Raw genomic sequence first — 144179 nt, 5'->3', positions numbered from 1 at the left:
AACTCAATTTCATTTCATTTTTTTTAAAGCAATTCTTTATTTACTTATTTATTTGGCTTAGCTGCTCTGCAGCATGTGGGATCTTCCCAGACCAGGGCTCAAACCCATGTCCCCTGCATTGGCAGATGGATTCTTAACCACTGCTCCACCAGGGAAGTCCCTTGTTTCTTTTTCTGGCTGAGTAATATTCCATTGTATATATGTGCCACTTAGTTTCTCATCTCATAGAAGAAATAAAATATGGCTACCAGTTAAATCTATATCTATCTATCTGTGCATAGCTTTTAAATTAGAGGAAGAGGATCATTTCTAAGTCATAAAAGAAAACATGACAAGGAAAACTATTAAATCTAATAAAAGTCCAGAAAAGAAAAATTATTTAAAAAAAAAAAAGATGAAAGGAATAAGCCCATATATATCAAAAATCACAATAAATGTGACTAAAGTATCCTTTTAAAAGGTGACTCAAGTTATGTAAAACCCAAAATATTGTCACGTGTTAACTCTGGGAAAGAAAGTAGGATTGTGGGAGGGAACTTTTACAATTTACTGTAAATACATCTTTATCATTTAGTCTTTCACGATAAAAATGCATTCCTGTATTACTTGTATAATCAGACAACATTTTTTTAAAGGTCAGAAACATTAGAGTCAAACCCAGATTTTCTGGCTCCAGAAATAATTCTACTATACACATTGCATTTCCCCTTAAGGAAACTAAACCCCTTCTTTGGGCCTTAACATCTGTACTATAAAATGAAAATTGTGGGCTACATCTGTGACTTTCAAATTTTGTCTCAAAAAAGTATTTTAGAAGCCACTTTGGGGGTTCCGAGAAAGGCTATGTGAGTAGACCACCTATTCATTATAACAGACCACCTATTTATTTCAAGCAGTGAATTTCCTCTTTTATTTGCTTTATATATCAATGTTCCATTTAAGACTATTTATAGAAAATAGTATTATCATTCTAAAAAAGAGCACACGAAAGTTTGAAAGCTGCTATCCTGGAAGACTTCTAAAGTACCTTCTAACTTTAACATTCTAGAGTACTTGCCATTTCCCCATTTCTACAACAAACACACTTCTGCATGAAAACATAGACTAGGAAAATCGCATATTAGGTTTTTGCTGTGTTCCTATTCATGAAATTAGCACAACCTTCTTTACAGTTATTTCCATCACTCAACCAACTGCTTTGTGGTTATGTAATGAACAGGCTAATATGGCTGATTGGAAGGGCTGGATTTCATATCCCCCTCGGTTGGGTATTACCTACACCTAACCTCAACAGCTAGGTCAAAACTAGTGGAAACTGCCTTCCCCTAAGAGACAGATAACCTGGATTTTCATCTGGGACCTACCAAGACTCATTGTTTGGCCTTTAGCAAGTTATGTACCTCAGTTTCCTCAGCCATAACATGAAGAATTGGTCTAGTAAATCTCTGAACTTCTTGCCAGCTATCAAATTTTATAATTTATATGAGTCCTTGATGCTTGATCAAAATATATGCACATTTCAGGCAAAGAGAAATGAGACCTCCAAAAACAAGGTGGGTTCAGAGAGACGTGTCAAGACTTGTAAACAGGATGCACAGCCGTGTTAAATTCTTAAGCAGAAAAAGATAACAAAGTAACTCAAACCTTTGGAAAGAAAGGTTTTCTTCATAGGATAGCGGGCCATGAAGTGACAGGACCCTAATGATTAACTGACCTTTTTTTCCCAAGCTCCTTTGAAGAGATTATCTAACTATCATTTCAGACAACCATGACTCCTATTTTTAGCTCTGAGTTTTCTTCACGAGCACAGTGACCTGCGTCTCAGAGTTACAAAGGGCTCCCAGATATGGTTCATGATTCATATGCAGGTACCTTGCATTGACTTCCAGGAAGGTTAGGGCGGTAGGAGCCAGGAAAAATGATTTTAGGTGTAAAACCTTTCTTTGCTCTTGTTCCTTTTCCCACCACTTGATCAGAAACGCACACTCCACGAATTGATCCCTTGGCGCCATAGGCGATTGGCAATTAAAACAGAACCCAAGAGATACTGTTCTCCAAGGGCCTCGCAGCTGGTGTGGGCGGGACGACACTCAGGGCTTTGGTCACCGGCTATTTCCAGCCTCTGATAGCAGTTGTGTTACTCATGTCTCATTCACCCTCTCCCCTCGGCCTCCCTCCCCTCCCCTCCGCAGGCCAAGGCTGGTGACAGCCCCCATATATTTAAAGAGGACGTGAGCCCCCTTAGGCAGTTGAGCCGACAGAGACCGCACAGGCAGGTGAGTGGAGCGAAGGGCATCAGGGCTGGGGGTGGGCTGGCCTGGTGGCCAGCTGGGACTCGGAAGGGTCCCGTAGAGCAAGGGTGTGTTTCACGTCCCAAGTACCAGCATCCACTCTGGTTCTGTGTGAGGAGGCTCAAGTTATGCTTGATTCTGGGTGGACCTAGTTGTCTAGAACATTCCTAAAAGGGTGATTAGCATTTGGGGGCTCAAGGAAAATCCACAGAGAATGAGTAAGGGATTATTTTCGGTCTAAAACTATTTCCATTATTCATGGAATAATGTTTCTTATCGTCTTAGTCAAAAGACCTGCATTCTAGTCCTAGGACCACGTAAATGAAAGGATTCGTGACTTTGAGAAAGTTCCTGCCCTCAGGGTCTTGGTCTCCTCTGCAATGATGGATGTGGACGTGGTGACAGTTTTCTAAACTGTAAAGCACTGCACAGTTACAAAGTGGTTGCAATAGATACGATACAGCAGAAGCCAGCTTTCCAATGCGCAAAATACAAGGATTTGTTCTTTTCAAAGGTGTGGGTGAATGACTCACGTCTATATTTCACCTTACCCTGTCTCTCACATAGGTAATACTCAATGGAGTTGTTGATTTAAAATTGATTTTATATCCCAAGGATGTTCAGCAACTGGCTTGCTTTTAATAATTTGAAACTAATCAAAGCAAGACCCAAAACAGACATTGCTGTATTGAAAACCCATTAAAAACTCTGTTTACCGGGAAGATAATTCCAAGCTGGGGCTGAGGGGTGATTCCCAGTGTTTCCTCTAGGTTTCAGTAAAGGACTTTTTTTTTTTTTTTTTTTTTTACATCCCAGTGAATGACAGGCATGAGTGTGACTGATAATAAGAAGTGGTTTTAAACAATAGTCTGAGTGGAGCTGCTGCCTTCAGATCAAAGCCACTGCCTCTAATTTCTGTTCCCTTCACTGAGCTGGGGAAGTGACTCCCCAAGAAGGAGGGGTTGGGGAACAGGTCTGAGGAACCTTGTCTCTCTGCAGTACAACTCAATGCAATTCAATGAGCTTGTACTGCCCATCTCATGTGTTGGAACTGGTGTGAAGTAGAGGCATCACTAATGCAGGGAAGGTTGGGCATCAACATGGACAGGACAAGAAAATAGGGAAGAACCTGTGTCCTCAGTTGACTTTTGGGACTGAATCTCAATGCTGGGTACATCCAATTCATTACAATTTATGTAAAACTGCTTTCTGATCCAGAAAATGTCCGGGATTCTTCTGGCTTGGCTTTGGTTCCATTCTGAACAACTCAGTCATTAAAATGAGCCCAGGGGACTTCCCTGTGAGTCCAGTGGTTCAGATGCTGCACTTCCACTGCAGGGAGCGTGGGTTCAATCCCTGGTCGGGGAACTAAGATCCCTCACGCCAAACGGCACGGTCAAAAAACATAAAAAAATAAAATGAGCCCTGGCTGTTGGCAGAGCGTACAGCCGACCCTCATGCTCAGCACCCTCTCAGCGGGCAGACAGGTGCTCTGCAGCCCCTGCACAAGCCGTCCATTGGAGATGGAGGGGGCAGGCCAGGGGGCGGGGGGAGAGAGAAGGAAAGAGCAAACAGGGTCCTTCAACAGGCAAATTGCCATGGACTTCTTGGAAGAAGTGGAGACAGACTCTCAGTAGAATACAAATTCAGAAATCCTGGGAACTTGAAGAAGGAAATAGGAGAAAGCAAAGAGCATCAGTCATAGAGGCAGTTCAAATTCTAGCTCTGAGCATCACTGCTCTGAGTTTCCATTTCTGAGCAGTAAAATTAAAGTAAGGTCACCTATCCCAAAGGGATTTGTTAGAATCAAATGGGATAAAGTATAAGAAAGTACTTTGTAAGTCTAATAAAACTGTACAAATATTCAAGGCCTTGGAGAAAAGGCACAGGGCCAAACCTGATGGGCTGCAGGAGGATTTCCTGCTAAGCACAAATGTGATGATAAAAGTCCAGAGGTCAGAGCAAATAACAAGCTGACCAGGAGTTAGAAGATGATTAATTTGTTTTACAAGAGGAAGGACACAGACAAGGAATATAATACACAGGGAATATAACTCCTGAGGCAGGCAAACTTCCAATCATAACTGTGCCACTCAGATGTCTGGGAATACTATATCCAGAGTTGGCCTTCATGGCCAAAGAGAAATGTGATGCCTTCAAATGCGAAAAACTTCAGTTATTCATCACAATGAAGGAATTCAGGAGAAGAGACAATAATTGTCTTATTACTGGGACCAAGGAAGATGGAAGCTTCGGAGCCTCATCACGGACCTCATCATGGGAAAGCGTAGATCGTGATTTGTTGGTCGTTTACTGCCCTGTGCAAGCTCAGAACAAAATTAGCCTATTTAACTGTCACCAAAAGTCCTGCAAGAAGTCATTCTTCAGAGGAAGTAACGAAAGTTCAAAGAAGCAAAGTAATTACTCAGGATCACACGGCTAGGAAGTGGCAGAGCCAGGATGTAAACCAGGGTGCAACGTGGTCTTAAAAACAAATTATAAAGGCCAGGATGGAACAAAGTGAGTTTCTGAGAGTAAAAGTCAGCCACACCTCAGAGATAATTTCAGGAAAGATATAATATGACCTGTGCATTACAGCCTTAGTTTAAGGGGCAGGTGTGTCTACTCTGAATTTTAAAGGGATGAGAGCTGGGTTTATTTCTGTGCTGGGATTAAGCAACCTATCTCCCCAGGCTTTGTGAAAGGGCCTCTGGAAGGGGGACTTCATATATCTGTTCAGAAGCTTAGGAGGAAGCCGCTGACCTTGAATGTCCTACACCGGGGAGCTGAAGGCCATGGTCTCCCTGGGCCACAGTGACTCTGTTTGGGTTCACTGCTTCCCTTCAAAGTCCAGAGCACCAGAGAGGTCAGCTGGTGGTAGGCACCAGAGCTGCCAAAGTGAGGAAGCGGGTGTCCCGGGGCACAGGCTCAGGACCCTGCCTGATGTGCCGTCCCTGGTGCCAGGCACCCCGATCCCCCCAAGCAGGCTGACTCTTTCCCTGGCCTGGCTGCATCTGTTCTTGGGTACAGCACACTCTCAAGGCTGAGACACAGAGTTCGTTCACAGTCTGAAGAGAAGGGCCATGGAGAAGGAGTTGGAAAGATTTACTTGTTTTAAGAAAATGGATTTTAAAACCATTTTGGAGATAAAATAATAACAGTAATAATGAAAGCAACTAAAATTATTAAACACCTGCTACGTATAAGCATTGATGTGTAATATGTTAGCTATTATTATTATCTCATTTAACTGAAAACAACCTTCTAAGGCAAGTCTTCTCATTCTCTCTTTATGTGCATGATGACATGGGCTCAAAGATTTTAAGTAATTTGCCCGTGGTTGAACAGATACTGTTTTTTGTTTTTGTTTTTGTTTTGCGGTACGCGGGCCTCTCACTGCTGTGGCCTCTCCCGTTGCGGAGCACAGCCTCCAGATGTGCAGGTTCAGCGGCCATGGCTCACGGGCCCACCCGCTCCGTGGCATGTGGGATCCTCCCGGACCGGGGCACGAACCCGTGTCCCCTGCATCGGTAGGCAGACTCTCAACCACTGCGCCACCAGGGAAGCCCCAGATAGTGTTTTTTGAAACCTGGCTTGGTTCTTTCCAAAGCCCTTCTTTCCCCACATCATCTGTTCTACCTGGATTAAGAGACTAGAGAAGAGGCAGTGTTTGAGAGGAGACACTACTGGGCAGCTTTTCTGCAAGGTGAGGCGCTAGTCAGTGATCAGATCCCTAAACCTGTCTCAGGGCTCGAAGGACCCTTGAAGGGGGCTTCACTACATTACAGCCACTTGGACACCCATCCCCTGCCAGGCTAAATCAATAGTGAGAAAGAACTCTCCAGCCCCAAAGGAGCCCCTTCCATGTGTGAAGAGCACTGACTCTGAGAAAGTCTTTTATTTTACTGAACTGAATTCCGCCTCCCTCTTTTACTCCCACCCATGAGTATTCTCTCTGTCCCATGGAGAGACAATGGGTCAATCAGATCCCAATTCCCATCAGCTGGGAAGGTTGGTTAATGGAGGTGCTGACCCTTGTCCCCTCTCGAGCGTGTTGTAAGCAGGAACACAGGACACAGAACCAGCTTAAACTGGGGTTTGAATTGTGGTTCTGCCGCTTACTGGTGGTAGGACCTCAGACAAGTCACTTAAGCCCTCTGATCCTCATTTTTCTCATCTGCAAAATGGGGATAACAAAATTTGCTACGCAGGGCTGTTGTATTTAAGGATAGTATATCTATAGCAACTGATACACAGTAAACAATAAACAGAAGCTAATGTTAACATAAGAACACAGCTTTGGAGTCAGAGCGACCTAAATTCCAACCTAGCCATGTGACACACACTAGTCACGTGACCTTGGGCAACGTAATTTCCCTGAGATTCCACGTCTCCATCTCTAAAGTGAATGTTAAAGCACCTACCTTGAAGGGTTGTTGTGAAGCTTAAATGAGATTTACCACAGGGCCTGGCCCAAAGGCTGGGCATCAGACGCCATGGCTTTAATAACAATATTATTATATTAGTAATAATTGTGATTATCACTTAGATTCCAGATATGTGTTTCTATGATCCAAAATCTTTGCCTCAGTCAGTGTAGACAATTTAACTCACTATGTGGAAGCAGGCACCTAATAGGACAACCAAATAAACCAACACTGAGATGAAAACAGCGTTGTCGCTGGAGGTCTCTGCTCAAAGCCATAGCCTAAGGTTCCCTCCCTGGTTCTTTAATGGACCCCTAACAAAGAAAGAACAGAATCACTGAGCACCCATTTTATCTATACCACCCACTTTTGCCCTAAGGTATCACCTTTCAGCTCCGCAGTTGGTAGTTTAAAAAAAGAAAAACAGAGTGTTGGATTAGGAAGAATGTGCCCAAGTTACACAGTACAGTTATACTTTTAAAAATTCAGACTGATACGTGACAACTTAGAGTTGTGGCAGAACTCATTAGCTCTTACATTTTATAACATTCCGCGGTTTACAAAGTGATTTTACTCACACGAACAGCTACCGTCCTCCCAGCAATAGTGAAATAGATGGGACTAGTATGCCTGTTTTATAGAGAGGATATTGAAGTTCAGAGAGCCTGCATGGTTTTCTCAGATCACACAGCTTTGAAGAGGCAAGACAGAACTAGAACTCTGGCCTCCTGCATCTGGTTTACAGCCTTCTCCAGCCCCTACCCTAGCACATTCCCAGTATAATCTCTTCCACAGCACTACTCGTTATGAAATCCACCCAGGTAAGTCTCTCACTGGGATCTGGTATCTAAAAGTCTGGAGTCCACCCTCTCCCTAGTTGACATCACAGGGTCCTGCATTCCGTTTCATCCTCCTAAATTCGACTGTCCCCCCTTTCAGTCCTGACACACGACTTTGTGGCAACACAGCCATCTCTGGGACTGGCCCAGGGAGTAGTGCCAGGTGATGTGATGGAGACTGTGATCCAGGTGACAAATGGGGCTGAGTGACGGGCAAGCCTATATTTGGTGTCCCACCTTCAATGACCCTTGCCTGTGTCAGGCAACGCTGATAAACAAATGGCCCACCCCTTGGTATCTTGCCTGCGTAAACTCGCATTCCAGGCCTGGCTAGGGGAGTGTTGAGACACAGGAATTCCAAAGCAATGCAGGAGGCTGAGAAGGTTAGATATGTAAGCCAGGACCTACGTGTGCTTTCAAATCATAGTGACTTAATTAGCAGATCGGTGCTATTTGAGTAAACTGAAATAAAGTGAAGAGCACTGTCTTACCTTTGAACAGCTTCTCAGTGCTGCTTTGAATTCCATCATCTTTCCATGACCTTCACAGTGATCCTGTGAGGAAAGTGCAGGACATAATCATCATTTTTGACCCATGTTAAGGCTGCAGGGTCAAGATTAGAACCTGTGTCTTCCAATTCAGGATGCTTTACAACACACGCTGCCTTTTGGCCTTTGAGCATCTGAAGAAGAAATCAGAGACGTCGTTTGTGTTAGGCCCCCATAGCTACATTTCCATCTTTAGAAGTGCAACTGAGCACCTGTTTAATTGAATGCTTATGGATTTCTATTTTGAGTTTCAAGTCCTGATAAATGTACGTCAGATATTTATGGTCACTTAATAACAACCTGTGCCAGGCTCCATTACCTTGTGAAAAAGCTATTATCTGTAATCTTATATGCACTTTGGAAAGTATCATGTGTGGACAATTGCTGAATACACACACACACACACAAACACACACACACAGACATACACACACACACACACACACACGCCCCTAAGAAGCATATCTCTTTCCCATTAACTTGCAGGACATGCCAATGAAATCTCCATTGAAGATTTGAAATGAGAAATTTGACCTGGGGTTGTTTTCATTGAAAATTTTCACATCATTAATTTCACAAGTGTCACTGTCACATTCCTGGATATATACTGCATTTCTCCTCTATTTTATATTATGTTGAAACTCAGGATCAAAATGAACACAAAGAAAATTATGATTCTACCCTTTTCCAAAAAAACATACCATCTTTAGTCAGAGAAGGGTGGATCTTGGAAAAAGAAGTTGGGTAAAAAATTACCCCCAAATGTCACTTTTTATGCCTCATCTTGTTTGTACATGAGATGGCAATCTTGAAAATCTATTCTGCCCCTGAAAGTAAAAAATAAACAATTTGGGCTCTTTTAGGACGTATTAAGTTCTCCATGCCTTTCTGTGTGCTCTTTTCTCTGCCTGACATATCCTTTTCCCTTTTCTCTATCTGGTGAACTCTTATTCACCCTTCAAAACCCCATTTAGATGTGATGTTTTCTGTGATCCTCCAACAACTCACTGCTTTCCTCCCCAATCTAAATGTCGGTAGCCATGCCCTCCTTTGAGTTTGCATAGCACTTCTCATAAGCCTCTTTTCTGGTACAGAGTATTCTGGTTCCTGCCTATCTTTCTCACTAGAATGTAGGCTTCTCAAGGCTAGGGGACAGGACACAAATTACCCATTTTTATAAGCTTTCCTCTCCTTCATTCCTCACCGAGTAATTAGTGCAGTGTCTGACACATGATAGGTAGGTAGTAAATGCATGGTGATTAAATGAATAAATGAGTAAATGAATGCAGACTTGATCCCAAGCCTTTCAATTCAAAATCCATTACGCTTCCCATTAAACTAAGCAATCTGAACTATAGAAATAGTAGCACTAAATGTTTCCTTTTAAAAAACTTATTTCCTAAGATTTTACTGAATAAAAAGAAGAACCTGCTTCTCTGAGAAGGGTAGGATGTTCCTGGCTAACCTAACCTGCTTTTGGAAGCAGGAAAATCTCCTTGCAGGACATTTAGGTGGAGCGTTTCCCTTTGGTCCTAGTATCGGTTTCCATGGTCTGTTTGCTATTTACCTTCTGTTTCTCAGCAAAACCTGTCTTTCTTACGAGGCTGGGAGACACAATCCAGACCAGGTGACCCAGGAGGCTTAGTGTTAATTGCCAACTATTATAAGAAGGTGACTAGCTTCCCAGAAGGGAAAGAGAAGGTCAGAGGCAGCCACTTGGAATTGTCTGATAGTGCTTGGTGTCAATGACAAGATGAACACCAGGCTTCTTAGAAACCAAAGGATCTCAGAGAAAATTCAGCCCCCCTGGGACTGGCAGGATTTCAGATTTCACTGAGTACTGATGACTTATTTTAGTTCCGCTCTGGGGAAACTGAAAACTGGCTTCATACTTACAGACAGACACAGAGGAAAGAGAAAAAAGTTTCTTGATGTCCCTCCTTGCCTAGTATCTCTCAAACATAATTCTCTAGTCGGGAGACAAGGATGGCCTGGGGCTGGCTATCAGCAGCTTCTGGTAGCAGAGGGTGCTTAAAGGGTGTGCAAGGACCTGCAGGAGCATCACCTGTCCCTGTGAGCTCTGACGAGTACCTTCCTGCACATCCTCTGAACTCCACTGTGAAGCAACAGGAAAAGAATGACCCTCTTCATATCATAGGTGGGAAAACAGAGGTAAACAGAAGCTCTGAAGTTCATCTCGATGCACATGGCAAGTTGCTGGTAGCCCCGAAAGCAGGAGGAGGCTTCCAAACCACTGATCTAGTGCAGTGCCAACATAGCTCATTGCCTGGGCAATGATATTTCTTAAAAAGGAATGAATGGATAGATGAAATAAATCTGAATAGAGTTTTTATATATTATGTATTTTTATCAGCAAGATGAGCCAAGGCTTTGCTAACCGAAGGGTGGTGCCCTCCTAGCAGCAACAGCCCTGCCTGGAGTCTTAGAAGTGCAGAATTTCCTGCCTCTCCCCCGATCTACCAAACCAGAATCTGCATCTTAACAAGACCCAAGGTGACTCAAGAAGCGCTGAGCTAGATAAGAATACCATCTTCATAGGTTACTCCCACTTCTGATGGAATAATTTTTAAAACCCTAAGTGGAAGAAAATAACAATACTGAATATTTGCATACAATTTCAGATACACAAAACTAGCTTATCCATTCCTTCTAAGGACCCTGTGAGGTACACGGGAGCAGGGGCTATTGAAATTTAACAAAAGAGGAAACTGAGTCCCCAAGTGGTAAAGTGACTTGCTCAGAGCTTGCTCTGAGTGTCTGAGCTTATCCAGTGACTTACACACAATAACCATTTGCTGAAGGAATGAATGAACCACCAACAAACGGGCTGGATCCTGGCCTTCAGACCACAGCACTACTAGGGATTGGGTCACTCTTTTTTTTTTAAATTTTTATTGGAGTATAGTTGATTTACAGTTTTGTGTTACTTTCTGCTGTACAGCAAAGTGAATCAGTTATACATATACATATATCCACTCTTTTTTAGATTCTTTTCCCATATAGGCCATTACAGCGTACTGAGTACAGTTCCCTGTGCTATACAGTAGGTCCTTATTAGTTACCTATTTTATATATATTAGTGTGTATATGTCGATTGGGATTGGCTCACTCTGGAGGTTGCCTAAATTTAGGGTATTTGCTTTATGTCCTGTTAGACTTGACCTTGACCAGAGAGTCTTCAAGATGCCAAACTGGGGCGGAGGAGCGAAATGCGGAGCCTGCGGAAAGACCGTCTACCATGCGGAAGAAATCCAGTGCAACGGAAGGAGTTTCCACAAGACCTGTTTCCACTGCAGTGAGTTGGGTGAACGCCATGACGGCCCCTCAGCACTTCGAAGTTCACACTTAGTCACAGATACTGTGTATCAGTAGTTCTCAGAGTATGGTCTGGGGACCAGCAACATCAGCATCCCCTGGGAACTTGTTAGGAATATCACTTTGGGGCCCCACCTACAGAAGGGATGGTGCTCTCCTGAGCACCCCCTCTCCAACCACTTGTCCAGCTCAGAGGCCGTTTCCCTGAAGCTCAAAGTCAGAACAAGCTCCCAGTGGTGAAAACTTGACCCAGTGGCGACATTTACAAAGTGTGACTTGACAGAGTAAGAAAGCCATCACTTATCTGCAGCCAGGATGGACTTGGCTTGATGTGCTGTCCCCACAGGCCAGCGGTCACCGAAGCCAGCTGCAACTGGTCTTTCCTAAGAAAGAACCTGTGTCAGGCTGGGGGGCAACAGATGACAATTCTGGAAGCGTCGGAAAGGGAAGCGTTTGGGGCACCATCAACTTGACAAGGGGAATCTTTACCGTCCCCTGCTGGACACAGTTTCACAAATGTCAAAACTAGGGGGGCATTTAAAACCCCGTGGTCCACCTGGGAGTCAGGCTCTACCCAACTCATGTGACTTTGGACAAGTCATTTCTCGTCTCTAAGCCTGGGTCACTGGCATCTGCAGCAGAGCCAGGAGCAGAGTCTGTACCTTCAGATTCCCAGTCCAGTCTCTTCAACACGACTGCATTCTAGAGTTTCCTAGCAGCTTAATCCTATTTTAGGAGAGCAGTTCTGTCTTGGCCACTTGCCTTCTTTGCTCCCCTCCAGTAGGTCTGGCTTAAGGGTTAGCTTTACTGGACATTTCGCAGACGCGCGCTCCCCAACCCTTCGTGACCCATCCGCCCCCATGTCTCAGCCCAGCAGCCGCAAGGCATCACGTTGCCTCAAGCTGTTTCAAACAGAACTTCAAGGGTTGGGCTCCATCTGTTAGGGCATGGAGACACTTCATCCTCCAGAAATAGTAGCACTTTCTCTGCTGCAGGAGTTTCCATTATCCCTTACCTCCCACAACAAACATAACTGTCACCAAGCAATAGGGGGAAACTGCTGTGAGTGATTGGGTGTGTGGATTTACTAATGCTTTAGGTTTTAATGATGCGTAATTCTTTTTAAGCCATCATACACATTCATCAGGTTCACCACTATCATCACAATGATCCAGAGTCATTGCTCAAGAGAGTTCATTCCATAACCCTCTGGCTCTTGTCCAAATATAGCTAGTGTTCTTTAAAAAGAGTGGGGGAAAGGAATATTGGAAAGAACACTGGAGTTGGAGTGAAAATGACTAGGGTTTGAGCATGGGCTCTACCATGCACTTTAACTGTGTGACCTTGGGTAAGTCACCATTGTGAGCCTCAATTTCCCCATTTATAAAATAGAGATGGTTATACCTGCCACACAAGTTGTTGTAAGAAGAAAGCTGGGTTTCTTCATCTGAGATCCAGTTTTCTAGGCCTTTATTCTCCTTTCATCAACTTGGATGTCTGAGTGGGTACAGGCAACGGTGGGGATGCTTTCCATGGCGAGGGGTGTCTTGTTTTCCCAGGCAGCAGGAGGATGCCCTGTTTAACGGAGCCATGGAAGAACGATGTGAGCATTTGCTGCTGCATCCCTTTCAACCCCTGGATATTCTCCTTAGAACCTGTGGGTGGGATGGGGGTCTGAGCAGCACAGGTTTCTGCAGTGGTGGACAGAAGGATCCTGGAGAGGAGCGTGATTTTCTGTAGTATCGTCACAACAGTGGTCTGTCCACAGGTCAACCTGTAGTTGCTGGAAATAGAGTTCAGAGAGGCAGAGTCTACCTTAGTTTGTCTCCTGGCCAGTGTTCTCCAAACTTCTATATAAATCTTAACCCCCCTACCAGTGCTCTCCAAAAGATATATAATGCAAACCACATATGGAAACTTAAATTTTCTAGTAAACTTATTTTTTAAAATGTGAAAAGGAACAGGTGAAATTAATTTTAAAACATTTAACCCAATATATCAAAAAATTGTAATTTCAACATGTCACCAATATACACATTATAACATCATGTGACGGGTGGGTGGCTATGGTATTACACAGCACAGCTCTGCTATGCCTGTGTGTGTGAAAGCTAGTCAGAAGCCAGGGAGTGGCTATAGAATTGGCCAGGACAAGACAAGGTATAGGCAGTCCTGGAATGATGGGAATGAGCACTGGAGTAGGAGTCAAAGGACCTGAGGCCAGTCATGGCTCTGCAATTTACCACTGTATAATCGTGGACAAGTCACTGATCTTCATTCACACATGCATGCATGCATTCATTCATTCATTCATTCACTCAACAAATGTTTACGGAGGACTAACTCTGGGCTAGGCTCTGTGTTACATTCTGGGGATATTAAAACTGTTTTGCCCTCAAAGAACTCAGAGTATAGAACATAAATGAATAGTCAACAAGTTGTTCTGAAAAAAAAAACAAAGAAAACCAAGTTGTTCTGGAGATTAGTAACTGACAGCTACAGGAAGGGCAGAGACAGGTATATACCTTACATGCTCAAATATAAGGCAAATTCCCCCCAAAATTATTCCTCATAAAAAGGGTTTGCCTTGGCTTCAGAGTCTTATAAAGTCTCTCATGCTACAGGACAGTCTCTCAATTACTCCATTTATTTAAACTGTTTTTTAATAGAAATTCTTACAAACAATATTGACCTAATTATTTAATGAACTCCCATATGCCTGTTTCCCCAGCCACATAACCATCAACCTCTGGCCAATCCTACCTCATCTACAACCTTATCTTCTTCTCCCACTCTTGTATTCAATAACACTTAAAAAAAAAAAATAACCACTTGAGAAAGGCATATTAGCCTGAAACAACCTCATTCAAAGCTGGATGGCTTATAGAGGTCACTTGATGGGACTGTTTTTTTAAAAAGGAGGCAACTAAATTGAATGTCCATATATTATTATTCCTGTGGATATATGACCTCACTGTTACAAGCACTAAGTAGCACCCAAAGCAATCTTTAAGGATCATCATTACAAAGCGATATAGCAAGGTATTAGGCTGTGGAGATCCTACATACTTTTTAATGCTGCCCTAATATTATTGCTAATAGGTACTTCTTGCTGAGATACAATTTCCAGGTGACAGCCTCCTTCTGAGGTAAACAGGGCTGCCTCTAAAAGACACAGACAGAAGTAGGGATGAGCTGCTCTGGAGAGCTGAGTCAGCTGCCTCAGAAAGACACTGTGGAGAAGGGAGATGCTGATGTTGAAGATGCAGAGGAATAATTTGGATACAATTGTTTCCTGAATTTGTGTCAGATTAGAAAAAAGTAACATCTCCAAATCCATATATTGTTGATCTATATTATTAAATTAAATGTTACAAGCAGATATTTGACACTTTCATTTATATCCTTAAACGTTTATTTATTCAAGTTGGCAAAAATTTTTCTATTAATAGAAAAGTCTAATTAATAGAAGATTTTCTATTAATCTTCTCTTTGGAAAAATAGGGGATTGTCTTACATACTATGTATAATGTATATACACAACATGTGTATAATAACTATACGAGGGTAAAGTATGGGGGATACTTTACATTAGGTGATATACAGTAACCAAGGGGCTTGAGCCAATATAAGCCTAACAGCAGGTCTTCATTGCCTCCCCTGCTTCCAGAAGTGGAAGTCTCAGCCGTAATTACCTCCTTGAATATCAAAGTGCTTTTCAAAATCCATTTTAAGTAGAGAAACTGCTCAATGCTGATTCTGATATGATTAAGAAAAAAATAAGTTCCTCCCCTGCCTCAGCCCCTCACCCCCTACTCACCCACACACAAATACACTCACACTTCCCGATGTCATTTGTGGTGAGACACTCAGGAGTGCATGTTGTCCCCATTCAGGGACAATATTCTTAGCTGGTCCAAGACCACACACCAGGTTCCAGTCCTGGCCTCCACCTCTTTCTAGCTGGGTACCACTGAAAACATTACTTCCCTTCTCTGTGCTCCAATTTCCTCATCTGCGAAACAGGACTGCCTTGGAATCTACGACTCAGGACAGATGCTCTGGTCAGGAATCGAAGTTGTGTTCTTGGCTGGTGGGGGCGGCCCTTGTGCTGAGTCCCTTGGCCCCAGTCAGGGTATTGGGGGTGCAGGGAAGGCGGGGAGGAATCTCAGTGCTAACCCCCTGACCATCCTTTCCTCAACAGTGGCCTGCAGGAAGGCTCTGGACAGCACCACAGTGGCAGCTCACGAGTCTGAGATCTACTGTAAGGTCTGCTACGGGCGCAAGTACGGCCCCAAGGGGATCGGGTATGGACAAGGTGCCGGCTGCCTCAGCACGGACACGGGTGAACACCTGGGCCTCCAGTTCCAACAGTGAGTTACTGTCCCGCTTCTCCCAGCCCGTAGAGCCCCAGCTATCAGGACAGTTCATTCTGTTCCCATGGCAACGTTTTCTGGAAGTGGGAGAATGGACTCTATTGCTGACTTGCCAACAATAGGAATACTCAGTCTGACCAAGTTCTAACAATGTGTCATCTCTCCGAAGACTCTCTTTAAATTATCTGCCTTTCAAAAGGGCAATTACTTTTACACCATGGCTCTTGGTTTGCATGTCAAGAGAAAACCCAGAATGTACAGATGTTCTATTGTTTGACCTTCGCAAAACTGCATGGAGTCTCTTTTCTTCCTCGTTGAGCATTTTTTGTGTAAATCACATAAATATGGCAGGGACGCAATGGCCATCCTCTGTGTGCTTGTCACTGAAAGATTTCTTCCCTTGGGTTGTAAGATAACTAACGTCTGCATCGCAGTGGGGAGTGGCTCTGTGGGGATGGGCTGTGCCTCAGAAGTAGACAATTATAACTTTCTGTAGGTCTCCCGTGCTGCCTGTTGCCAGTACAATGTTGAGGTTTCCCCAGCATTATCCTAGGGAAGCCAGGGTTTCACACTGTGCCACCTCCATCTACCAGTCTGCTCTACTTGATGATCATGCTGACCTCCAGCCCGAAACTGAATATATACACTGACAGTCACTGGCCTGCAGCTGCTGTCTGGCCAGCTGGTACCCGGGCTCAGCTCTGTGGCGAGACTGGCAGAAAGGCCCAGCCCAACTGAGGCAGTGTCTCCCAGAGAATAGTGAGAGCATCTGAAGAGTCATCTGGTCCCTTCCAAAGAGAGTAGCCCATGGTAGAGCCTGGAAAACTGCAGGGATGTGTGATTAGTCATATAAATTTTTCTCACTACTCAAGCCCAACCAGAGATGCTATTTTAAAAAGAAAGATGATACCAGCTGCATTCTCTGTCTCACATTACCCAAAGCTCACTCTTCTACGTTAGGGCTTTCCTGTGGTGCTGCACAGCCAGGAAGAGTCTGGAGACCTGGGTTTCATCCCAGCTCCACCAGTTATGAGCTGCTAACCTTGGGCACTTACCCCTCTGGCCCATGCTCTCCTCCAGCTAGCCCTGCCTCCTTTAGAGGGTTATGGTGAGGCTCAAACGATAAACGTACAAGGAAACGCCAAAAGATATGGAATCACAGGGTTATTATTGTGCCTCTTTCTTAGACTTTGCTCTCAAGAGGACAGGGGACCTTTGGATGCAGGGTGACAATTTGAACTGTGATAAGCATCAGCTCATTGGACTATGGTTTGTTTAGTATCAACTGTCAAGATCCCATCTTGCCCTGTAATATTTTTACTCATTTTGGAAAGCAGACCCGTGGGTTTCAAGATGGTATAGAAAACCCTAAACGAACAATCACAGCAATATAACAACAAGACAAGGGTAATTATACAAGCTAACATATGTGGAACACTTGTGAAGTGCTTTACAACAGAAAGGAAAGAGGTAAGTGAATTCTGGCTAACATTCCTCAGCCCTTACAACAGGCCAGGGAGGCACTGTTCTAAGTGCTTTACTCATGTGGCCTCATTTAACCTTCTCAACAACCTGTGAGGAAGGTACTTTGACTATCCCCACTTTCCAGATGAGGCATCTAAGGCACAGAGAAGTTAAGTAACTTGCTGAAAGTCACACAGCTAGTACTGTTTGCCAAGGGAAGTCTATAGGTTTCATTCATTTGTCAATTTCCACCAGGTCCCCAAAGCCGGCACGCTCTGCCACCACCAGCAACCCTTCCAAGTTCACTTCGAAGTTCGGAGAGTCGGAGAAGTGCCCTCGATGCAGAAAGTCAGTCTATGCTGCTGAGAAGGTGATGGGAGGTGGCAAGGTAAGGACTTCTATATGAGTCAGATGGGATGCTGGGAGGAATGAGAGAAGAAAGTAGGAACTGAGGGCGGGTGGAGGCCAGACCCTCCTTAGCTCCCAGGAACCACTTAGGAGCCACCCATCCTTACCCACTTTCCTGGGCTGTGACTGTCACCCTGCAGTGCCCTAGGAAACTGGAACTGGTGGATGGAATTTGATGCAATAAGCGTTAACCCACTAGGGGGAGGCACCCAGCTAGGAGCTCTGGAGAAACAAAGGCACACAGGCTCCCCTATCCTGTGTCCACAGTCCTTCCAGAAAAGTGTCAGCCCTGGGAGCTGTCACCACTGCATAACTCAGCCTGATATTGGCATCACACTGATGCACACAGCAAACACCCCACAGCAGTGAGAAGCATCCTCGCTCACAAATGTCCTGCAATAGGGAAAGTCATCTGATGTCTGAGACAGTAACACACACTTGTCTACAAGCTCCAGTTTCAGGCCTGAAGCCAGGGTGTTCACCAAAGGATCTGAGCCTGAAGAAAGACAAAAATCCTGTTTATACTAAGTAGGGGGAGGAAGCCCACAGGGAGTGTCTGACTCCAAATATAGGCGCAGTCTCCACCCCAGGACAGGCCATTTAAATACAGGTGAGGACCCCGGGCTGTGCCTAGAAGACACGCAGATAAGAAAGCAGACAGTCTTCTGGATGATCCAAGTCACACAACTCTCTTCCATCAGAAATACAGGAAGAGTATCAAAAAGGCTACAAATAATAAACGCTGGAGAGGGTGTGGAGAAAATGGATCCCTCCTACACTGCTGGTAGGAACGTAAACTGGTGCAGCCACTATGGAGAACAGTATGGAGGTTCCTTAAAAAACTAAAAATAGAGTTACCATATGATCCAGCAATCCCATTCCTGAGTATGTGTCTGGAAAAGATGAAAATTCTAAGTCAAAAAGATACATGCACCCCAATGTTCATAGCAGCACTATTTACAATAGCCAAGACATGGAAGCAACCTAAATGTCCATCAACAGAGGAATGGATAAAGAATGTGGTGTATAGGGACTTCCCTGGTAGTCCGGTGGTTAAGACTCCATGCTTTCACTGCAGGGGGTGCAGGTTTAAGCCCTGGTCAAGGAACTAAGATCCCACATGCCACACAGTGTGGCCAAAAAAAATTTAAAAAAAGAATGTGGTGTATATAAATGTGTGTGTGCTATATATATGTGTGTGATATATATACCACACACACACACACACACTCACACACACAGTGGAATATTACTCAGCCATAAAAAAGAATGAAATAATGCCATTTACAGCAACATGGACGGACCTAGAGATGATCGTACTAAGTAAGTCAGACAAAGACAAATATCATATGATATCACTTATAGTAGAATCTAAAAAAATGATACAAATGAAATTATTTACAAAACAGAAATAGAGTCACAGATATAGAAAACAAACTTATGGTTACCAAAAGGGAAGTGGAGGGGTGGATAAATTAGGAGTTGGGGGTTAACGTATACACACGTTAAACATCAAGGACCTACCTACTGTATATCACAGGGAACTATATTCAGTATCTTATAATAACCTATAATGAAAAAGAATCTGGAAAAGTATATATATATATATATATATATCACTTTGCTGTACACCCAAAACTACTACAACATTGTATATCAACTATACTTCAATTAAAAACAAATACACAAAGAGTTAAAATGAAGTTGAATTCCCTGGATGATTGCCCATTTCTTCACCTTTTTTCTTTTTTCATTTTATATTCAATATGTTACCCACTGCCTCAAGTCCAAGTTCCCCTCTCTTCAGTATTTTGGATCTTCTAGAAATGGGAAGCCCTATTCTATTTAGTCTGTTCTGAAGGAATACATATGGAAATCATATGATCTATTCGTTTTTAGGGGTCCTAAGAGTCGCTGGCCAAGCCCGTAGCCAGAATAATTATTCCGGGGGCCAATTAGGTGGGTGAACTGTTAAGACAAGGGCATGCCTTTACATGCTGCTGGTCAGGGGACTTAACACGGAAATAAATGCCCTGCCTGCCCTATTAAATATCCACCTGCCTGTTCTCCTGTGCCCTGCAGCCTTGGCACAAGACCTGTTTTCGCTGTGCTATCTGTGGGAAGAGTCTAGAGTCCACGAACGTTACTGACAAAGATGGGGAACTTTATTGCAAAGGTGAGTGGTTCCAGAGAAGACTCTCTTGAGATGTTTTCCCAGGGAGGGTTCTTGGCAGGGGAAGTTGTGTTCCTGCCGAGAGGCTTGTGTCTGCCCGGAGGCATGGCTTCTCAGCCTGAGCCAGGTTTGAGCTCACAGGATGGGGAGCAAAGCCACCTAAGGGAAAGTAACCTCCTGCCTGACCCAGCTCTGGTCCCCTCCATAGGGACATCTGGGGGGACCTGATACTTACAGATGCCCAGTGGTTCCTGAGGACCTGGGGGGAGAGAGGACAAGGAGGAAGCAGGGTCCTGACTGGCCTTGGAAGAGGCCTTAGGTCTGGACAAAAACATCACATTTCCTTTCAAAAACCTGAACACTCTGTCCATTTGACTGGCAGATAAGGGTGACAGCGTGGCGGGGTGCGCGGATGAACTGTGTTCTGCCTCTCCTGAATTTATCAAGACACATCTATCTCCTTCCTCCCTCCCTCCCTTCCTTCTTTCCCAGCCCCCGTCCTTCCCTCCCTTGCTCTCTCCCTCCTTCCTTTCTGACATTTCTGTTTCTGACGTTGCACATCACTTCGTGATCACAGAAAGCGAACTGACAAGCTGGTTTCCCTTCTGGTCCTAACAGCTCTGCCCCTAACTGCCTCCATCATCCCTTTGTCTTGCAGAGAGGCAATAGAGGCTTAGCTCCTTCCTGATGCTACGAAGAAGAAGGGATGCTTTAGGGCCAGGGCAATGTGTCCTCACCCTCAGAGCCTCTCCTAGGCCTTTTCTGTTTCTCAGCAGGGTCCTCCCACCCTTTCACTCAATGACGGTGCCTCAGGATCCCCAAATGTGTGTGTTAAGAGTTGAGGAGAGGCAAGGGGGAGGACGCTACTAATCAAGACTGTAGGTGGCCCAGCTTCTCCCAGGATGAGACAGGATGGAAACTGATGCACTATCTGACAGGGGCTGCCTTCTTCTGGCAGTAGAGGGTACAGAGGGTTCTCAGCATTCACAGGCTATAAAATTCTAAAATGTTGCCACAGCCAGTAGGGAGATCAACCTATAGAGAAGTAATTGCATTCTCAAGTGGTACAAGCTCTAGTAGAGGATGCTACACAATGCAGGGTGCAAAAAGGGGCAAGTGATTGGCTGGGGGTGTCGGGAAAGCTTTTTAGAAGAGAAGCTTCCTCTGGGCCTTGAAGGGTGAACGTGGGTTTGGGAGGGGGCATTCCAGGAACAAGGAGCAGTGAGTGCAAAGGCACCAAGGCCAGGCCATCATGGCTCGTTCCAGGAACTGCAAGCAGTTGTGTGTATCTGAAGGGCAGGCAGGGAGGCAGAGGCGGAGGCAGAAGCAGGAGGGGATGAGGCTGGGCAGGCAGCCGGCAGCCAGATTATGTTGACTCAAATGAGAAAATGTCTCTGAACACACCTAGAGAAGTGCAAAGAAGTATAAACCGTTTTATTAGCAGATCTAAAATAAATACAGTTCAATGTGTTTGAAAGTTAACTTACAAACACATTTGTCAAAAGGATGCCTCTCCCAGGTAAAAGGACTGTGCTCAGACAGAGGGAACTGAAATGATGGTGCTGACCAACCCCTTCTCTCCCCTGTCCTCTTCTCTCTCGTTCACAGTTTGCTATGCCAAAAATTTTGGCCCTACAGGTATTGGGTTTGGGGGCCTTACACATCAAGTGGAAAAGAAAGAGTGAAAAGTGCACCGTTTCTCAGGTCTCTCATCGGCCTAAAGCACTTGCCAAGTATCCTACCCAGATGGAAACCCCTCCCCAAACATCCTTTTGTTGGTAGTTGGACAGTGTTTCTCTTCAGAAGTGATCACAGTCTTTACCTGAAGTTAGAAGAGATCTTTGGAAGAAAATTATTAAAAGTCTAATCCGTAACAAATGCTTTATTATTTACGATACTTGGGGTGGGAGAGGCCATAAATAAAAGTTTAAGTGGTAACTTCTACGTCTCTGGATCTTTTCTTTCAAATAGGGGGAAATTTTCAAAAAAACAGAGATAGTTTAAAAAAAAATTGTGCAGAGGATGTAATGAATTTTGGTGTCAGCTGTGGGAAGAGTGAGGAGGAGGAGGAAGCCACGGGCAAAGGGAAGGCGTCTCCTAGGATCTGTTGGCTAAGCTTCTTTCTAGTTAGCGCTAATGGAGAAGAAAACAGGGGGTCCCGGAGGAAACAGACAACATGGTAGCAAATTCTCAAAGGAAAATCAAACTAATAAAACTGTTGACGAGCTGATCCTTCTGTCCGTATCATGGGCTTTGCAATATTACACATTTTGTGAAAACTCAGAAATGGCAACAAAACGTGGAGTTTGCTTCTGTGTTATAAACAACATGAGGATGATCTCCTTTTATTCTGGGACAATTCCCTAAGGTTTAGCAATTGTCTTAAAACTTCTCCTCCATCAGATTGCCAGACTCACGAATGAAACGCAGCCAATTAAAAATGTCTTCTTCTGCCTCCTCGGCGAGATCTCAACGGCTCAAGCATGTGTATTTTCTCGCCTCTGCTTTTAACCACCACGGCATTTCTCCCACCACCATGCACTTCTCCATTATTTGCACAAAATGAGAGCAAATGAAAATCTATTGACAAAAATTGTGAAACACTTGACTAAACCGTGGCTTTTTCTATGCTCCAAGTCCCAAAAAGGTGTTCTTTAAAATGAGCGTTTATTCAGGGTTGCTTACTTGCTGTCATGGACAAGGCCTTGCACTGACTTCATTATTTATCTATCTATTTTTTGATGCTCAAAATGCAATTACATTTAATCATTTTCTCTCTCTGATTGGCATTAATAGAATGGTTCAGAAAAAAAACAACAACAAAAAAACAGCTGGCAGAGGTTGTGTCCCATCCCACTTTCAAAGAGATAATATACAAATATGCTTTACTTGCCTAGAGACTCTCGCTGGGGTAATTCAGCCACTGAGTTCCACTCAAACGGCCTGAGGATGGAAATATTGTACAGTCCACATTCTCTGGGGAAGGAAGCCTAGGACAACGTATTTTTAATTTGCAAACCTTTTCCCAGAGCTATATAAGAGATCCCATCATTGTCGATCGAACAATTAATAACACCAGGGATGAAATGAATTAACTAAACCAAACCCCCTTTAACCTGCACTGACTTTAAAAGCAATATGCTACCTTGGCCCTTCACTAGGAAGTCCCCCACACTAGGGACTTCCAGGCTTGCTGAGGGGTAAGATACATGTGAAATGACTACCAGGCAGTGCAACCTATTCCTCCACTGCAGTTCAGTTACCAGCCCCACTTACCACACACCCAGGAGACAAGCAAAAAACTTCAGTCATCCTTAGCTCTGCCCTCTCCCACATCCCCCCTTGCCTCACTCCCCAAGCCTCCCTGATTCTGACTCCTCCACGCCCACTCTTCGGTATGTGTATCAATCGGCTATGGCTGCCATAACAGAGTACCATGGAATAGGTGGCTTGAACAACACAAATTGTTTTTTCACAGTTCCGGAGCCTAGAAATCTGAGATTAAGGTGTCAGCAGGGTTGCCGTCTTCTGAAGGCTCTCCTTGGCTGGTAGATGGCTGCCTTCTCCCTGTGTCTTCACATGGTCTTCCCTTTCTGTATGTGTGTGTGTTGTAATTACCTCTTCTTAGAAGGACACAAGTCATCCTGGATTAGGGACCACCTGAATCACCTCATTTTAACTTAATTATCTCTGTAATACCCTATCTCCAATTATAGTCACATTCTGAGATACCGGGGGTTAGGACTTGGACATAGGAGTTTGGGGGTATAGGGGGGCACAGTTCTGCCCATAACAATATGTCATATAAGGACTTTCACGAATTGGTCTTGGACTTAACCCATTCAACTTAGCTTTAGACAATCTCTTCCATACAAGCCCCAGCTACATTCAAAGACCTGAAGCTTTCCAAATACTACGAGTACCCTCACCCCATCATGCTTTTGTGAATGCTATTTTTTTGCCTGGAATGTCAGGAAGATGGAACCTCCTCCCAACTCCTTAGCCTGGTGAACCTCTAGTAATCAAGTCACAGGTCAAATGCCATCTCCTCTGCAAAATCTATTCCTGAACTACCTGAGCAGAATTAATCCACCTCTGTATTCTCATAGCCAGTACATAATTAACACAGCACTTATCTCATTGCATTAAATTTTTAAACCCCCATCTGCCTCCTTGTTAGAATGTGACACACTTGTATTCACAGTGCTCGAAAAATAGTAGGCACTTAATAAACATTTGTGGAGTGAGTGAAGTGGGAGAGACTGTGGGCTGGACTAAAAGCAAATTCTACTAGACTATAAAAGAAGAGATTATTATATACTGGAGTGGAGGGGTTTGGAAATGAAAAAACAAAACAAAGAACCTTATTGTGGTTCAGCAGTGTCTGTTTCTCCTCTGCTTCCTGGGCACACTCTTCTACTGCATTTCCCAGGCTCCCTACCAGTGACCAGGACACATGCTGAGTTGGCCAATGGAGGCCCGGCCCCCAAGACCCCCAGAAAAGTCTCCACTCTCTCTTTGCACATCTGTGGATACAGAAGGCCCAGTGGACACTGAGGCCCTAGGAAATGGTGGAGCCATTAATTGGGAAGGAGCGTGGGTCCCTGCATGGAAGAACACCTGCTAATTCTAAATGGACTGTGACAAGAAGGAGAAATAAGTCTGATGTTGTGTTAGGTCACCGAGATTTGGGGGATGTTTACTATCGTGTTAACTTCCTTGACTAACGTGCACCTGAAATAGTGGATGTGCTGCATCCAAGCGAGCTGCTATCAGTGTCCATCCCGTTCATTTAAGTCGCAGGGAGCATCACCAGGATTTTGCCTACTATTTGTGAGATCAATTCAAATGTGTGCTCTCCAACGTGACGACACAGGCATTTGGGAAAAGGAATGAAGTTACGGCATGGTGATACGAGTCACACGACTGGGCTTGCTTTGACTTTAAAACAAAACAGAAACAAAGCCCTGCTATTACCTCCAAGCTACTGCCTTCTCCCCTCTCCTTTCAGAGCCAAACTGTAAGACTAGGTCCCATTTATTCCTTAGCGTCTCGGCATCTGGCTTCCGATCCCCCCATGCCGCCACACCGCCGCACCTCCTGAGCACAAACTCTCCGGTCTCTCCTCAGTTGCTCTTCTCAGCCCTGCCTTTACTCCTGACCACTGCTTTCTCTCTGAAATTAGTTCCTCTCCTTGAATTCTACGACTCCGTCTCCCGACTGCCCGCATACCCAACCTCCTCCCAGCCCCCTCCCCTTCCTCTCCAGCTCCCTAGATCCATGTTCCATAAGGTCACATTCCTGCCCTTCTCCTCTCTCACTTTTTTTTTGTTTGCATTGGTTTTCATCTTTGGTCTATTTTTAGAATTGATCTTCCCATTTGGGGAGGGCAACTCCCTTTTCATTTTCATCTCATTTTTCTAGGTGTCTCCTGTGACAATCTCATCCCTGTGCAGGTGACTCCCATCCATGCCCTGGCCTCCTTCCAGCTGTCTTAACTGTTCCACTGGATAGCTTTAAGTATCTCAAACAGGCCCCAACTACCAAACTCACCACCCAGTCTCTCCACACTGTCTCCTTTACTTCTCAAAACAGCACCACCGCCCCCTCATTCACTGGGTTCAACACTGCAAAGCCATCCTTGAGTCCTCCTCTGTCTCAGTCAGCAACGGGGCCTGCCCTTCCCTCCTGTGCCTTCACTACTGGTTGCCTAGACCACAACTAAAAGTTTACCTCTAACATTTTTTATCTGTCAGGGTCCAGTCAGAAAAACAGAAATCACACTAGTTTTGTTTTTTAAGAGAGAAAATAATAGAGGAAATTGGCTAAACAAGTGCTAAAATTTTTGAAAAAGTAACAAGGGACACACTGACTTAACACAGAGATACAAACTGCAGCAAGTAGCTACACCACCCCTGGGGCTGGGGAAACAAAGAGAAGAGATGGGGGTATCCTCATTTACATGCCTCAAGGAGAGCTCTCCGGGGGGCTAGGAGTCAGACCTCTGAGGAGAGCACCCTGCCTAACTGCTGGTGCTTCTAAGGGGCACCATGGAGCTGATCCAGGGAAATAGCTGGACACTGATTCCAACTGTCATTGTCGGGGTGAAGGGCCATTGTTTGAAGAGCACTGAGGGGAACAGCTGGCAAGTAGGATGAAGTCCCTTCTCCCCTCCTGCTTCCAGTCTACTGGCAGAATTTAACGGAAAGTCGGCTGACAAGGAGACTGTAATTTTCGGAGTCCTAGCCCAGACACACAACGCAGAGTAGAAGGGGAAGATGTGGCACATTTCCCTACCACTAGCTTCTCTCTCTCTGGTCAATTTTCCAAAGATTTCTGAATAGCCAGCAGTTATTGAGCCCTTACTATGTGCCAATTACAATTCTAAGCACTTTCAATGTATGAACTCATCTAATCCTCTTAACAGCACCTGGAGGTGTATACACCCCACAATATTACCCACAATACAAATAAGGAAACCGAGGCACTAGAAAGCTAACTCATGTGCCCAGAGAGATGAAAGTAGCTTATAACTGACATATCCAGGATGCATACCCAGGGTGCCTTTCACACCTACATATACCCGAGGGAAAAGCCAAAACAGAATAATGGGAGTGCAATTCCCAAAGTAAGTGATTCTCAAACTGTAGCACATACATGTAAGAGCATCTGGGGAACCTGACAGAAATTCAGACTCCAGGACTCTCTTCTGAGAGACTGATTCAAAAGGTCTGAGATGAGAAATTTGAATTTCAAACACATTATCCCTGGACACCACCCTCCACACCCACCCCCCAGCCCCTGATTCTGATGTGAATGGTCTGTGGACCACAATTTGAGAACACTAACTTGGCAGGGGTTGGTGAGAAAATAAGAGAGGATATAACTTGAAAAGTCCACTTGCCCCCAGACTGAGAATCAGCCTTCAACACAACTCTGATCACATCGTGTTCTGCTTAAAATCCCTCAATTCCACTCAACAGACTTATTCAGCAGCTTCATGCAAATATTTATTGAACACATACTACGCGTTAGACAGTATTTTAGGTGCTTGGGATACATCAGTGAACAGAACAAAGATCCCTCATGGACCTTATAATCTGACAGGATGGAGAGGGAGACAGTATGCAGTAGACAATAAATAAATCACACAGTATGTCAGAAGGTGGTAAGTGCTATGGGGGAAAAGGTAGCGTAGGGTAAAGAAGAGGAAAAGGGCAAGAAAAGGATGTTACGGGCTTCCCTGGTGGCACAGTGGTTGAGAGTCCGCCTGCCGATGCAGGGAACATGGGTTCGTGCCCTGGTCCAGGAGGATCCCACATGCCGCAGAGCAGCTGGGCCCATGAGTCATGGCCGCTGAGCCTGCGCGTCCGGAGCCTGTGCTCCGCAACGGGAGAGGCCACAACAGTGAGAGGCCCGCATACCGCAAAAAAAAAAAAAGAAAAGGATGTTACAACTTCCAAAACGTGGATGAGGGTAGGCCTCATTGAGAAACCGACATTTCAAAGAAAGCTGTGAGGAAAGGCACTATGGATTTCTGGGGTTACAGCAGTCTAGGCAGAGAGAACAGGCAGGGAAAGGTCTGAGGCAGAAGCATGCCTGGGAGGTATGTGGGATCAGCAAGGCGAAAAGCAAGAGAAGCGGTCAGATCCTATAGGGTCCTGCAGGCTACTGTCAGGGCTTCGGCTCTTCCTCTGGTGAAATGAAGAGCCACTGGAGGGTTCCTGAGCCCAGGAGTGACGTCATTCAATCTGCTTTGTACGAGGATCACCCCACTGCTTGTAACAGGGTTACAAGGAGTGTAACCCTGTTACAAGGAGACCAAATAAGAAAGCTGTAGTAATCCAGGCAAGAAGCGCTGGTAACTCAGGACTACAGCAGCAATGGTGGCCAAAAGGATTCAATTCTGGATATATTTTGAAGACAGAGCCAGTAGGATTTCTCAAAGAAATGAATCTGTGGTATTACGAGAAAAAGTAAGTTATCAAGAAAAGATTCTAAGGTTTTGGCCTGAGTAATGGAAAGGATGGAGTTTCTGATCAACTGATATGGGGAACACTGAGGGTAGGGAACAGGGTTGTGTATTTTTTATTCATTTACTTTAAAATGTATTGTATGTTTTATTTTTAATCGATTTTTAAAATCTATGTTTTATTTGTGCACATGGGGCTAGGGTAGAAATCAGAAGTTCAGTTTCAATTTGGACAAGTTAAATTTAATATGTCTATAGATGTTTAAGTGGGTATGTCAAGTACACAGTCTGGAGTTTGAGAAGGAAGTCCGAACTGGAGTTAACAACCTGGTGCGTTTGGGCACATAGATGGTATACGTCACTACACAATCCGATGAGATTATAAAGGAAGAGGAAGTGAGTTTAGATAAAGGGCAAGAAGATCAAGGAGTCGCCTCTGGGACATTCCACAATTAAATGGTAGGGGCGGCGGAAAAACAGCAAAGGAGAGGTTAGGCTCTCAAGAGCAACCAGCGAGAGGAGGAGGAAACTCAGGGGTGCTCTCCTGGAGGCCAGGTGAGGAAAGTATATTAAGCAAGCACCTGTCCGATGCTGCTGGTGGGTTCTGTACGATGGACTTGGAGCTGACACGCAATTTAGCAACACAGAAGACACCGGTGTGCTTGACAAGAGCAGTTTCCATGAGGTGCTGGAGGTGAAAGCCTGACTGCAGATGGGTTAGGAGGAGGATGGGAGAGAGGACTTGGAGATATTGACAAGGTTTTCAAGAACTTTTACCTACAAGGGTAAAGAAATAGTTCCTTATTGCTCACTTTAATCTTACAGTTCCTTCCCTTAACATCGTTCAATGCCCCTGGTGATCTAGCCCCCGTCCACCTTTCCAACTTATTAACCAAGCTCCCCACTTCCAACATCCTATAGACCCAGGCTGTCATTGTTCTGACTATACTTTAGACTTTCCCGTTGTCTTTACTCATAGAGTTCTCTCCATCTGAATGCCTTTCACTTCCAACTCCCCATTTCCAAACTCAGTATCACTGAAAACCCTTTCTAATGCCCTATCATCCATAAACACTTCCTTGATTACACCCACTGAGGCTCTCCCCAACCTCTAAACTCTAACCGTATTTAATTTGCACCCCTCTTATAGCTTTTAGTATTTTCTACATTATACTATAGTTTCATGTATCTTAGCTTCCCCTCTAGACTGTAAATGCCATGATTAGTATGCCCAATTAAATGTTTTATGGCCTGCAACACCTAGCATGATGCTCCATAAATATTTGTGGAATAATTTAAAAATGAATGAAATGTGCTTTCCATGTTACATATCAATTAGGTGTGCTGCAATACAGTGGCTCTGGGAATTTGAATTTTAAACAAGTGAGCCCCAGGCCCCTGCCCTGTCCCTGTGACTCTGATCTAACTGGTCTATGGACCACAATTTGAGAATATTTACTTGGCGGGTGTTGGTGGGAAAGGAAGGGAGAGAGAAAAAGTCCTTCTGTCCCTTAAATGAGAATCAGTCTTCAAGCCACAATTCTGATCACATCATGTACTGCTTTAAAACCCTGCATTCATACAACAAATTCATTCAAATATTTATTGAACACATACGTGTCAGGTGGTATTCTAGGAGGCTGGGACCTCAGAGTGGGTAGCCCACTTGGTATCCATTTGACCTTGAAGAAAATACAAACTTCTTTAGGCTTTAGTTTCCTTATCTCAAAGCCTCTGTAGAAAAAAGGAGAACAGGTCTTTGAGAAACTGAAAGGTCTATGCAATTAGAGTACAAACTGTGGTCCAAAACAAGATGGTAAACAAAATAAGGCGCTATCATTCAGGGCCAGCTGGACATGATAACAATTTTAGCTTTTACCCCAAGAGCAATGGGAACCTAAGGAGGGGTTTTCAGCGGGAAGGTGGCATGCATGTCCAGGGGCATATTCACACACACACACACACACACACACACACACAGACACACACACACACAGACACACACACACACACACACACACACACGAGTTCAAGCTGAATTACCATTTCTTCCAGAACAAAGAAAATGAGCAATTACAATCACACCAGTCGAATATTTTAAGGGTGCTAAGTAAAAACTGTAATTAATCTTTAAGATTTCCTGTTCAATTTTCTAAGCAAAACGGAAAACAAAATTAAATCTTGTTATTGCTACTAACAGTGATCTCAGCTCATTCCTGGGATTTGGGAATTTTTCTTCACATCCTATATATACCTTTTCTCGATTTAAGATTCAAGAAGTGTCAAGTGTCAGAAACCAAGTCTCAACTACAAAAAAAAAATTTTATTAAGTGTGAAAGCAAAACAGGTACATCTATTTAAATATTTTTTTACATATTTATAGATAAAACAAAGACAAATAATTTATCAAAAATTACAAGTTTAAAGAATAATACTATTTTGAAACAGCCAATAAAAGTATCTGAAAATACCGCATTTTCTCCGTAATTGGTGAATATTATCTCCAAAAAAAAAAAAAGGAACTTGCATTTTCTTGTGAAAAATATAAAAGTTTTTTTTTTTAGATGTCTGCCAAGATTGTTCAGAAACAGTCCATCTTACTAAGTCTGAAAACGTGTAAGCCTTTCTCGAGAACTTCTGTTTTTACCAAATGCTTTAAAAACCACCTGTGTTTTCCTTTGGGCTTAGGTGAACTCTAAATCTTCACTTCACTTGCAGACCACAGGGCATCAACATAAATACAAACAAATCAGAGTGAGAGCTGTGGGTTGCTTTTCTTCACACTGAGCGAAGAACTTTCTCCTTAGCTGGGTGAAAGACCATGGTGTACTGTGACGTCCAGTCTACTGCACAGGGCTTGACCAAGCCAAAGCAGCCACACTGAAAGAAATCCGCGAGGTTCTGTGTGAACCCAAGGCTGCCAAGAAAGAAAGAGAACACGTCTTACTACATTTCCTGTTAGCATTTGACAAACATTCATTCAAACCATAAACAGTCACTGAGAATTTACAGTATACATCCTTCCAAGATCCTGCAGGAATCTAGAGGTGAATCAGACAGTTCTTGAATTTATGGCCCTTGAAACTGAAGCCCAGTTCCATTTCTGGACCTGAATCCCTATTTTGAGATTCCCTGGCTTGTGCCCAGCAACTCAAGTTCATTTTGGGTCCCCACTCACTAGAACAGTCACTGCCACCATTAAGTTTCTTTCTTTCCATTCCCACTGCTCTAATTCAGACTTGGACTATCTCAAAGGACAGACAGGCCAGAAAAACTATGATCAACAAGATGGGATTCTTCGAATTCTAAGAAACTCTAAATGGTGTCTCTGTCTCAATTCCTTCTAATTCATCCTACATACTGGAGACTGGTCCTCCAAACACCTGATATATTCATAGCCCCTAACCTCCCAGTCAAAACCCTTTAACAATATTCCTCTGCCCAGAGGCTCAAAGCCAAATCCCTCATCTTTGTACTCACAGCCCTATACAATAAAGCCCAGGACTCCTCGGGTATTGAAGTTCCAAACTCATCTTTTGTTATAGCTACTCTGGCTTTATTTTTCCCATGATCACAACTGCATGGGCCATTCTTCTACCCTGGAACCCACACTTCCCTACTCTTCCATCAGGTAACACCCTTATCCTTTTAAGTCCTACCAGTTCTCAAGGCCTAGGTCAAGGCCCACTTCCCCTTTGGAGCCTTCCTGACTACATATCTTCAGCATCATTTTTCCCTCCATTAAATTCCTGAATGCTACTGTCTGTTCCAGTTATCATGAATATTCATTTTTAGGCATATGCCCCATCTTTCAAGTGCCTAACCCAACGTCTTAAACACATCAGAACACATCTGTGTGTGAGGATGCATGTGCCACTGCTGGTTACTGAGAGTGGTCAAGAAATTTGCAAGGCTTCTAAGAAGGTAGCTTCCCAGGCAGGGGGCTGCCCACACGGAACTGATGGGGCGGAAGCAGGGAGGCATGCTGGGGACCGACAGGGCCCAGTTCAAGAGCTGGCTAGTGAGTAAAAGTAACTTAGGGGAAGACAATAAGACAAATCTTGGGAAGCTAGTTTCAAAGTGGCTCCAAGGCTTTACCTTTAGTTCCTCCAGTAATGCTGCCATGTCTTAGCAATTCCCCAAAACGCCCCAACTCTCTCGCCTCTGGTCCTTTATTCAGACACTTCTCCAGGGCTCGGGATGCCCTTCCTTCCTGCTCCCCACCCCACACCTTTCAAGGCTCAGCTTAAAATTCCACCTCTATCACAAAGAGGTCCATACTTCGGTGGAGTAAATATTCCTCTGGTTAAGTCACTGAGAAAGGGATTTTATTATCACTGCCAGTCTGAAACAATCATCACAAGCTTAACACGACTCTCTACACTCCATCACTTTGGCCGTCTCTTCCCAATTAAGTCAATTTCTCTCCTCTAAACACACATCATAGTCATATCCCAGGCTCTGATTTCCTTGTCTAACAGCCTAACAGTTTCATCTTGTACCGTGAGTGTGCTTTAAAATAGACTGCTCATGAGATATGCAGCGAGCAGTCAAATCCCTAGAGGGCACTGGGTCACCTCTGCAGCGCTCTCAGCCTCCAAGATCCCGACATATCTGACAGGAAGATAAGCTGCAAACCCTGATCTCTCATCTCATAAGATGACGGCAATCCTACAAACACTCTCATTTTCAGCTGGGGACAGGTTTTACACAACCAGTGCTCTGGGGAAAACATATCCCAAACCTGAAAAAGTAACTCTTCCCTGACACAGGTGGGCACTTTAAACATCAGGCTAAAAGAATTACTGGTGATAGAAAGTCAGGTTGAAAATCCTGGCAAAGCTCACAATCTAACGCTTTCTACAGAGAGCCCCGTGGCTGGCTTTCTCAGCCACGTGCTTAGTTATCTCACGCTGACTTCATGCCAGCAATATGCAACCTTGTGACCATGTGGCTTGACTGAAGAGATCTCCCATCTTGGCAAAACTTCAAAGTCACTTACTGTTTGTGCTGAGTCCAGCAGACTAAATCTTACCACCTTGGGGCTCATGACCTTACCACTCATCTCCTGTCACTGAGGCTTCCAAGAAAGAAGAGGTTCAACTCCGTCAGCCAGTTAGAGGATGGCAGCAGGGCTGTGGGTGGTGACCCTAGGTCGGGAAACCAATGGCGAGGCCAGCACCTTCCACCGGCTCAGTGGGCAGAATAGGTCCCACTTACTTGTATGGGGTCCTCCTGAGGGACAATGTCTGTTTCATGTGCCTGCTCTGCTTCAGCAGGCTGGTTCTCTCATGAGAGGTCAGGCCCAGAAAAGCAATCTGAAAATGAAGGTGGGAAGGTACATGAAAAACACCACCACATCGAGGCTCATCACTCTTGGCATCCCATCACAGGACACTGGCAAACATTCAGTTCTCCCCTAAAGGCAACATCACCTGGACTGCTAAACAATGATCACGGTGAGGGCAAGGACAGAGCAGCTCAAAACAAGACTCCTATGTAAATCTAGTAGCTGGGCAATTTTTTTTTTTTTTATTGTCTGACTTTTATTAACCTTCAAGAAAGCAGAGTGCATTGACTCAGTCGTGAAATGATTGCTTTAGTAATTCAAGCTGTGGCTTACGGCCATGTTTAGCCTCTCAACACATTCAGCATTCAACTTCCAGGTGAATCAAACAACATAAGGTCAGTGTTAATGCAATTATCTCAACCTCTATACGCTTCTTAGTATCTCTTTGAAAAGGGCCAAATAAAAAAGTTAATCTGAAGTGAAGAACATTTAAATCCATAAACTTGGGGAAGTGTAAGAATTAAGGTAACTTTAAAAACTCTCAAATCATTAAAACCAGTATTATTCACTAAGCTATCTCACCTAATCCTCAAAATAATTCAAACATCAAGTTCCTTATCTGTAAGACAGAGATTATCACAGCATCCTCATCGGATTCTCTAAGGATCTGCGATAAGATATTTAAAATGATCCAGTGCACAGGCTGACAGAGATGAAGTAACTGGTCCAAGGCCACACAGCTTAGAAAGTGGCAGAACTGGGGCGGACACCTCAGTCAGTGTGAGAATAAAGCCCACGGTCCTTGCCAGCCATCTATATGCTCAGTTTGACTCCCTACGGTCAAAACCATGACTCACCTGAGCCCTCAGGAAACGAAAGGCTTTAAATAACTGGACTGTCTTGTTTATTAAGAAAACAACTTTACTCTGAATTCCTGTTTTTGAAAATTATCCAAAATTTTGAATCCACTCTCCTGCCTCAGAGATTATAAACAAACTTTCTTTTAAAAAGTAAAGATATTATAGCCTCAAATGTACTTATTCTAAGAGTCCAGGAAAGAAGAAAGAGAATTAGAACTGATGTCCCAAATCTTAGGTTCTGCTTCTAACTCCACCTCTGACTGAGCCCTATGGCCATAAGCAAGGCGCTCAACATCTCTTAGGTTTAGTTTTCTCATCCATAAAATGGAAACACGACTTTGGCACAGACTCCATCTCAAATGTCTGTGAGGCCATTGACGGGAAAGTGCTTTGGAATATGTAAAGCATATATAAATATTAGGTATTACAAATGATTATAATATTAATAATCATTGATGCTAATATCCATTCTTACTGCCTGAGTCTGTAGATGTCAGATAGGAGACTAGGACGGGTATTATTCAGAAACCTCAGTTCAGCCAGTATTATTAGCTTAATTCCTTTCCTTAGCCTTTTCCCCCTTTTTTCTTACTTTATTTTTTATTGTTATTGCAGAATTGGTTACTCCTCCATAAAAATGGAATACATCTTGCTTTTGCTGAGTAATGCTCTAATGATCTGAGCTCTGGCAATAACCGGCTCAGATGATCACGGCTGTCCATTCCACGGGGGCAGGCCGTAGCAACAATGAGAATGAGGTTATGCTCATAAGCGAAGGCAGGCAGCAGGGAGGGGACAGGAGCTTCACAGAAAGCTGAAGGTGGTGGCTACTGCCCCGGAGCATGAGCTTTCTAACGGTCACGACCTACTCTGCAAGTGTAATTACCATGTCTGTTGGTTAGTGATACATCTTTCATTTCTTCCCCACTTCTATCCACTTAAGTACTGCATAATAAGAAGGATAACAAACAGGGCTGGGAAAAGTGAGGGAACATAATCATCTCATATTTGCACAATGCTTTACAGTTCATACCATGCTTTCATACGCCATATAATTTAATTATATGATGGAAAAAACCCTTGAAATGAACTGTCAGAAGACCTAAGTTTCCAGTTCTGATTTTGCCACTCACTGGGTGACCTTGAGCAATTCAATTCACCTCTCTGTACCTCTATCTGTAAAAGAGGTCAGATTAGATAAATACTAGGGCTACACTAACACCTTATTACTCTATCCTTTAAACCACCCTGCGAGAGTAGACAGGCATTATTATCCCCATTTTACAGACAAGGAAACTGAAATTCGGGAGTCAAATGACATGCCCAGACCCACAGAGTAAGTGACAGAAGTGGAACTCAAATCTAAGTCTTCTGATTTGAAATTCTAGTCTTTCTATCTCACTATGGGGTATTGGAAATTTTACTCAAAGGCATTATAAGAAGATAAATACCTGAAAGAGCTGAATTAGTAATAAAAATGTTGACCATGAGAAATGGAAAGTTGCTAACGTGAAGATATATACGACCCAAGGGGAACAGGCCACGATCTGATTGAGGTAGGTCCACAGTCCATCTGCTTTGAATGTTGTGACACAATGATTTGACCAATCTGTGAATTCACAAAAAAGGAACCCATTATTTAAAAAGGCAACAAACTAGTGATCATTCCTCAAGAAGATAAAAATCACTGCAGTTCTGTTTAGGGAGAAGAGAAAGTAAGACATGATAGCACAGATCAGAACTCAACTTTAAGATTTTATCTTCCAAATAAATGTCAGCTCAACAGAGATTAAAAAAAAAAAAAGATACCTCACTGTTAAGGCTATGATAATACTGCATTGGTAGTTGGCAATGAGGGAATAAAAGCAAAAAAGGTCTATAAAATCATCACTAAAATTAGCATATTCAGTATAAAATACACTGGCCAGAAGTGAATTGTTCAAGGACTTGATAACTGGGAATGATTATATATTTAATAAATATTTGTCCTAGAAAATTCTCTATCGTATCCATGTTACAGCAAGATAAGGGTCTATTACAGAACAGAATATAAACTCTTACTAAGGGTTCAGATCAACGGGCCATTCCTGTGGGCACAAGAAATCCTATACCACTGGACCACAGCCTACAGCATGCAGTTACTGGGTGTACTTCTGCACTGGGACCATAATTAATCCTGCAGGGGTAGAAAAGCCAGGTGAGAGAACTCATGAGTCAGACACCCCTAGGAAAAGAACAGAGAACAAGATTCATATGGTCGCAGCTCAGTTTTTCCCCAGGAACATCTATTTACATGCCAATCAAAAGTGAGGTCTTCACTATGGTCTTCATGATATTGACCCCCTAACCACAGCCAAGAGCAGCAGTAAGAACACAGGTAGGAAGCAGCAGAAATAAGGGAACAGATCTTCAAGGTTATGTAAAACCAATGACTTTAAACAGGCATCATGAGCATTCATAAAGGACAAGGAAATAAGAATTGTGTAGATTTGCACCTTGAGGTTTCATAAATGCCTCTGACAACTTGATAAGTAGTTTCAGACATTTTCCCAAAGCAGCACTTAAGAGCCCCTGGGACAGGAAGAAAATGAGTCCATGACTTAACTATCAACTGTCTGTCCATTTTTTCTTTTTGAGTCTCATTTGATTTCCAACCACCTTTCATGAATATATGCCAGAAGAATTCTAAGGGCAATCATCATACAGTAACAATCAAGGTAAAAAACGTAAGGTAAATTACACTTTCTTTAGAGCTTCTCATTAGGACTGCAAAGAAAGATGCATTCCATGTACCTGACATAACAAAAAAAAGAATATCATTTCCAACAGCAGGCAGAGGAAACAGCTGCTGAGTGGGAAAGAGTATCTACTTTCTTTCAGCTTATGGATTTCTACTGCTCCCTTCTGGGAATTTTTTTGATAACACAGCATGACTTTGAATGGAAATTTTCATAGGACTGATTTCAGATTTATCAAAGATATGGCTGCAAATGGCCACATACATTATGTTATGCAATATAACACTTTAATATGTACTAACAATACATTCTTATCAGGTGGTCACTGGCTAATGACAGGGAACGCATATTGCTCCAGGTCAATCATTTTGATCTTCAAACAACTCTGACAGTTACGATGTTCTTTCTAACAATGATCTAAAATCTTTCTCCCTGTAACTTGCGGGATGCTGACACTTTGAGTGACTTACTGTCCACCCTGAAAACAGACCTCACAAAAGGGGAAATGCATGGAGGCTGCACAGAGTCAGAGTAGCTGGAACCGGATCCCACGAGGAGGATGAGGGTGCACAGCAGCATTCTGGCACCAGGAGCGTTAATGAGAAACAAAGAAGATGGGATGACAATGAGGCCTCATTAGAAAAATGGAGCACAAGTTCGTTTTTGCCGTCTGTGAAATAACGATAAATGACAGGATGCGTGCATTCGGTGTAAAGAAATACTGTCGGTATATAAATGGGATAAAAGTAACAAAACATGTTCAGCTAGTCTATACAGCTGTTAGTAAATGTAAGGTGGGACTGTTCCTAAGAAACAAAAAAACGTGATACAAAAATTGGTTCAGAGCCAGAGAATAAAGACAAAGAGGAGGGAAGAACCAAACGCATGTAATAAGCAAGCAACTTGGAAAGAATGAATGTGATGGAAAATTACTTCTGTCCTTATCAATACAGTTGTATGCTGGACATAGCCACCACACAAAGATGACTATTTTTAGTGAAGAGAGAGAATGGGGAGAGACAAGAGTGGTGTAAAATCTGGCTCCTCTCCCCGAGGATCAAGTCCAAGGGACAAGTTGGTCCATGGGCCAGCTTAAAAAGGTTTTCCAGGAATATGCTTTATTCTCAGGCCTTAAAAAGGCAGCTCTTTCGACAGAAAGTAGCGCTGTCAAAAAAATCTTTTATTTCTTACACCACAGGACATAATCTAAGAGGTTTTAAAATTTCAATGCTTAGGACTTCTGATGGCCTTTTGACAAGAACTGAGATCAGGGATCACAACCTTCTGACTTAGGTCCATTTGAGATGGTGGCAGTTACAGTGAGCTATGAAAGCATTCCCTAGTGATCAGAGACACCAAAGGTGTCTGTTACGGAGAAGGGCTGACAAGGTAACTGAGACCCCCTCCATGCCTACGGCAGGGCTAAAAATAGATCATTTCATAGATTTTAATTAACAATCTCTAAACATGAAACCCTAAACAAAACAAAACTTGTAATACTGGATGTTTCTGGAGAAGAGATCTGGGAGGCTGGGGACAGCACAGGAGGAACTGTCTTTCAAAAACTAAACAAAGTTTAAATTAGAGAAAGCCAGTGGGTGAGTGGGGTGGGGAGTGTAAGGTGCGGTGGGACTTGGGATGCTAAGGGGAAAAGAAAAATTGTAGGAAAAAACTTTCCACGTCTTCCTGCATCATTTCAGATTTTAGCTCAAGCAACAAACTAGTATTATTCTACCGGCAAAATCTAAGACTTAAGCATGAATACAACAGGAGGGTGGATGGAAACAGATCAGTAGCGAAGCCTCTGCCTCTAGATCCAAATTCTCCTAAAACCTTCAGAATAAATGAATAATAAACAGTTAAACAAATAAAGTCAAAATAAACTACAAGCACAGTGTTTCTGGTTAGGTAACCTATTCCAAGGTCTGAAAAGCATAGTCATGCAATTCTTAAGAGCTAACCAAAATCCTCCCTGCTTCAATTTAAACCCTGTTCTTAGTCGCTCACCTTGGAACAGCTCAACGTCACTCCCTACATGAGACCCCCTCAATGCCCTTCTGCGCTGCTGATGAAAAGTTATTTGCTTTTCTCAGGGATGCAGAATAAGTGAGCTAATGTTTTCTTCCAAGTTATTATTTCCGACCTTTCGATCATTGTTACTGTTTTCCCGTCAGTTCTAAGTTGTGACTTGACATCTGTCAAATGGCATGAGCTTTCAGTTTTGTTCCTTAATTACTGTGACCACCTCCACCTCCCTCCCACAACCTCTCTAGCACCAACCTTTTTTTTTCCCTAGTTTATTTACTTATCACTTCCCTTGCTTTGTACTTGAACACCTACCTGATTTTTACTCATTTCACTGGGGGATAAATCTGCACTTACCTTAAATGAATCTCTATTTCTGACCACTTCTCAAATTTATCAAGGTCACTTTAGAGTAGAATCTCTTCCAAACTACCGACAACTAACCTCTTCTAGCACTTCCTGCAGCTTCCCAATGCTGAGAGAGTCTTAGAGACATTTGTTTCATTTTTATTAGGGTATGGTTTATAGTCATCCAGCCGGAATGTGAGATACAAGAGTTTACAAGAAAAAGTATATGTGAGTGCGGGTGCATAAGTTTGCTATAAGAAAAATTTATACTTACAGATGAAAGATTCATATATAATCCAGTCACACACGATGGAAAGGAAAAATAAGAAGAATATGTAATAATGATGGTTGCCAAAACCTACATCAAAAAGAAAAACATGTTTAATACTTTCTTCCAATGATTTTCCAGATCAAGACCTTATTAAACCACTTCCCTGTCAAAAGCCTTCATCAAAGTAAAAAAGAAATAAGCAGTTGTTTTGCTTTTAAATACAATTAAACCCAAACCAAACAGCTCTGATATGTCATGTTCAATTGTCCATGTTCACTAAACTAATATTTATTCATTACCTACCTAAAAGAAGACACTTCTTTTTTGGATAGAACAAATACAGCTCTAGGATGGCCTATACAGCATTGGAGGGAGGGGAGGAGGCAGGATTTGGGGCAAGTCATACCCTGTCTCTTCCTTCCTTCTGTGTAATAAGTTTATATAAGTACAACTTCTGGACATCAAGTACTGACTTAATCAGGGGAACAGAGAAAACAAATCTGAGGGGCAACAGATATATTGCAGGAGACTGACACAGCAAAAGAGGGGCAACCTGCGGCCTGAGAAAGGCCTACAGAAGCAAAGAAGGGGTGAGGGGGCCGGGCAACCAAGCCCCACTGTTGCACATGCTGCCCCCTTGATGCTGGAGATGGCAGCATTTTGATGCTGATGACACAAAAGCTCCTTAGCCACCATCACGTTCCCACCTCCTCCTGAGGTAGCAAAGCCCAGCAGAAGGAGCAACACCCACTGGAACCAGGAGACCCAGATTTATGAATGACAAGCTGTGTGACTACAGGTACATCATTTAATGTCTCTGATTCAGTGTTCTCACTTTTAATATGGGGAAAACATCTCTTCTGTCTACTTCACAGGCCTGTGGCAACCAAACAGGATGATATATACGAAAACACTACGTAATCGCAATGTGATAAAAATATGTGGGCTCATCCTATTGTTTTCCCACTGCCATTCAAAGGTGCCTGCTATAATGCCAATCATCTCATCTCTGCGGTGGGATGGGGTACACGAAGCCCGGAAGCCCAGGAATTCTCTCTTCACCTGTTCTCTAGGAACAGTGGAGAACATCAAAATGCACCGAGGAAAGCTGCCTGAGCTGAGGCAGCCTTTTGTTCATCAAGATTATACATGCATAGCCTCCCCTGAAGACCCATGACCATAGTTCCTCTGAAGTTCCTCATAATAAAGCCCTGGCTTTTACTGTGACGGCTCGGAGGAAACCCAGGGCTTCAGATCAGAACACTGCCTGGGTGGAAGGCAATCCCCAGACCCCTGCCATCTCTGGTTCTAGCACCTACCTGAGCCTTAGAGGCAAGTAGAGAAGGTGAATAAAAGGGACAAGACACAAAATATGGAAAAGACATGGTATCTAGAGTGGAAGACTGGCACTACTAAAGAGATCTCAAGCAAATAATTTGACCTTTAATATTTTTTCAACTCTAAAATGGAGGTAATAATACCAACCTCTGATGTGCAAAAAGGATACTATATATGAAGGTACTTTATACATGTTAAAATATTATACAAATGACATTAATTATTATTATTAACATCAAGAGTCAGTGTTCCAAAGGTGTTAGACCACAAAGCTGATTCTCTGACAAGCAAGAGTGGACCCCTTACATGCTTTCCACTTTTTCTGAGTCACACACATAACTAAAGAGAGCTGAACTTCAAAATGGTAAATGGAAACTTGAGCCTCTCACCGATGCACCGTCCAGTCCACAGGCAATGTTGATCATACCGAGCCACACAGGAGTCGCACACGTGGCAGTGGAGTGACCTTAATGGCTTCCTTATCTAAGTGGACAATTAAGAGAGATCTAAGCAAAAATCAGAATCTCAAAGTGGTAACAAATCAAAAGCAAAATCTTATTCCTAAATTATAGCGACACTGGCACAAATAATCCTACATCGATCATCAATTCACTTAGAGGCTCTGGGATGCCTTATTACTATTTACTTCCACATGTCTAATTAGGCCATCACTAAAAGGGATTTGAATTCCAGAGCTTACTGACACTGACGAAGGGGAAAAGAGGCAGCACCACACAGCAGAATGAGCCCTGGACTAAGAAAAAGGGAACCGAGTTACACTTCTGGTTCTGCCAATAATTTAGGGAAAGTTACTTCCTCCCTTTAGGCTATGAATCTTCAGTTGCTAAATCAAAGGTTTCACTAAGTGGTTTCTAGGGTCATCATGAGCCTCTGACTCCAAGTTAGTTCTAACATATGCTTCATGGCAGGAAAAAGCAAAGAAAACACACAAAGAGATTTAACCACAGGCAACTTCAAGAGATTACAAACATCATTCTCCCACATGTTCAAGGCAGAAGACTGTTCTGACAGTAATGCAAAATTTTAAAAAACAAATTTTACACCTGGTAAAAAGAAAGGTGTATAAATATACCATGAAGATTTGAGAAATGCTTACATGAGCAATGTAACCAAGAATTTGCTTTTACGATGGGAAAAAATTATAAAGAAAAGACTCACTCACAAGACATGATGTACAAAATGTTCTGAAATCCAGACAGCCGGTCTCTGCAAGGGTGATGATATTCTGAAAGACATCAAGTTTGACCTTACGTTTGCGTTTTGTTGGGGAATGGATGATGCATGGTTACATACCGTTCTCACAGCTCTCTCTTCAAACTGAGGTAGCTAGAAAGCAACTTAGAAGACTTGCCACCATATCATTCTGTGCTTGAAATATGTGACTTTTCAAGGCAGCATTTTCAACCATAGCCAATAAATTAGAATGCACAAAAATTACACCCCCCTTTTCTCCATGAATGGCAATGATTTTTCAGTTATAATATGCTATAGAAAAATAAATACATACATTATACACTCATAAAAAAGGAACAAAAACCACCTACACATCAGAACTGATGGTTATAAGCACCAAAGGCAGTCTTTCAGGAACACTGGCTTTAGGTAACACAGAAGACAACAGTCTCCCCAACTTCTAAACATTCACGAGCAATGGAAGACACATAATGTCATCTGACAATTTCATGTCTGAGGAAGAGAAGGGGCCTCTTCTCAGCCAGTAAGGAGAAGGACTCTCCTTGATTCCTGCCTAGATACCCTCCATGTACTTAATCGGGGAATTTAAACTGTATGATCATTATCTAAGTATTACTATAAAGAAGTAGGCGCTCACATCTACTGACAGAAATTATACCTGAAAAAGTCCCAGTGGGATATTACTGTAATAAAAAATAAAAATATTTTTTAAACTTTCATATAAATAAATGACAGTGGAGAAATCTGTTTGTTGATTTTAATCATCCCACATTTACAGTGCATCTATTAGGTCCCAGGCACTAGAGACATAGGCACGACAAAAACCAACATGGTCGTGACCCTCTACAGTTTCCATACCCTCCTATAAAAAAATCAGTAACATTACAGAGAAAGCTCACCATCTTCCTTTCTTCTTCAGAAGCCTTAGTGAAGCCTGGATCAGTTGCCCAAGTCTTGTAGAAAAAGTAGAGGAAGGCTACTAGGCTGAGAATGAAAACGAAATAGAAAATGGTGCCTGCTAAATGTTAAAGCAAAGTTAAGGAACATATCAGACTTCCAGTAAGAACAGCCTAATTATGATGAAAGAAAATTTCATCACTGGTGCCTAAGAGTCTCTTCTCTCTGCATTCTAGCCTCACCTTCCCTTACGTACACATATCCCTACCCTCAAACCTGGCCCCATTCTATGCTCTAATCCTGTAGGAATTTGCTCACAGTTGGCTAATAATTAATCTCTTCTCATTAGTTGAAACTCATAAAATATTGATAGGAATAGTTATAATATAGGAAGAACCTCCTAAAAATTGAAAAACCTTCCAGATCCAAATAAATTAATATCTAAACGGTGTAACTGTGGCTCTCCTGTGCACATCTAGAACAGTATTTTCTGATCATTTTAACAAAATTAGTCAAAGAAACAAACCACTGAATTCAGAGAGGCCAACTAAAACTATTTCCCTATATATTAAATTAATGCCAGCAAAGATTTCCTACTGGAAAGTTTTCATAACTTAATCCTTGTAACTGTATTAGGCTGAGTTAATTCAGAAACAAATTGCTCTCCTTGCAAAGACATTACAAATCAGATACTATTTGGAAAGGCAGATATTACGGATAAGTTAAGATAAAGTGTTTCAAGGATAAACATTACCCACTTTGAAGTGTTTTTGAAATGGTACAAATTCTTTGTATAAAAAAGTAAAACTCTGCCCCAGGGAAAGACAAATGAATATGCAATAATAAACCGATACTGCCAGTAGTAAACCAGTTCTCCTTGCCCAATTAAAATCACTATATTGACATAGTAACTGTATCTGCCTTCCAAGGTGTTGCCAAGATGTTCTTGTGCTAAACTTCAGAGTGGAAAAGGTGGCCATAAAATAAAATTCTGAACGCTTGCTATTCAAAGTGTGGTCCATGGGTCCCACAGTAATGGCTTTACCTGGAAGCTTGCTACAAGGGCAGAATTCCAGACCTCACCCCAGACCTGCAGAAGCAGACTCTGGATTTTAACAAGATCCCTAGAGGATGCGCACGCACATTATAGTTTGAGAAGCACTGCTCTAGCCCACAAAAAACAATACAACCACATCTGGTTCAGGTAGGCAGGAACGAATCCTGTTGGTTTAGTTTATCTGTTTATCTGCAGATGGGCCTGGCTTTAAGAAAGATAGGATCCAAAAAAGTTGTGTGAAACTGAAATTTAATTCCCATAAAATCCTGATCAACACACATGACACAGTCTCCAAAACACATTCAGTTTAATCACATGATAATCTCATGTGTATTGACTGGACCAAATTTTGGGCTCTTATTCTGAATAACTTTCAAAACCAATCCCAGGAGAATCAATGGATTTTCTCCTTCCAAGTAACCTGAATTGCACTACATTCCCTCACATAAAAGCCAAACATTCCTTGCTTCCATGTCCTTGCTTTGTGTGGTTCATTGCCCTCAAGTGCTCCCTACTTCACCCCATCTACTTCTAAAACCACATTTTTGGGACGTCCGAGTCCTAACTGCCTTCAAGACCTAACTTAAAATCCTCCTTCCCCCTTTAGGTCTTTCCAGATTCCCTATGGGAAAGGATTCTCTCCCTTCCCTGAACCTAAGAATGCTTATTCTACAGCACTTAGCCCTTAGGTCATAGTTGTTTGTAGACATCGCAGCCTCACCAGTTAGCTTGTGACCCTTTTGCAGTTAAAAAGTTTCTCAAAGTGGTTCTAAAATCTGCCTTTTTATAACTTGGACTAACTGGTTTTCATTCTTTAGCTCCTTTATTTCTACACTGTAGATCTACACTATAGGTGTCCTATAGATAGACCCTATAGAAGCTGCTTCCCCATTTGTTCAATAATTATTGAGTGCTCATTCTATACAGTGCACTGGCTTCCAAATGACAGACTTCCAAACACCTGAAATTGGAAGGCAGCGCTCACACCTCCAGGATAAGCAGCAACAGCATTCCTCCTACAACACGCTCTCCTGGGTATGTTCCTGCTTTGTTCCTGCTCTCTTTCAAAAGAACACATCTCAGCTGTGTCCTGACCAGGGCAGAAGACAGTGAGATTGCTGATGTCTTTTCCTTGGACACTCACATCGTCCTTATATACTGGCTTCCTTGAAAGCTGCATCACTACCCATGCTGGGTTTTTAGTCAAAGTTCCTGGTTCTTTTTCACTTGACCGGAACCTACGTCATTCCCGAAACAATGCGCACTTGTACACGTTGATCCTCTGAAACTCAGCATTAGGGGCTTCACATATTTATCCTTCTGAGTTAAGTAACTCAGCTAGAGACAGAATCACAAATGTAACGTTCAGTGGTTCGCCATCTCTTTCCTGAATCCTCATCTTACTTCCAAACTCATCAGTTAGGTCCTCTCTCCTCTCAAACCTGCCTCATAAAAGATAAACACATTATTTGCTGAACATATAAAAGGCACCAGAAGAAACTGCTCATCTGAGGAGCTAACCTAGAGCTGCTCTTAAAATTAATCCCAACATGTAGCCTTCCACACAGATTTTATTCATAAGAGCAATTAATAATAATAATAAAATAACAGGTATTCTTTACAGAATGGGGACTATGGTCAGCACCTTACAGACATCCTAGCGCAGTAGTCCTTGCAGCTGCCCCATGAACTTGGTACTGTTATCTCCAATTTATAGAAAAACTGAGACTCAGTGAAATTATTTGCCCAATGGTACATAACTAGTAAGAAAAAAAAGCCTCAACTCCAATTCATTCTGTCTGATTCCAAAGACCATACTCTTTCCATAGTTTCCCAGACTCTCTTCCCACGATGGGCAAGGCGGCTGTGGGAGTGGAAGCCCCATGCAATCCACACTTGGCAACACGGCTAGTCTACACTCTCAGGCTGGGTCTTTCCAGGGCAGCGCCTCAGTGTACACCCGAGGCGGTTCAAACAGCATTTACCATTCAGCCTGAAAACCACTGATCTGATGGCGCCACCTACTGACCGACCTGCCCTCACCAGCAGTGGCCTCACACGGGTGCTTAGAACAAACGGCTTCATGCTGTACGTGTGAGTAACATACCTTCCTGTCAACTCCAACATCTTAAGATTCTGTCCAGCTATGGAAATCAAAACAGTTCTTCTGATATAATGACATCTTCACAAATATTGAACAGCAGTAAACTCAACTGAATACGAAGCTGAATACTAATTAAATACCTCTGTAATTGAGGTTTTCAAACTACAGTGCAGTAACATGTTTGTTAATACTAATGCTGCAAATTTGAAATAATTCAATGTAAAAACTACCACATTTTAGGTACAAAATTTGGAATAGTGTGAGTTTCTCACATTTTAAAAATTCATCAAGAAACACAATTTTTAAACTGTGCTTACTCCACTGCATGTGAGTTGGTATATAAAAGTATCAGCCAGCCCTTTCAGTACCATGTCAACTACAATAAGATGTACCAGCCTTGGGACTCCTACAAGTGATAAAGTATTTTTGTATCACATTATGATATCATCCAAGCCTTTATTAAGTGGTGGTAATAAGGCTAGTGCTTAAAAAGCTGCTCTCAAATCAATAATTATGAGACAAAGGTTAGATGTAATAAAATCTTTTGAAAAAAGTCAAATGCCCTCCGTAGTATGCTGTGCCATTCATTTAGATTAAAGGAATCTGAAAAATATGAGAGCTAATGCTCAGAAATAAAAAGCATCCTTAAAGTAAAAACATGCTATATAGTGAGGGGAGATGCACTCTGAGAACTCATATGCCTCTCTCACTTTACATTTATTCCTATGAAAAAGTATTCTTGAACTGAGCGTATGCATCTCTCTCATAAACAGTATTCTTTCTTTTCAAGTGTGTCACTACTAGAAAGAGAAATAACGTAGAGCTAAAGGAATACGCTTAAAGGTACATGTCTATCTACCATACCCCTTCTTCCCTTACCCTGTAAGGAAAACAAGACTTTAATGTCTTCCTAGGGTCCTTCGAAGGGGAAAAAGGAGCCTGGAAAGAGGTGGGAACATCAAAAATTGGAGAAAATGCCTCTTTCCCAATGGGAGCTATAAGTAACTATAAAGTAAGAAGTAACCCCTATCCCCACTTCTAGGTGACTAGACTTGGCCTGGGCCCTGCTCCTCAAGTGATAAACCTATCCCTTAGATGAGATTTTTTAAGCTACGGGCTGCCATCCATTAGTCGGTCATGAAAGAAATAAATGGGCTATGACCAGCACTTGTTAAAAAGGAAATAGAATAGGATAAAACAACAAAATATCAGAGTAAAGCACATATTCAGATTATTGCTTTCTGAAACATTTTTCACATATGTTTTGGGTGGCAATGCAAATTTATTTATACTGTGTACTGAAAATCACTGCCTTAGATAATAACACTGCACTGACCATTGCTGAGGAGGACATATTTCCTCCAGTATTCTTCCCATGCAGGAGACCTTGGTACCCAGAAGATTTATTCATCACCTATAACTGCTGACCAAGTTAAAAGAACCATCGGACCTTGAAGAGAATCTCAAGGCAATACAACAAATTTTTATGGATCTAAATAAAACAGTAATTCATTATATTGTTTCCTTCCTATGAGTAATCAATACTAGACACCTGCTGTTTCCATAGTGTACTCTGAGATCATTTCCAGAATTCAGTAGATTTCCAACATTAAACATCTTCAACCAGGACCATTAAATGAATATAAATTTGACTTACTTTCCCTGGATCTCTTCTAGTAGCTAAATTTCTAACAATGGCATTAGTAATTTTTAAAAGCAAAATGAGATATGCATTTAAATGTAACCTGGAAGGATATCAGGAACAAATAAGATGAACCAAGTCACAAATATCCAAAAAATGGAACTCAGCAGAAAGACTGTTGGTAAGTACATAAGGCTCTTATACCCGACCAAGAACCTACAGGAAAAAAAAGGATAAAGTATTAGTGAAAATAAGCTCGAATCATATTAATTTTAGCTCTAAATCCCCTTAAGTAATAATAGTAATAATAATGATGCCCTCACATAACAACAACAGCTTTCACTGAGTGCTGTGCGCCACTTTCCATGTGGTAACAGAGTTACACACCATCATCACCCCATTTTACATGTGAGAAAACTGAAGCACCGGGACCTCATAAAGTGAATGTTCTAGTTCCCACAATTAACTTATAGATTATTCCATTCCCAATAACTTTACACTTTCAAATCTTTTTTACTTCTATTGCAACATATATTTGTATTTCTTTCTTTTCTGGCATATCATATTTTCAAATACTCCAAAATGCAAAAATATAAGTCCTTGGAGATTCACCTTCGCATTTAACAAGCTTTCTTCTAGAGGCTAACAGTGTATTTCTGAAACATACAGATGCACACAACCTTGAGCACTTTCATCCCACAAACAGCTTGCAAAGCAGACCCTCGATGTGAGAAGACACATAAAGGCTAACGGTGACACTAGTCATCAAACACCAACCGTCTCGCTTGGGTCAAAAGCAACCTGGAAGTCCACATATAACTTGCTCAAACGTTTAATATTGTTGTTTCAAATGAAAAAATCTGTCTTTTACAATAAATACTCGATATAGTAAATCGGTACATGAATAGAGTTTACCTGGATCTACTTTAAAATTTATACCAGAAAAAAAAAAAGGGTGATGGTAGATATTAAAGGGTTTTTAAAAAGCTATCAAGATCATAAACACAATTATGATAAAATAATATCTGACAACAACTAAAGATCCCAAACCTCAGGTCCCCAGTATGCTGCCAGAATAGGCCAAATAGCGCCCATGTAATCTCCATGGCATGGCTTGTCTGAGATTTTGCAGCAAAATATGTTTGACCTAATTAAGTGGTGCAGTGAACCACCTAGTTTGTAACAGCCTGCTACTACGACCTGTCTACTTCTAACAGGTATCTCATAGCAGCCTGGATCAATAAGCAACCTCCCGTGGAGCCTAATAACAGTGGAAGTTTACAGCTGCTTACCTCCGTGAAATTGGGACTCTATAGAGTGGGAGAAATAAAAGCAGTTACCATATGAATTTCTCTCCTGTTTGAATAGTGTACATATGCTAAGCCTAGCATACGAAGCCCTCAGCTCGCAAACAAAAGTTTCCATATACATTTTTTGTAATGTGAGTTTCTATTAAAACAAACAAAATCTCAAATGCCCCTATCCTAGGTGAGTAGATATAGCCAGCCTTTGCTTTCTCTCTGGAAAAAAGAAAAAGTGATGATTGTAATTTGGCTTAAAATTTATCTGAAGACCAAGTCAACCCAATTAGTGGAAAATAAATGAATATCTCTAACTTATAAGTTTTCTGAATAGCAGACAATTTTAGGCATTTTGCTATTTTTCAGAAATTTGAACTTTTATTTAACATTTAAATTCATTTCCAGCCTACTGTCCTGCTCTTGAGTGATTAAGAGGTAAAATTCCTCTAATGCTTTGTTTTTTGTTATAACAAAAGCAACTCATGCTTATTCTACAAAATGCTGGTAATCAAAAGAAGGACACAGAAATACTCATAATCGCACCCTGAAGAGAGCAACACAGCACTTCCTTCCAGATTCTCTTTTATGGATCATCATCGTTACATTTTCCTTTCAGTGACTGAAAATGTTCAACAGGAGAGACAAGTGTCCTGCTTGTATGAGCCTTACATTCCAGGAAACAGTGATTAAGTGCCATGAAGAAAATACAATGGGGTGATGCAGTACAGTCAGTCAGGCATGGCCTCGCTGAGGAGGGGACGCTGGAACTGAGGCCTGACTGACGTCTCCCGCTATGCAACAATATGGTATCAGAACCCTTCAGACAGAGACACAAGCAAGAGCCAAGGCCAAAGGTGGGAATGAGCTTGACGTGTTTTAGAAACAGAAAGAAGGATGGAGGGCAGTGAAGGGAAGAGATGATGTCAGAGGGGAGGGAATGAATTACATAATACCTCACAGGCAAGGAGTTTGGATGTCATTCTGAGAACAAGGAAAAGCCACTTGAGGGCTTTACACAAGGAGAAAAGACAGAAACTGGTTTGCCTTTTTAAAAGACCACCCTGATTGCCAAGTGAGGAGGAACTACAGCGGGTAAGAGATGGAATCAGGAGACCAGTTGGGAGGCTTGGTCTAGGGTGCCAGCTGAGGAGAGGCAGAGAGCAGACCAGAGAGCAGGAAGGACTTGGTAATGTGCTGAGTGGGGGAAGCGAGGAGAAAGGAAGAACAGAGGAGGACAGTAATCCAAGGATGGTACCCCTTATTCATGTGAGGAACTGGGTGCCATTCTACAGGGAAAGGGAGGTGAGAAGAAGAGACTGGGGTGTGACGTGATTATTGAGTACTGTGTGTTGGCCACTGTTTAACCATTGTATTTGTATTAACGATGAGGCAGGCATTGTCACAATTTTCATCCTCATTTTATAGACGAAGAAATCGAGGCACAGAGAGGTAAACCAACTGGCTCAAGGTCAGACTGTTATGTGGTAAAGCTTGACTTGAACCCAGGCAATCTTTATATATATCATGTATGAATATTTTCCTAAAAATAGAACCATACCATAGTTACTATTTTATAACTTCCTGTGATTTAATTAGGTTGTTTCAACTAAAAAACATTAAGAGCAAAAGTAACTAGTTTACTAGTTTAGATTTAGAATCTAGATTTAGAATAGGAAAAAACAAAATTTCTGAAAAATGGGCAAAAATGCTTCAAGATGCAAAACAGTTACAAAAATCTCCCCATTATTCACTGAGATTAACAATTCAAAAAGTGAGCTAGGATATTTATTTTCCACCAATTGTCAGTGCAGTTAAATTACTGGATTGACCAATTTGCTTTCAGTCAAATCATATGCCAGCAAAGCTCTTCCCTCCCACCCTGAGGATGTTTCTACGTGATAAGTAACATGCACAGTTCAATAAAAATCTGCAACTCCAGCTAATCAGCAATAGAAATAAGCACTCAAATTGGAAATGCTATAACCAGCCTTGCAGAGATTGATATACACACCTTGGAAACAAAGATGTCAGAAAAAACAATACTATTAGAAGAAATCCTTTTAAAAGCCAAGAATCTGAACTGAAGTCCAATATGTATCCAACAGCCCACATGGTAATCACACAAAGCATCATCAGCAGGAAGAGCTATTAAGAGATTCAGAATTTTAGAACTTTATGGATTTTACCACCTAAGTAGCTAATAATAATTAGTTCAATAGAAAAACTACTTCCTAAATATACAGTAACAATTAATACAACAGCAGAACACAGAATTTTTCTTCAAAATTGCAGATTGATAAATCTGAAGTTTGAGAAATTACAAATCTTGGAAACAATCTTTTAAAAGCCTTACATTAATAAAACGTTGCTTAAACATGTTTTGTTTTGCTTTCTTCCACTCCAAGAAATGGTGATCTTTTAAGAAAAGTGTTGATGATAGCTGACATTTAAAAAAATAATTTCTTTCAAACAGTATTATATGTCAGAAAGCATAAAGCAAGACAAAAAGACCACACAAAAATCAACACACCCAAGATTCAACGAAGAGAGTATAAGAGTTCCAACCTGGGCACCGCATGGTGCCATCCCCTGATAAAGAAGGTTAGAAGGAACAAGTCTGAATTGCGTTTAGGGCACATGGAACTGTAGATGCCTATGGACGTCTAGGAGATAGCCAGGAGTCAGTCAGAAAAGCAGGCCTACCACACAGGAGAAAACCTGGTGTTCATCAGTATACAGGTGGGAAAACCAGGAATGAAGAGCATCCTGAGGACTGTGTGCAGGTAGAAAGGGGCAGAATCTTGGCCGTCGGAAACACTCAAGGGTCAAAAAGGTACGTCCCAAAAGGTAAGTAAGTAGAGTGATCAGTATGACCAGAAAGGCAGGACGAGAACCAGAAGAAAGGTTCCAGTAAAGCCAGGGGAGAGAGCTTCAAGAAGGGAGTAGTTCTCAGTGTCAATGTCACATGGAGGCCAAAGACTTAAACATATCCTCAGGATGCTAATAATTCGGGTTTATTCTGAAAAGTTAAAAGAATGAAGCGTCTACAAACCAACAGTGTGGCTATCTGCATTGAAGCCAGGCACCACATCTGTACAATGCAATCCCTTAAGTGCAACATACATGACCTTGGAAGTAAGCAGGGCTCATGCGACAGCAAAGGGAGAAAATATATTCTGCCCTATCTTCTTCAATCTTTACTTCCCTGAGCCACGTTCTGAGGACGGATAATTTCAAATGATATGAAATCTTTAATATGCTTCCAATTCTAATCTGCATGATAACACAAAATGTGCAAGTCTAGATTTCTTTTTAAAAAAGGTAAACTTGGAATCTACAAGCAACATGATCTCAGTACAGAAATAACAATTAAATGTGGATCTCAAAATTTTAATCCCAGATACAGTACTCACAGATGAGCCACACTATTTCCTCATTCAACAAATATTCCAGTGTGTACCATATGCTAGGCACTGTTCCAGGCACTTAGGGGCACATCGATGAATTTAAGGTCTTTCTCTCAACGGGGCCTAAATTCTAGACAGAAAAATGTACTAACTGAATTTTATAGTATATAAAAAGCTGGATGGAAACCAATGTAAGGACTTCGGATTTTTTTTTTTTTTTTTTTTGTGGTATGCGGGCCTCTCACTGTTGTGGCCTCTCCCATTGCGGAGCACGGGCTTCGGACGCGCAGGCTCAGCAGCCATGGCTCACGGGCCCAGCTGCTCTGTGGCATGTGGGATCTTCCCAGATCGGGGCATGAACCCGTGTCCCCTGCACTGGCAGGCGGACTCACAACCACTGCGCCACCAGGGAAGCCCGACTTTGGCTTTTATTCTGGGAGAAAGCGGGAGACATCATATTATTCTGAGCAGATGAATAATAGTATCTGACTTACATTTTAAGATTCACCTGGCTGCTCTGTTGAGAAGAGACTAGAGGTGAGTAGAGGCAGGGAGATGTCAGACAGCTGCAGAAATCCACATGAAAGATAACGGTGGCTGGACCAAAATGCCATGGTAAAATGGTAAGAAGGGTCAGATTCTGGATATATACTGAGAGCAGAACTAGCCAATACGTTTTCCTGACGGACTGGATACGTGATTTGACAGAGAAAAGGCAAAGATAACTGGAGAGTGGGAGTTGCCACCTACTGAGATGGGGAAAGCTGTAGATGGAACAGTTAGGGACAGTGGGGAGGAGAGATCAGGAGCTCAGTTTTGGATGTTATGTTGATGATGCCTATTGGACGGTGAACTGGACAAATCAAGGTAGCTGGATATACAAGTATGGAAAGGTCTGAACTAGAGATAACTTTGGGAGTTGTCAACATAGAGAGGGCATTTAAAGCCATGGAAGTTCATGAAATCACCAAGAGAATGACTAGAAAGAACAGGGCACTCTACCAATAAAGGGGGGGAGAGAGCAGAGGAGATGGCAAAGGAGACTGAGGAGTAACCGTTAACTTCTTTTTCTCTCCCTCCACATACCTAAATGCAAAATTGGTGTAGTATTCATGATGACCCTCTGCATAGAAATCCCATGCCTATTAATCTAGAGTCACCCTGAAGGTATAATTACTAATTATTATTCGATAAGACGATGCTATCATATATGAAAACGTTAAATAGTGAAATCAATTCAATACCCCATTTTAATAATTTTAATTATATTCTCTATTACAACTTAGATTTTCCTGGCCATTCGTGGAGCTTTGGAGCCATCTAGATAAGGACCAACAATAAATTGCCAATAAAAGTGCCAAATTTCCAACTGTGGGTTATGGGATGTGTGGGAAAGATATAATCAGCAGATATAATGCAGCACTAGGCCAACTCCCTGGTTTCCCCTGATGCCTTAAAAAACAAAAACAAATGAACAAAACAGTTCTTATAGCCCCCAGAATAGGCCCCGAATAAAAGTACCTCGCACTTCTGCAGCCACCTCCAAAGTCTGAAATTTTTGTTGGCTCGCATTTTGGCCTCTGATTTTAGCATATGAATAATGAGCCGATTTTTGTTTTGCGCAGCCATATCAAGAGGGGTTTCTCCCTAAAAAAAAAAGTTCAATTATATTTTTGATATATCAATACCATAGATGCTAAACATTTTTAAAAACTCACCAGAATCACAGATTCACTGTATTTATTCCAAGGGTAGCCAACTATTATTGTTTATACTTATCTCATGGTAACCGAAAACATATGTATAGCTTATCTTTATGTTAATTTATCAGTCTTCTAACTCAAGATATAATAAATTAAGGGAGATAAACACCTGGTCATACCTTAACATTTCGGATATCCAGGCTAGCACCAGCTTCCAAGAGTTTATCAACGGCATTAACATTTCCTGCGGCAACTGCCCAGTGAAGTGGAGTGTTTTGGTGTATTTTGTCAACTACATTGAGAGAGGGATTAAACTTTAAGAGAAATCCAGTTGGTTCTGACCTGTCTCAAAACAATAAAACACCAAGAGATATTAGACAGCTGAATGATTTGAAGGGTAAATGTAAACAATGAAACTGTTTGCTAACGTATCAATGAACCAATCAGTAAGTATTCTGAAAACTGAGGAACTTCTCTGTGCAGAGTTCCATTCTAGGTGCTAATACTGGAGAGTTCCCGCCCCAAGAGACATCTATTAAGTGATAGTCTGCTATATAATGTAATTTTAACATCAATACTGTGGGATAACAGCTTTTGTTTTTCAAATTTTTACTTTCATGTTGCTGTTCTATTGGTTAACATTTTTTTTACACTTAACTTCGGCCAACATCAAATGCTATGTTATTTATCCAATTAAAAAATTAAATGTACAACATTATATTTGAGGAGATAAACCAAAGCTAACCACATTCTCCCTCCAACCAATTACTGCATAAAGTGGTATAAATAATGTCCTAAAATATTTGTTTATCATAGAAAGTTATGGACTTGAAAGCAGAATTCAATGAAATATTTTTACTTTATCGTCAACACCTTCCCTTCTTTTATGACTACTCAAGAGATTCCTTTAATAAAACAATATTCTACCTTACTTATTCTATCAAGATTTTTAAACATTATACCTGACTTTACAGTTACCAGCAATGACAAAATGCTTTCTGACAAAATTCTACCCCAGCCCCACCTCTACATGAGCTAAAAGGAAATGGCATCAGAACTAACTCAGTTCCTAGGGGAGACATCCTAAGTAAAATCAGAATCAGAAATTAAGTACAACGTTGGAAACAAAACTGATACAGGGCAAACTGTAGCATGTATTTGAATAGAAGAATAACAGAAGTTGGACAATATGGTGATCAATAATCACAAGTGATGATCAATAATCACAATATGGTGATCAATAATCACAAAAACTTAAATATGTAAATAACTGATATGAACATATAAACATACTATTTTCATAGATCAGTTATAATTAATATTTTCAGAGCAGTCAACAATGTCAGAGAACCTCAAAATTTATTGTTTTCTGGAAAGTCTATTTCTCATCTACATTTCAAATTATGAGAGCATTTAAACCTGTAGCCATTCTTGAAAAATGTAAACTAAGAAATGTATGTCATGTTAATAAGTATATGCTATGGAATCTCTACCTGTTCTGTAAGGAAATATTTTTTCTTATTAGCAGCTTTCAAACTTTTCCCCAAAGCTACCAGAAAACAGAAAATTTACTTCAATGGTGCTTTTCTAACTACAACTACATTAAAAGTCCATATCACAGTCACAAGATGGAAAATCTTACTTTCTTCCTCAGAATGTTGTGTCATCTCACAAAGACTAAGATACTTAAATTGCTGGATCAAGAGTCAGAATAAGGCAATTCAATTAAACTCACTTACCCAAGTACTTTGTGAGCTGATAACATGAGAGGTGTCTGCCCATTTACATCTGTCATATTCACACTCTGTTCAAAAAGAAGAGTCAATCAGCCTAATTGTAAACAAAGTCAAGATTCTGTCTCCTCTCTTAGTAGAAGTATCTCTTTAATACATTCAACACCACTAGTGTGTCTATAAGAAGGATTCAAATATCATTTGAATAAAAGAATGTTCTGCTTCACATCCACAGGGTTAAAATCCATTGATCTCTACAAAACTTTTTAAAGGGAAAATCTGAATATATGATTTTAAATCTCGTACGCTGTGAGTGGAAGACAGCTAAGGGAAAGAGAAAAATGTTGATAAACACCATCAAATATGAGACAGTAGAGACCTTAGAAGTCACTTAGTTTAGACTTTAACCGAAACATTAATTCATACTACCCCCTCTTACACAAAGTCATCCAGTCTCTACTTAAAAACTTCCAGTAATAGTGAACTCTTGATCTTCTGAGGAAACTTGCAATTTTGAACTTATGTTTCAAAAAGTAAAATATGAAAAGTTCTTTTTTATTTTCTAGAATATAGAAAAAAAGGGAAATCATACCTCCAAGAGGATATGCTTCTTTTAATAAAATGGACCCAGATTTGAGGTATATGATACCTCAACCAAGCCAAAAAAAAAAAGTCGATTACTGAATATTCTTATGGGCCTTGGAGAAATAAGCCCAAAGAGAAGCAGAAAAGATGACTCGTCATATAGCTTTCCAAAATGAGACCCAGGAAGTTATAATTATTCTACTTGAGTTGAAGAGAAAGTGCTTATTTGAGTCTAAGAGAAAGTGCTTATTTGAAGAGAACACAATCATCCCAACAGCATTTGTGCAAACATGTTTCCACGCCTCTTACAGACGAGACTACTGATATATAAACTACTTGCTACCAGAAAGCATATCCCAGGCAAGCAGAGCTGACAGTGAAACTCCCACCGCCAGCAACCTATAATTTAACCAGTGCCATAAATGGATGCCACTTAAGGCAAGCCATTTTTCATGGATTTACTTTAGGGAACAATAAGAAACATACATTCAAATTGGTCTCCACTTGGACTTAAATAATGCAAGCAAATGATGGGTTAATTTAGTGATCTGACTACCATTTCCACATTCAATCAGAAGAAAAATACAGGCTTTGAAGTCATGTTTTTGAAAAACTCTGCAAATTACTTGGGATCATAAGGAAAACTATTATAGGCTTACAAGTTTCAGAAACATCTATTATATGTTACTGAGCTAAATGACCTATCCTTTTTGCTCCAGTGAAGCTGGAAAAGCAGTATTCAATAGCTAGACTTACTGAGGCTAGTATTTGAATATTTGGATATCTGTAACTTCTACTTTAAAAATGAGGGCAGAAAAAAAAAAATGAGGACAGACTACTAGTAATCATCCTCTGAATCCCTTCAGATTTACAATAGCTGGAGTACAAGAAACATTTCAAAACATACCTGTCCTTTTGAGATGAGATATGCTATAATGGGCATGTGTTGAAATAACACTGCCAGGTGGATGCTGCTGAATCCCTCTCCATCGATAAGAGTGGGGTCTGCACCATACTGCAGTAATAATATGACCATAGGTAAATGCCCTTGTCTGGAAAGAAAGGACAAAAATTATACTGTATTCTGTCGCGCAAAAAAGAGAAAAATTCAGGGAGAAACCTATGTTCCTAAGACACGAAGGATTTTGGTTGGATTTAAAGAGTACTGCCTAACAATACACAGATTTTTAAAACACTGGAGATTCTCTAAATGTATTTCACATAGATGCTCCAAACTTAGAGCTATCTGGACGGTCCTTCTTGAGTGCAGGTAATAAACTTAATAACCTCCCAATCTACCTTAAATCTTATGTGTAAGATTACTACCATGTGTAAATAATTTTACATAACTAATGATAAAAATGGAAATTAAAAACCACTTAGACTTCACTGCTGCTATTTTAAAAGCAAAATATAATCATGAAGCAGATATGCCACAGAGTAACATTCACAGACTGCAGGTATACTGTGATAATCGTTTTCTTAGGAACTACATATTTCTCTTTGAATATGGCTCATTTCTCTGTAAAGCACTGTACCTCAGTAGCTTAACAGGGGGATGAGCTAACCCCAGATTCCTCAAAATCCTTGGCTATGGAGAAAAGATTCAATTCCTTGCCTTAAATGAACAATTATTCACTTCACTTTCAGGTTCATATCAATCCCACCAACCACAGAGAGAATGGAGTTAAAATGAAAGATGAAGAAGTTGTTAAGTATCCGCACAGACACTTACTAACTTCAGCTTCAGATGCCAACACATACGAGAGAAAAGAATTGAGTTTACACTCACTGAACTACCACTTTTATCCATGTGATCAAATATTAAACATATTTATTTTGATTATAAAATATAATACAAATATTTGAGGTTGAGCATCATAGTGGAGCCCCAAATTAAACACAAAAACATCATCTCTGGAAACTCTTTAAAACTGTAATTTATTTATTTATTTATTTTTGAATGAAGGGGTAAAAAGGAAAGAAAGCCTTGCAAATGGTCTGTAACTGCAATTTTCAATATGGACTACTAGTCATATACAGCTATTTAAATTCAAATTAGTTAAAATTAATTAAAATTAAAAATTCCATTCCTTAATTGCATTAGCCACATTTTGCATTTCATGTATGGCTAGTGGCTACCTTACTGGACAGCACAGAATAGAACATTTCCATCATCACAGAAAATTCTACTGGAAAGTGCTGGTCTGTAATATTCAGAAAATGAGGAAGTCACTTTTGATTCTGAACAGCAATTTCAGTATTTAAAGAAACCTTTACCTGATGGCCCAGTGAAGAGGAGTTGAATTTAAATCTCCGCCCAACTGATCTACCACAGCACCTTTCGAAATATAAAACCTGTTAAAAGCAGACATAAATGAAAATAAGATTTAAAACTTAAAATTCATACTAAGAAAGAAAACATCAATTTTTCTTAGTAATAAATGTATTAGAAAACAAAAATTATAATAATACCCCTCCCTAAAAACACTCAGATCTACAGAGGTCTGAAAGATTCACACAACAGCATCAAACAGATCCCTGGTGAAATATTCTCATCATGTTAAGTAGTTACTCCTGCTGTCATGAGCATTCCATGACAACTATACACCAAACACATAATAACTACTCTCTGCATATTCTAACCACCACAACACTCTTGGAATGGTTTATATTCAAAAAAGGTTTCTATTACAGATATTCTACTTAACTGGCAAGAAGAAAGGTAAAACTATGTCACTGCTAACAGTTTAAAATTAGAATTACTATGTGGGAATGAATTCTAAAAGTAGGTAGCAAAAATTAATTCAAAATCCTTTTGGAGGAGTTAGACATTTTGAGCATTTCACTCTCTATTTTGGGGGCACAGATGGGATACACTGTATAAAGTGAAACTATAAAGTAAAGAGACTTATTTTCTTCAGCAGTTTACAGGCATTAGTCTCGTTATTTCAAAGTTGTGCTTCATATATATTATCTAAACAATACACCAGTTTATTTCCACAGAAAAGAAGTTTGCTTGTGAGTATATCTGTATATCTGTTTATTCTAAACTTTAGTATATTTCTACTTTTTTAAACCTCAAGGATTTTAAGTACGTATAATACAAAACATATACACATTCACACACATACACATTTTACATGCTAAGGTATAAAACAAAGAAAAAACAAAAACAATGGGTAGGCAGTAGTGCTTTATGAAAGGGAACTATTTTATACAATCCCACACATGCCTACTTTAAAATGTATTCCATATTTAATTTTGTTTTTAAAGTTAAATTATTCCCCTACCTAACCATTCCTCCTGGCGTTATTACAACATAAAATATTTCAGTGATTCTTTTAACCTAATGAAACTATCTGTTCTATCCTGGAAAATGTGTTATGCTTTCCCTTTTCAAAAAGTGTTCAATTTCATTGCCTGAACTCTATCTTTATGATGGGTCTCTGTGGCTCTCTCTCTCTCTCTCTCTCTCTCTCTGGCTGCATTGGGTCTTCGTTGCTGCGCGCGGGCTTTCTCTAGTTGTGGCGAGTGGGGCCTACTCTTCGTTGCAGTGCGTGGGCTTCTCATTGCAGTGGCTTCTCCTGTTGTAGAGCACGGGCTCTAGGCACGCGGGATTCAGTAGTTGTGGCTCACGGGCTCTAGAGCACAGGCTCAGCAGTTGTGACGCACGGGCTTAGTTGCTCCGCAGCATGTGGGACCTTCCCGGACCAGGGCTCGAACCCCTGTCCCCTGCATTGGCAGGTGGATTCTTAACCACTGTGCCACCAGGGATGTCCCCTGTGGCTTTATTTTTAATTTTCCTTTTTGGGCCAGTGAGAGTCCTGCTCCAGACGATCTCTGAGGTCCTTTTCAATACTATGATAACCAATGTGCATGGCACAAAGTTTCAAATATTCATTTACAGTAAAGGATTAGAGATGGTTCAACTAACATATCCCATCTTACTTTACAAGATCCAGCCTGTTGTTAATAGCAGCCCAATGAAGAAGCGACACATTTTCTTTGTCTGGTTGCCTGACATCATATCCTGCTTCCACCAACTCTTTACATCGTTCAAAAATCCCATATCTGAAATAAGAAAATGCATAATTGATACCATTAAAATAATTTCAAATATCAAAATTTCTTCCTTTTACCATGTCTTTATCCCATCTGTCTTTCAGCCAACATAGAAATACAATAATTAACAAAGATATGCACAAAGAGGACAGATTATAAAGCCAAACAACGAAAGTAAACCTGGCTATTGAATGATCAGATTAATCCATTTGGAGCTGAACTTGATTTTCTTAAATAAACTTTAACATTCACATTTGCCCTCTTTCAATAAATTTCATTTGATTTTCCACCAGGAATGCACCAGGAATACATGGTGTTGATTCTGTATGACAATCTTATCCCTGAATCAAACAAAGTCCAAGCAATGACCTCACAATAAGGGAGAGAGACTAAAAGCAAACTTGGAATGGGATAAATTCAACAATAAAATATGCACACAGTATAGGTATAGAAAAGGAAGGAATGATTAGCCCTTCCTGAAGGAGATGGAACCTGATATACAAGCTATGTTTTATAGGGTGAAGGGAAGACATTTCAGGCAGAAGGAATAGCATGTACGAAAACCAGAGATATAAAACTGCGTGGATGTTTGGTGAAATATAAGCAATTTAGCACCACAGAAGCATCAGCATAAGAAAGGCAATGGCAAGAGATGAGGCTAGGAGAGGTAAGCAAAGACTGCATGAACCTTCTCTGCCATGCTTTGAAATTTAGACTTTATAGTGCAAGGGGAAGCCACTGAAGGTTTTAAAGAGGAAAGCACTCAGATTTTGGGCTGTAAGAAAGATCACATTAGTGGCAGTGTGGAAGCTAATTCAAGGCCAAGACTGAGAGACCAGTTTAGAGGATCTTACAATAGAGACAGGAGAGCAGCAATGGGAGCCTGAAGAAAAAGAGGCAACAGGAATGTAAAAGGAGGGACAGACTGAAGGGATATTTAAGAGAGTTATTTAACTGACTCACTATCAGAATGAAAAACAGCAGAGAAATACCTCCTTTTTAATGCTAAAATAATTTAAAAAATCGTTCATTAGCACTATTTCTTTTCCACAGAAACTATTAAGACCCACCAGACCATTTAGCACTTTCTCTGAAACTTACTTCTATTTAGAGGGAACTGAAAGTTTCGATATGTCTTCAAGGGTCAAAATCAAACAAAATGGCAGAATTGTCTCTACTTCCTACACTGTTAAATAACCTCTGCCTCACCAAAACGTGTGTGTGCACCTGTCTGTCTGTCTTTATGGCATTTTTTAAAAGATGGAGGTACCCATTTGACAATGCTAAGTGAACATGTTAATAAGAGAATGAATTGTTGATAATGATACATATGTATTGGGGTGGCCAAAAAGTTTGTACGATGTTACAGAAAAACCCGAATGAACTTTCTGACCCAATATTTATATTCTCCATCTTTTAAATATCAACTTTAACATTTTACTGGAAAAGAAATACTCCCTTTACATAAGAAATATAAAGGGTACACAATAATTAGGATTTTGGTGGTTTAGAAAATACAAAAACACCTATCCTAGCTAGCTCTCTTTCACCCTTCCCAAATACTACCTAAATATATTCTCACAACCACTTAAAGTCCAAGACCTGAAGAAAATTTGGGGAAATATACATAATGTGAGTTTTTATTGATATTCCCTGTGAACATAACCTAATTTCTCACACTTATCATTACAGAGCTTTATTGGTTGCAGAGAAACATTTAAATGTTTCCATTCTAATTAAAGCAAATATCTATTTACCTTAAGACCACTCTCATATTCATATAAATATAATAATACAAACAATATCAAACAATATTCACCTAATGTAGTGGTTCCCAGAGCCTCCAGAGTTCATATAAATTAGTAATTAGAATATTCAAATAATTGTCAATAACTTTTTAACTAACATAAGCAATACATGAGTCTACATTAAAGCCAAACAGGTTAACTAATCACCAAACATCTTTGCTTTTGACAGAAATTATATCAAGTTAGTATAGTAACATTAGTTTCTTTCATGCAGATTAGAAGCTCTGATGGGCAGGCTTATATTTGAGTACTAAGAAAATGGATTACTAATTAACATAATCTGACAGATAAAATATTTCAAAATATATTCAATGGCAAGAGGTGGGGTAGATGTTAACAGTCAATGAGATCCACAAGGGTGAAAATGTTGGAAATGGTTTAATGCAAAAACCCACAAATGGAGATCTTAAGGGGAAACTTTCAAAACATATTTCATTTTCAGTGCAAGCAAAATAACCGACTATAGTTTCAAGTGGTCAGAAAACCTACTTCAATTATACTGACTTTTTTCTAGGGCACCCAGAAAAATAGGTACATAGAAAGTACTCAATAAATAAATGTTTAAACCACACACCAATGTGTGAGTTGATATTTTTCTATCCCATCTTCATATTTAGGTTGTAGTACATTTTAAAAGATTCAGATTTGTGTTTCAAACTCAGAGTCTAGTTTTAGTGTCATTTAAAACCATTCATTCAATCAACAAACATTTATTGGGCATTCAATAGAAGACAGCAACTGTGTAAAAGTACTGGGGTTACAAAGATGAAAAAGACATGCTTTTGCTCAGAAGTTGCTCACAATCTAATGGGAGAGACTAATAATAAACAGCTAAGGTGTACTGTATTAAATGCTCTGATGTTGGTATGACAAACATACTATCACTGGAGAATGAAGGGAGGAAGGTGTACACTGGAGTGCCATGAACCACACATGCGTCATTATAACAATTCAACAGAACCTAAGGATAAAACAAAACATTGGGAAGACTTACTGAGTAGCTTTTACAATGTCACAGTTACTAGAATCCTCTATAAGAGGAAGAGCTTCTCTCGCCTTGGCAAGTTCTTTGTTTTCATGTGCACAGACTTTGTGTCGACCAAATCCTGGAGGGTGGGGGCTGTGGCTGTGATTCCTGCACTGAAGAGTAAGAGTAATTTGACAAGGCTCAGTAAGAGAATTAATGTCACATTCAATTACATCATGAAGCCCTTGGTACTATCAACAATATCTATTAATTAAAAGATTATTTTTCAGTATTAGAGGTATATCTTACAGAAGATTTTCATTTTAATTCTACCCACTAGGATTAGATGCTTAATATTAGAAAATTCCAAATTATATATTTTGTCATAAAACAAAGGTCATCTGCAAAGGCACCAATGGCTTTTGCTACTTGTAGTAGGTGGAGGGTCATGGGTATTGACAGTAGGCCTCTGCTTCAGGGAGTCGTGGTAGACACACCCTAAGGATATCTCCCAATGAATCAAGTTCTTGAATATGTATAACTGGAGTCCCAGAAGAGGAAGAGGAAATAGTTTTAAATATTTGACTAAAGAATAGACAAAAATCTTCCAAATTTGGTGAAAATTATAAACACACAGCTCCTACAAGCTCAACAAACCCAAGCAGAACCAACCTCATAATATTACACCAAGGCATATAATAATCACTTGAAACCAATGATAAAAAGAGCAGCCGAAGGAAAAAGACATATTATGTTCAAGAAAACAAAGATAAGAATGAATTCAGACTTCTTATCAGTAAGTACCAGCCAGAAGACAAAAGCAAAAAAAGCTGAAAGAAAAAACTAAACCTGGAAACACCGACAAAAATATTCTCGAAAAATAGGGGTGAAATATACACTTTTTTCAAACAAACAAAAGCTAAGAAAACTGCCAACAGACCTAATGCTACAAGAAATGATACAGGACGTTCTTCAGGCTAAAGGAAAATAATACCAGATGGAAATCTGAACCAATACAAAGGAATAAAGAGTGATAGAACTACATGGGTAAATATGTATAATTATGTGGGTAAATGTAACACACTTTTTTACATTTTTTAATTCCTTGATGATAACAGAGAAACAGAAATATACTGTTATAAGAGATGTTATAATAGTATTTGCAGAAAGACAGTGATAAGTTAATGTGTATAATGTTAACCCAAGAGCAATCTCTAAACAAATAAAACAAAGTCATATAATAAGCCAACAGCAGAGATAAAATAAAACACTTAAAAGACACTCAATTAATATTCTTTTAAATGCAGGAAAAGTAGGGAAAAAATGAACAAAAACAGACAAGGAAAAAACATACAAGATAATATATTTATACTTAACTATATTGATAATCACATTAAATACAAATGGTCTAAAGAAAACCAAATGAAAGACAGAGTTTGTTAGATTGGATTTAAAAAAAAAAATTTTTTTTTTCAAAAAAACTACATATTGTCTACAAGAAACCTACTTTAAATATAAAAACATACATAAGTTAAAAGTAAAAGGACAGAAAAATATATACCATGCATAAAGGAATACTAAGCATAAGGAATGTAGTGCTTATATTAGTATAAGACAACGTAGACATCCGCACAAGAAATATTACCAGAGATGAGGAGGGACACTGCAAAATATTAAAGAAGCCAATTTATTAAGAAGCATAACAGGGACTTCCTGGTGGTCCAGTGGTAAAGAATCTGCCTTCCAATTAAGGGGACATGGGTTCGATCCCTGGTCAGGAAACTAAAATCCCACATTCTGCAGGGCAACTAAGCCCACGCGCCACAACTACTGAGCTCGCGCATCTCAAAGAGAGAGCCCACATGCCACAAACTACAGAGCCCATGTGCTCTGGAGCCACAACTAAAGAGAAAACCTGCACGCCACAACTAGAGAGAAGCCCACGTGCCGCGACGAAGATCCTGCATGCCACAACTAAGACCCGATGCAGCCAGAAAAATAAAGACAATAAATAAATACACAAATTTTTAAGTGACTTAAGGAAAAAAAGACATAACAATCTTAAATACATATGCACCCAAAAGGAACTTTAAAATTCATGAAGCAAAAAAGAAAAATAGAAAGATTCACAATTAAAGTTGAATATTTTAATACTTCTTTCAGCAACTGATGGAATGAGTAAACAGAAAACCATACTGCATAGAGAAGAGGAGAGAAATCAGAAAAGGACAGAGAACACTTAACACTATCCACCAACTGGATCCAGCTGACATTTTCATAAAATTACATCCAACAAGAGAAAAGATATTGTTTCAAGTACACATTTAACACTCAGCAAGACAGATAATACATTGGGCCATAAAACAAGCCTCAACAAACTTAAATGGGTTGAATTCATACAGAGTATATTCTCTGACCACAAATGGAATTAAATTAAAAATCAAGAGATTACTACAAGCAACTATGTGCCAATAAAATGGACCACCTGGAAGAAATGGACAAATTCTTAGAAAACTACAACCCTCCAAGACCGAACCAGGAAAAAAACAGAAAATATGAACATACCTATCGCAAGCACTGAAAGTGAAACTGTGAATAGAAATCTTCCAACAAACAAAAGTCCAGGATGAGACGGCTTCACAGGTGAATTCTATCAAAGAGAAGAGCTAACACCTACCCTTCCCAAACTCTTCCAAAATGTAGCGGAGGGAGGAACACTCCCAAACTCATTCTACGAGGCCACCATCACCCTGAGACCAAAACCAGACAAAGGTGTCACAAAAAAAGAAAACTACAGGCCAATATCACTGATTAACATAGATGCAAAAATCCTTAATAAAATACTAGCAAACAGAATCCAGCAGCACATTAAAAGGATCATACGCCATGATCAAGTGGGGTTTAACCCAGCAATGCAAGGATTCTTCAATATACACAAATCAATCAATGTGATACACCATATTAACAAACTGAAGGATAAAAGCCATATGATCAACTCAATAGATGCAGAAAAAGCTTTTGACAAAATTCAACACCCATTTATGATAAAAACTCTCCAGAAAGTAGGCATAGAGGGAACCTACATCAACATAATAGAGGCCAAATATGACAAACCCACAGCCAACATCATTCTCAATGGTGAAAAACTGAAACCATTTCCTCTAAGATCAGGAAAAAGTCAAGGTTGCCCACTCTCACCACTAGTATTCAAAATAGTTTTTGGAAGTTTTAGCCATGGCAATCAGAGAAGAAAAAGAAATAAAAGTAACCCAAATTGGAAAAGAAGTAAAACTGTCACTGTTTGCAGATGACATGATACTATACATAGAGAATCCTAAAGATGCTACCAGAAAACTACTAGAGCTAATCAATGAACCTGGTAAAGTAGCAGGATACAAAAGTAATGCACAGAAATCTTTTGCATTCCTATACACTAAGGACAAAAAATATGAAAGAGAAATTAAAGAAACACTCCCATTTACCACTGCAACAAAAAGAATAAAATAGCTAGGAATAAACCTACCTAGGGAGACAAAAGACCTGTATGCAGGAAACTATAAGACACTGATGAAAGAAGTTAAAGATGACACCAACAGATGGAGAGATATACCATGTTCTTGGATTGGAAGAATCAATATTGTGAAAATGACTATACTCCCCAAAGCAATCTACAGATTCAATGCAATCCCTATCAAACTACCAATGGCATTTTTCACAGAACTAGAACAAAAAATTTCACAATTTGTATGGAATCACAAAGGACCCCAAACAGCCAAAGCAATCTTGAGAAAGAAAAACGGAGCTGGAGGAATCAGGCTCCCTGAATTCAGACTATACTACAAAGCTACAGTAATCAAGACAGTATGGTACTGGCACAAAAACAGAAATATAGATCAATGGAACAGGACAGAAAGCCCAGAGATAAACGCATGCACATACGGTCACCTTATCTTTGATAAAGGAGGCAAGAATATACAATGGAGAAAAGACAGCCTCTTCAATAAGTGGTGCTGGGAAAACTGGACAGCTACATGTAAAAGAATGAAATTAGAACACTCCCTAACACCATACACAAAAATAAACTCAAAATGGATTAAAGACCTAAACGTAAGGCCAGACACTATCAAACTCTTAGAGGAAAACACAGGCAGAACACTCTATGACATAAATCACAGCAAGATCCTTTTTGACCCACCTCCTAGAGAAATGGAAATAAAAACAAAAATTTAAAAATGGGACCTAATGAAACAAGCTTTTGCATAGCAAAGGAAACCATAAACAAGACCAAAAGACAACCCTCAGAATGGGAGAAAATATCTGCAAACAAAGGAACTGACAAAGGATTAATCTCCAAAATATACAAGCAGCTCATGCAGCTCAATATCAAAAAAACAAAAAACCGAATCCAAAAATGGGCAGATCTAAATAGACATTTCTCCAAAGAAGACATACAGATTGCCAACAAACACATGAAAGGATGCTCAACATCACAAATCATTAGAGAAATGCAAATCAAAACCACTATGAGGTATCACTTCACACTGGTCAGAATGGCCATCATCAAAAAATCTACACACAATAAATGCTGAAGAGGGTGTGGAGCAAAGGGAACCCTCTTGCACTGTTGGTGGGAATGTAAATTGTCCTCCCTATGGAGAACAATATGGAGTTTCCTTGAAAAACTAAAAGTAGAACTACCATACGACCCAGCAATCCCACTACTGGGCATATACCCTGAGAAAACCATAATTCAAAAAGAGTCACATACCACAATGTTCACTGCAGCTCTATTTACAATAGCCAGGACATGGAAGCAGCCTATGTGTCCATCGACAGATGAATGGATAAAGAAGACGTGGCACATATATACAATGGAATATTACTCAGCCATAAAAAGAAATGAAATTGAGTTATTTGTAGTGAGGCAGATGGACCTAGCGTCTGTCCTACAGAGTGAAGTAAGTCAGAAAGAGAAAAATAAATACCGTATGCTAACGTATATATATGGAATCTAAAAAAAAAGAGGTTCTGATGAACCTAGGGGCAAGATAGGAATAAAGACGCAGACGTAGAGAATGGACTTGAGGACACGGGGAGGAGGAAGGGAAGCTAGGACGAAGTGAAAGAGTAGCACTGGTATATATACACTGCCAAATGTAAAATAGATAGCTAGTGGGAAGCACCTGCATCACACAGGGAGATCAGCTCGGTGCTTTGTGACCACCTAGAGGGGTGGGAAAGGGAGGGTGGGAGGGAGGTGCAAGAGCAAAGGGATATGGGGATAAATGTATAAATATAGCTGATTCACTTTGTTATACAGCAGAAACTAACACAACATTGTAAAGCAATTATACTCCAATAAAGATGTTTTAAAAAATCAATAACCAAACGATACGTGGAATATTCTCAAATATTTGGAAACAAAACAACACTTTTCTAAATAGAGTGAATTTTTAGCTTTAAATGCTTATAATAGGAAAAAAGAAGAAACTAAAATAAATGATCTAAGCTTTCATCTTAAGGATCTAGAGAAAAAAAAAATTAAATCCCAAGTAGACAGAATGAAGGAAACAATAAAGATAGGGAAATCCATGAAATATAAAAAAGAAAAAAATGCATAAAATCACTGAAACCAAAAGCTGGTTCTTTGGAAAGAATAAATCAATAAAATTGATAAAGCTCTAGTCAGACTGATCAAGAAAAAAGATGTCAATGACAAATAGCAAGTTTAAAAAAGGGGACATCATTATAAGATTCTGCAAATATTAAAAGGGTAATAAGGGGCTTCTGTGAACATCTTTATGCCACTAAATTCAACAACCTAGGTGAAATGCATAAAATATCTCGAAAGACACAAGTTATCAAAATGGACTTAAAAAGAAATGAGTAGCACTCTATCTATTAAAGAAATTGAGTTCATAATTTTAAAACATCCCATTAAACAAAACAAAACAACTCCAGGCCCACATGACTTTTAACTGGCAAAGTCTATGAAAACACTCAAGGAAGAAATGATACCAACTCCTTCAGAATACAGAGGGACTGCTTCCCAGCTCATTTTAGAAGGCAGCATTATCCTGATACTAAAAGCAACAGACATAAGCAGTAAAGAAAACTATAGACTCAATATCCTTCATGAACACAGATGAAAAGATCCTAAATGAAATATTAGCAGAACTGTATTCAGTAATATATAAAAAGGATAATATACATTACAACCAAGCTTAAACATTTCAAAAGAAATCAGTGCAATTCACCATATTAACAAAATAAATATACTCACTTCAGTAGAATAAGCATTTGACAGAATTCAACACCCATGTATGATAAAAACTCTTAGCACACCAGGGAAAGAAGGGAACTTCCTCAACCTAATCAGGAGCATTTTTTAAAAATCTACAGCTACCATACAGTCAACGGTAAAAGACTGAATGCTTGAACTCTAAAGACTGAAACAAAGCAAGGATGCCCACTATCACCACTTCTAATCAACAATGTACTGAAGTCCTAGACACAATAACAGAGTAAGGGAAAGAAAAATGCATACAGATTAGAAAAGAAGCAAATCTACCTTTATTTGCAGACAGCATGATCCTGTACACAGAGAATCCTCAGGAATCTTTTTTAAAATTTATAATAGCATCAAAAATATAAAACACTTAAGATTTTATACTGTATCCAGCATTTTTAGTTGCATTTAAGGTGGAGGTTCACATCAAATACCTAGCAAATCATTCCTAGAGATCAAAACTGGCTATTTTATAATCCCATCTTGTTCTTTACCATAAAGTTGTTACCTGGCTTTTATCCACCTTATTCACCACAACTGTCTCTCTGACCAACTTTTCATTGTTTTAAGAAAATTCTCAAAGGATGAATACACATTAAGAACAGAAAATTGAAGATACTTGAAATGATGTGACTACATCAATTCTCCAGGAATTCCAAAAAAGATTTAACAAATAGTAGTTTTATTGCAGTAAGTCCATAACCCCTCAACAGGTTACTCTGAAGGAGCAAATCCTTTTGTTCTAAGTTACCTTACAGTTAAATTGACTTTTTGGTATATAGTTCTGTAAATTGTAACCACTACCACCATCAAGATCCAGAACGGTTCCAACACCTCAAAAACCTCCCTCAGGATATTCCTTTTTAGCCACACCCTCTCCCTACCTCAACTCCTGGCAACCACAGACATGTCCTTCATCACTAGTTTTACCTTTCCCAGAATGTCATACAATGGAATTAGACAGAATATAATCTTCTAAGACTGGCTTCTTTCACTCAGCATAATGCTGTATGTTATTAATAGTTCCTTCCTTGCTATAAAGTATTCCATTATATGTATGTATCACCGTTTATCCATTCAAACTCACGTGGGTTGTTTCCAGCTTTTGGCAATTATAAATGGAGCTGTATAAACATTCATTTTGTGTGAACATATGTTCTTGCTTCTCTAAGAGTGAGACTGCTTGGCCCTCTGGTAAGTTGATGTTAAGTTTATAAGAAATGGCTGAACTGTTTTCCAGAGTAGCTGTACCACTCTGCATTGCCATTAGCAACGTATGAGAGCTCCAATTGCTCTGCATCCTCTCTGGCGCTTGATACTGTCAGTGTAATAGATGTGTAGTAGTGTCTCATCATGGTCTCAATTTGCATATCCCTAATGGCTAATGGGGCTGAGTGTCATTTCATGTGCTATTTGCTATCTGTTTATCTTCTTTGGTGAATTGTCTAAGTCTTTTTACCCATTTTTAATTAGGCTATTTATTTTCTCATTGCTAAGTTTTGAGAGTTCCTTATATTACACATGCTAGACAAAAGTCCTTTGTCAGATATGTGATTTGTAAACTTGTTCTCCCAGTCTGTAGCTTACCTTCCCATTTCTTACATCTCTTTCATAGAACAAAAATTTTTAATTTTGATGAAGTATAATGTATCAGTTTTTTTCTTTTATGGATCATGCTTCAGGTGTCACCTCTAAGAACTGTCTTGGGACTACAACTCCTCTGTTCAGAGAGGAAGTCCTCCTGCCTCAGAGTTTCAGTGCCTGTGCTGCCAGGAGTCCACTTTCCTGCTCCTTGAACCTGAACTAGAGGGCTTCTCCAGAAGTGCTCTCTCTCTGCAGGGATGCTCACTTCCAGGGTTCAAGTCCAGGGAGAGGGCGGTGGAAGAGAGGAGGGGACCCAGATGGGAAAAAGGTAAATTAGTTCCTGGTTCAGTGGTTTTCTGAATTCTGTTTTTTTCCCCCACCCTACCTGCTAAAATTTTCTTTTGGGAATCCTTAAATAGCTTTCTATCTAGTGCATTCAGTGGGACAGACAGGGTGGAGTGTGCTTTACTCCATCTTACCCAGAGCTAGAACCACAAATGCTTATTTGAATACATAAGTTCCGATTTATCTGGTAAATTCAACCTCACTGCATGACACTCTTATTTTACACACACAAACACACACACACACTCACACAGCTAAATAATAAACATATAGGTAGTTAGATTAAAACATAAATAAGAACGTTACTTTTCACCATATCACAGTAACTATAATTACATCTAACTGGAAGAAGACAAGGGGTCAAGGAAAGAGCTGAATATACTATACTCAGAATTTCTCCAGCGTCAATAAACAGCAGATGTAGCTAAAATTGACAGAGAAATCAGTCTGCTTTTCACATAAAACTTAGACTTTTTAAATTATAAAATTTTAAAACTTTCAGTTTAAAACACCAGCAATACCAAAGTGAATAAAGAGTTGATAATCTGGACTCTTTCCCTTCCAATCTTGTACCAACAGAGATACTATTATTAACAGTTTGGTGTATCCTTCCTCACTATGTGTATATACTTTAACATATATAACATTACACAGGATACATAGGTTTTTATCATTTTCTTCTTATATTTAACAAAATTTATCCCCAAACATGGGATCCAGTTATATAATTATTCATCAACTTGCCTGTCTCACCTAACAATATATCATGTACAGCGCTGCAGGTCAGTAACAAGTAATAGTTGAATACTATTCCACTGTATAGACCTAGCATAATTTATTCAACCATTTCCCTATTGTTAGATATGCAGGTTGATTTCAGCATTCACTCTCTAAACAACCCTATAATTAACATCCTGTACATTCTATAACACTGATTCCCCAACACAGGACTGCTGGGTCAAAAAATATGTGTATTTTAAACATAAACAGATACTGACCTTCCCTAATTCACACTCCCAACAGGCAAGTATGTAAGTGTTCTTTTTCCCTACAAACCTCCTAACTGAATATTATCAATCTTTTTACAATCTTGCCAATCTGATGGCTAAAAAAACGGCATCTTGTTTTGCATTTGCATGCCCCTAGTTGCTAATGAATCTGAGTTCGATTGTTTGTTCTTTATTGGCTCTCATACTTTCTCTTTTGTGGGTTGCCTTTTCATAGTCTACTGTTTTTCTAGTGGATTGTATATCAGTTTCCATTTATATATTAGGAAGATCAAGACTTTGTTTATATACAGACTTTTCATCACAAATAAATGTCACATATTATACAGATACAAATTTATTGCTTCTCATTATGCCTTAAGGCATTAAGGACATCAGCTTCACTTTTCATGCAGAAAGTTGAGGTGGATTACACATTTCAATGTAAAGAGCATGTATTTATTCAGCAATTAATTACTGTGTATTTATGATGTGCAAAGCATTATGCTAGGAAAACAGAAGATGTGGGTACGTATCCTCCAGGAGTTTAAGTCTAATTGGGCAGCTAAGTCAGAGACAAAGAGCGTAAAGTGATAATGGAAGCAATATGTGATTAAATGGCAAAAATGGGTGACAAAGACGAGAGAACAAGAGGTACTTTCTGTTCACGTCATCATTTTTTGTCCAAATCCAGATCAGAGTAAAACCTAAAAATGATTATATAAACTCAAAGCCTGTTTTCAAAGTCAATGGTCTCCAAAGTGAGGCAAGTGCACTCAAGGCCAACCACTCAGTGACCCATTAGGTAACGGAAGAAAATGTTAAAGCTGTTATAATGACTTTTCCTTTTTAAAAAAAAAAAAAGAGGGGAACCCACAAAAATTTATACATTTGGCTTCTTTAAGATTTATGAATTCTGGGGGCTTCCCTGGTGGCGCAGTGGTTAAGAATCCGCCTGCCAACGCAGGGGATACCGGTTAGAGTCCTGCTCCAGGAAGATCCCACATGCCGTGGAGCAACTAAGCCCCTGTGCCACAACTACTGGGCCTGCACTCTAGAGCCCACGAGCCACAACTACCGAGCCCACGTGCCACAACTACTGAAGCCCACGCGCCTAGAGCCCGAGCTCCACAACAACAGAAGCCACCGCAATGAGAAACCCACGCACCGCAACAAAGAGTACCCCCTGCTCGCCACAACTAGAGAAAAGACCACGCAGCAACAAAGACCCAACACAGCCAAAAATAAATAAATTAAATAAATGAATTTATGTAAAAAAAAAAGATTTATGAATTCTTAGCCCTCGCAGTCTCACTTAATCTGTATATCAAGTAGGTCACTCCTCATGGTCTGTTTACAAGGTAACTTGGGGACAGAGTAAAAGTCCACACCCAGAGGGGTTACAGTGGGACCTTCAACATTCTGCAGTATACATCAGGCTAAGTAATTTTCAAGGTATAGTATCTCATTTTAACTACTTACTAATTTTAAAGTTACCCCTCCCAAAATGAGCAAGTGGCTTAAACTGATTACTACCACCAAGAAGCCACGAACTGAAATAATAACGATAGTAAAAGTACAAGCAAACAAGAAAATGGCAGAGCTGACACTTCTCATAGCAGGTGCTCTTTACTGGCCACATAAAGTAGAAACAAAGACAATCTAAGCTGATGTAACAAAAAGCCAGCCTCCCTCCAAAAAAAATTACAAATTATCAAGAAGGCTGATTTGAAGCAGACTTACATTTACTATCTTTAATTCAAAACCTTACCATGAGTATATACTAAGCTATTCACTCATGAATACAATTTAGAAACACATTGTCAAATCCTACAATAACATGCCCCATGACAATATGAATTTAGAGACTGGCTCCTTTCCCCAGCCCCCAGGTACATCAAACAGAGGGGAGCTGAACTTTTTAAGTCCCAGCCAACCACATGACACGGAATCATCCCCATTAACACATAAGTTAGAGTGATCAATGGCCAACCATGGACAACAAACTGCAGTCAGTGGTACCTGGATGATTTGGACTGCACAGCTGGCGGCCTGAGCTCCCAGCCAGCTTGCAGTGCACGTGCCACTCATCATTCCCTTAATCTCACAACACATGACATTTTACAAAAATGAACATTTCAAATCCTACTTGTCACACTGCGGTTTTACTCTAGGGGTGCAAGCTCAACACTGCTTTACTGATAGGAGTGCATGACCAAAAAAGCTTAGCGGCCACAGCTCTAAGCTATGTCCTGTGCTCTAGGTATCACTCCCTCCCAGGATTCTGCCATAAGAGCTACAGGTGAGAAAGGAGATGACCTGCTTTGGGAGAGGTTACCTTCAGAGACAGTCGCATAAAAATGTTTAAGGAAAACAACCATACATTCCCATCACAAAGATTAAAGCAAAGTTTGTCATGATACTATATCCTTCTTAGAAATTACTCTCTGGTTATCAAGAAAATGTTTTTCTAAGTACTCTCTAGTTGTTTCATTTTACCATGGTGAAAGGTAAACTCCTTGAGAACAAGGCCCAAGTCTCAGATTTCAGGCGGCTGTATGATGGTGGCTAATCATCTACCCGATTTTTGGCTTCAGTTTCTACATTTGTAAAATGAAAGGAGCAGGTCAATATAGCTATACAGTTCTTTCCAAATCCATGTTGTATGGTTCTAAGAGGAGCTGTTACAGTAGTCATTATTGACATGTGTACTGGTAAAGGCATCACCGCATAAACAAACACCCTTTGTGGCAGTGGAAGCGTAACTGATGTATGGCTGCCTACAATGTTAAGGTAACAGAATAGACCAAGCAAATTCTTAAGACACCAGCAAACTCATAAGAGTTTTATTAGTGACTGCTTCACTAATAAAATACCACAGAAGTGATGCTCTGCCAGCTTGCAGGTTCAGGCCTCAGAAACTGGCAGCTTCCTCTTTCTGTCTCTTGAAATGCTCACTCTTGGAACCCAGCTACCATGCTGTCCAGAGGCCCAGGCCACATGTAGGTGTCCCTGCTCAAAGTCAGCATCAACCACCAGACATGTGAGTGAGGGAACCATCAGATGTTACCAGCCCCAGCTAGCAAGTCATCCCAGGTGACAAGTCTTTCCAGCAGAGGCTCCGGACATGGTGGAGCAGAAACAAACCATCCCTGCTTTGCCCTGGCCAAAGTCCTGACGCACAGTCCATGAGCATGACAATGGCTGGTTTACACCACTATGATTTGGGATGGTTACACAGCAATAGATGACTGGAACATACTTAAGATATAAGAGATATTTCTCACATGGAGATATCTTAAATCCAATTATATTTTCTAAATAGTAAATAAGTACTGTTAATTAATTTAAGAGAAAACCAAGATCTAGAAAACCATATTTAAACTCTGATGAGGGTCAAAATCCTGACAGATTATCAAATAAAACAAAGAGAGAAACAGAGATCTGACAGCCATTAAAATTTCTCATGGCATTAACAGAAGCATTCTGTATTAACAGAGCTAAGTATCCAAGCTCATTCACTGGACAATTATTTACAGAGTATGTTAATGGTATTGAAAGCCGAGAAGAAATATAAAGGAAGGAAGGAGGTTAAGGAATGTTGCTGGTAGTGGTGGTGATGGGGAAGGCCTACCACATTGAGGTGACGATTGTGTCAAGACCTTACAAAGGTGGGGGGGGTAAGCCATGTGGTTATATGAAGAAAGAGTTCTCCAGATAGAGCGAATACTAAGTGCAAAGGCCTTGGGGCCAGCATAGCTGTGGTTGATTGAGCAAGCAAGAAAGTAGTAAAAAATGAGGTCAGAGAGGAAAACTGGGGGCCAGACAGTTCTGGCAAAAACCTATCAGCTGGAATCAGGGGAACCAAATTCAACCAGAGCAGGAATGTTTTTATCTGTTTTGTTCACTGATTTATCTCCAGCACCTGTAACAGTGCTTAACACCTGGTAGAATGAATGAAGTCTTGGCTCTCTCAGCAGCTATTTGACTTTTAACAACTGACTCCAATTTTTTTTTTTTTTTTATGGCCACATTACACGGCTTGCAGGATCTTAGTTCCCCGACCAGGGATTGAACCCGGGCCACAGCAGTGAAAGCACTGAGTCCTAACCACTGGACCACCAGGGATCTCCATGACTCCAGTTTTTTGAACCTCAATTCTTATCTCTAAAACTGGAATAATAATCCCTCCCCACCTCACAGGGTCACAGTGAGGAATAACAATAAGGAAGTATTTTGCAAACTGTAGAGCATCTTATATAGGTAAAATCTATTGCTATTATTGAAAAAGTTAATACCAATAATTATTAACAACAACAATGATCTCTCTACCTTGGCCCATTTAATTTCAACCCCTGAATCATTCTCTCCCTCCATCTGGCAGGGAATTCGGGCAGGGCAATCTTCCCTGCAGAACAAGGTAATGAACTTTAAGCACTTGAAGGCTTTTGTAAATGAGTGGCAGTAATTAAGGTATGATCATTACTGCTACCAACGTTTCCCTGAAACTCTGAGGGGAAAAAAACAAACAACAAATGAGACATAGTTTCCATGTGAAGATTCTACACCCTTTTGTAATATATGGTCTGCTTGCAAACCTTTTTTATTCTATCAAAATGCAAGAACACCCGACAGCTTCCCCACCTGTCTTGTTCCTCACTTAAACCTACATCAGATTGCTGAAAGCAGGAAGGGAAAGGGGGAGTGTGAGGGAACACTCAATATGCGAAAGACTTTTTTTTAGAGGCCAACTAACCCAATCATCTCAAACTGCTTGAATCCCACTAGGGACAGAAAATCTACTACCTAATTCACTCCAGCTGCTGGAGAGAGCTTTGGTTTTCTCATCTGTAAATGGGGATGATATCTCCTTCTTAAGGATGCTTCAATTCTGGAATTAAATAATGCATATAAAAGCACTTGGCATATGCTAAGAACTCACTAAACATTGGCTGAATCTGAATATTTTTCATGTATTCAACAAAAATTAAGTAAACAGCTATAATATGCCAGTCGGGACCATAAGCAAAAAGGACAAAAATCTAGTTTTCTTGGAGCTAACATATATCTCCTGTAACTTTCCCCACTGGCCCCTTCTGTTTTCTGAAACTACATCTGGCTTCTAGTACGACCTCCTCCACAGAACAGAGTCCTTTGGGATTTTGCAGATAGCTATCACGTACCTCCCTTTCCTGCCACCGCCCCCCACCCCCCCGCCTTTCTCCAGCCTAAACAAACAGCCTCAAATCTTTCAAAGAGTAAGCAAGGATGTGGAAACGAGAGCTAAAACAGGGCTGGGAGGAGCGAAGGCGGGTTCCCAGACGCCCCGGCCGAAAAAGAAATGATTAGAACCTCATAGACTCCAGGCCAATGTCAAAACGGGCTGGTCCAACTCAGGTGTGTCACCTGACACCTCCCAGGAACGCCACCCTCCCCTCCCAGGGCCCGCATGGGTCCCTGCCGGGCACGGGGCGCCCCGGACCGCAGGTGGATGGAGGGCCGGTATGGCACTCATCCCTGTCCTTGCCTTTTCTTCCCGTTCGCCTCGGAGAGAATTCCCTGCATCATTCTCGGTGTTTCCAGGCTTCCTCCTCCCTGGACCCGGCCCCTCTGCCCCCGGAAGCCCCTCTGGGAGCTACCTAACACCCATGCCCTCCCTCTCTCCACAGCCGCGGCCGCCCTCCGAGCCCCCGGGACAGCCTGCGCCCAACCGCACTCACCTGCGAGCCCAGTCCCGGCCCCTCCATCTCCGCAGTGGCGGCGGCGACTCGGCAAAGCGGCGGCAGCTGCCCGCTGGCCAGCCTGTCTGGAGCCGCCTCCACTCTCACTTCCTGCTCGTGGCCCCGCCTCCACCGCGGCTGCCGCTCGAGCCCTGAGCCGTCAATCGGCATCGAGAGAGCCAATCCCTGCCTTCTCCTCGGCTGGGGGCGGGACTTTCGCGCCCCCAGAGAAGCTAGCTGGGAGTAGCCAGTCGGAGGCTCAGTCCCCGAGCCACCCGCGCCGGGCGGTAACAGTCGCTGGCCGAGACTGTGCACTGCTCGCCCAGGTAGGTGTCCACCGGTCCGCATGCTTCATCCTGCCCCTCGTACAGGTCCAGGATCGGGCTGTTATTCCAACATCAACCACCATCTACCGAGTGCACATCCGGACTTGGCTGCGTAATAGCTAGATGACCTTGTGAAAGTCTCTTACTTTACCTCCATTTTCCTCATCTGTGAAATGGAGAAAATAAGGGTACCTACTTCACAGAATTGTCAGAAGGATTAAATGAGAAAAAGCATGTAAAGCCCCTTAGCCAATGTTTGACGTAAGAAGGAATCAATAAATGTTAACTATTAAAACATTTGCCACTGTCTGTTCCTGTGATCTTGGGCAAGTCCCTTTCACCATCTGGGGTTCTGTTTCCTCACACAAAACAGAAAATATATGAGTTCCACCGCTCAGACTAGAGGAGTATTGGGCAAGAGCCCCCCATCTACACTCTCCACGCCGTTTTTTGGGCTGCCCTGAAAAAGGTGGCATCTAAGCTCTGTTCAGCTTGAAGGACAGCTATGAAGCTAGGAGAAAGCTTGGTTCCTGCCCTTGGGGAGTCCAGTGGGCCAATGGGGCTCTCCTACCTCAGCCCCCAGAAAATACTGGAGCTTTTTCTAGCCCACCATTTAATACAGTCTTTGCAATTATTCCTTAATGTATCTGTTGCCAAAGCAAACCTTTGGAAGTTAAATTGGAAAAGAATTGAAAACATTATGACTCCCTTATTCTATTAAAATAGTTCTAAATCATAAAATAAATGTCTAGAAATTGAACAAAGTGCTTGTTTTTCCTATGATAAATACTTCAGTACAATATAATTGTAAATTTGTATTGTTATTGTTATAGTACCCCTGCCTATTGGGCACACCCAGCCCTGAGTTGCCCCAAAAGCCCTACACCTTCAAGGGTGGGACCTTATTGTATCCACCTGTGAACTTCCAGTGCCTGGCACAGCACTGGGACATAAAAAAAATGCTACAATTTTACTGAGTGGATGCACAGATGGATAGGTGTGTCATCAACTTCTATGATGGAAGGAAGGACAAACTGAGTGACAAATAGAAGTGCAAGCAACTTCCCTCAAGAGCCAGTAGAGCAAGCAATGAATTTGGACAGACAGGATGAGACATTGGGCAAGGCTTCACAGAGGAGAACCTTTAGGTATGGTCATTTTGCTTAGCTAACAAGAGCTCTGTTTATTGATCACTTACTACGTATAGGCACCTGTGACAATGTTTTTGAATATATTATGTCTAATCCGTGAGATGGGTGTCATTTTCCCCATCTCCCAGAAGGAAAAACTGTGGTTCAGATGGATTTCATAAACCCCAAGTCACTCAGCTGGTAAGTGGTTGAGAAAGGATTCAAACCCAGGCCTCTTACTGCAAAGTGCTTTGGCTGAAGTGGTTTGGTTGTTTCACTTTTAAGGACTGAATTAGAAGACGTTTTTGCTGGGGCTTCCCTGGTGGTGCAGTGGTTGAGAGTCCGCCTGCCGATGTAGGGGACGTGGGTTCATGCCCCGGTCTGGGAGGATCCCACATGCCACAGAGCGGCTGGGCCCGTGAGCCATGGCCACCGAGCCTGCACATCCGGAGCCTGTGCTCCCCAACGGGAGAGGCCACAACAGTGAGAGGCCCGCGTACTGCAAAAAAAAAAAAAAAAGAAGATGTTTTTGCTGGAGGGAGGCTTGAAATCTGCTATTTCAATGTTTCCTCACTGATGTCCTAACATATAAGAAGATTCTGGAACAAATAAATCCTAATGCTCTCCTCTTTAGCAAGGCTCCTGCTTCCCTCTGCTTGTTTGTTTTATGCTTCCAGTGAGCCACTTCAGATTGGGATGAGTATGTCCATAATTTATGGCTATAGGAAAGCAAACCCAGTGAGGCCTCAAAGTGCCATCATTACCTCTCATCTTTGAAAATGCCTCTGGCTTGGCATGTAGACATAACACTGGAGAACAGCCAGATGGGTGAGGGCACGTTCCTGGAGCAGACTGCCTGGGCCTGAATCCCAGTACAAGCACTGAGTTGTCATATGCTCTTGGGCAAGTTGCTCAACCTCTTTGTGTTTCAGTTTCCTCATCTGTAAAAATGGGAAAATAGGGACCTCCGTGGTAGCACAGTGGTTAAAGAACCCTCCTGCCAATGCAGGGGACAGGGGTTCGATCCCTGCTCTGGGCAGATCCCACATGCCGTGGAGCAACTAAGGCCGTGCGCCACAACTACTGAGCCTGCGCTCTAGGGTCCGCGAGCCACCACTACTGAGCTCACGTGCCACAACTACTGAAGCCCGTGCTCCTAGAGCCTGTGCTCCACAGCAAGAGAAACCACCACAGTGAGAAGCCCATGCACCGAAACGAAGAGTAGCCCCTGCTCGCCGCAACTAGAGAAAGCCTGCACGCAGCAACGAAGACCCAACGCAGCCAAAAATAAATAATTTTTTTTAAATGGGACAATAAATAATGCTTACTTAACAGGGCTGTTGGGAGAACTAAATGAGCTATTGTGTGTAAAGTACTGAGAAGCGTGTGTGATACATGATAGGCAGTATACGTGCGTTAGCTGTTATCATCATCGTCATCCTCCTCATCAGCAGTGGGTGTTGGAGAGAGTACCAAATGGACCATCTGGATGGTGTCATGTAAAGGGCTTAGGAGAGAGATTCAGCAGACCTGGCTTCTAGTCCAAACTTTACTGTGTGTATTAGTTGGCTTAGGGTTGCCATAACAAAATACCACAGGCTGGCTAGCTTAAACAACAGAAATTTATTTTCTCACAATTCTAAAGGCCAGCGTCCAAGATCAAGGTGTCAGCAGGGTTGTTTCTTCTAATGCCTCTCTCCTTGGCTTGCAGACGGCCGTCTTCTCCCTGTGTCTTCACATCATCTTCCCTCTGTGCATGTTATCTGTGACCTAATCTCCTCTTCTTATAACGACACTAGTCATGTGGATTAGGGCCCCAAAATCACCTCATTTTAACTTTCTTCTTTAAAGACCCTACTTCCAAATTCAGTCACGTTCTGAGGTATTAGGTGTTAAGATTTCAATATATGAATTGGGGGTGAAGGGGCAAAATTCGGCCCTTAACACTGTGTGACCCTGGGCAAATCCCTTTCCCCCTCTGTGACAGTTTCCTCATTTGTAAAATGGGCCTGAGAGCAGCAGTGGGAACACTAACCCTAACCTTGATGGTCCCTCTCAGTTTTGATCATGTGATGTCCCCAGCTGAGACTAATCTCTACCTCTCCAATCCCCACAGCACATTTTCTTAATCTCTTTTAGATGGCACTATTTCCCTCATTCTGCAAGTATATATTGAGTTCCTACCACAGACCAAGCACCATTCAGCACTGGGGATTCAATATGGAACAAGACAAAAACCCTATCCCCTGGCTTCCTGCGGCTTCCTGTCTAGCAGCAAGAGACAGACTTTAATCAAACAGGCTCACCAGGGCTTCCCTGGTGGCGCAGTGGTTGAGAGTCCGCCTGCTGATGCAGGGCACATGGGTTCGTGCTCTGGTCCGGGAAGATCCCACATGCCACGGAGCGGCTGGGCCCGTGAGCCATGGCCACTGAGCCTGCGCGTCCGGAGCCTGTGCTCCGCAATGGGAGAGGCCACAACAGTGAGAGGCCCGCATACCGCAAAAAAACAAAACAGGCTCACAAACACTGACCTCTTAGAGTCAGCCTTGCAGTTCTTGGTAGATCCTCTTTCCTCTACTTGGCCATGGGCTTCTGGTGCGCATCCATCTTTACGTCCCTCACCCTGCTTTGCACAAGGTCTGGCACGTGGTAAAGCCTAAAAAAAGAAATGCTGTCCAAACAAACAAACCAGTGAATGAATACAGCTCAAGTGATGGTTTACAAAAGGAAATCAAAGGCGGTTCGACTCCATAAATCACTCTAAGAAGTGCTGACTGCACAATGCTTAACGATTCTTAGCTTTGAAAACAATTTCTACATTAAGGTTTGCTAATCCTCACTGTCACACTATGGGCAGCAACTGACTTCAATCTGACTCAACTTTTGATTCTGGCCTCATTTCTTCCATGGCCCTGGAAAGGACAGGGGCAATTTTTTTGAAACGGGGGCTCATTGTAATCACTTCAATGTTGGCGCTAAAGTGACCCTTTGGAATGTCGACAACAACAACAACAAAACAACCAGAAAAGCCCATACATTTGTTAGCATAGAGATTCCCACAGATACCAGTTAGGAAACCCCAATGCTCTCTGGTACCAAACCAGCAGGGCTGGGGTGGGGATGAGTGCTTGCTAGGAACATTTCAGGCAACAAATGTTTATTGAGCTCCTAATGTGTGCCAGACACAGGCTAAAACATACGAGTACAGTGGTGAACAGTACAGTCTCGGCTCTTCTGGAGTTCAAGTTTTTTGGAGAGGGCAAATACTGATAGAGATAAAGAAATAAATTTTTTTTTTTTTTTTTTTGCGGTACGCGGGCCTCTCACTGTTGTGGCCTCTCCCGTTGCAGAGCACCATCTCCGGAGGCGCAGGCTCAGTGGCCATGGCTCACGGGCCTAGCCACTCCGTGGCATGTGGGATCTTCCCGGACCGGGGCACGAACCCGTGTTCCCTGCATCGGCAGGCAGACTCTCAACCACTGCACCACCAGGGAAGCCCCAATAAATAGATTTTTTTGAAAAGAAGAAGTAACAATGATAAGTTCTAACAAGGAAAACTGCCAAGGATATAACCCAGGGACCCGCTTTAGCCTGGGAGGATAGGGTAGGGTAGAGGTTCCTTTTCATAATTCATAAAACTAGCTCAAAAGGACTTTTCCAACTTCCTCTATTTATAAATGGGGAACATGGGGCTCAGGGAGGGAAGTGACTTGTCCAAGATCACTCTGCAAGTTAGTGATGAAAGTAGGATTAGGGCAACTCTCCTGACCCGCTCATGGCTATCTCACCAGCCCTCAAGCAGCCTCAGCTTTCTAAATACAACCAATCTCACAGATTTTCAGGGCTGTGGGTTGAGGGACAGGGCAGGGATTGCTTAGAAGTCTTGCTCAGTCTCTTGTCTTCTATCTATGAAAATGCTTCACAGTTAAAAAGTGAAAGTGACTCTCGCTTCATTTTATATACCCGTCATCAAGATCTGGTGATGAGATACTCTGAGAACCTCAGTTAATACGGTCTGGGTTAGGAGGATATGGTGGACATCTTATATTTTACTTGCCAGATTAACTGGATTCATATGGGGGTGTGTGTATGTCTGTGTGTGTGAGAGAGAGAGAGGAAGAGAAAGAAGGTGAAGCAGGAAGTATTTTTTGCTGTTTGCTATTTTGAGTCTTAGTCACCTGATGGCAGTCACATATTTAAATAGCTACTCCTATGGAAAATTTTCTGGTTGTGTCCAAATTGTGACAGCAACACTCAGAACTGGGGAATACATCTACCTTGACTCTCTTGTGGCAAGAACCCCCCTCTCTACCTTCTATATCCATCTATCATAGCTCTATTGGTTTACATACCCATCTCCCCTAGTCTCTGCTCCTAGAAGACATTTAAATATCACTTCCTGGGGAAGACCTTCCTGGACTCCTAGACCAGGTTAGGATCCCTGGTAGGTGCCCCCATATCACCTGTAATTCTTCTAACGGCATTCATGGAACATTATTGAATTCACACTGTGAACGTCTATCTTCTCTGTGTACCATAAACAGCTCTGTGAGTATAGAACTTGGCCCTGTCTCAGCCATAGATGCATTCCCAGTGCATAGCACAGTCCCTGGTCCCTGGGAGCCACTCACTATTCGGTTGTTGAAATGAACAAACAACCCTATATTATTCATTTTTATTTATATCCCTGGCACCTAGCATATTTCCCATCCCAGGCTAAGTGCTCAAAAAATGTTGACTTGAGTTAAAGAATCCCATCTATGGCTCTACACAGTTTGCAAAACACACTTTCTTCTTTTAGATTGAGACTCATAACATCCCTGTGGAGTAAGCAGAGCAGCGATTAACATCCTACTTTATAGACTATGGCTCTGGGAGCTTTAGCAATTGCCCCCGGGCATCAGGCTAGAGTCTGTGGAAGAGACCTTACCATTTTGAGCCTCCATGCTCTCATCTGCAAAATGGGACTAGTAATAAAACCTACTCCGTAGAGTAGTTGTAGGGATTAAATGAACAAATGTACGTAATGTGCATACAGTAAGTGCTGTATACATGTTGGATGTTACTAGGTACAAAGGCAAATGAGAAAACCTGAGATCTTAGGGAAAACTCAGCCAACAATGATCATGACCCAACTCTGGAATATTCCTGACTTTATAGAAAATATGATCAAGGTTCCACTGGCCAGTATTCACCCCTTGTTTAAACAAGGACATTGGGTTGTGACATCTGATAGAATTGTACTTCTCTTTCCTCCACCACCCTGTCCCGCACACTAAACTATTTATGTGAGTGAGAAAAGTTACATCTCCCTCAGCTCTGCCTTCACTAGAAGACAACACACTGGTTAAATCTGCTGTTAGCTGCTGCCTGTTGGCTCCGATTATAGCGAGAGTGTGGTGTCCATGGTAACCAGCCAAGCTGGCTTGCTGTGGTGCAAGTTGTTGGAGAATATAGAAGAAGGGACCATCGGAGGCTGAACTGGCTGTCATCTCAGTTTCTAAATGAAAGAATTCCACACTGTGCTTTGGATAGTTGGTGAATCCAGACAAAATCTGGATTTCCTAAGCAGAAGGCACTGAGTTCATTCCAAGGCCACTGAGTTTCTGATGAATCTGACAAGTAGAGATATGGATTGTTGGCAAGGGCAGTAGTGGGTGAGATGGTAGGAGGACAGAATGCCAAATAAAATGATAGAGTGAAATCCTGCCACTCCCTTGAACCTTCTGTGGCTCCTTATTCCCTGCTGCCAAGTCTTTTGTGGGACTGGACTTAAACGCTGAGTTACTCTCAAGAACCAAGGTAGCCACGGTCACTATTTTCTCTCTCTTGTCTCTGTGCCTCTGGACATCTGTCCTGTTCTCTCTGTAGAACGGGGCCTTCTGCTTTCTCATGGTTCCTGCTTCCCCACAACTTCTGCTTGTGTATGACATTGACTCCAGCCCTGACTCTACAAGATTTTACAGGTCCAGCACCGGCTACCTGCTTGTCACTGTCTCTGTGCCTCTTCGTTCAGAATTTTGAAAAAGGGAATCCATTTGGTTGTTATTATTCAATGGCTCAGACGGCCTTCGGTCGCTTATCTACCCTGACCAGTCAGCTGCGATGGAGTAGCTTGTTTTTACCATGATCACCAAGGGATTTTAGCAAGGACTACAAGTGGGGACAATTCACAGAGAAGGGGACATACACCACCTGAAATTCCATGAATTAGAGATCCCTTTGTCCTTACAAGTAAACGCATTCAGTAGGATGTATTCGTTTCCTAGGGCTGCCATAACAAAACACCAGAGTGGGTGGCTTAATTCTGGAGGCTAGTCCTAAATCAGGACTGGTCCTAATTTAGGACTTTTAGGAAGTCCTAAATCAAGGGGTAGGCAGGGCCATGCTGTCTCTGAAAGCTCTAAGAGAGGATTCTTCCTTGCGTCCTCCTAGCTTCTAGTGGTTGCTGGCAATCCTCATTCCTTGGTTTATGGGCACATCACTCCAGTCTCTGCCTCCTTTGTGGCATTCTCCCTGTGTGTCTCTCTGTGTGTCCAAACGTTCCTCTTCCTATAAAGACAGTCATTGGATTAGGGCCCACCCTGATCCTGTATGAGCTCATCTTAGCTTGACTGTGTCTGCAAAGACCCCATTTCCAAATAAGGTCACGCTCACAGGTGCCAGGAGTTAGGACTTCAACATATCTTTTGGGGGGACACAATTCAACCCACAATAGAGGGTAAGGAAAATAAAGAGAATTAGTCTAATCTCAGTGCACCTGTCTGAGAGGTCCTGAGAAAACAGCAGTTTTGATTTGGGAGTAAGCAGACATGAGCTAGAGGTAATTTTGAGACCAGGCGCACTTCCTGGAGGGAGAGGCCAGTTAGGTGGGACAATGAGGGACTTTGGACAACCTGGAGATAGTGAAGGGAACTGGATTCCTGGGTGGTTGGGAAGCAAAAGCATCAGGAAATGGGAGAAGATAGACTTTATTTATCTTAAAATGTGGTCCAGGACCCACTAAGAATGGTCACAGAAATCTGGAGCCAACTGCACATAACACCTAGGAGAGTATCTCTTAAATGATAGGCACTCAGGGCATTTTAGTGAGAGAGCAAGAAAGAGAGGAAAGAGAAGGCGGTGGGTTGGGTTCGGGGGGGCAAAGGGGAAAGAGGAGAAAGACTGGATGTGTTGTGCAAAGTCTCCCACCACCCCCCGGGGCTGGAGGGACTGCCATTGTCCACACGCCACAGCTTTCCAGCTTGGTGCTTCCCTTACTGTATGAAGCTGCCTGCTGACTTGCCCACCTCTGCCTCCCGTCTGTGACTCTGTGAGCCAAGGGGCTGTATCCTTTCTGTTCACCACTGCATGCCCGAAGTCCACAATGCGTGGGCTCACAATTACGCTCGATGGTTATACACAGGTGAGGGAGTAAAGATTGTCAGGACGAAGTGAGAGAGTGGTATGGACATATATACACTACCAAATGTAAAATAGCTAGCTAGTGGGAAGCAGCCGCATAGCACAGGGAGATCAGCTCGGTGCTTTGTGACCACCTAGAGGGGTGGGATAGGGAGGGTGGGAGGGAGACACAAGAGGGAGGAGATATGGGGATGTATGTATATGTATAGCTGATTCACTTTGTTATAAAGCAGAAGCTAACACACCACTGTAAAGCAATTATACTCCAATAAAGATGTTAAGAAAAACAAAACAAACAAATAAAAAGAGATTGTCAGGAGCCCCAACCTAAGTCCTGGGCTGACAAGGTTGTGGGGAGCAGAGGAGAAAAGGCTATAAATTGGAGGTTGACCCAGGGCCTAATGGTTCCTAATTTCAGTTAGTCACATGACTCATGTTCATGGTCCACATGCACCCCGCCTTCCGCAGGACCGGTTCAGGAGCAGCGAAGCCACGGTCGCCTTGGCTAAGGGCAGCAGTGGTGAAGCCCAGGGCACACGTTCTGACACAGCTGTCTCAGGCCATGGAGGCTGCACACAACCCAACCAGGAAGAGCTCACAGGGCCCGGATAACCCCAGGGTGGGGTGGATCAGAAAGGAGAATCAAGACCTATGACCTGAATCCAGGGCACCAGAGACCAGGCCTCCAGCTGTGATCAGACCCACCACGGAAGGCCTGAGGCAAGAGCCCCATCTCTCCTTGGCCCAGCTTCCTCCTCCGTCAATGTTGACACTGGGTGGCCTGAAGGGGACGTGTGGGACAGTGCAAGAAGATGGGCAAAGAGTCAAAAGGGACAGTTTTCAAGTCTTTACACAGCCAGTTACTAGCTGAATGGCTTCTCGTGAGACATCAAAGCTCTGTAGGTCTTAGTTTCCTCACCTGCAAACAGAACTTTGGCCAGAGCACACCTGAGTAGCGCTTAGGAATCGGGGCCATGGAAATATCATCTGTGTAGTTCCTCATATGCCACAGACAAGAAGGAAGGGAGTCCTGAGTTCCAAGGCCAAGTTAGTTTGGTCTCAGCCCCAAACATGAACACTTACAGGTGATTCTCCTCATGGTGAAGGACAAACTGGGTTCCTGCCTCAGGAAGAAGAGACAGTTCCACATCATTACCTTAGCTCAGAGCCTGGGGTGAGGGACCCACAGGCAGGCAGAGGGAGACAAAAAGAAGAGCCAAAATGGTGCCTCCGAGACGCCTCCTGCTCTGCGGTATTGTTAGCGCCTCAGCTCATGCCCCATCTGGGTCCTTTTCCTCAGGCAATTCACTTAGAGTCTGAGGCAGAATATTAAAATCAGTAAAAATATTTCCCAGCAAGAATCATCTTAATTGGATAAATATGGAGTACTTTTTAAAGGATAAACATGAAACTAAAAACGCTGGAAAAGTTGAAGGCAGAGTTAAATGCTTAAAGATGCATAAAAGTTTGCAAAACATCCCTGTGGTGTATCTGATTATCAAAACATGCTTTTGTGGTGTTTTTTTTTTTAATATATATAACCAATGTGTCATTTTGACATGTAAAAAAAATCAATTTACCATCTGGAGTTGACCTGGAATCTTGGGTCAGCCTTGTGAGAATTCTAACTTCAGGAAATGGGGTGGGCAGAAAGCAAGGAGTAATTTCATAATCATAGAATCTGCAAAAACCCTCCACCGATCTGCTCCCTCAGCCAGGATTCTCTCGCTCTCCCCATTCACTTAAAAACTGTTGGCACTGTCTTTTTAAATGTCCACACTTTTTTCTATCATTTTAATTATATTGAGCAGAACTCTACCTCGTTATAACTTTTACAGTTGGCCCTGTTTCTGGCTCACGGAGCCATAAAAATTCCAACGAATTCTCTCTTCTATCTCATAGCCCATTAGATATTTGAATGAATAATGACACCCCTAAGTGTGCTGTCCTCCTGGTTAAACCTCCCCAGTTCTTTCAACCATTCCTCCATTCGCATGAAGACGAAGTGGGGGAAATGCTGCTATTTTGGGAGCCAGACAGAGGTAGCTTTATACCCTGACTCTTGCCAAGTAGCTGTGTACCCTTGGCCAAGTCACACAATTTTTCTGGGACTCTACTACTATTTTGTGAGGTTGTAAATAAGCCTCGTTGAGAGAATGTGTGTAAGACACTGGTGCGGCGCCTGCCTCACGGTTAGTGCTTTGTATGATGGTCGGGCCAGTATTGACGTGGGACCAGGGAAAAGTTGCTTGCAACCACTCCTCCTTCAGGATAATTCTACATAAAAAAGGAATGGGGGGCTTCCCTGGTGGCGCAGTGGTTGAGGGTCCGCCTGCCGATGCGGGGGGGCGCGGGTTCGTGCCCCGGTCCGGGAGGATCCCACGAGCCGCTGGGCCTGCGCGTGCGGAGCCTGTGCTCCGCGACGGGAGAGGCCACAGCAGTGAGAGGCCCGCGTACCGCAAAAAAAAAAAAAAAAAAAAAAAAAAGGAATGGGGTTGAGATACGTGGAAGTGGAGAGAAAACTTGGGTGGGTGTGGCCTGGCCAAGGGAACTGGGCAGAGAGGGGCTCTGAGTCAAAAAGGGGAGAAGGGACCAGTCACAGGAGGCTAAAGAAGATTCTGTGAAATGAAGATGAAAATGCCTGCTTCTTAGTGGCTGGATAATGAGGAACAAATGATATAGTGTATGCAAAGTGCTTTGTAGAATACATGCTCCTCTGTGCCCCAGAGCACTTGGTGCTTCACCATATGTATGATAACAATGTCAGCGTGTCTATTTCCCCCTGAAGACTCTTAGTTCATTGTGGTGGGGAATTTTTTTTCTGCCCAACTTCCTCCTGCCATTGAGGAAGTGCCTCTCCTTCATCCCAAGTGGTGCAGGTGGGACTGTCAATTTCAGTATCCTGTGAACCATAGGGCTGAGTCCCTGAGCCATGCTTGACCAATCAATGTGCTCCAGCTCTTTGTCCAGAGGGACTGGTCCAAGGTGTAGGTTGGGGGCGGGGGAAGGGGGAATGGCATGTGACCCAACCAAGGCCAGTCAGAGTCCTTCCATGTAACTTGATCTATGGATGCTGGAAAAGACATGTTTCTTTCTTTTGAATGATAAGCTCTAAGAATATTAGCATGGCATTACAATTTATTCATTCAACGAGTATTTATTGAAGGCCTAAATATCAGTCAGGGTTGGAAGGGTCTGATCATGAGAACATATACCTCTCTAGGTATTTTAAACAGAAAGAATTGAATATAGGGAAGTGACTATACAGTGTTAGAATAGCTGAGAGCAAAAAAAAAAAAAAAAAGGTGTATCAATTAATCTAGAGCACAGAAACTGCTGGAAGAAGCTGCCATCCCTAAAACTGGAAGAACAGGACAGAAGTGGTGTTACCAAGAGTCCAGACCTCAGAGAAAGAGAGCTTAGGCTGATGCTTTGAGCCATAGAGGTTTCCAAAGGTGACTGGTGTTAAGATCATGGTGGGGGCACTGCATGCTGGTACCTGGACCATTTTGTAGATATAGGCTTTAAGGAAAATGTCCCACCTGCCAGTGCTATAAATACCAAAGGCACCTGTTGCTCTCTACACCTGCTGCAGGGATGCTAATGGAAGTCCAAAGCAGAAGAGCCTCTTCTCTGCTTCTGTCTTATTGACAATCTCCCACCAGTGCCTAATTGACAGAGCCTATCTGAAAGCCTGCTGGCAAGAGAGTCTGGGGAATGTGGTTGCAGGGTCCAAGCCTCTCTAAAATACACAGCAGACTCCCCAGTACATGTCCACTGTAAATAACCATCATCACCAGGGCTGCCACCAAGGCCCAAAGCACAGACAGGACAATGGACCACGGCATGCTGATCATGTGCTGAGATACCCTTCAACCACGGATCTGACTACGTGACAACCTTCCCAAGCAGTTCCTCTGTGCTGGCTGCCACAGATTTCACCAGCTATACCTCCCCAGGGCTTGTCGGAGCCATACTGAGAAAGGAATCTTTTTTTTTTTCAGGACTTTGCAACTACTAAAATAAATTACCCAGTCTCAAAACCAGGATACCCACCCACTTCCTGAATAAAATATTGCACTTGCTTAGGATGGAGGAGTTCGGTGGTGCTGGGTGGTAATGAAAGTGTGTGATGTGATGCATTAGCTCATGTGGGGTTCCTTTAGGGTTTCTGTACATAAAGACAGCAGTGATTTGAGGTTATTCTAGGCCAGAGAAGATCTGGCTTAACTGAAGTGCTGCTAAATCCTGCTCATTCTCAGCTGTTCTGGTCCCAAGGTAACTTGAAACTTGTTTCCCTAGGGTAACTCGGGTAGCGCCTAATAAACCAGATTAACACACTCTAAATGGAACTTTTTCCTTACTCAGCCAAGGGTAAAGTGGCCAGTTTCCTAATCCCACCCAATACCTGTTATAGATTAACTTGATTTAGCACGTGCCTAGGGGAGCCTGGAGATGAGGCCCATGCCGGCTTTAATAAGGTGAGCAGTGTGTGCCCTGGGAAGCAGTGTGGTCACTAGGAAAGGGCTGAGGCCAAGGAGTAAGGTTTCTACTGCACATTAACTCACCGTAGACCACTGAACTCTCAGCCTCAGGATCATGTGAAATGGGGGCGGGGTGGTTGCATTAAATACCTTCAGTCCAAGCAAAGCACCCAGGACTACCAGCCACCCATCAGGGACGTCCACTCTGGGGAAAATCTTCACTGAGGCTCTTTTGACAGTGATTTTTCTGATGGTTCCATGTCTTCTGCATCTTCTTATAGCAGATGTTGCTCCTGAGTGTGGCATCTGTGGAATATTAAAAAACAGAAATGGCACAGTGACTCACAATTTAATATTTGCGTTGTGATTATCTATGACAGCCATCTTTTGAATCCTCTGATATTAACATGCTCGACCTCTCCCAATTCACATTTCATAACCTCCCACACACACAACCATTCATGAATAGGATTTCATTATTAAGAATTTCATTTCTCATAATGGATTTTATTTTCTAATTTAGGCTCCATGGGCAATGCACTGAAATGACATGATTTATTTTTTCCAGTTTGCTGGCTCATCCTGCCTGTGTACTAATTTTATGGCAGGCCGAACTTCTGCTCCTTTACCAGCCTCTTCCCGAAAGAGGAAAAACTGTAGCCCTAACACCTTCAAAACAAACAACAACAAAAAACACCCTCAGACTGTAGAGGCAAACCTTTCCCTTAGAATGAAAGGCTCACACTTGTTCAAAATGCTATTATCCCACCCATGAGCTACTGAAGATGGACTGAAGAAAATGTCAGACAAATAACTGTTCTGGTAGAAAATGGAGCAGACTGATTAATTCTTAATTCGTATCCATGTAGAGTAAACATCCTTGTACAGTAAACATCTAAGCATGGTCTTAACAGACATTAGATTCTGCATTAAACGTATCTACTCATATTGGAGGTCTCTCCTATTGGCAATGAAATTTATATGGAAATACATACTATTTGTTGCATAATACATGTGCATGTTTATTTTCCAGAGCTCAGAAAGATTGCAAAAAGAGGGAAAATTAATACTACTGAGTGTACAATGTTCATAGCAGCATTATTTACAATAGCCAAGATATGGAAGCAACCTAAGTGTCCATGAACAGATGAATAGATAAAGAAAATGTGGGGTACACACACACACACACAATGGACTATTAGTCAGCTATAAGAAAAAGAATGAAATTTTGCCATTTGCAACATCATGGATGGACTTGGAGGGTATTATGTTTAGTGAAATAAGTCAAAGACAAATACTGTATGATATCACTTATATGTAGAACTAAAAACTAAAACAAACTAGTGAATATAACAAAAAAGAAACAGACTTACAGATATAGAGAGCAAACCAGTGGTCACCAGGGAGTGGGGAGATGGAGTGGAGGAGGGGCAGGAGAAGGGTAGGGAATTAAGAGGTACAAACTCCTATGTATAAAATAAATAAGCTATAAGGATATATTGGACAACACGGGAATATAGCCGATACGTTATAATAATTATAAATGGGGTATAACCTTTAAAAATTGTGACTATCTTGTACACCTGAAACTTCTATAATATTGTACATCAACTATACCTCAATACAAAAAAAACTTACTGAGTATATTTGCTTCCTGTGGCTGCTGTAACAATTTGCCACAAACTTGGTGGCTTAAAATAACAGAAATCTATTCTCTCACAGTGCTGGAGGCCAGACGTCTGAAATCAGCATTAGTGGGCCAAAATCAAGGTGTTGGCAGGGCTGCACCACTTTCAAAGGCCCTAGGGAAGAATCCATTCCTTGTCGCTTCCAACTCCTTGTCAGCGTTCCTTGGCTTGTGGATACATCTCCAAATCTCTCTTTGCCATAACTTCACCTTCTTCTCTCTGAAATCTCTCTCTGGCCCCCTCTTGTGAATATACACATGATTGCATTTATTTTTTAAATTAATTTTAAAAGTTATTTTAAATTTATTTTTATGATTATTATTATTTTTGGCTGCGTTGGGTCTTCATTGCTGCGTGCGGGCTTTCTCTAGTTGCAGCGAGCAGGGGCTACTCTTTGTTGTGGTGCATGGGCTTCTCACTGCAGTGGCTGCTGTTGTTGCAGAGCACAGGCTCTAGGCTCGCGGGCTCCAGTAGTTGTGGCACGTGGGCTCAGGAGTCATGGCTCGCAGGCTCTAGAATGCAGGCTCAGTAGCTGTGGCACACGGGCTTAGTGGCTCCGCAGCATGTGGGATCTTCCCGGACCAGGACTTGAACCCATGTCCCCTGCATTGGCAGTCGGATTCTATTTTTGTTTTTTTTTTTGCATTACGCGGGCCTCTCACTGTTGTGGCCTCTCCCGTTGCGGAGCACAGGCTCCGGACACACAGGCTCCGTGGCCATGGTTCACGGGCCTAGCCGCTCCACGGCATGTGGGATCCTCCCAGACCGGGGCACAAACCCGTGTCCCCTGCGCTGGCAGGCGGACTCTCAACCACTGCGCCACCAGGGAAGCCCAGCAGTCGGATTCTTAACCACTGTGCCACCAGGGAAGTACCCACATGATTGCGTTGAGGGCCAACTTGGATAATTCAGGATACTCTCCCTACCTCAAGATCCTAAATCACATTCACAAAGTCCACCCAAAACACATGGTTTTTTGTTTGTTTGTTTGTTTTTGCTATATAAGGTAATATTCACAGATTCCAGGGATTAGGACATGGATATCTTTTGGAGGGCCATTTTCAGCCTACCACACTGAGCATTTAGTCTGTACCATTTCCTACTTGTATCTATGTACCGGCACCTCCTCCCACAAGCCCTCTATGAGGCACATGCGGTAGGAAAAAACCGTGGCTGGGAATTAGGAAGCTTAAGTTCTTTAACTTACAGCATGGGTACCTCCTTATCTGTGTCCAGGGCAGACATTGCTAATTGATTACAGCATTAGTTTTTGCTGAACCCCTAGACCTTACCTCAGAACCCTCAATACGGTGGTCCAGGAAGTCATTGTGAATAGAAGCCTACTTGTCACCTTTACGTTAAACACTCAATTTCCTCCTGTGTAAAATAGGAATACTTCCTGCACATTTTCCTCCTAAGGACAGTGTAAGGATCAAATGACATAATGGATGGGAAAGCACTTTATGAACACTTAAAACAGGTGACTAAAGAAGATATGTCCTCAACAGGAACTCATGGGAAGATTGTCGAGGAGACCCCTGTCTAAAACCGTAGAGGGCTCTCAGTGCGAGGGCATTGTGAAGGTCAGGTTCAGGGAGTGAGCGTAGGTCTGAAACCTAGAAGATCATTCTTCTCTTTATTTCATCCAATAACATAACAAGCAAACACAGCCTACACATTCAGTAAGGATACCTTAAAGATAACATCACTAAGCATGTACATTTTGCTCTACTGCTTGCTTGGCTCACAATAGCCATCTGGTATGTGTCAGCCTGAAGTCTGGACTGTACACTTACCAGGTCTCCAGGAACCACCAACTCTGTTCAAATTATATCAACCCTTCAACCACTACTGAAAATGCATCCCTCTAGTCAGTCTTCCCTGGTATAACAGGAAGTGCTCTTTCCCAACTGCACATGCATTTTTGTCACTTTGCATATGCATTTCAAGGTTCCTGTAGACAGGAACAGGGACAACTCATCCCTACCTCCACAGATGTTTCATGGGCTCTTGCCAAAAGCCTTTAAGTGAATACTTTAAATCCCTCTTCAAGACTTCAAAGTGTCTCCTCTTTTCTTCCCACTTTAGGAATCAGAAGGCTATCTATCCCTCAATATTTCAGTGACTGCTTTGCGTGACAGCTCCACCTGGGGTGCCTTTATTGGGATCTGGTTCTAGGCTTGGCTCTGCTACAGACCAGGTGTGTGATCTTGACACGCTCTGAGCCTTAGCTTGCTCCTCTATAAAATGAGAAGAGGGTTGAACACCTGTCCTCCCTGCCTCTCCTGGTCGTTGGCGATGACTAACAACATGGGCTTGGTTGCATACAGACTGGTTCAAATCCCAGCTTATTCACACTCTTGCTGTGTGACCTTGGGAAAGCTGCTAAACTTTGCTGAGACAGTTTTTTCACCTGTAAAATGGAAATGCCTACCTCCTGGGACTGTCAGTAGGGATAATACATGTATAATTCTTAGCACAGTACCCGGCATCTAATATGTGCTCACTACCTGTGAGCGAGAGTTTATTTTAAAGGAACTGCTTTAGTTAAAAGAAATGGTATTATCAAACGAGGTGCAGCCAGGCAGGACAGAGGCGGCTGGGACCAGACAGAGTCTAGCAGCAGGCAGGTTCAGGAAGGGGGATCTTGCGGTCTGAAGTTCAAGATTAGGCAGGTTGTGTTGAAATAAACCTAATGTTAATCATTGGCACACACAATGGAATTGTCCTAGACATTCGCAACCCTCTTCCTCTTCCCCTCACCCTCCACTCCAGTCTCCAGCTGTTTCTGGACCCAGCTTGATAGGAATCAAGAATATGGGCAATGTGGTATTGAGTTCAAGGTGAAGACCCTAACTGTGGTAGCAAACAAGGACTTGTTCTTAGAAGCTAAACAGGACCCAGGTTGTAAGCACAGAAGTCCAGGGTCAGCTCCTTCCCTGCACTAAGGCAGCAATTCCCTGGTGAGAGTCAGGCTGTAACATGTCCAGCCGTATGTAAGGCAAGGCAGGCCGAGATAAACGCTCTAACACAGGATAATGCTATTTTATAGATGAAGAAACTGAGGCTCAGAGAGGTTAAATGACTTGCCTAAAGGTCACACAACCTGTAAATGACAGAGCTACCCATCAGAGCCAGGTCTTTGAGGACCTCATTCTTGGTGCTCTCTGCTACTTAATGCTGTCCTGAGATTCCACGAAAAGAAAAGGTAGTCCCACACCACTTCCTCCCCTCCCCGAGCATTTTCTGTTTCTAATGGATTCACCATTTTGGTACCACTGTTCAGCCCACTTGGCATCTCTATGGGGAAGCTTCATCTCACACCCTTCAAACATTTTCCTCCTGAGAGTTTTTTTTTATTGCTCACTGGGAGGCTGGGTGAGGAGGGGAGCGGCTATGGGACCAATAGGAAAATCTGGGGGTTACATTACTGGAGGTATATAAGTTGGTACACATTTTCTGGAGAGTTGGTAGCAATGCCTATCAAAATCTTAATAATGTGGATATGCTTTGATGCAGCAAGTTCTTTTTTTGTTTTAAGATCTTTTTTGATGTGGACCATTTTTAAAGTCTTTATTGAATTTGTTACAGTATTGCTTCTGTTTTATGTTTTGGATTTTTGGCGGCGAGGCATGTGGGATCTCAGCTCCCCAACCAGGGATCAAATCCACACTCCCTGCACTGCAAGGGAAAGTCTTAACCACTGGACCACCATGGAAGTCCCTGATGCAGCAATTTCACTACTAGAAATTTATCCTGAGGAAATAATCAAACAAGTATATAAAAATACAAACAAGTGCAGGGCTTCCCTGGTGGCGCAGTGGTTAAGAGTCCGCCTGCCAATGCAAGGGACACGGGTTTGAGCCCTGGTCCGGGAAGATCCCACATGCCACGGAGCAACTAAGCCTGTGAGCCACAACTACTGAGCCTGCACTCTAGAGCCCAGGAACTACAACTACTGAGCCCGCGAGCCACAACTGCTGAAACCCACGCACCTAGAGCCTGTGCTCCGCAACAAGAGAAGCCACCACAATGAAAAGCCCTCGCACCACAACAAAGAGTAGCCCCTGCTCACAGCAACTAGAGAAAGCCCACGCAGCCAAAAATCAATTAATTAATTTTTAAAAATACAAACAAGAGCAAAGAAAAAGAAAACAAAGTCTACAAGGTCTTAGTAAGGGATTAGGTAAAGATGGCACACCCATACAATGGAATACTATGCAATCACTCAAAGTGATGATGTCAGACTATATTTATTGTCATGTAAACAGGTTAAACCAAAAAGTGGGCCATATGGATTTCAAACTTTGTAAATAGATTATATTAATGTCTGTTGTGTGTGTGTGTTTGCTTACAGTGTCAGCTCTCCTAATTGACATCCAACCACCTAGGGGACTCATCATTTGAGTCAACCCTCCCTTTCCACCTGGAAAACCTCCAGGGCCGCTGCTCAGGCCCACTGAAGGTTCCGGATGGAAGGCTGTGTATCTTTGTGCCCGGCCACCTGTGCTCCCGCCAGACAGCTCATGTGTTTAGCAGGAGTCAGTTTTACAGTTCTCTAGCCTCTTTATTCCAATTTACTTATTATTATATTCATAGTTAAATATTATATAAATTAGAAAAAATGAGTAAAAACAGAGAAACGTATTTTTAAAAACTAAGTTGAATTCTTTGAAGAATTCAATTGCTCTTGTAGTGAGGGAGCTATAATGGGTTGGGGGAGGGGATAATTGTAAAGGTTCAAGATTTTGCTCTCAGAATGCTTCATAAATGTTTTTAAGTTTTCTTTCTTCTTCAAAGAAGCCAATACAAGAATTTGGAGACAAAATATTATGGTGACTATATGAGAAAGATAAACGTGAATTCCCTTCAGCAGAGTAACAAGTGATATAAAAGACTATATTAAAACATCGATATATTTTAAACGAAATAAAAGATTTAAAGTACGTATATATATATATATATACACAGTTTGATATTATTATCATTTCTTATTTAAACTATGCTTTTTTCTTAACCCACTAAGCACAGTCCCACTACTATCAGATAAAAAGCCTTCTGCTACATAGGTCTAGAAAAAGGAAGGATATAGTGATATTTCTGGAAGGATACAGTGAGATTATGGTTGATTTTTACTTCTTTGTACCTTTCTGCACTTTTAAAAATAAGAATGTCTATTACTTTTATAATCAGGAAATATCACAAAGCCATCATGATCTTGGGAAAGAAAAACAGAAAGAGAAACTTCAGGATGAAGGGAACGACATGCTGATGCTTGCAGGTGCCCCAGGCAGACCCTGTCTGTCTCCCCTGAAGACTGGAACTGTTTGGATTATTTTGTTACAAATCCTAATGGTGATAATGAGTTTGGCTCCTTGGTTTCGCCCCATCCTGAGGGTCAGGTTGACGTCAGCACTCATACATCTCAATACACTTAATTATCAGGGGAAGGGGGCTCGGGACTCAGGCAAGCAGGTCTCAGGAGGAGAGACGGACCTTCCTGGGTGATGCAAGCCAAGGAGCCCATGAGTAAGCCACATCAGAGTCAGGAGGCAAACCAGTGGGGGCAGTTCTGAACACCTCAGGTTACTCTCATTCACAGAGGTTACAGCAAGTAGTTAAAGGTCACACACCAGCAGATGCAGCCTTGCACAAAGATGGGCTGAACTTCCTGTATAAATAAAACCACAATCTTTATTTTTTAAATAAATATATTCTTCCCATCAAAACTAAAATATTCATGCTTGACTTATAGAAATATTTGTTGAAAACAAACTTCCGACTATAATAACTAATTCTAAAATCATAATAAAGTTGTTCAAAGTCTGGCATTAGAAAAAAAACATTGGAAACAAAAATCTGTTCTTATTCCAACGTCTTCCCACAATACATTCTGTTTCAATGCTAGAAACGCTGGGACCATTGGTCAGAGAAAAGGCAAACCTGACAGGGTTGAAGTCCTGCCCTTGGCAACAGGATTATTAATTGTGCAAGGACGTTCTGGGGAGATGGAGTTTAGCAGCAGCTCAAAGAGGACTTAGGACTCTTCTTAGAATGATAGTCCGGGCAGGGGGTCATGTATGAAAGCAAATGGGAGGCACTGCACACGGTCTAGCTCTGACTGGCACAGGGACACTGGGCTTAAGGAACAGAGTCGGGCTGGAGCACAGACAAGTGCAATGGAGCAGAGATGAGGAGGACTCCACCTTCCCTTCCAGTTTGCCATCAAGAGCAATGGCAGGCAGCTCTCAGTTTGGGATTAGAGCCCCAACTGCAATCCCATTCCAGGCACTATTTGGCGAATTAACTTCACTCTAATGCTGAGTGACGGGCTTTGGAGTCAGCCAGACCTGGACGCACATGCTGGCTCTACCATATACGCGTTCTTAAACACAGATCTTTTTTAAACCAATTCAAAATAGAGGGCATGTTGGAGGGCATTCGTGCTAAAATTCAATCAATATTTCCCTCATTTTACATAACTGATATGTCCCAGCAAGGTGACGTGCAAAGCAAGTGCTGGGTTAAATGCATGAAAGGCACATTTCTCTCTCTACCTCTCTCTCTCTCTCTCCCCCACCCCTCACCATATTCACACACACAAATCAGTGTAACCCACAAGACTCAAACAGAAGAAGCATCACTTTTTACATTTTTTAAATCAACGCAAATCCTGCTAGGCCCCCACTCGCGTGGTTGGCAGAGCCAGGAGATTCAAGCTTGGTCATTTTGAGGTCTGCTCCCCGTCACTGTGATTGTACATGAAGTGATTAATTTCTCAATAACTCAATGTCTTTATTTATTTATTTATCATCTTTATTGGAGTATCATTGCTTTACAATTGTGTGTTAGTTTCTGCTTTATAACAAAGTGAATCAGCTATACATATATATATATATATATATATATATATATATATATATATATCCCCATATCTCCTCCCTCTTGCGTCTCCCTCCCACCCTCCCTATCCCACCCCTCTAGGTGGTCACAAAGCACCGAGCTGATCTCCCTGTACCATGCGGCTGCTTCCCACTAGCTATTTATTTTACATTTGGTAGTGTATATATCTCCATGCCACTCTCTCACTTCGTCCCAGCTTACCCTTCCCCCTCCCCGTGTCCTCAATTCCATTCTCTAGGTCTGCATCTTTATTCCTATCCTGACCCTAGGTTCTTAAGAACCACTTTTTTTTTTTAGATTCCATATATATCTGTTAGCATATGGTATTTGTTTTTCTCTTTCTGACTTACTTCACTCTGTATGACAGACTCTAGGTCCATCCACCTCATTACAAATAACTCAATTTCGTTTCTTTTTATGGCTGAGTAATATTCCATTGTATATATGTGCCACATCTTACTTATCTATTCATCTGTTGATGGACACTTAGGCGGCTTCCATGTCCTGGCTATTGTAAATAGAGCTTCAGTGAACATTGTGGTACATGACTCTTTTTGAATTTTGGTTTTCTCAGGGTATATGCCCAGTAGTGGGATTGCTGGGTCATAAGGTAGTTCTATTTTTAGTTTTTTAAGGAACCTCCATACTGTTCTCCATAGTAGCTGTATCAATTTACATTCCCACCAACAGCACAAGAAGGTTCCCTATTCTCCACACCCTCTCCAGCATTTATTGTTTGTAGATTTTTTGATGATGGCCATTCTGACTGGTGTGAGGTGATACCTTATTGTGGTTTTGATTTGCATTTCTCTAATGATTAGTGATGTTGAGCATCCTTTCACGTGTTTGTTGGCAATCTGTATATCTTCTTCGGGGAAATGTCTATTTAGGTCTTCTGCCCATTTTGGGATTGGGTTTTTTGTTTTCTTGATATTGAGCTGCATGAGCTGCTTGTAAATTTTGAAGATTAATCCTTTGTCAGATGCTTCATTTGCAAATATTTTCTCCCATTCTGAGGGTTGTCCTTTCATCTTGTAATAGATATGGTTTCCTTTGCTGTGCAAAAGGTTTTAAGCTTCATTAGGTCCCATTTTTAAATCTTTGCTTTTATTTCCATTTCTCTAGGAGGTGGGTCAAAAAGGATCTTGCTGTGATTTATGTAATAGAGTATTCTGCCTATGTTTTCCTCTAAGAGTTTTATAGTGTCTGGCCTTACATATAGGTCTTTAATCCATTTTGAGTTTATTTTTGTGAATGGTGTTAGGGAGTGTTCTAATTTAACTCTTTTACATGTAGCTGTCCAGTTTTCCCAGCACCACTTATTGAAGGGGCTATCTTCTCTCCATTGTATATTCTTGCCTACTGTATCAAAAATAAGGTGACCATATGTGTGTGGGTTTATCTCTGGGCTTTCTATCCTGTTCCATTGATCTATATTTCTGTTTTTGTGCCAGTACCATACTGTCTTGATTACTGTAGCTTTGTAGTATAGTCTGAAGTCAGGGAGCCTGATTGCTCCAGCTCCATTTTTCTTTCTCAAGATTGCTTTGGCTATTCAGGGTCTTTTGTGTTTCCATACAAATTGTGAAATTTTTTGTTCTAGTTCTGTGAAAAATGCCATTGGTAGTTTGATAGGGATTGCATTGAATCTGTAGATTGCTTTGGGGAGTATAGTCATTTTCACAATGTTGATTCTTCCAAACCAAGAACATGGTTTATCTCTCCATCTGTCTGTATTGTCTTTAATTTCTTTAATCAGTGTCTTATAGTTTTCTGCATACAGTTCTTTTGCTCCTTAGGTAGGTTTATTCCTAGGTATTTTATTCTTTTCGTTGCAATGGTAAATGGGAGGGTTTCCTTAAGTTCTCTTTCAGATTTTTTATCATTAGTGTATTGGAATGCAAGAGATTTCTGTGCATTAATTTTGTATCCTGCTACTTTACCAAATTTCCTGAATAGCTCTAGTAGTTTTCTAGTAGCATCTTTAGGATTCTCTATGTATAGTATCATGTCATCTGCCAACAGTGATAGCTTTACTTCTTAATTTCCTATTTAGATTCTTTTATTGCTTTTTCTTTTCTGATTGCTGTGGCTAAAACTTCCAAAACTATGTTGAATAACACTGGTGAAAGTGGACAACCTTGTATTATTCCTGATCTTAGAGGAAATGGTTTCGGTTTTTCACCATTGAGAACAATGCTGGCTGTGGGCTTTTCATATGTGGTCTTTATTATGTTGAGGTAGGTTCCCTCTATGCCTACTTTCTGGAGTGTTTTTATCATAAATGGGTGTTGAATTTTGTCAAAAGTTTCTTCTGCGTCTCTTGAGATGATCATATGATTTTTATCCTTCAATTTGTTAATATGGTGTATCACATTGATTGATTTGCATATATTGAAGAATCCTTGCATTCCTGGGATAAACCCCACTTGATCATGGTGTATGATCCTTTTAATGTGCTGTTGGATTCTGTTTGCTAGTATTTTGTTGAGGATTTTTTCATGTATGTCCATCAGTGATAGTGGCCTGTAGTTTTCTTTTTTTGTGACATCTTTGCTGGTTTTGGTACCAGGGTGATGGTGGCCTCATAGAATGAGTTTGGGAGTGTTCCTCCCTCTGCTATATTTTGGAAGAGTTTGAGAAGGATAGGTGTTAACTCTTCTCTAAATGGTTGATAGAATTTGCCTGTGAAGCCATCTGGTCCTGGGCTTTTGTTTGTTGGAAGATTTTTAATCACTGTGTCAATTTCAGTGCTTGTGACTGGTCTGTTTATATTTTCTATTTCTTCCTGTTTCAGTCTCAGAAGGTTGTGCTTTCTAAGAATTTTTCCATTTCTTCCTGGTTGTCCAATTTATTGGCATATAGTTGCTTGTAGTAATGTCTTATGATCCTTTGTATCCCTGCAGTGTCAGTTGTTACTTCTCCTTTTTTTCTAATTCTATTGATTTGAGTCTTCTCCCTTCCTTTCTTGATGAATGTGACTAATGGTTTATTAATTTCGTTTATCTTCTCAAAGAACCAGCTTTTAGTTGTATTGATCTTTGCTATTGTTTCCTTCATTTCTTTCATTTATTTCTGATCTGATCTTTATGATTTCTTTCCTTCTGCTGACACTGGGGGTTTTTTGTTCTTCTTTCTCTAATTGCTCTAGGTGTAAGTTTAGGTTGTTTATTTGAGATGTTTCTTGTTTCTTGAGGTAGGATTGTATTGCTATAAACTTCCCTCTTAGAACTGATTTTGCTGCATCCCATAGGTTTTGGGTCGTCGTGTCTCCATTGTCATTTGTTTCTAGGTATTTTTTGATTTCCTCTTTGATTTATTCAGTGATCTCTTCGTTATTAAGTAGTGTATTGTTTAGCATTCATGTGTTTGTATTTTTCACAGAGTTTTTTCCTGTAATTGATATCTAGTCTCCTAGCACTGTAGTCAGAAAAGATACTTGATATGATTTCAATTTTCTTAAATTTACCGAGGCTTGATTTGTGACCCAAGATATGATCTATCCTGGAGAATGTTCCATGAGAAGAAAGTGTATTGTTGTTTTTGGATGGAATGTCCTATAAATATCAATTAAGTCCATCTTGTTTAATGTATCATTTAAAGCTTGTGTTTCCTTATTTATTTTCATTTTGGATGATCTGTCCATTGGTGAAAGTTGGGTGTTTAAGTCCCCTACTATGATTGTGTTACTGTCAATTTCCCCTTTTATGGCTGTTTGCATTTGCCTTATGTATCGAGCTGCTCCTATGTTGGGTGCATAAATATTTACAATTGTTATATCTTCTTGGATTGATCCCTTGACCATTAGGTAGTGTTCTTCTTTGTCTCTTGTAATAGTCTTTATTTTAAAGTCTATTTTGTCTGATATGAGAATTGCTACTCCAGCTTTCTTTTGATTTCCATTTGCATGGAATATCTTTTTCCATCCCCTCACTTTCAGTCTGTATGTGTCTCTAGGTCTGAAGTGGGTTCTCTTGTAGACAGCATATATATGGGTCTTGTTTTTGTATCCATTCAGCCAGTCTATGTCTTTTGGTTGGAGCATTTAATCCATTTACGTTTAAGGTAGTTATCAACATGTATGTTCCTATTACCATTTTCTTAATTGTTTTAGGTTTATTATTGTAGGTCTTTTCCTTCTCTTGTGTTTCCTGCCTAGAGAAGTTCCTTTAGCATTTGTTGTAAAGCTGGTTTGGTGGTGCTGAGTTTTCCTAGCTTTTGCTTGTCTGTAAAGGTTTTAATTTCTCTGTCGAATCTGAAAGAGATCCTTGCTGGGTGGAGTAATCTTGGTTGTAGCTTTTTCCCTTTCATCACTTTAAATATGTCCTGCCAGTCCCTTCTGGCTTGCAGAGTTTCTGCTGAGAAATCAGCTGTTAACCTTATGGGGATTCTGTTGTATGTTATTTGTTGCTTTTCCCTTACTACTTTTAATATTTTTTCTTTGTATTTAATTTTTGATAGTTTAATCAATATGAGTCTTGGCATGTTTCTCCTTGGATTTATCCTGTATGGGACTCTCTGCACTTCCTGGACTTGACTGGCTATTTCCTTTCCCATATTAGGGAAGTTTCCAACTATAATCTCTTCAAATATTTTCTCAGTCCCTTTCTTTTTCTCTTCTTCTTCTGGGACCCCTATAATTCGAATGTTTGTGCATTTAATGTTGTCCCAGAGGTCTCTGAGACTGTCCTCAATTCTTTTCATTCTTTTTTCTTTATTCTGTTCTGCAGTAGTTATTTCCACTATTCTTTCTTCCAGGTCACTTATCCATTCTTCTGCCACCTATCAGTTATTCTGCTATTGCTTCTTTCTAGAGAACTTTTAATTTCATTTTTTGTGTTGTTCATCGTTTCTTTGCTCTTTAGTTCTTCTAGGTTCTTGTTAAATGTTCCTTGTATTTTCTCCATTCTATTTCCTAGATTTTGGATCATCTTTACTATCATTACTCTGAATACTTTTTCAGGTAGGTTGCCTATTTCCTCTTCATTTGTTAGGTCTGGTGGGTTTTTATCTTGCTCCTTCATCTGCTGTGTGTTTTCCTGTCTTCTCATGTTGCTTAACTTACTGTGTTTGGGGTCTCCTTTTCGCAGGCTGCAGGTTCGTAGTTCCCGTTGTTTTTGGTGTCTGTCCCCAGTGGCTAAAGTTGGTTCAGTGGGTTGTGTAGGCTTCCTGGTACAGGGGACTAGTGCCTGTGTTCTGGTGGATGAGGATGGATCTTATCTTTCTTGTGGGCAGGACCGCATCTGGTGGTGTGTTTTGGGGTGTCTGTGACCTTATCATGATTTTAGGCAGCCTCTCTGCTAATGGGTAGGGTTGTGTTCCTGTCTTGCTAGTTGTTTGGCATAGGGTGTTCAGCACTGTAGCTTGCTGGTCATTGAGTGGAGCTGGGTCTTAGCATTGAGATGGAGATCTCTGGGAAAGCTTTCACCATTTGATATTATGTGGAGCCGGGAGGTCTCTGGTGGACCAATATCATGAATTTGGTTCTCCCCCCTCAGAGGCACAGGCCTGACACCCAGCCAGAGCACCAAGACCCTGTCAGCCACATGGCTCAGAAGAAACTGGAGAAAGAAAGAAAGAAAGAAAGAGAGAGAGAAAGAGAGAGAGAGAGAGAGAAAGGAAGGAAGGAAGGAAGGAAGGAAGAGTGAGAGAGAGAGAGAGAGAGAGGGAGGGAGGGAGAAAGGAGGAAGGAAGGAAGCAAGCAAAGAAGGAAGGAAGGAAGGAAAGAAGGAAGGAAGGAAGGAAAGAAGGAAGAAAGGAAGGAAGGAAGAAAGAAAGAAGGGGAGAGAGAGAGAGGGAGGAAGGAATGAAGGAAGGAAAAAAATAAAATGAAACAAAGTTATTAAAATAAAAAAATTTTTTTAATTATTAAAAATTAAAAAGTAATAATAAAAAGAAGAGAGCCACCAAATCAAAAAACCAATCCACCAATGATAACAAGCACTAAAAACCATACTAAAAAAAAAAAAAAGCAGACAGACAGAACCCTAGGACAAATGGTAAAAGCTAAGCTATACAGACAAAATCACACAAAGAAGCATACACATACTCACTCACAAAAAGGGAAAAAGGAAAAAAAATATGTATATATTTTGGGAAGTCAGAGGTTTCTGCCAGCGTTCAGCAGGTGTTCTGTAGGAGTGTTCCACATGTAGATGTATTTCTGATGTATTTGCGGGGAGGAAGGTGATCTCCTCTGCCATCTTGAAGGTCCCCCCCAATGTTTTTTAAATAAGGAAGCCCTGTAGCAAATCCTCTAATAGAGTAAAAGCACCCTCTAGAGATTTGATGCATAATCACCTCCCAATATAATTGCTCTGCACATAGGTTTTTTTTTTAAGTGACAAAACCAATAGTGTAAATATATAATGGTCACGTGGTACTTTAAAAAATTCTAGAGACAGCTTTGCTTTTGAGGTCAGGGGTCATTGTTTTATGTTTTTTAAGTTTCATTGGCTTATACATTTCTTTTATTCCAATGTTTAATGTGGTATCCATTGAATTACAAATTTTCTTGAGAAAATAAGTCATCACCTTTATTCAGTTGTGTGGCTAGATTATCTTTATGATATAGATAGTCACTGGTAGCCTTCTTGAGACTGAAAACACAAAGTTGAGGTTATAGCCTTAATTAAGGTTGACATGACATGAAATTTTAATCAGCAGGAAATAAAAGATAAATTATTTTTCTATTTTTATAACTTCTGAGTTTGGTTGTAATGTTCCATAGAAGGTAACTCTGATTTCTATGTAATTTCCAGAAATGATCTGGGTCCATAGTTTTGAATTCAATTCCATCCCTTACCAGTGTGTGATCTTGGGCAAGTTACTTAACCTTCTGATCTAGACTGTAAATATCAAAAAGGCAGTAACTATTTGTTTACTTTTAATTTTCAGGCATAGTGCATGGTATACAGAAGGCATCCAATAAATTATCGAAGAAATGAACAGACTAAAGGCACCTAGCACAAATCAGATGTTTAATAAGTATGAGGATCCTTTGCCTCTTTCTTCTCAGTCCACTTTTTAACTTTTAATTTTGAAATAATTGTAGACCCACAAGGAGATGCAAAAATAGTGTGGGGATGTCCCGTGTACCCATCATCCAGCTACCTGCAATGGTGACATTTTACACACCTATAGTGCATTACTGACTGACTGGCACATAGTCTGACCAGTTTCTGCACGCTCTCACTCTTTTTGTAGTATTTGTATATGTATTGATTTGTATAATCACTGCCACATCAAGACACAGAGCTGCCCATCACCACAAAGCAGCTGTCTAGCGCTGCCCCTTTATAATCACACCCTTCCTCCCCTTTCCAAGCCCCTGGCAACCACTTAGCTCTTCTCCATCTCCATAATTTTGTCAATTTGAGAATGTTTTATAAATGAAATCATACAGTATCTAACCTTTCAAGATTGGCTTTTTTCACTCAGCATAATAGCCTCATGATACTTCCCAGGTGTTGCATTTATTCGTTCCTTTTTCTTGCCAGGTAGTGTTCCGTGGAATGGATGTACCTCAGTTTGTTCAACCTTCACCTACTGAAGGACACTTGGGTCGTTTCCAGTTTGGGGCTACTACAAATAAAGCATCTTTGAACATTTGCATATAGGACATTTTATGTGAGCATGTGCTGTGAACATTTTGTGTGAGAATGTTTTCGTTTCTCTGAAATAAATTCCCGAGATTGAGATTCATGGGTCATACAGCAAGTATATATTTAACATTTTAAGAAGTTGCCAGACGGATTTCCAGAATGGCTGTTACCATTTCACATGCTCTCCAAGAGCATATGCAAGACCCAGTATCTCCACATCCTTGCCAGCATTTGTTTTATCGGTATTTTTATCAGTATTTTTTATTTTAGCCATTCTGTGTAGTGGTATCTCATTGTGGTTTTAATTTGCGTTTCCCTAACAACTAGTGATGGTGAACATCTTTTCCTGTGTTTATTTGCCACCTGTGTATTAGTAAAGTGTCCAAGTCCTTTGTTCATTTTCTCATTGGATTATTTGTTGTCTTACTGTTGAGTTTAGAGTTCTTTATTCTGAAAACAAGTCTTTTGTCAGGTAGTTTGCAAATATCTTCTCCCAAATGGTACTTGTCATTTCATCTTTTTCACTGTCTTCTACAGCAAAAGTTTTTAATTTTAATGAAGTCTAATTAGTCTAGTCTTTCCTTTTATGGATTGTGCTTTTGGTGCCGTGTCTAAGACCTCTTCTCCTAACTTTGGATCACAAAGCTTTTCTCCTACGTTCTCCTCTAAAAGTTTCATGGTTTTATATTTTACATTTAAATCTATGATCCATTTTCAGTTTATTTCTGTATAAGGTGTGAGGTGTAGGTCAAGTTTCATGTTATTGGCTATTGATGTCCTGTCCATTTGTTTCTGCCAAGTGAGATAATAGCACCAGGTTCTACAGGAGCCATGGAAGTAAGATACTACCCAGAGGGGCAGGCTCTCTAAACAGTCCCTTGTAAAATTCATCGCCCTCCCGGGTTACCTAGAATGAGCTCGATGCTACAGAAACCAAACATTTCACCACTGAGTCTTCCTTCTGCAATCATACTGTGCAACCAAATGCTGTTCATGTTGGGTCCCTGAAGAGTCCCCTGCGGCCCCTTGCACCACCACCTAGAGTGAATTTTTGTTTGAAACAAGAAATGAGCATTGACCATTTCTGTTGCACATGATAAAATACCACTTAAGGGTAGGAAAGGGTGTGTTTTATGGAAACATGGTCCCAGAGGTAGAAACGGCCCAAAGCAGGAATCCCTTCTATAGCATCTCTGCAAAGAAGGACAATATTTCATTCAACAAATATATTCTGAGCAGCTACTATGTGTCAGGAACTAGGCAATGAAGATGCAGAGTGAAAAAAACAGACATGGTCCCTGCCCTCTACTGGGGAAGGGGGTGGAGTACAGGTAATTACATACACACACACACACACACACACACACACACACACACACACACACACACACACACACACACACACTACTGTATGCCAAAGGCTAGCAACAGAACGCTAAGGCAATATACAGCAGGGATATCGAACCCAGACTTGGGAAGCCTGGCAATGCTTCCTGGAAGATGAGACACTGAACCTGAGGCCTAGTAGATGAATTGCAGAGAGCTGGGAGGAGTGGAGTGGGTGGGATAGGAATGGTAATAAGAAAGAAGACGCTTCCAGGTGAGGGGGAACAGCATGTGCAAAGGCCCAGAGGTAGGAGTGAGTGTGGTGGAGCAGGGATCTAAGCCTCCAGTACTGCTGGTGTGTAAGATGCAGGGGAAAGAACAAGGGATGAGGCTGCCCAGGTCAGACCATGAAGAGCCTTGAAAGTTCAGCCATTTCATGAGGACACCAGGAATCCACTGCAGGGCTCTAGGCAAGAGCGCAACAGATGCACATTTGCATTTTAGAAATCTCACTCTGGCAGCATGGAGGCAGGTTGGTGGGAATCTAGGCGGCTGGCTGGGGCACTGGTTAGGAGACTGTTGCAAGAGCTGATGGAACAAAATGGGGGCAGTGGAGAAGGGTTGATGCATTTACACCAGAGGAGGAGCCAAGGTTTAAGGAGAGAAGATGCAGTTTTAAAGATCTCTTTGAGGGCTTCCCTGGTGGCGCAGTGGTTGAGAGTCAGCCTGCCGATGCAGGGGACACGGGTTCGTGCCCCGGTCCGGGAAGATCCCACATGCCGCGCAGCGGCTGGGCCCGTGAGCCATGGCCGCTGAGCCTGCGCGTCCGGAGCCTGTGCTCCGCAACGGGAGAGGCCACAGCAGTGAGAGGCCCGCATATCGCAAAAAAAAAAAAAAAGATCTCTTTGAGAAATGGAGGGATAAGTTGTGCAGAGAAACAGAGGTGAGTTGAGGGATCAGTGAGGATGGAGCCTTTGCTTGGACACTCCTACTGAGGAAGAGCTGGCTTATTCCTTCCCCTTTGTGACCCGCCCATGTTTGACAGGTCTGCCTGAGCAGAACCCTGATACCCTGTAACTTCCCTGCCTTGGTCCAACCTTGGCCCTGAGGGACCACACTGAACGAGTCCACCTCTGCTGGTCATGGCAGCCCTTTGACTGTTTTAAAGACATGGGTCACATTCTCTCAAGCTTTCTTTCCTCCAATTTATTCACTTCCCACTTGGCATGGGTTCCTCTTCCGGGTAGTCCCTCCACTCCCCACCTTTAGTTTAATCACGCGATGCCCAAACTCTGGATAGAGTCTGATCAGCCAGAAAACAATAAGCAGCCCCTTTTGGAGCCTGACATTCCTACCTGCAGCATCCCCACACTCCTCTGCCTCCCCTCCCTGAACATTTGAGGCAACATCTCCCAGTGGGATCTGTGGTAGCCTGGGCACTGGGGACAAGCCTGGGCCCAGAGCCTCAGCTGGGGAAACAGGTTTGATGAGGCCCTCGCTGCCTCACTTCCGATAGCAAACAAGCCATGCCTGGGAGGACACGACCCAGTCTCACCAGCCAATGGATCTCCTGCCTTTTCTCCTCTGGTGAGAATCAGGGCACCAGCGGCTATTCACTGACCGCCGTTGGGTGTGTGGCTTGGTGAGGAAAATAGAGCTGGGACACTGACTCCGTCTTCAGGGACTATGCAGCCTTGTTGGGAGAGAGGATATAGAACAGGTGGTCAGAGACGGGCCTTTACAGAGGAGATAGGGACACAGCTAGACCTCGAAGGATGGGGGAGTATCACCTGGTGAGAAGAATAAGGCAATGCACTAGGACGGCAAGGAAAGACGCAGAGGTCAGAGGACTGAAGGTGGACCCAGTGAAGGAAAAGAAGACACTCTGGTCAAAGCAGAGACTCTCTATGCGTGAACATTGAGAGAAAATGCTGTAAAGGTAGGTTGGAACCATAGCGGGCTAGACTCTCCTCTAGGTAGGGAGCTGCTGAGGGCTCTTGAACCAAAGGAGATGATTAAAGTGGTGAGTGGTTTGGGGTCCGGGTCTGGCAAAGTTAGCGATGAATCCTGCCCTCTGCTGTGGCCCAGGATGCCCAGGGAGGGTAAAACCCTTCCCGGAAGTCATCCAGGGAACCTAGCTGGCACCTGGCTGGCCTAGTTTTAAGTCCCCTTTGGGTGATCTTTCCAATAGCCTTTCCTAGGGGGATAAAGACAGGGACAACAGTGAACTATTCAAATGAGTGACCTGGGAAGTGCTTTGAGCGGCAACAACAAAGGCTGTAATCTGGGAGCAGAACTGGCTACATCATCCCGTTGGTCCCTTGGTTACAAATTGTTAAGGATTTCAAGATGGCAACGTTAAAACAAGCCTGGGGCCCCTCTAAGCACAGAGTCCTGTGCAACTTTGGAGGTTGCACGCTCATGATGCTGGCTCTGTCTGGGGGTCAAGACGAGAGCAGGTTCTTATCCAAAAGCACACAGTGGGCTTGCAGTGGGGCTCCCACACCCAGAAGGCTCACAGTCAGTCATCTCCCTCTCTGTCCTGGACAGGTGACAGCCCAGCAATCCAGCTCAGGCAGCTTATGGCTCTTGGCCACAGGAAAAGAATAGACCAGGGACAGGAAACCTGAGTTCCAATCTTGATTTTGCTTTCAATCTGATGTAAGAATCACTTAACTTCTGGGTCTTGGTTTTATGGCCCATATTAAGTGTTCAGCAGGTATTGTTTCTCTCCCTTTCCATAAAGAAGCCCCAATTGTAGGACCTCTACCGCATGGCCTCTTGCTGGAGTATTTGAAGCAAAACACAGGTTCCAATGATGGGTCTTGAGTTGCAGAAAGAACTCAGTGAAATGCATTTGTATCTTGGAGAAAACTCCAAATACTCTTTTGCACCCCATACCTTCCAACTTCACTAGAAAAGTCATCTTTAGCCATTCTCCGCCAGAGATGTGTTTGAAGAGATTTCAGGTCTACGCTTGGCTCTTCTGCTGACTCTCTGTAGGACTGCAGGACACTGACTTCCTCTCCCTGTGCCTCAGTTTCCACTCCTGTAAAATGTGAGAATATGACAAGGTTCTTTTCTGCTCTCAGTTCTGCATTTTCTTGAATCTGTGAAGTAACTGGTCCAGCATTGCATGATGTCATCACATGATGTTGGGATGAACTTCTCTGGCTCTGTCATTAGAAAATAAGCTCACTGAGGTCAAGAATGATTGTGATCTGTCTCTGAACCTCCAGTTCCTGGCACGGCAGTTTGCACTCAACTGAGTGTTGAATGAACAGAGACATCAATGGATGGACGAGGTCTCTGGGTCGGGGGGGGGTGGGGGCATCAGAACAAATGAGCCACGAAGTGAAAACAGAGATATGATTAAAAGGTGAGGCCTAAGGGGAAGAAAGAGAACCAGGGCAACATTGTATGGAGGGAGATTGAGTACTGGCTGACCAACATCTTAAATAACAATACAAAGGAAACAGAAACTTTAAGGCTTAAAGAAAAAAAACACTGGATTTCATAATTAGGAGGTCAGTGGTGACTTCTGAGAGAAGCCAGGCTGCCCAAAGTTAAGGAATGGGTGGGTGATGAAGAAGTGTGAACAGCAGACATAAATGAATCAAGAAATTTTGTGGAAGAGAAAGATACAAAAGTCACAAAACATCTGGGAAAACTGAAACAAGAAGCATCAATCGTTTATTGGTCTGTTTGCTTTGAGAAAAGGAGAACCAAAACATTTGTTAATCCAGAGGAAGGAGACAAGGAGGAAGAGACTGAAGACTTTAGAGAGTGAGAGAGGAGGCCGTTGATGGATTTATGTCCTTGAGGAGTCAGGAGAGAGAGAGAACCAAGAGCACAGCTCTTTCACCCCCACTCTCTGCCACCTGCAAATGTGACAAGTGTATCAGCGGGTGCTCTAGAGGGAAGCCAGACCTCAGAAAGGGGTTGGGCAAGGTGACTTTTAAGGTGCCCTCCCACCAATTCTATGACCACCGTGTCCATCCATCCTTATTGTGCCACGTGGCCCACAAGCAGATGATGGCAGACAACGTGAAGAACATCTTTGAAATACAGTCCAGTGCCCACAGCATTCCCTGATCTACCAACAGCCCTGACTGATCAAACAGGAAATGAGCCCTTGGAGACAAACTCCACGTGTTTTGGGCTGTGGCCCAAGGAGGGAGAGTGGCCGAGTAGGAAAAACACCAGATTGGGAGTCTAGAGTCCAGATCCTGTCTCTCCTTATCACTCTCTAAGTGTCCTTGGGTACTCCCCTTCTCTGTGAGTCACAGTCTTCCCTGGAGAAACAGGAGTGTGAGATCAGTGACTGGTTTACTTCTATGTTCTCTGACTCGAGTTTTTTTACAGAGTCATCCTGAAAGAGCTGGCACTGTCTCTGAGGTTCTTGGGCAGTTCTGCACTTCGTGTGATCACCACATACAATGGGCAAAACAGGTCCCGTGAGGGTGAAGCAAATAAGTCCTCCCTGGCAATTCACACTCGTGTCACTGCAGAGCTCACAGCACTGGCACCGGCTCCAACAAGAAAACCCACATGCTTGTCAGTGACATCCTGGACCCTCCCATTTGGGCTGTGGCACCAGCATAACCGAATCATGTCTGGCGAAGGAAAGATCCTGCCTGGCTTTGTGCTAATGACACTGAAGAAAAAGTCAGTACTCTTTGGGGGACTGAATTCCTAACTGACTTCCAAGTTCTGAGTTCAGAACTAGGTTTGCCCTTTCTTGACAAATCTCCCCCAGGACTAAAGGGAGCTGATGTATCTTTGTCATCAAACACATCATGACAAATTAGTCTTTCACTAATTCATCCAAAAATGCATTGAGCAACTGCTTTGTCCATTAAAGGTATGTGAACCGATGGATGGATGGACAGAATGGATGGATGATGGGTGAGTTCACTCACCAGCTGCGCATATGAGACAGGGTTTTCTCTCTCACAAGTGACAAAAACTTAAATTTAAGTAGCTTAAGAGAGAATAAAAAAAGAAACGCATTGATTTATGTATCTGAAAACTTATCAAGAGTTTGCAAAAGTTCCTCTTTACCTTGCAGCTCTGCTTTCTTCTGTGTTAGCTTCAGTTTTAGATAGTTTTTTCTCCAGTGGCCAGGCTTACCCCCAGCAGCTCCAGGCTTACATTCTTCTAGCTTTGCAACCCCAAAGGAAAGAGTGCCTTGCCTCCAGGAGTGCTAGAAAAAGTCAAGAGGATGTTCACTGGCTCAGCGTGTGTCATGTGCTCATCCCTGGACAGATCCTGTGGCCAGGAGGGTCCAGTGCTGAGTCTGAGTCCTGGGCATACCCACAAAGTCTAGAGGTGATGTCAGCCCCAAAGAAACCCCACAGACTGAGAGTGAGGATAGAAGAGAAGAGAATGGATCCACGGCAGGCAAAGTCCTCAGATGCCCTCTCACTGGGTAACTAAATATAAGGCAGTCCCTTTGCCACTTAGAACCTCTCACTTTCCTCCCCGGTCAACCTCAACACACAGGCTTGTGATATGAAGGCCCTTTGAGAAGGTGGGGAGTATTCTTCTCACTGGTCATTTATTAACAACCACCACAGCTCCTCCTCCCTCTTAAAGCTTTCCCCAACATCTTGGCCTCCAGACTCTTCCCTTTTCTGACCTAGGCCACTTAACATTTCGTGTCATCCAATGGGACAACTAATCATTCAGTGTATCTGGAGCAGAAACAGTACCTAGACTTTTGTCTGGCCCAACAAGAAAGAGTGCCGTGAATAAGATCCTCTCTCCCCACACAGGAAACTCGCAATCTAGTCAGTGACAAATCTTGCATTGTTCTCTAATTGCTCTGTGTGGAAGTCTAATCTCCAAAACAGAACTACCGGCTCCCTGTGGGCGAGGCCAGGCCTCACCCTTCTCTCCTGTCACCCGCATCCCTCCAGGCTGTCTCACCTTGAGTGGACCAGTCACGGGCCCTTGGAGCCCCCAGCAGTGAAAGTGCTGGAAGCCTGACATGCTAAAGGACGCTCATGTTCCCAGCGGCCAGGACAGTCCTCCTCTTTGCCACCTCATACCACACGCCCTGCTTCCCACGCCACCTCATTCTGGGCCCTCGGTCACCGCATCATAGTCACCCTCACCCCCAGCTTAACAGTGACTTCCGTCTTTGGTTCTGAAGTCACTGGAGCTGTGTGGCCCTCGCTGTCCTTTGCATCCAACCATTTCCAAGCCAAAGGGAGGAAGGATCCTTGTCTAATCTGTATCAGACCAGCCAACAGAGTGGCAGCTTCATGATCTGCTCCTGCAGTCAACAGATATGTTCTCAGCATCCACCGCTCTGTGCCCAGAACACGTGCTGGGTTAAGTGGTGAATGGCAGGCAGGGCTCTGTCCTCCAGGAGCTCACACACCAGCAGGAAAGACCACTGGCCCCTCACCCAACCCTGGGAGAGGTTTTCATGCTCCCTAGTGATCCCTCCTATCCATTCATCAGAATGGGGATGAAAGGAACTTGGTACAAGTAGCCAGGTGTCTTGGTCATGGTACAGGGGAGTAGGGAGGAGAGGAATGGAGTGGCCTCATCATGGGTGACTCAAAGCGGTCCTTCTGTGTCATTTGTCAATCAGGTCCCTGGACTAAACCCAAACTCACTCTCCCTCACCTACTGCCCAGTAGGTGTTGGGGTAGCCACTGGCCACATGCTGGGGCATCTTGGCTTTGGCCTTAGCCATTTTTTTTAAATTGGGGTATAGTTGTTTTACAATGTTGTATTAGTTTCTACTGTACAGCTAAGTGGAGTTCCTGTGCTATACAGCAGGTTCTCATTAGTTATCTATTTTATATATATTAGTGTATATATGTCAATCCTAATCTCCCAATTCGTCCCACCTCCTTCCCCCTTTCATGTCCATATGTTTGTTCTCTACATCTGTCTCTATTTCTGCCTTGCAAACTGATTCACCTGTACCATTTTTCTAGATACCACATATATGTGTTAATATACAATATTCACTTTTCTCTTTCTGACTTACTTCACTCTGTATGACAGTCTCTATGACCATCCACGTCTCTACAAATGACCCAATTTCGTTCCTTTTTAGGGCTGAGTAATATTCCATTGTATATATGTGCCACATCTTCTTTATCCATTTGTCGGTCAGTGGACATTTAGGTTGCTTCCATGACCTAGCTACTGTAAATAGTGCTTCAGTGAACATCGGGGTGCATATGTCTTTTTGAATTATGGTTTTCTCTGGGTGTATGCCCAGTAGTGGGATTGCTGGATCATATGGTAATTTTATTTGTAGTTTTTTAAGGAACCTCCATACTGTTCTCCAAAGTGGCTGTATCAATTTACATTCCCACCAACAGTGCAAGAGGGTTCTCTTTTCTCCAAACCCTCACCAGCATTTATCATTTGTAGATTTTATGATGATGGCCATTCTGAATGGTGTGAGGTGATACCTCACTGTAGTTTTGATTTGCATTTCTCTAATGATCAGTGATGTTGAGCATCGTTTCATGTGCCTCTTTGGCCTTAGCCATTTGTTTAAGGCAGCCACCAGGACTCTCCTGGGAGGTTCCTGTGCCCTACTACTTACCCCAGTGTGCCCAAGTCTGCAGTGGGTACACTCGGAAAGCCTTGCTTCCCTCACATCTTTCAAATCAGCACAGGCCTGAGTGCTAGAGAGCAGCTCAAAGGACAGCTCATGGACAAGTCTAAAGTGAAATAAAGCAGCCAAACTGAACTGAGCCAAACTGAACGACCCTCTCCTAGGCACACAGGAATTGATTTGTTTTTTAAAGGAGGAATATTTCCTGATCCATCTGCTCTTCACTGAGTATCTCTTGAACTCCCAAAGGTGAGGCTTTCCCTGGCAAATTTCTGCTCTTATCGCCTTTGAACTCATAGGTGAAATTAATCCCGGGATCCCAGTCCCCTTCTCTCTCCCCCCACCTCCTCTTTCTAACATTAAAATCTGTTTCTGCCTTTCATATCCACACAGGAGGGGCAGAGCTCCACTAATGAATGTTTGAGAAGCCCTTTGAGATCCTGGATGAAAGGCACCTTATAAAATACAATAAAAAATAATAGGAGTAATTACTAGCTGGGCTAATCCCTGTAGGATAATTTGAGAGCTTTCCTCAGGCAGATTCTGAATTCATGCAGAAACACATGGATTCACGAGGCAAAACTAATTTGAGAGTTCGGGGGCCATTGCTATGCTTCTCCCATTCTAGGGTCGTGTACTAGAATCTTTCTGAAACCTGAGGTGCACTGCAGCGGGCCAGAGCTGGAAAGGATCTTTGAGATGATCTGTCTAACCTCTTTGGTGTGCAGATGATGCGGTGAGGCCCAGAGAGGCGAGGTGACCAGCTCAAAGTTGCACAGCAAGTGTGAGAGCTACAGCTCTAGAGGTCCAGTCCCTGGATACCCCAATTCGGGGGCTCCTGTTACCCCACTCTCAATCAATAACACACCCTTTCCCATCTCTGTATACTGATCACCTTCTCTTGCACAGCAGAGCATTGGAATAAGAGTCAGATAGAGCTGAGTATGAATCCTAGCGTATGAAAGACAGTAGCAGACAAGTAAGCCTCAGTTTCCTCATGCGTAAAATGGGAATAATGATGCCTTCCTATAGAGGTGCTGTGAGGAGCCAGTGAGAAGTGCACACAGGAGTACCTGGCATGGAGCACATGTTCAGTCAATGCTGCTTGAACGAATGCTCCAAGAATGAGCCTGGCAGTGCCAGGGTTTGACCTACAGTCCTTGTTTTATACAGCTATGTTCAGTCTGTATTTAATGAGCACCTACTATGTGCTGATCTCTATGCTAAGCTCTCCAGGACGCTATCTCATTCAATCATCATCACCATCCCCATGAGGCCAGCAGTGTCAAATCGAGGTTCGGGGAGGTTAGCTAACTTGTGCAAGGTCACACAGCTGAAGAGGAGGCAGGACTTGAACCCGTGCTCCCAACCACTATGCAACACTGCCTTCCCTTACAAAAAGAGGCATGAACATTGTTGTAACCACAGTGGAGCCCGCAAAGGAGTCTCTGCTGTGATACAGGAAAGGAGTGATGGAGGGACCGGGAACAGTAGTAGCCTAACATGATCCACTGAAGCACTTTTACCTTCAAGGTTATGAAAGTAACACTCTTCTCCTTACGTCAGATTATTTCTTCTGAGCGCTGCACTGATGCAAGCCACACGATCTCCCTCAGGAAGGGCAGTTAGTAGCTGTAGCTGAATTTGGAATCAAGAAATCTTGGGACTTCCCTGGCGGTTCAGTGGTTCGGAGTCTGTGCTTTCACTGCCGAGGGCTCGGGTTCAATCCTTGGCTGGGGAACTAAGATCCCACAAGCCGTGAGGTGCAGCCAAAAAAGAAAAAAAAAAAAACTAGATCCGGGTCCTGGATCTGCTCCTTAGAAGCCAAGTACCTTAAGCACTCTGCCTTCAGAGTCCCGTGCTCCTGGTCTGTATAACAAGGATAACTCTTCCCACTTTACCCCTCCAAATGGGCTCTTTGGAGTCTCAAATGGGAATGAACATGGAAGTACTCTGTCAGTTGCAACCTTCTGTACGAATGTAAATCATTGCTGTTACTAGTGATAGTTTTAAGCCTTTCAATGTGATAAAGCAAGTGGCTAGGGTCCCAGGCTGGTGGTGGACTTCAGGAAGACTGACTCAACACAGCTGGCAGGCAGGGGACAATATGCATTACCGGTCTTCGAAGGACAGTTTAGTGCATTCAGAGCTCTGACCTCAGATTATTTGATTGGAAGAGGGCACTTTAGGGGCCCAGCCCTTTGAAATTCAATTGTAAACCTAATGGGTTCCATTTATTTCACGTTTCATCTTTTTCCCAGATGAGACCCAAGGTCAGAACCTGTTGTTTCACATTCTCTGCTTCTGTAAGTGTGGAAGAAACCAGCCCCTGTGAAAGGCCACTCACTGGGTGAGGCCGGCAAAGGAGGAAAGAGGCTGATGCGAGCGTTGTTAATCACTCCTGGGTGATTTCTTCATCGATGAAGACTTTCCCAAATACCACCTAGAAACTAGAATAACCAGGACTGTGCCCTTCTGAACTACCCTCCTCAGGATGGATGGCTCTGAGTCACCCTCTCCAGAGATTTCCAGGGCTGATCAAGACTGTCAGAGCTAAAGGGAACTCCCAAGTTGCCCTCTTCCAGCCTTTGGGCCTCTTGGAGAGACAGCCGTCTGACACCCCAGAGACGGGGTGCTCACTCCCTCATGTTGTTGGACACTCTCCAGCCACCATCTGCCTCCAGGTGATTCTCTCTCACTGCTCATGGGGCCTCCAGCACCACTGGTATCATGTCAACTTCAAGACACCCCTTCCCAAGACTAAATTCCCCATATTAGAGGGCAAACCAAAAGTACAACCAAAAGTGCATGGCTTTAGGCATCAGAAAGAAAGGCCTGAATTCAAACCCTGGATCAATAACTCATCAGCTGTGTGACTTTGGGAAATTTAATTAACCTCTCTGACCTTCAGTGTGCTTATCTTTAAAACAAATAATAATCATCAGTACCTTTCTGGATTGTTGTTAGGATCCAAACTAACATAGAGAACGTGCTTGCACATAGTAGGCATTCAATAAGCAGTAGTCTTTATATGGCAAGACTCATTCATTTTAGAAAACAGGTATTGAGGGTTTACTTTGTGCCAGGTGCTCTGCTGGGTGCTGCACACAGGAGAGCAGAAAAGAGGAGTGGAAAGAGAATGGGCTTTGGTGTCAAAGACCTGCGTTCTAATCCAAACTCAACCATTTACCAACCTGGTTACCTTGGACAGTGGACTGACTGAGCCTCCCTGGACCTCCCTTATCTCATCTCTGCACAGGGATGGTGTAGGTGTTAAATGAGATGATGTACATCAAGTGCTGAACCCAGGTCCTCGCTCAGCATGAATGCTGAGTAAGTGGGAGCCGCACTGCAAGATTCAGGGATGCTGAGTACGTGAAGAAGTTAATGCAAGGCCGAGTTCAGGCAGGACAGGGGATATTTTATTATGTAGAAGTTAAAGTAATCTTATTTAATGTTATGGTTCCTGACACTGTTTGGACTGTTTCCTTTGTCTACTTATTTTCCCAGGGAAATAGACTCTTGAATATAGAGGGACAAAGTCCTGTCCCTTTAGCTTTGCCGTGTTGTCTTTGAGACTAGAAGGGGGTCAAGGCTGGGGTTCAGGGCCAGCTCCATCCAGCTTCCATTCAGAGCGGAGAAACTAAGGCAGAAGATCAGTCGTGTAGGCAGGACATCAGGGAGGGGAACGGGGAAGAGGGGGCAGAAAACTCAGTAGGCACAAGGGCTCCCTGGCCCTACAAACACAGGGCAGGGACAGCACTGAGACCTCTGAGCCCATCCCTGGGGGTCATGCCCAGCTCAAGAACTGCTCAGGGCTGGGTCCATCCATCCAGGGCCTCTGTGGAGCTGAGAAAGGCAGCAGCTGACAGAGACATCACACTAATCCTAGTCTTTTTTTTTTTTAATATTTTTTTTGATGAGGACCATTTTTAAAGTCTTTATTGAACTTGTTGCAATATTGCTTCTGTTTCGTGTTTTCGTTTTTTGGCCGTGGGGCATGTGGAATCTTAGCTCTGCAACCAGGGATGGAACTTGCACCCCCTGCACTGGAAGGCGAAGTCTTAACCACTGGGATGCCAAGGAATTCCCAATCCTAGTCTTTCTTCGTTTGAGCCACTGGACCCGGGAGAAGCCAGGGGGAAGGAAAAGAACAGTTTCATTTTGTCCCTATCCTGGAATATCCACGCAAAGTGCCTGTCCTGCTTCTGTTTCAGGTAATATGGTAAAGGAAAGCCGTGCTTCTCAACCTATATAAGTCCTCTGGGGTTGTATAAAAATGTAGATTCTGATTCTGTGGGTCTGGGTGGAGCCTAAAACTCTGCATCTCTAAAGAGTTCCCAGGTGATGCTGAGGCTTCCCTGAAACTCTCTGCCTATGAAACATATCCAAATGTTAGAAAAAAATCTTTAAAAAACATATTTTTAAATCAGTGGAAGAGACTTCAAGGAAGGGGAACCTAAGGCCAGGAGTGAAGCCGGCCCCCAGTCCAAGTGGATGCATGTAAAGAAACGGTCACATTCTCTGGGGGACCCTGCACAGCCTCGTGACCTAGAACTGCTATGCGTAGAACTATGCTAGGAATGGGGGAGGGGTGACACTCAGCATTAATTCTGTACCCACGCAGGCTGGGGAGTCACACTGGAGACCCCTCCATGTAAAGCCAGGATTCAGGAAGGGCTATATCCTGAGGAAAACGGTGAGAGATAAGAACAGCAACCACACAACAAAAGAAAAACAAAAACAAGGAAAAGGGTCTGTGCCAGACTTGATTTGGGGTAGTTGGAGAAAAAAATTGTCCTCTGAGATTTGAGGGCTACTGGCTGACCCTTGCTTGACCAAGCAGGAGTCTGAAATGACATGGGAGCGTGGTCTTAAAACTCCCCTAAATTATCCTTTCAATTTCAAGTGGACCCTGGTCTATTTTATGTCCTGATGCCCAGTGGAAGCAATCACAAGTCCTCCTGCAGGAATGTACCTCAAGCCAAACCGTACAGTATTATCATAGGATTCCCCCGCAAAAGGGCCTCACAGTCCAAATCTCAACGCAACCAAGGAAACAGACCACCACGAGTGAGAGGCAGCAGAAAACAGCACTCTGTAGAATCAGACCCACAAAGACTTCAGAGATTGGGATACAGACGATTGAACAATAATGTTAATATGTTTAAAGAAATAAAAAGAAAATTAAAAGTGAGTAAAGAGTAAGAGACTATAAAAACGACCAGGAAGATTTGAAAAAATAATCAAAGTGCCTACTAATGATGATTACGTTTCCCCAGCTTCCTACATCGAAGGCAACACATTTTCTATTAGAAAAAAGTTTGGAACGTGCCCATCCCCTCCCTGGCCATTAAGTGCAGCCTGTTCACACCTGTCCTGTGTCAGCAGCCGGGAATGTTATTGCAAATATTTTTCCAGAATCATCCCTCTGCCTGGCCCATCCTGTCTTGGGCTACTCCTCCTAGCTCTGGGATTCCCCGGCTTCCTTCTCCAGTTCCCAGATCCTACTTCTGGCCCTCCTCCTTATTTAGGTGACACATCCAGACAGTCCCTGGGTCCCCTCCCAACTCCACATGAGCCCCTCTTTCACAGTGGGACCCTCGGTCCCAGTGTGAGGGGTTGCAAACGTGACGGTGCTAGCAGCGGTTATAATCTCACCCCATTCTACCACCACCGCCTGCTTACCTGTTTACAAAGCACCTTTCATGTCCGCCAGAGCACTATCGTTCTCACAAACAGAGAAGAAGGCTCACAGCCATCATCAAGTGTCTAGAAGTCAAAAGAACCAGGATACAAAATAGGACTCACTCCTGTGCTCCCATCTTGGCCCCGCGCTCGTTCTGCTGCTTCACAGCTGCCTCCAATTACAGCAATGCTCAATCACCAACCAGCGCTTTCTGCTCCCTTTTTATGTCAAACCCTTACCAGCCTTCACTGATTGATCTGAACTGACATTTCCTTAGTCTTACCCAGTTGGTTGGGAAATCTCTGCGTCATAGCCAAATATATATTTATGGTCAAGAAAATGTTAATTTAGGTCCCATCTAGCTGAAGATAATCTGTCTCTGGCTACAATCAATGGAGACATAAGGACAAGTTGGCTCAAGTAAGAGTCAGTGAAAGCTTAGCAGAGAAGAGGTGTGGGAGTGAGCCAGGGTCCCATGCAGATTCCCTTCCCCGTCTCAAGGCGGTATCTCAAAATCCCACAGAAAAACATTTTATTTTACTCCCAGAAACATGAAAGACCATGATACATGACAGTATGGGTATATACTACAGATACTAGGCAAATTGTGAAATTTCAGTTAGGGTTCTGTTAGTTTTACTCCTGGGAGATTTTCCAGCCAGAAACTGAAAAGGAAATTTATGGGCGCCCCCTTGTGGGCGTATCTAGCACTGCAGGGCCGCCCCCAGCCACCCCTGCGCGTGGGGGGAGTTGACGGAGCCAGGCGCTGTTCTGTCTGCCTTCACAGAGTCTGCATTCTAGTGGAGCCAGGTGGGGAAAGGAGCAAGCAGGTAAATGGGCAAGATCCTTTCAGATAGTGAAAGAACATAAAATAGGGTGACGTGATAGAGAGTGCCTGGGTGGAGGGGGTCTGAGTAGGGGGTACCAGTTGTGTGTTCAGGGAAGGTGGCTAGGGGAGGGGATGGCTGAGCTCAGTCCCCAAGACAAGAAGTTACCGACCACGAGGAGATCAGAGACTAGCGTCCCAGGCAGTGCAAAGGTCTGGAGGCTGAAACGAGCTCGGAGTATCTGAGCACAGAGAAACCAGTGTGAAAAAAAAAAAAAAAAAAAAAAAAAAAAAAAAAAAAAGAAACCAGTGTGGCAGGTGACGCAGAACAAAGAGAAGACCACCGGGCAGTCAGGGCAAAGGAGGAGGCGTCTCTGGGAACACCCACCTCATGCAGGTGGGAAAACGAGGTCTGTTGTACCTTTTCAGAACATCTGATTCTCACCCCTGCATCCGCCCCCCCATACCAGGTCCTTCAGCAAATCTAACCAGCTCCGACTCAGACCGTCCACTTCCCCCCTCTCTACAGCCACCCGCAGCCCATTGTCCTCCTCTCCTACAGCAGCTTCCTAATGGATCTCCTCGCCTCCTGCAAGGCAGAAAAGTGATCTTTTACCTGTAAATGGATAGTAGCTCACCCTTGCTTAGAACCCTTCAATGACTGTGCATTTAGAATAGACCCAACTCAGGCCGTCCTTCTCCCTCCCTCCCTCTGCTCCAGCCATAGTAGACGCTTACCTCTTTTCTGCCACAGGGCCTTTGCACTTGCGGTTCCCCACACCAAGAATGCTCTTCCCCTGGTTCTCGCCAAGTCTGGTTCCTTTTCATCCTCCAGGGCTCAGCTTAAACTTCTCAGAGAAGGCCCCAGGTTACTCCAGATCCCATCACCATGTCGATTTCCTTCATGGTACCCACCACATTGTGTGATTATTTTATTTAATCATTGTTTTCTTGCTTTTTGTCTTTTCCATCTTGGGTTTTGACCTCCACGAGGGCGGAGACTGTAACACTTTTATCCACCACGGGATCTTCTGTGCCTCCGAGGTCCTGGCATTCAAGTGATATTTGTGGAATGAACAAACGAGCCCCAGGAGATGGGAGCCCATGAAGACCTTAGTGATAATGTAGCCCAGTAGCAATTTTTATTTTTAGCACAGAACCTCCTTCCAAATGAAATCTTGTACAGAACCTCCGTGCTGAGACAGCAGACGTGAGCCCTGCCCTCCTGGTTCTGTCTTTGTACCACCAAGAGCCCTGAGTGAGCTGAGGGTGCTACGGGCTCTTAAGAAATCCCCCCGCCCCGCCCCCGGTGGCTGAGTTGTCCTGAACAGCCCCTCAGCCCAGCATTTCTCTGGCTGTTGCCCCTGCTTTGATCCTTAGAACAGAAGCAGGATGGAACATGGCATTTCAGACTGTCATAAGCAATTTAGGAAGTGCTTAGAGTTAAACGTTTTGGAGGAAATTTACACTCGGAAACATATTTGGGAACCTGATGATTTACTCCTGGGGGGGCGGGTGTGAGCACGGTGGTTTTCACTTCAAAGAGCAGCGAATGATTGTGGGCTCAGGCAAACTGGGAGAATTCCCTGGAAGCCCTGTGTACCCAGGAGAGGGGGCATGGACCACCCGCTTCTGACACCAGGCAGCACAGCCCAGTGGGCCCAAATGGAGCATGAGACAGCAGAGGCTGGGCTCACAGGGCATCTGGGTGCCCTGGGAAGGGGCCTACATGTGTTGGACATCTTTTATGCCCCACTTCACATATCCTAGGCTTACCTTTTTACCTTGGCCATTGCTGTGGCAACGAGCGCTACAATAATTACACGGAGTATCTCTTGCTTTCTGATGGCTACTTATTAGCTGTGTGATCTTGGGCAAGTTGCTTAACCTCTCTGTCTCTCACGTTCATCGTCTGGAAAAGGGGGGTATAATGGTACTCCCTTCATATGGCTGTAGTGAAGATTATATGAGTTAATACATGTGAAGTGCTTGTAACAGTGCCTGGCACAGAGTACGTACTACCAAAAAGAGAGACGTTACTATTATTATTATTATTATTATTACTCTATCTAGGGCTGGGGGCTAGAGGAGAGAGATGGGCCTCCTAACTCCGAGTCTGCTAAGTTGGGGCCTGCCGTGGATGGGAGTTGACTGCAGACCTCGGGCCTATGGTTGGGAGTGGGGCAGGGGAGCACAGAAACTACCATTTCTCGAACGTGTAGAATCTCAGAAAACTCTCAGGGAGAAGATACTCTTGCTATCTCCTTTTTAGAGGTGAGGAAACCACGGTTTAGAGAGGTAGCGAGTGTTGCCCGAGGTCCCGTGGCCAGGAGTGGCTGACCAGGGCTCCAGCCAGACCCGGCGAGCCTGGACCTGGTGCCCATGGACACCGTGGGAGGCTGCAGAGACCAGAGAGGAAAGGATGTGTCCCTATCGCTCCTTGATTGGTAGCGTCCAGAGATGGTGGAGAGGTGCCTCCCAGCCGTCCAAACACAGGGGATTGCCTGTCTGGGCTGAGAGGAAGGTGGGTCCTGAACCCTGCCTGCCTGAAGTCCAACCAGAGGGCCGGGCTCTGGGGCATGAGGGTGGGGCAGAGGGGCTGTTGGAAAGAGCACTGGGCCAGGCAGGAGTCAGGAGCCGGATTTCAGGCCTGGCTTCCTGTGCAAATACCAGCACCAAAAACAGGGCCCTCCAGGCAACGGGTGCTCAATCAATATTTGCTGAACAAATGGATGAATAAACCAATGACTGAATGACGTGGTCCCTGCTCTTGGGGAGTTTCCAACCTGGAGGACAGACTCATGAATGTCATTATAGAGCAGGATGTGCTGTGTCACTTCTATGGGGTGGCTCGCAGGGGCTGCAGGAGTCAGCCGAGGAAAGCGCCCTGTGAGCCAGGATGTATTCCAAGAAGGGAACTTGACTGGGCCTAAAGGATAAAGGCGGATCCGGGTGGCAGAGAAGAGTGGCAAGCACAGAGCAATGGCAGGCCTGCACACAGAGTGCCTCTGGGGCAGCAACAGTTCAGCGTTTGAAAGGCATGTGAGAAGGTGGCTCGACACTGCACAGACCTTTATACTCTGGAACATATTCTGCTCCAGCAAGCCCCTCCCCTCCATTCTCCTAAAGCATAACTGCAAACTGCACCGTTATCTGTAAACTGGGCATGCGCCCAGCTCCCCGGTACTGGTTTCCTTTTTTTTTTAAAAATTATTTATTTATTTTTGGCTGTGTTGGGTCCCCGTTGCTGCACGCAGGCTTTCTCTGGTTGCGGCGAGCGGGGGCTACTCTTTGTTGCGGTGCATGGGGCTTCTCACTGCCGTGGCTTCTCTTGTTGCGAAGCACAGGCTCCAGGCGCGTGGGCTTCAGTAGTTGTGGCACGTGGGCTCAGCAGTTGTGGCTCGTGGGCTCTAGAGCGCAGGCTCAGTAGTTGCGGCGCACGGGCTTAGTTGCTCTGTGGCATGTGGGATCCTCCCGGACCAGGGCTCGAACCCATGTCCCCTGCATTGGCAGGCGGATTCTTAACCACTGCACCACCAGGGAAGCCCCCCAGTACTGGTTTTCTTAAGTCTGGCCCCATATCAGGAGCTGGCGTAGTACAGAGAACTGTAGGGCCCCAGCCCCACGGGTGTCCTCCTTCCAGCAACTCCCGCCTCAGGGAGCTGCAGGCCGAAGCTGAACTCAGGCCTGGGCCTGCACCTTTGCCCTCCCCCTCCTCAGCCACCTGCCCAACCCATCACCACGGCGTTCACACACTCCCTACCCGCCCTGCACTGGCCAAACATGGCAGAGGGAAGCCAGAGAAAACCAGACTGGCAGGCCTCACCAGGTGGCAGCCAGGCCTCACCAGGAATTTGGGGAGGAGAGGGTGACATGGGAGTCACTTGGGCTCCCTGAAGCTAGGAAGCCGTGAAGGGGAACTGCCCTCAGCGGGGACCCAAGGGCCAGGAGTCTCATTCTTTTCTTCTTACCCAGTAGCCCTGTAAGAGTCGAGAGAATTATACCAGCTATAACGACGCTTTATACCTTTAGAGGGCTTTACAGTTTACAGCCCATGTTTGCACAAGGTATCTACTCTAACAGAGATGCAGCAGCAGAAGTGGAAATGGGCTCGCCCTGAAGAGCCAGTTCGGGCCCGGTGCTCTGCCCCAGAGACTCACAGGGGAAGACGTGGCCTGAGCAGCTTCAGACCCTGCTGGCCTTGGGGACTTGAATTTCAGGACCAAGATTCAGAGGCTCTGAAGTGTGGGAAAGGAATGGGATGATAAAGATGATGGCGACGAGGATGAGCGCGTTGCTGGCAATCCTAGGGCTCTTACCATGTGCTGAGCACTCGCTCGTGTTTGAGGACCTCGAAACAACCCCATACGCGGGCACCACCATCTCACACGTGAAGAAACTGAGCGTCAGTGAGGTTAAGCAACGTAACTGGTAGCCAAGTTAAGTTAGTAATCCTGTTAGATCCAGGATCTGAGACTGGGAATGACCATTCCAGAGGCTGATTTCATAGACACTGCCCTACACTGGCAGGAATAGCTGTCCTTACTACCATCCATGAATAACCACCCAGAAGTAACATGGGTCCCTTTGCTATCCTACTTCAAATTGGATCGCTTTCCAAACTTCATGGACGTCAGCCCCCTGCTGGCCAGTCAAGGGTGATACGAGCCCCACAATAATCATCGACTGCCACCTAGTGGCGCCATGTGGAATGTCAATTTCTTTTCTTTCCCCTCTTCATCCTATGTGATACTTCAAAAACCAGAAACCAAAATGTTAAAAGCTGACTCCTTGCTTCTCCCTGCTTCGACAACCTAAGAAGAACTGCAGGTAGATGCTATTCCAATTTTATGAATGATGAAATGAAGACCCAAGGGAGTTAAGCAGCTTCTTAAAGGTAACACAATGAGGATTGTATATAGAAGTTAAGGGTCAGAATCATTTATTGAAAGTGTGACCCTGAGTAAGACATTTTATTATTTGTTTCTGGTGGACACCAAAAAACCCCTCTGCTACAATAACAATTTTTTCTTGGCTTTATTTAATAAGAAGTTCCTCCTTTACCCATCTAGCTCCCATGCTAGCTCTACTGTATTTCAGTTCGGTATTTGAATGAATCTGTTTCTGGGCTGTCTTTTCTAATCTACTGGTCAATTTGTCTCTCACTAGGTTTGTACCATATAGTCTTAACTGCTACAGCTTCATAATAAAGTGCAGATCCTCTCTCCTTATGCTTCTTTTTCAGAAGCATATTGTCTATTGTTGATGCTTCTTTGTGAATTTAAAAATCAGTTTATCAAAGCTTCACATAATCCAATTGAGATTTTTATTGGAGTTGCATTGACTATATAATAGAGAAACTGAAGAGAATTCATCTTTATAATGTTAAATTTTCCTATCCATGAACATATGCTATCACTTCATTTACTTAAGTAATCCTTAATGTCATTCAAAAAATTTTTCTTAAGTTTATACATTCTTTCAGATTTTTTCCCAATTACAGTTTTGATATTATAAATGGTTCTTTCTAAAATTATGTTTTTAACATTTTTCTACAACTACAAAAATGCAATAATCATTTTTTTTTTTTTTTTTTTTTGCGGTATGCGGGCCTCTCACCGTTGTGGCCTCTCCCGTTGTGGAGCACAGGCTCCAGATGCACAGGCTCAGCGGCCATGGCTCACGGGCCCAGCCGCTCTGCGGCATGTGGGATCTTCCCGGACCGGGGCACGAACCTGCGTCCCCTGTATCGGCAGGCGGACTCTCAACCACTGCGCCACCAGGGAAGCCCAATAATCATTTTTATAACTAAAACTCCTGTGTACATCTTATAACCATAAATATTAATATATCATTAACTACATTTCTTCCTTTTGGTTAGTGTTTGCCTGGTGAATCTTTTTCCATTCCTTTACTTTTAATCTTTTTGTATCCTTAGGTTTTAAATTAATATCTCATAAATAGTATATAGTTGGATCTCAATAGATTGCATTAATGGTGTAAGAGAGCCAGTAAAGAAGTACGGGGGGCACTGCTGTTTACTCAGGACAGAAGATCCCAAGAAAAGACAGATCCTGCTCTCACCACAATAAATATCCATCCACCATACAAGGAATGTAGCCATGCTCAGCGATGGGCCATAGAGGGGTAAGATGGCGACAGAGCAAGGTGGCCACAGAGAGCTTGCCAGGCAGCCACAACTGGGAGCTGTGCTGTACCTCAATGATCAGGCTGAGGCTGGACACACACACACACACACACACACACACTGAGCTCCAGTTCTGGGCGCTCCAGTTCAAGGGAGCTGGGCAGATTACAGCTGCCCCTTCTGAAAAGAGCCACCAGTAGGAACAGACACTGAGCAGGACACACAACAGCTAATGCGTTCTGGGCTTGAGTGTTAGGGTTACCAGAGCAGGAGGACGACAGAGATGCAGCACTTGTGGCTGACAGCCAGCAGGATGCTCAGGTCTAGCATGTAGGAGAAGCAGGTGGCATGGATAACAAGGGGAAGCAGTAGGAGCACAATTTTCATTCAAGACCTCATGGTTAAAGGAGAAGAGAAGCATACAGGAAAGGCGGAGGCTGTCAGCAGAGGAAAGGGATGGAGAAGCCCACTCCATCTGCCGCTTGACCACAGAAGGCAATGAGCTGAGTCAGCGAAATCCAGGCTCAAGACCCCTGGAAAGCCATCAGAAGGGGGTCCTCTTTTTTTTTTTTTTTTTTTGCGGTACGCGGGCCTCTCACTGCTGTGGCCTCTCCCGTCGTGGAGCACAGGCTCCGGACGCACAGGCTCAGCGGCCATGGCTCACGGGCCCAGCCGCTCTGCGGCATGTGGGATCTTCCCGGACCGGGTCACGAACCCGTGTCCCCTGCATCGGCAGGCGGACTCTCAAACACTGCGCCACCAGGGAAGCCCAAGAAGGGGTCCTCTTTATAGAGCTCCCCTAGGGTTAGAGTAGAAGCCATCAGAAGAACTCCCCTAGGGCCAGGGTGCTCAGGCAGGCTGCAGCGGCTGGGTCCACAGTCAGGGGCCTTCTAGCTATTGCTGGACATCCCTTAGAACACAAAACACGTGGAAATGCACTGGAATCTTCTTGTCACTGTCTTCACAAAGTATACAGAGGTATTTACAAACATCAGACTTACTACCATCCTTTACTCATAAACCTCTGGTCCCAACAAGTAGCTCAGGCCCAACTCCAAGCATCCGTTCCTCCAGAGTCAGCAAGGCTACTGGGAGCTACTCTCCCCAGCCCTTTCCCTTTTCCTTTGCCTCCACACGCTTGCTACCAAAGGACCAGATGCCCGCTGCCTTTGTTCTGCATGCTCAGTTTCCCTCATAGGGCCTGCCTGCACACCCTGGAGCTGACACCAACTTCAGGGAAGTGCCTGACTCTATGACTCCAGCTCTGGATCCAGCAGAAACTCTCCAGAGACCTTCCAAGTCCTGCCCCTGCTTCTCCCATGGTCCTCACACACCTCCATGGTCCCCAGACTGAGTTGTTAATGAGAAGAATGGGGCCCTAATGAGGACCGGCAGAGATAATCCCCTCAAACTGCTGAAGGTGATGTGAAGGTCTGGGAATGAGGGCATGGATAGGAGTGACATACGGAACCAGGGACAGAAAGAAGAAAAGCAGAAATAGAGGCGGGCAGAGATAAACAGAGAGGGAACAAAGACGGCAAAAGACCTAGACAGAGTCAGAGACAGGCAGACAGGGAGAACCCATCCGGTGGGCAACGGTATGGGCAAAGAGTCATCACCTTGATAGCGACACAAGAGGCTCCTTGGTCACATGGCCACCAGGTCAGTCAGAGCAGCAGTTTGGCTGCTGACCGACCCGGGGTCGGTCCTAGTGCCTCCAGCGGTCAGTGATCGCATCCTCAGACAGTGCCCCTTTTCTGAAAAAGGTGAGATTAGCAGTGCAATTCCCTCCCCAGCAAGATCACCCAAAGGTGAAGCAGTCAAAGGGAGGGCTTTGTGGCGAGGCGGAGGGGGCAGCGCCAGCCCCAGGGAGGAGCCTGCAGTTCTGTTCCCTGCTCTGTGTCTCACCTTGACGTGGCACATGCCCTCCCTGACTCTCAGTTTCCCCAAATGCAGTGTGGCCGCTAATATCCCCTCCACCTGTGAGATCTGGGCACCTGTGAGCCTTGGAGAGAAACTGATGGAGTGAAAGAAACAAATGCGGGTCAGCACAATGCGGGGAGCTTCAGGGAAGAAAGGAACACCAATGCCTTTCACAGCACAGAGGTTGCTAGCACTGAATTGAATACGACCAGATCAAACAGGAAAAATCAGCCAGAGTTGTACTCAGTTAATCCAAGCCTACTGACTACGCACACACGTGTGTCCAGAATGGAACTTTTAACAGGCACTGGGATTTCTGTCTGTGATGCTCACTCCTTATAATCAGTGCCTGCCACAGTGCCCTGCACAAAGCAGCCATTCAAGAAATATTTGTGAATGAATTTATGTGATGCTTGGAGGAAAAAGAAATTCCAACGAGGAAAACTAGAGCATTGGTTGTCCCAAGTTTTTCATTCCCAGAATCCCCCCAGACCATGCTCCCTGACGGCAGATCTGAACAGCTGACAGATGGAAGGACACGGTATGAAGGACCAGAGAGGAGCTGGCTCTCCCCACTCAGATGAACCTGGCCGCGGGCTTCCCTGACCACTCAGCTGCTAGGAGCCCTGGAACTCCTGCCTCCAGGATCCTCTGACTTTCTGAGGAGCCCTTGTCCGAACAAGAGCAGATTGACCTAAATGACAAAGGATGGGAAGAAAGGAATTCAATAAGCCTTCTTTCTCCTCTACTCCAGTAGAAAGTCAGCTCAGAACTGCCTTGAAGCAGGAGGTCCTTCCTGGAGCCCCTGACTCTGTAGTAAACTTCTGGTCCTCTGGCTGGGAGAGCCCTGGAGAAGCTGCTGCCTTATCTGGTGTTGCCAAGAATCTGAGAAGCCGTGTGATTTCCTATTCAAGGATCATGGTTGCTCTCACAAGGGAGGCTCCGACCTCTTGCCCTCCTCAGCTCTCCCCAGCTTAACTCCTCTTTCCCTCGCTGAAGTCATATAACTGTTTCTCCTTCCAACCAACCAGTTCAGACTAACTTTGATCCAGTCCTCCAGCACCCCATGGCAGGGCCACCATAGATCAACCGTCATTCTGATTACGCACCCTTAGTCTTCCATCCCTGGTCAAGAAGAGACAAGAGGGACTTCCCTGTTGGTTCAGTGGTTAAGACTCTGTGCTCTCAACACAGGGGGCACGGGTTCGATCCCTGAGCAGGGAACTAACATTCCGCATGCCGCACCACACAGCCAAAAAAATAAAATAAAATAAGGCTACAATCTGTAAAAAAAAAAAAGAAGAAGAAGAAGAGACAAGAGATTGGTGAAGCCCATTTTCCAAAGGGGTTTTTATAGGAAGGATCCTGCAACCCAGGGACCTTTCTGTCCCCACCTCCAACCCCAGCAATATTCTGCTTCCACTTTCCTGGACCCCCCCGTGACTCTCCATGTCACTGTGGCCTGCTCCCCCACTCTCTCAATACACTGCTTCCCAAATAGTACAGGTATTGGGAAACTAATCTAAGTCAACTACAGGTACATTCTATTTCCCACAAGGGTTGGGCTTCTTAACTGTTGGGTACATTTTAAAGTGGACTTTAACCTGTCAAGTTTTCTTTGCCTTCATTTTGTTTTGCTCTTCTATTGGCAGATGTTTCTCACAGTGAAGCTTTAAAAGTTCTCTGCCCAGAATGACTTCCCAACCTTCACCTCTCCAAGTCATCTATTCAATCACTAATTCACTCATGCTTGCAGACACAAGTGTATGCACTTCAAAAAAAAATTGCTGAGCATGAGGTCAGGCACTATCCCAGGCCCTGGGACTCAAAGACATGTTCGTTATTCTCAAAGAGCTCATAGTGCAGTGGGAGAGAAATCATGTCCTCAGATGCTTAAAGTACTGTGTGATAAATGCTTTGATATGGACACATGTATGGCTGTGTGAGCAAAGAAAAGGCCCAAATGAAATTCATTTTGGCAAAAATGGGACATTGGTTCAAATAACTCAGTGTCTGCAAGAGAACCTGGCTCCAGGCATAGTAGGATCCAAGTTCAAATGACATCATCAGGATACTCCCCCTCTCCTGGTTTCATTGCACCTGCTTGGCTTTCAGTGGCTGGTGATAACTGCACGGAGTGGAATGAGAAGAGACCCAGATCAGCGATGAGCCACCACCCCTTCCAAAATATGTACCTGTGCAAGCTCATGTAGTAAAATCAGCTACACACACACACACACACACACACACACACACACACACACACACCCTCCCCGCAACACATACTCCCCCAACAAAACTGTCCTCTATAGGGACTTTCTAAATGACACTGCCCTGCATTCTCAATTCTAATGGGAAGAATTCATAACAAAATTTGGGGCCACGGAGAGGAGCCTACGTTGATGAGAATATCACAATGATGAGAAGGGGAGCCTCCAGGAACCATAAAGGACCTAATGAATGACAGTCATCCTGGGATCAAGTTTGGCCTCAGAGAGATCCCCATTTGAGGTCTCCACTCTCTTTGGAACAAAACAAATCCAAGGAGAGGGGAGGGTACATGAAGGAAAGAAAGAAGCCTCCACACATACCAGGGATTTCATTTTAGATTCATCACAGCTGGAAAGCATCTCATTTTAAGGATAAGGAACTATGACAAAACAGGTTCCACAATTAATAATTATCGAACTGGAAATATATTACATATTACAAAACAGCATAAATAGTTGTATGCTTTGTATGCATGTATCATAGTATTCATGCAGTTGTTTCCATGTGACGAGAGATTTATAGTTTCATCTATATTCTATATATTCTCCTCCCAGCAGCCTGAGAGACTCTTCTGAAGTGCAGAGCTGATCAAGTTACTTCCTTGCTTAAATTCCTTAAATGGACCCCTTTGCTCTCAGAAGGAAACTCGTATTTCCTAGTATGACTACTACAAGCCCTGCATGATCTAGCAAGGGTAGAAGATAAAGTTTTAGGACAACCCAAAAGTGGGAAGTCTAACAGGGGTGCCCCATGAAAAATTGAGATCTCAAAGACTAAACCTTGGTGTAGTTTTCATTAGTGAGAAATAAAACCACCAAGAAATTGACCAAGCTTGGATGTAGGTGAAGAGAAATTTTCTCTTGAGAATTTGTAGCCACAAGACACACTGTGGTCCAAACTCACACAACCTGTTGTCTCCCTAAAAATTCAAATGACAGATGAGGTTTCTGGGGACATCCTGATAGACGAGAGCCATGTTGGGAAGTTTCCCGAGTCAATCAGCAAAAAAAACCCCACAAGTCTTCTCTAGAAGAACTCAACTATAATTCAGACCTCAAGGAATTCCCACAAATAAAGTCCCAAGGAAAGTGAGCATCTGACAGCCTAAAATTACAAATACACAAAGAAACAAGGCACCATATGAAAAGATAGAAGAAACAATAGACAGTAAAATCAGACATAGATAGACTTTGGCACTGGAATTTTCAGATGGAGAATTATAGTATTGCTATGCTTAAATAGGGTTAAAGACATAAAAGAGAATTGACAATGTGAGTCAGCATCAAGACCAAGCCAAAGCTGCCCCAGCAAATTTAAAAACAAAATCTCAAGTAGAACTTCTAGAAATTAATAATATAAAAATTGAATTTAAAATTCAGTGGATGAGTTAAACAGAAGATTAGACACAGTGGAAAAGAGACCAGAAACTTAGAAGATCCATCTGTAGAAATTACCCAGAAAGCTGCCTAGGAGCCAGAGAGATGGAAAATAAGAAAAAGGTGTTAAGGGATATAGAGAGTAGAAAGAGAAACACTAACATGTTGAATGAAACTTCTAGAAAGAGATAATAATAAAAATGATCACAGGAGCCAATAAGTATATAGTACTTACCATGTGTCCCTGTTCTGAACTATTATATAATTAACTCACTAATGTTCACAACAAACCTATAGGTAGGTCATAATGTCATCCCCGTTTTTTTTTTTTTTTTTTTGCGGTACACAGGCCTCTCACTGCTGTGGCCTCTCCCGTTGCGGAGCACAGGCTCCGGACGCACCGGCTCAGCGGCCATGGCTCACGGGCCATGTGGGATCTTCCCGGACCGGGGCACGAAGCCGTGTCCCCTGCATCGGCAGGCGGACTCTCAACCACTGCTCCACCAGGGAAGCCCTCATTATGTTTTAATTTGAATTTCCCAAATGACTTATGAAATTGAGCATATTTTCATATGCTTATTGGCTACTTGTTTTTCTTTGAAGTGTCTGTTTACCTTTTGCCTGTTTTCATTCTTTCCCTTTTTCATTATTTATTTGTAGGAGTTTTTATGTGCTAAATATAAGTACTTCGTGAGTTATGTGTATTATAAATATTCATCTAGTTGGTGGTTTGCCTATTCATTTTTAATAGATTTTCTATTTTAAAGCACTTTTAGATTTATAGAAAAATTTTGCAGAAAATACAGGGGGTTCCCATATACTCCCTCTCCCCATCCCCACTCCACTACACAGGTTTTCCTGTTACTAACATTTTCCATTAATATGGCACATCTATTGAAACTGATGAACCGATATTGACACATTATTATAAGCTGAATTCCATAGTTTACATTAGGGTTCAATCTTTGTGTTGTAAAGTTCAATGGTTTTGACAAATGCAGAATATCATGCATCTACCATTACAATATCATATAGAATACTTTCTCTGTCCCCAAAATGAATTGAATACCTAGCATATTAATCACAGTTATTTAAAATTCCCAGTCTGATAATTCCAAATATCTCAGCCATATTCTAAATTCTTATATGGAGAATCTTATGTGGGGAATCATATCTTACATGGGGGATCAATTGATTCTGTTGTTAATACTGATAAATTAAAAATTAGAAATATAAGTTTACTATTCAAATCTATAACCACTACTGATAGAATTTAGAAAAAAAAACTAAAACAAGTTGTTTCTTCTGGAGAATAGGATTCAGGAAGACTTTTACTTTTACCATTTAATTGAAACTGGCAAGAAATTGTAAACCTGTATGCGTTACTACTATGATGAAGAGAAAGGGTGGGACAGGCCATGGAGAACCTTGAATGACAAGGAAGGAGGGTGTGCTTTATTCTTGGCATGGCTGTCCAAACACACAGTTGGGCAGCAAAAGGCTCCACAACAACAATCCCTTGCAGGGACCAGCACTGAACGTGGTGGGGATGGGCAAAGGCTGAGAGATAGGAGAAGAGCTGGACCAAATGTTGAGAAACATCTCATGAGGGATCATGACTCAGAGAACTCCACACGCTCATTTGCCAGCAGGTCTCTCTACAGGAAATCACAGGGACTGTGCAGTATCTTGATAAGTCTCACCCGGGCACCAGGCTTCACCCCTGCCCCTGCTGGCACCTCTCCAAGGCAGAGAAGCATCCTCTAGAGATTGTCAATCCCACGAGACTTTTCCCTACATCATGGGTCAGCATGTCACCTCCAGCAACAAGAATGGAGGAAAGGTACATTTATCAAATATTTATTTCCAAAGCCAGCGTTGGGTTTTTCCTCTTAGTACCCATTCACATAACTCCACCTGGGGGTGGAGTATTCAGGAAGCCACAGGGGCTGCAACAGGAAAAGGCAGGAGACAGGAAGCTCCCTCCTGGCAATTCTGGGTGCTGTCAGCCTCAGCCATGAAGATCTGAACTGATGAACCAACACTGTTTATTAGACTTTATCCCTACTCTCCCCTGCTTCTCAATCATTCAAATGTGCTATCATGGTGAGAAATCTGCTGCTGTCCTTAATTCAGGGAGCAAGATAGGGCACATGCATGCATCCCAAAGCTAAAGTGATGTGAATAATCCAGTCATCTGTTTTACTTCCTTTTCAAATGTTCTTTTCCTTTCTGTATCTCTCGGGCTCCCAGCAGGAAACAGATGGCCGAATATGTAATGATTAAAAAGAGTTTAATTAAAGGACAATTTACTAATATGAGCAGATGAGGGAAAGTTACATGGGACGATGACCTCTCCCCACGGAGGAAAGTAACAGAAGGGAGCCGTAGCATCACTAGGCTTGAAAGACAAGGGAAGGAGAAGTTACTAGAACTCAGGGAGGGCTCTGGGCTGTAGCTGTAGTTGTCACTGTGGCTGTAGGAAAGGGCCACCAGACAGGGGCTACATCCCTGTACGTAGAGTCACATCATCACAGCCTGGCAGGAGAAAGCCAGGAAGCTAAAAAAAATCCCCAAATCGCTCTCCTCCTGCCTTCCCATCACTGTTAGTGTCTCCCTTCCACTGAAAGCAACCAGGAGCCAGAGGGAAAGGGAGGCCATCATGAGACACAGAGAGATCTCCCAGGATATAGAGAAGGAAACAGAAGATGTAAATGAGAGTTCATGGCAAATGGAGAAAATCCACCTCATCTTACAGCCTCATCATAGTTGGTATTTCCTGGGACTTTCTCTATCTCATTGTGATTGGATCAATCTCTCATTGTGTCTCCTCAGTTTGTTTCTTTGTTTGTTGGTACCTCTATCTGTGTCACTTCTTTGGAATAATCTCTCACTATCATCATAAATGCCTTGAGAATGGAATGCAGATATTCTTTAAAGAGGAAGGAGTACACAGGGACTTATAAGTATTTTCAGTTTGTGATTTGAGCTTCTCTAGAAAGAAATTCATTATAAGATTGACTTAAGAGAGAAGTTACTAGGACTGGACTGGTGCTTCCAAGGCCTTAGACACCAAGGCTCTTTTAAATTGCTGCTCCCATCTGCAGAGAGGTGTAGAGAGGTGACTTTGTCCCCGACGTCCTGCGTAGCTCCTGGACACATCAGCATTCCATCCAGAGGAGAAGAGGAGGAGGAAACGCACAACCCAGGAGTTGGTTACATCACTTCTGCTCACCTCCCATTGGTCAGTGCCTAATCACATGCTGCCATACAGCATTAAGGGAGGCTGGGATAAGGATCCTTTTTCTGGTCTAAAACTCTCAGAATTATTATGTGAGAGAAGAAGACATGGATATCTGGAGCCACTAGCAGTTTCTACACCTCGGAGTATCACATTCTGAGCTCACATGAAGATTTTTTCCTGGGGGCTCCTTCCATAATAAATGATGTGGTGAAGAACAGTGGAAAAGCCTCAGGCAGGGCTCGAGGAGCCCAGAGCTGGTGTTGGACCTGCTATTCACTATGTCATCTCAGGGAAATCCTTTGACTCTTTAAGCCTCGGCTTCGTCCTGTGTTAAACAGGAGCATTATAACAGGTGGTCTCTCAGAGAGGGACATGTGCTAGATGCTGAGGATACAAGAGTGAACAACAACCAAAAAAACCCAGGCAGATCTAGGTGTTACTGAGCACTGACTTTAACAAGGGAGATTAAAAAAACCCAAAAGACATACACTTAAAAATTAGAGCTGCAACCTGTGTTCAGTGCCATGAATAAGAAATACATGGTGAAGAGCGGCCAAGATAGCAAAGTAGAGACCCTGAGCTCACCTCCTCTCACAAGCACACCAAAATCACAACCATCAGTGAAAAAGACTGCAACCTACCCGAAAAAGATCTTCTACAACTAAAGACATAAAGAAGGAACCACAACGAGATGGGTAGGAAGGGGAGACTCACAATGCAATCTAATCCCATACCCGCCAGGTGGGTGACCCACAAACTGGAGAATAATTATACTGCAGACGTTCTCCCACAGGAGTGAGAGTTCTGAGCCCCAAGTCAGGTTCCCCAGCCTGGGGGTCCAGCACTGTGAAGACAAGCCCTCAGAGCATTTGGCTTAATTGCAGGAGCCCCACAGGACTGGGAGAAATAGAGACTTCACTCTGAAAGGGTGAACACAAAATCTCACATGCACCTGGACATACGGCAAAAGCAGTAATTTGATAGGAGCCTGGGCCAGACCTAGCTGCTGGTCTTGGAGAGTCTCCTGGAGAGGTGGGGGGTGAGATGGGGGGGGATGGCTGTGGTTCACCCTGGGGACATAGACACTGGTGTCAAACATTTTTAGGAACATTCAACTGCATGAACATCGCTGCTGGTGGCTGATATCTTGGCTCATTAGCACCAAGACTGGCCCCACCAAACAGCCTGTAGGCACCAGTGCTGGAACGCCTCAGGCCAAACAACTAACTGGGCTGGGACACAGCCCCACGCATCAGCAGACAGGCTGCCAAAAGACTTCCACAGCCCACAGCTGCCTCTAGACATGCCCCTAAGCACGGCCTTGCCCACCAGAGGGCCAAGCCCCAGCTCCACCCACCAGTGGGCAGGTACCAGACACAAGAAAACTACAGTCCAGCAGCCTATGGACAGAGTCTGCCGACAGTAGGCCAGAGCCTACCCTCGGGCCAGCTGGGCCCTGGCCCCGCCCACTAGCAGACAAATGCAACCTTTGGGATACCCTGGACCCTACACCCATCTGTGTTAGGAACTGGCCCCCTAACATCAACGATCTGAAAGAAGCTCTGGGATCCCCAGGTCCAGCAGCCAGACTCCAGGAACCAGCTCTGCCTGCCAGGAGCCTGGCACTAACCCCAGGACCTGCTTCATCTGCCAGTGGCGGGGCAGCAGTGCCAGAGTCTTCAGGACCCTGACTCCTCCCACCAGTGAGGCAGCATTAGCCCCGGGGCCACCTAGGATCCAGCAGCTAGACACCTCACCACCAGGCACCAGTAAACAGTAGCCAGCAGCATCCACGCAAGGCACGGCCCGGCAACTAACCAGACGACTGCCCATGTAGTCAGCCCACCACAGCAGAAGGACCCCTGCAGCCCTCTTAGGGGAATCCCCTAGAGCATGTAGCTTGGGTGACGAGAGGCGAGTACACTGCTGGGATGCACAGGACGCCTCCTACAGGAGGCCACTTCTCCAAGGTCAAGGAATGTAACTAACCTACCACATACATAAAAACACAAATAGCAACGTAGACAAAATGAAGCAGCAGAGGAATATGTTCCAGACGAAGGAACAAGATAAAACCCCAGAAGAAGAACTAAGTGAAGTGGGGATAGGCAATCTACCTAAGACAGAGTTCAGAGTGATGATGAGTATTATTGGTTGTAGGTTTTTCCCTTTCATCACTTGAAATATATGGTGCCACTCCCTTCTGGCCTGCAGGAGAATGGATGCACAGAGTGAGAAGTTATAAGTTTTTAACAAAAAGTTATAAAATATAAAGAACAACCAAACAGAGATGAAGAACACAATAACTGAAATGAAAAACAAACTAGAAGGAATCAATAGTAGACTAAATGATACAGAAGAATGGATGAGTGAGCTGGAAGACTGAGTAGTGGAAATCACTGCTGCTGAACAGAAAAAAGCAAAAAGAGTGAAAAGAAATGAGGACAGTTTAAGAGACCTTTGGGACAACATCAAGTGCACTAAGATTCACATTATAGGTGTCCCAGAAGGAGAAAAGAGAAAAAAGCGGCCTGAGAAAATACTGAAAGAGATAATAGCTGAAAACCTCCCTAACCTGGGAAAGGAAATGGTCCCCCAAGTCCGGGAAGCACAGAGGCTCATGCAGGCTTAACCTAAAGAGGAACAGAACAAGATACATTGTAATCAAAATGACAAAAATTGAAGGTAAAGAGAGAATACTAAAAGCAGCAAGGGAAAAGCAACAAATAACATACAATGGAACTCCCATGAGGCTATCAGCTGATTTTTCAGCAGAAACTGCAGGCCAGAAGGGAGTATATTTAAAGTGATAAAAGGGAAAAACCTACAACCAATAATGCTCTACCCAACAAGGTTCGCATTCAGATTTGATGGAGAAATCAAAACCTTCACAGACAAGCGAAAGCTAAAAGAATTCGGCACCACCAAACCAGCTTTACAACAAATGTTAAAGGAACTTCTCTAGGCAAGAAAGAAAAGGCCATAACTAGAAACAAGAAAATTGCAAAATGAGAAAGTTCACCAGTAGGCAAACATACAGTAAAGGCAGGAAATCATCTACACACAAAGTTAGTAAGGAGGTTAAAAGACAAAAGCAGTAAAATCATCTGTACCCACAATAAGCAGTTAAGGTATACACGGAACAATTATATGTAAAATATGGTACTGAAAACAGTAAGCATGAGGGGAGGAGAATACAAATGCAGGATTTTTTTTTTTTTTTTTTTTTTGCGGTACGAGGGCCTCTCACTGTTGTGGCCTCCCCCGTTGTGGAGCACAGGCTCCGGACGTGCAGGCTCAGCGGCCATGGCTCACAGGCCCAGCTGCTCCACGGCATGTGGGATCTTCCCAGACCAGGGCACGAACCCATGTCCCCTGCATCGGCAGGCGGACTCTCAACCACTGCGCCACCAGGTAAGCCCCAAATGCAGGATTTTTAAAGTGCATTTGAAATTAAGAGATCAGCAACTTAAAACAATCATATATATATATATAGATAGATTTATAGATATATATATAGACTGCTATACAAAAACCTCATGGTAACCACAAACCAAAAATCTATAATAGATATACACACAAAAAAGGAAAAAGAATCCAAACATAACACTAAAGATAGTCATCAAATCACAACAGAAGAGAAGAAAAGATGAAAGGGGGAAAAAGACCTACAAAAACAAATCTGAACAATTAACAAAATGGCAATAAGAACATAGATATCGATAATTACCTTAAATGTAAGTGAACTAAATGCTCCAACCAAAAGACACAGACTGGCTGAATGGATACAAAAACAGGCTGTGTATACATGCTGCCTGCAAGAGACTCACTTCAGATCTAGAGACACATAAAGACTGAAAGGGAGGGGATGGAAAAAGGTATTCCACACAAATGGAAATCAAAAGAAAGCTGGAGTAGCAATACTTGTATCAGCCAAAATAGACTGTAAAATAAAGACTGTTATAAGACGCAAAGAAGGACACTACATAATGCTTAAGGGATCACTCCATGAAGAAGATATAACAATTGTAAATATATATGGACCCAACATAGGAGCACATCAAAGTATAAGGCAAATATTAACAGACATAAAAGGAAAAATCAACAATGACACAATAATAGTAGGGGACTTTAACACCTCACTTACATCAATGGACAGATCATCTAGACAGAAAATCAATAAGGAAAACTAGACCTTAAATGACACATTAGACCAAATGGTCTATAGAAAGCATTCCATCCAAAAGCAGCAGAATACACATTCTTTTCAAGTGCACATGGAACACTCTCCAGGATAGATCACATCCTAGGCCACAGAACAGGCCTCAGTAAATTTAAGAAAACTGACATTATATCAAGCATCTTTTCTGACCAGAGCACTATGAGATTAGAAATCAACTACAAGAAAAAAATGCAAAAAACACAACATTAGGAGGCTAAACAATATGTTACTAAACAACGAATGGACCACTGAAGAAATCAAAGAGGAAATAAATATCTAGAGACAAATGAAATCAAAACACAAGATGATCCAAAACCTATGGGATGCAGCAAAAGCAATTCTAAGAGGGAAGTTTATAATGATACAAACTTACCTCAGGAGTGTATCACCTCACACCAGTCAAAATGGCCATCGTCAAAAAGTCTACAAACAATAAATGCTGGAAAGGGTGTGGAGAAAAGGGAACACTCCCACACTATTGGTGGGAATGTAAATTGGTACACCCACTATGGAGAACAGTATGGACATTCCTTAAAAAACTACAAATAGAGCTACCATATGATCTAGCAATCCCACTCCCGGGCATATATCTGGAGAAAACCATGGTTCGAAAGGATACAAGCACCCCAAAGTTCATTGCAGCACTGTTTACGATAGCCAAGACATGGAAACAACCTAAATGTCCATTGACAGATGAATCGATAAAGGTGTGGTACATATATACAATGGAATATTACTCAGCCATTAAAAAAATGAAATAATGCCATTTGCAGCAACATGGATGGACCTGGAGATTATCACACTAAGTGAAGTAAGTCAGACAGAGAAAGAAAAAAATATATATAGCTTATATGCAGAATCTTAAAAAATGATACAAATGAATTTATTTACACAACAGAAACAGACTCATAGACTTAGAAAACAAACTTATGGTTACCAAAGGAGAAAGGTGGGGGGAGGTATAAGTTGGGAGTTTGGGATTGACATACACACACTACTATATTTAAAATAGATAACAAACAAGGAACTACTGTATAGCACAGGGAACTCTGCTCAATATTCTGTAATAACCTAAATGGGAAAAGAATTTGAAAAAGAATAGATATGTGTATATGTATAACTGAATTACTTTGCTGTACACCTGAAACTAACACAACATTGTTAAATCAACTATACTCCAATATAAATTTTTTTTTTAATTTAAAGCACTATATATTGGTCAAAATGCTTTTGGTTGGGAAGGAAGACAAAACAATAAAATAAAAAACTTACCTCAGGAAAAAACAAATCTCAAATAAACAATCTAACTTTACACCAAAAGCAACTAAAGAAAGAAGAACAGGAAAAACTCAAAGTTAGTAGAAGGAAAGAAATCATAAAGATCAGAGAAGAAATAAATGAAATAGAGACTAAAAAAAATAGAAAAGATCAATGAAACTAAAAGCTGATTCTTTGAAAAGATAAACAAAATTGATAAACCTTTAGCCAGACTCATTAAGAAAAAAGGGGAAAGGGCCCAAATCAATAAAATCAGAAATGAAAAAGGAGAAGTTACAACTAACATCACAGAACTACAAAGGATCATAAGAGACTACTACAAACAACTATACACCAATAAAATGGACAACCCAGAAGAAATGGACAAATTCTTAGAAAGGTACAATCTCCCAAGACTGAACCAGGAAGAAATAGAAAATATGAACGGACCAATTACCAGTACTGAAATTGAATCAGTAATTTTAAAACTCCCAACAAACAGAAGTCCAGGATCAGATCGCTTCACAGGTAAATTCTACCAAACATTTAGAGAAAAGTTAACACCCATCCTTCTTAAACTATTCAAAAAAATTGCAGAGGAAGGAACACTTCTGAACTCATTCTATGAGGCTGCCATCACCCTGGTACCAAAACC

At 42.7% G+C, this 144179-nt stretch overlaps 2 protein-coding genes across 4 annotated transcripts; one reads left to right on the top strand and one right to left on the bottom strand.

Moving 5' to 3' along the window:
* The first annotated feature begins 2163 nt into the window (after positions 1-2163).
* On the top strand, positions 2164-21800 carry CSRP3 (cysteine and glycine rich protein 3). Of its 2 annotated transcripts, XM_060017344.1 has the most exons (6): positions 2164-2276; positions 11282-11421; positions 15646-15814; positions 17537-17669; positions 19772-19865; positions 21471-21800. In XM_060017344.1, exons 2-6 carry the CDS (start codon positions 11310-11312, stop codon positions 21545-21547), a joined length of 585 nt encoding a protein of 194 aa, XP_059873327.1. In that variant the 5' UTR covers positions 2164-2276; positions 11282-11309; the 3' UTR covers positions 21548-21800. The 2 variants fall into 2 exon arrangements, with proteins under 2 accessions (XP_059873327.1, XP_059873326.1); XM_060017343.1 differs by lacking the exon at positions 2164-2276 and having other exon boundaries at positions 11264-11421.
* An 8258-nt stretch (positions 21801-30058) lies between these two features.
* On the bottom strand, positions 30059-78460 carry ZDHHC13 (zinc finger DHHC-type palmitoyltransferase 13). 2 transcript variants are annotated; one of them, XM_060018604.1, is made up of 17 exons: positions 78113-78460; positions 63216-63361; positions 60300-60422; positions 58629-58706; positions 57256-57400; positions 55770-55834; positions 54210-54372; positions 53849-53974; positions 50932-51065; positions 47735-47835; positions 42819-42943; positions 41888-41950; positions 41094-41187; positions 39370-39453; positions 35436-35593; positions 33055-33152; positions 30059-30751 (listed from the first exon to the last, which is right to left on the bottom strand). In XM_060018604.1, the coding sequence occupies exons 1-17, from the start codon at positions 78458-78460 to the stop codon at positions 30613-30615; spliced, it is 2190 nt and encodes a 729-aa protein (XP_059874587.1). In that variant the 3' UTR covers positions 30059-30612. The 2 variants fall into 2 exon arrangements, with proteins under 2 accessions (XP_059874587.1, XP_059874588.1); XM_060018605.1 differs by having other exon boundaries at positions 30086-30751; positions 63216-63356; positions 78113-78193.
* Positions 78461-144179: the final 65719 nt, after the last annotated feature.

Source organism: Delphinus delphis, chromosome 8 (genome assembly GCF_949987515.2).
Source record: "Delphinus delphis chromosome 8, mDelDel1.2, whole genome shotgun sequence".
NCBI classification, from domain to species: Eukaryota; Metazoa; Chordata; class Mammalia; order Artiodactyla; family Delphinidae; genus Delphinus; species Delphinus delphis.
This window is presented reverse-complemented; position numbering and strand designations above follow the sequence as displayed.

What these genes read in the sequence shown, in the direction of transcription:
- ZDHHC13 (XM_060018604.1), bottom strand. Translation starts at nt 78,460, where the DNA reads ATGCGGACCGGTGGACACCTACCTGGGCGAGCAGTGCACAGTCTCGGC. An exon ending in AACAGGCTGGATCTTGTAAA is followed by an intron (nt 58,707 to 60,299) that starts GTAAGATGGGAT and finishes TGCTTTTAACAG; the next exon opens with GTTTTATATTTCGAAAGGTG. An exon ending in CTCAGGAGGACCCCATACAA is followed by an intron (nt 30,752 to 33,054) that starts GTAAGTGGGACC and finishes CTTTCTTGGCAG; the next exon opens with CCTTGGGTTCACACAGAACC.
- CSRP3 (XM_060017344.1), top strand. Translation starts at nt 11,310, where the DNA reads ATGCCAAACTGGGGCGGAGGAGCGAAATGCGGAGCCTGCGGAAAGACC. An exon ending in CAAGACCTGTTTCCACTGCA is followed by an intron (nt 11,422 to 15,645) that starts GTGAGTTGGGTG and finishes TTTCCTCAACAG; the next exon opens with TGGCCTGCAGGAAGGCTCTG. An exon ending in CTGGGCCTCCAGTTCCAACA is followed by an intron (nt 15,815 to 17,536) that starts GTGAGTTACTGT and finishes AATTTCCACCAG; the next exon opens with GTCCCCAAAGCCGGCACGCT.